The sequence below is a fragment of the Ostrea edulis genome, chromosome 2 (assembly GCF_947568905.1).
Source record: "Ostrea edulis chromosome 2, xbOstEdul1.1, whole genome shotgun sequence".
Classification (NCBI taxonomy): domain Eukaryota; kingdom Metazoa; phylum Mollusca; class Bivalvia; order Ostreida; family Ostreidae; genus Ostrea; species Ostrea edulis.
This window is the reverse complement of record NC_079165.1, coordinates 45,322,574-45,466,752: the sequence shown is the minus strand read 5'-3', so window position 1 is coordinate 45,466,752 and position 144,179 is coordinate 45,322,574. Positions and strand designations below refer to the sequence as shown.

The 144,179-nt window shown below is 35.9% G+C and overlaps 7 protein-coding genes, 1 long non-coding RNA gene and 1 other non-coding gene across 10 annotated transcripts in view; 4 read left to right on the top strand and 5 right to left on the bottom strand.

Annotated features, from left to right (window-relative positions):
• LOC125679937 (SLIT and NTRK-like protein 2) overlaps positions 1 to 14,353 on the top strand; it is a 16,966-nt gene extending 2,613 nt beyond the window's left edge. Inside the window, exons 3-6 of the mRNA XM_056153385.1 lie at positions 3,841 to 4,135; positions 8,033 to 8,036; positions 9,728 to 10,670; positions 13,815 to 14,353. Of these exons, the coding sequence (XP_056009360.1) occupies positions 3,841 to 4,135; positions 8,033 to 8,036; positions 9,728 to 10,670; positions 13,815 to 14,253 (1,681 nt within the window). The 3' untranslated portion in view covers positions 14,254 to 14,353. The remainder of the gene's footprint in view (positions 1 to 3,840; positions 4,136 to 8,032; positions 8,037 to 9,727; positions 10,671 to 13,814) is intronic.
• Positions 14,354 to 14,935: 582 nt separating this feature from the next.
• Positions 14,936 to 22,575, bottom strand: LOC125680553 (twitchin-like). The gene is made up of 10 exons (XM_048920235.1): positions 22,483 to 22,575; positions 22,013 to 22,102; positions 20,607 to 20,823; positions 19,863 to 19,886; positions 19,690 to 19,763; positions 19,377 to 19,599; positions 19,107 to 19,145; positions 18,173 to 18,249; positions 17,095 to 17,311; positions 14,936 to 15,056 (listed from the first exon to the last, which is right to left on the bottom strand). Exons 2-10 carry the CDS (start codon positions 22,079 to 22,081, stop codon positions 14,959 to 14,961), a joined length of 1,038 nt encoding a protein of 345 aa, XP_048776192.1. The 5' UTR covers positions 22,082 to 22,102; positions 22,483 to 22,575; the 3' UTR covers positions 14,936 to 14,958.
• Trnay-aua (transfer RNA tyrosine (anticodon AUA)) lies at positions 21,079 to 21,152 on the bottom strand. The gene has a single exon. It is a non-coding gene; the product is annotated as a tRNA-Tyr (tRNA).
• A 3,149-nt stretch (positions 22,576 to 25,724) lies between the features above and the next one.
• LOC125681026 (beta-1,3-galactosyltransferase 1-like) lies at positions 25,725 to 27,194 on the bottom strand. Its single transcript, XM_048920910.2, has one exon. The coding sequence runs from the start codon at positions 27,010 to 27,012 to the stop codon at positions 25,873 to 25,875; it is 1,140 nt and encodes a 379-aa protein (XP_048776867.1). The 5' UTR covers positions 27,013 to 27,194; the 3' UTR covers positions 25,725 to 25,872.
• Positions 27,195 to 35,769: 8,575 nt separating this feature from the next.
• Positions 35,770 to 37,930, bottom strand: LOC125680648 (polyadenylate-binding protein 1-like). Its single transcript, XM_048920338.2, has 2 exons — positions 37,898 to 37,930; positions 35,770 to 37,033 (listed from the first exon to the last, which is right to left on the bottom strand). The coding sequence occupies exon 2, from the start codon at positions 36,969 to 36,971 to the stop codon at positions 36,387 to 36,389; it is 585 nt and encodes a 194-aa protein (XP_048776295.2). The 5' UTR covers positions 36,972 to 37,033; positions 37,898 to 37,930; the 3' UTR covers positions 35,770 to 36,386.
• A 20,070-nt stretch (positions 37,931 to 58,000) lies between these two features.
• On the top strand, positions 58,001 to 87,995 carry LOC125680291 (nonsense-mediated mRNA decay factor SMG7-like). The gene is made up of 25 exons (XM_048919758.2): positions 58,001 to 58,120; positions 60,475 to 60,506; positions 61,441 to 61,558; positions 64,244 to 64,304; positions 64,406 to 64,477; positions 64,580 to 64,658; positions 65,037 to 65,129; positions 65,485 to 65,556; positions 65,834 to 65,987; positions 66,868 to 66,950; positions 67,049 to 67,285; positions 67,426 to 67,573; positions 67,726 to 67,802; positions 70,383 to 70,449; positions 73,456 to 73,569; positions 75,020 to 75,087; positions 75,813 to 75,871; positions 76,646 to 76,702; positions 78,778 to 79,313; positions 79,408 to 80,176; positions 80,410 to 80,481; positions 82,847 to 82,887; positions 85,704 to 85,831; positions 86,027 to 86,241; positions 86,415 to 87,995. Exons 1-25 carry the CDS (start codon positions 58,095 to 58,097, stop codon positions 86,496 to 86,498), a joined length of 3,462 nt encoding a protein of 1,153 aa, XP_048775715.2. The 5' UTR covers positions 58,001 to 58,094; the 3' UTR covers positions 86,499 to 87,995.
• A 2,538-nt stretch (positions 87,996 to 90,533) lies between these two features.
• LOC130051698 (uncharacterized) lies at positions 90,534 to 109,321 on the top strand. Its single transcript, XR_008799983.1, has 3 exons — positions 90,534 to 92,001; positions 105,495 to 105,681; positions 109,207 to 109,321. It is a non-coding gene; the product is annotated as an uncharacterized LOC130051698 (long non-coding RNA).
• LOC125680842 (abnormal spindle-like microcephaly-associated protein homolog) lies at positions 95,294 to 136,851 on the bottom strand. Its single transcript, XM_056154184.1, has 24 exons — positions 136,225 to 136,851; positions 130,017 to 132,450; positions 129,732 to 129,809; positions 128,125 to 128,271; positions 127,761 to 127,994; positions 126,080 to 126,147; positions 125,306 to 125,447; positions 124,068 to 124,198; positions 123,387 to 123,562; positions 122,439 to 122,581; positions 119,866 to 119,951; positions 119,111 to 119,216; positions 118,823 to 118,935; positions 118,529 to 118,709; positions 117,817 to 117,890; positions 113,641 to 113,841; positions 112,984 to 113,166; positions 108,203 to 111,478; positions 105,559 to 105,708; positions 104,559 to 104,696; positions 103,500 to 103,692; positions 99,742 to 99,896; positions 98,788 to 98,934; positions 95,294 to 97,617 (listed from the first exon to the last, which is right to left on the bottom strand). The coding sequence occupies exons 1-24, from the start codon at positions 136,786 to 136,788 to the stop codon at positions 97,342 to 97,344; spliced, it is 9,396 nt and encodes a 3,131-aa protein (XP_056010159.1). The 5' UTR covers positions 136,789 to 136,851; the 3' UTR covers positions 95,294 to 97,341.
• A 1,800-nt stretch (positions 136,852 to 138,651) lies between these two features.
• LOC125679611 (uncharacterized) overlaps positions 138,652 to 144,179 on the top strand; it is a 12,044-nt gene continuing 6,516 nt past the window's right edge. Inside the window, exons 1-2 of one of the 2 annotated variants that reach the window (XM_048918955.2) lie at positions 138,705 to 138,774; positions 140,848 to 140,963. In XM_048918955.2, the coding sequence (XP_048774912.1) occupies positions 140,952 to 140,963 (12 nt within the window). In that variant the 5' untranslated portion in view covers positions 138,705 to 138,774; positions 140,848 to 140,951. Of the gene's footprint in view, positions 138,775 to 140,847; positions 140,964 to 144,179 lie in introns of both variants that reach the window. The other variant, XM_048918954.2, reaches the window with a different exon arrangement.

Below are 144,179 nucleotides of genomic sequence, written 5' to 3'. Positions count from 1 at the left end.
GAACTCGAACTCATGACATCCCGGCCACGAAGCGAATCCTAGATATCACTGAGCTACCTCGACCGGTTTGGAAGTATTGATACTGAGCATATAAAACATAAAATGGAATGTTCTTGACACTATCATGCAAGTACTACGATTAACTGAACGCACACTTACGGCCTGCGGAACACACACCTGTACATTGTGTTGTATATCATTGTAGTTGTAATTAAAGATATCTTCAATTATTTGAATTCATGTTAATCTGGCGCTCCATAAACTGCAACCAAACTCGATTCAAATAAAGTGTCACGCCCTTTTTGAAGTGGTGATCATCAAAAATTACTTTTAAAAATGTTATGGCATCTATTAGAGAACCACTGGACCAATTTCGATCAAACAAATCATCCTTGGGTTCAAATAAAGAGTCACGTTCCATCCGGAGGAAAGATAATCAAGAAAAGGCAAAAATACGATGGGGTCATTTAAAAATCTTTTCAAGAACCACTGGACCAAAAAAGTTGAAATTTACATGAAAACTTTAAAACTTCCTGACTTGGATTTAGTCTTCTTCAAAACATGGTACCAGAGTGCATGATGGGGCCACACTAAATAATACTGAAGTACAGATGTGAATTCAAGTTTTTTTTATGCCCACGCGACTATAGCCAGGAGCATATTGATTTTGTCCTCTCTTGTCCGAAACTTTAACCTTGCTCATAACTTTCAACGAGCAACGGTAAACCGATTAACCGACTAATCGGTCAGAAAGATGATAATCGGTTACAAATTTTATAACCTGTTAACCGTAAAATCTGGCAAAATATCTACATTTCGATATTCTGGCGGAATAAATAGCTGAAATGTACATTTCAAGACCAGTATATATATTTGTGACGGACGCCACTTAATGATTTGTAAGACTGTTCATCAAAAGCAGGCTGTGTTATAATGATAAGTAACAGGGTAGGTAAGAACTATTCTCTTTAGAGAAATCGAGAGGCATAGCCTTCATCGACTTCTCTTCGCAAGCATTCATGTTTTGATTCTGGAAAACGTGTAAATGCCGGAGTCGGTGACGGTTTATGCTTCGACCGACGTTTCGACTCAGATGTGCCTGGATTTACGCAACAGACAACTTGTTTTCAAACATTTAGCAGTAATGTACAAAACCGTCACAAGGAAGTCAAAACTTACTTGCTTTTAATCCATTTTCAACATGCTCCTGTCCCGGGTTTAAATCACAACTCTGTTTACGCCAGTCTGGTTTCTCTTAACTGGTCCCCTATTGTGACAGCTCCTAAGACCAGTTAACGTAAACCCGGGACAGGGTACATGTTGAAAATGGATTAAAAGCAAGTAAGTGTTGATTTCCTTGAGACGGTTTTGTGTATTACTGCTAAATGTTTGAAAACAAGTTGTCTGTTGCGTAAATCCAGGCACATCTGAGTCGAAACGTCGGTCGAAGCATAAACCGTCACCGACTCCGGCATTTACATGTTTTCCAGAATCAAAATATGAATGCTTGCGAAGAGAAGTCGATAAAGGCTATGCTTCTCGACTTCTCTAAAGAGAATAGGCAAGAACCTCTTCTAGTTGTTGTGTCTCTGTTCAGTTCATGTAACTTAAAACTCAATTTATTTTCTACGTAATTCCCTTTCTACACGGAAGGGATTTAAAAAAAAAAAGAATCAAAGTTAGTTTAATTGTTTTACTTGAAAATTATTTAGCAATAAAAGGGATAAAAATAAAGCAGCAGGGATATAACAAGGGCATTTTGTACAAAGTGTTGTATTGAATATACGACTTACATGTACATGTAGGGAAAAGTTCCTGCATTCAACAAAACTATAACAAAATCAAAATTTGTATTAGATAGGACCTGTTTTAAATTCATTTTCCTTACACAACTTACACTAAGGAAATTCCAAAGCTGCAAACTATTGGCAATGTATGACTTTTGATATTTGATTAAATTGATATATATTTTGTAAACCTTATCAAATCATTGATTCTTATCCGACACTAGTATTCAGGTATCCCCATGTTGTTAGAATTCAAGTTTGGTTTTGTCGTGATTCTTTGGGGCTAGGTTGGGGTCACAATATGGGGTCAAAATTGTTCATGAAAATAAATATTGAAAAAAATTCTTTCAAAAATCACCAAACAACATCAGGTCCATGGTGACTCAGGTGAGCGATATGGCCCATGCGCCCCTTGTATTTATGTGTATCACAAAGAACTACGCAAATAAAAAATAACAGTGTTTTGGGGTATTTTCGCAAAATTTGTGATACGCAAAAATAACCCGTTATACGGTACTGATTCAATACGCAAGAGCTTGCTCTGCGTATGGTCAGTTTTTAAATCGTGGCAGGCTACTGACAAACAAGTTGATGGTGCATAGGTTCCAACAGTCTCGTTTAAAGTCAGCATTTCGCAAAATTCTATGGTCGTTATAACTATCTAGTTTGCCAATACAACCTATCATTGGGTCAAATGCAGTCTGACGTGTTTCATGCCGATTGTTAGGCCGTTCTTGGCACACTGATTTTGACTACGGATAACTCCGTTTACCTGATCAAGCTCACGGCGGGTGTCAGAGGATGCTTACTCCTCCTAGGCACCTGATCCCACCTCTGGTGTGTCCAGGGGTCCGTGTTTGCTCGACTCTCTGTTTTGTATTGATTATAGGAGTTGTGAGATTGATCACTGTTCGTTATCTTCACCTTTCACACAAGAAAAATCCGTACATATCCTATTTACGGTGACGACTGGCCAAAAAAATAAATAAAAATAAAATAAATAAAAAAGGTGCGAGTCTATAATAATATGCAAAGGGATTGTCATGTTAAGTTTCCTGCAATTCTGATTTCCCGAATTTATCCCTCATTACAAACAAAACGAAAATACAGCGAAAATAAGACAATATAAAGTATTTATTTTTGTAATAATATGCAAACCGTATACATTTTATCCACAACCATTTGAAAGGAAAAATGTCTAAATTTTTAGAATATAATTGTCAATCATACCAAGACTCAAATCTTGTTTGGTCCTTCCGTAGTACACTAGTGATATTCAACAGCTTATAAAATAAAATTTTGAAAAAAGACAATTATGGTTATCCCACTCTGAGAATACGATCTAGAGTTCGAGGGGAGTTTTCAATGGCCATCTTCTTACACATCCCGTATCGAAAAATTACCGTGCAAAATGCATCCCAATGTCTGATTTTCCAATTGGCTGTTGGTTGGTTGTTTATTTTATGTGAAGACGTAAACAAAGGTAGTGATTGCGCCTTCGCCAAACCTTCGGTATTTAGAAGTGGGAATCACGGGTCTTTCGGGCATTACCTTAAAATAGGAGGTCCCGTGTCGCGGCATGCGTTGGCACGTTAAACCCTCACTGCTACGGCCCTGAGCGCTATGCATTGGCCAACTTCACTGGTGACTTTTCAATCTGAGAGTAAATTTTTCGATGGGTTTTGAACTCATGACTTCCTGGTTACGAAGCGAATGTGCTCTACCACTAAGTCGCGCGAATCTCCTCATTGGGTGGATTATCTTCTACTTGGCTGATAACTACCCAATTTGGCAGACTGGGTCCAATCTGTTATTGCCTTTAAAACGTCATTATTTTGTTTTCGTCACGATGACAAGATCTCCTATACAGCATAGAAATCAGGTTATTTTCTATTCTCAGCAGCAGACCTCAGATGCTGTTATTCCTCATTTGCAAGCTATAACTTATTTTATCAAAAAATAGGATTTTTAATCTGTCGTTCCTTATACAATTAAACACATGTAATAAGTTTTCCCAATCCAGTGTTTTTCTTCCATTAATTGTTGATTTCAGATGTACCTTTCCATCTCGGTACGGCGGGAAGAACATTCTATCGTTAGAAGTAGACGACCTCGTGTGTATGACATCAGCAGTTGGAATTCTAGCAACCGTTCTGTTAACCTTGACAACAATGGTTCTTCTGGCCCTTGGAGCAACTGTTGTGTACAAGAGGCACCAATGCATTTTTTGTAAAAAGGACTCAAGTGGCCAATATGTGGCAGTTTACACTCAAGATGATGGGAATCAAGATGAACCAAACGTTACAATATCAGACAGAAAAGGTCTCGTTAAGGAAGTAGAAATTTACGCTTGATTATGTTACGAAATAAATTTTTTGTACTTTGTATCCTATGTGTTTTCTTGGTCAGTCAGATTTTCAAATAGAAATAGACCTATTTTTCTCATTTGAAAATCTGCTAACTATCTTAGAGGAGAACAAAATTTGCCGGAGAATTTTACTGTGGCCAGTTCCAAAAGAGGATGCTCTAACAAATGAACTCGAGACCGCAGAATGAAGATCAGTTCTAACAGAAATAGATAATTTACGAGACGATAACATTCGAATTGATTATCATCTTTTGATAACAAAAATGGCGACATCTAGTGTGTCTGAAGGAAGTGGTTTGGAACTTTCAGGATACAACCCCCAATACAAGAATTATTTTTCTCTGATAATGGCTACATGCCTTTTGTCCAATGGAGAGATTTCTGTCAGAAAGATGTTAGTATCTCTTACAAAATATGCACAAATTCGATGGTCATTATAACAATCTAGTTTGCAAATACAACCTATCATAGGGTCAAATGCTGTCTGACTTGTTTCATGCCGATTTTTAGGCCGTTCTTGGCACACTAATTTTAACTACGGATAACTTCGTTTACCTGATCAATATATAGGGCTGACGACGGGTGTGACCGGTCGACAGGGGATGCTTACTTCCCCTAGGCACCCGATCCCACCTCTGGTATATCCAGGGGTTCGTGTTTGCCCATCTCTCTATTTTGTATTGCTTATAGGAGTTATGAGATTGAGTAATGTTCGTTATCTTCAAGTCCCGTGGAGATCCGGATGAGAATTGGTCCCCAGTACCTCTTGCTTGTCGTAAAAGGCGACTAAATGAGGCGGTCCTTCGGATGAGACCGCAAAAACCAAGGTCCCGTGTCACAGCAGGTGTGGCACGATAAAGATACCTCTCTTCTCAAAGGCCATAACCGCCGAGCATAGGCCGAAATTTTGCAGCCCTTCACCGGCAGTGGTGACGTCTCCATATGAGTGAAATATTCTCGAGAGGGACGTTAAACAATATTCAATCAATCAATCGTTATCTTCACCTTTCATCTCTTACAAAAATATGCACTTATCTTTCAATCTTGTTCAATAAAACAGATTGCCATAGGAGTTACATACATGTATTAAGAAAACTACCAGTGTCCATGGCTAGATTGTATTTACATTTGATAAAATGAAAAGCACCAAGAATATTGGCATTTCAACACTTTATTGATCACGTGACGTCTTCATTGAAATATCCTGGAAATAATTTCCTGAGTTTCTTAGGCAGTGTCTTTGGAACACGGACTTCGGATTTCATTGTGTTGTTACCTACAAGTAATTCGTGATTGTTAACTAGAAGCGTGTAACTAGCAAAAGGATAGTGAATACGATATCAGTTTTAAACAGTTTGGTACAAATAATATACATACGGGTATTTTTTTCTGCCCCACTTTAGCCATTTAAACGGGGGTATTGACCTACAGGCAATTTTTTATTTGTCTGAATTTGTCTACTTATCCTTCATGTCGTAAATATCTAAGACATTGATTATACCAAATAAAATCTCAAATACCTTGAACGGTAGCTATGAAACTTCAAAACATCTGTTTGACGAAAGAATATACATGTACACATATTGTTTTCAAAGTAAAAAAAAAAATCAAGGTCATTTGGTTATATTCTCCGGATGATATCTCAAATACAATTTGGATATTAGCAATGGAATTCCACATGAAGATTTTTATGGCCAAACAATAGTTATCTTTTCATAGAAGATGGTTGGCGGTTTCTAAATAACTTAAATACCGTTTCAGCGTTAGGAATGAAATAGCTGCAGTTCTGTAGTTTGTCAGATCGACGTAACCAATATTTACGACCGGAGAGCTACCAACTCCGCCAGGAGTGATTAACATAAACTCAGATAGTTCCAGATCTTGAGAGAGAAAAAACCATTTCTGAATATAAATAACCTGTAATAGTTGATATTCACCGTAATAAAAAAAAAAATGCAAATATATATGAAAGAGGTTTTGAATTTTGAGATCATGTAAACAATACCGCATTTACCTCCTGAATCTGAAAAGTTATCAAGGGAGGTAATTTGACAGTAAAATTAGCAATATATCACGGGAATAAACTGTTTTTTAATGTATAAACGTGTAACTTGTCAATGGACTTTTTACTTGATAATTGTAGAACAAATGTATGGCAAGCCTTTTTACTATTTATTCGTAAAATAAGATATCTCTTTAAATAAGTAAGATATCTCTTTACACTAGAAAGATATCTCTATTGGTTGTAGAGATATCTCTGTAAGTTAGAGATATATCTTTTTATGCTAGGGAGATATCTCTTTAACCAAAAGAGATATCTCTTTCAACAAAAGAAATATATCTTTCACTAAAAAATATAATTCTTTAAACCAAAGAGATATCTCTTTATGCTAGGGAGATTTCTCTTTGAGAGGCATCTCTTAAAGCTAAAGAGATATCTCTCAAAAAGAAAGATATATCTCTCTAGCATAAAGAGATATCTCTCTAGCATAAAGAGATATCTCTCTATATCAATGTAAAAAGAGATATCTCTTTAGGGCTTGCCATACAAATGTCATATCATATGTAAATTAAGTTAATACACCTTGACATGGTTGTAATTTTTTTTAAAAGTCTATTAAATTTACTGCTTTTTGAAAGCAAATTTGGCCCCAGAAAACCAGTATAATTATCAAGGGGTGAAATGAATTTCAATTATCAATGTTGACGTAATTAGTTTTTGAAATTGGTTGAATTTATTATTAGACTATGTATCATGGAAATTTTGTATGAGTTTCATCAAAATCTACATGTATTTAATGCCACTTTCCACATTTTTCACAAAATGCTTGATGCTTACTGATTTTGACTCTTAATTAGTTGAAGATATCATCAATTCATTTGATGCGCGCAACAATTCAATGAAAGATCTCTTGAAATAAATAACGATATCTTCAATCCTGAATTAGAGCGCGCATTAATTGAATTGCTAATATCATTGATTATTCTGCTAGATTGATGCTTGCTATAGTTGAATTGTTGCTCTCATCAAATGAATTGATGATATCAACAATTGGATTGATCTGCGCTACAATTCAATTAAATAGAGCAATAATTCAATTAATGCGCACATCAATTGAATTATTGCTCACAATAATAGAATCATTGCTCTCTTTAATTGAACTGTAGCGCGTATCATCAATTCAATTAATGCGCGCAATAATTCTTTTCGAGTGAGCAACTATATAATTAGAGATATCTCCAATTGAACATATCCACAATGGAATGCTCTCTATAAAAGAACTGATGCGCGCATTAGTTCCTTATACAAAAGCGTTGTAAATAATCAAAGATATCTTCAATTGAATTAAAGAGTTCATCAAATCATTTATACGGAGGTCCAAATTAAATTTTGCGAGCAATAATTCTACCACATTGATGTGCGCATCAAATATATTATTACTCTCGTCAATTGAATTTAATTCGCGATAGAAGTAGTAGAGAACGATTTCCAATGTTGTAACCCCCCCCCCCCCAAAGAACACCTATTTAAAAAAAAAACAACAACAACTAACCGAAGTTTTGTACGAAACTTGCACGGCCAATAATTTCAATTTTCTTTTTATCTATAACCTCCACTTATTGCAGTTCCATCTTAAATTTTGAGGCAAGACTGTAATTTTATTTTTGCAATTTGAAAACCGACAATACTCCTATAGTATATTCTTATGAACTCTCAAATTCTGCATGATGATATTTTCCGTATTTTATGTGCAAAAAGGCCATTATCAATCTTCTAGCATTAAACTTTTTTAATGTCTGTAATTTCTTAAAACATGGATATGTATTAATTTGATGTAATTATTGATTTATATTGCTTATGTGGTTTTGACACCAGCAAAGTAATTTTTGGATAGAGGTCCAAATCGTAAGTTTTTTAAGTGTAAAATAAGTCAATTCACATAGCTCAATAACAAGCACTATGACCTAGTTCTTTTTAGTTTTATAAATCCCCTTCCATGTAGAAATAAAAAAATCAATATATGCACCCAGGGGTGCATGAGCTGAGTTTCATGGGATACATTGTAAAGTCAAGAATGATGTGGCATATTTATAATTGTGAAGAACTAATTTCACTTTTAAACTTTTCGAGGTACTGTCCAGAAACCATATTTGTCTGAAGTTTTCAATCTATTTTCGGTCACTGTGACTTTGACCTTTGACCTTTTTTCTCCAAAATCAATAGGGGCCTTGCTTTGCTGGTATCCAACAATATATGCAAGTTTCATTTGATTCAAATTAAAAAAAATTCGAGTTATCCTCCGGAAACTAAATGTTTTTGGAATTTTAAATCTATTTTCGGTGACTGTGACCTTGACCTTTGACCTATTTTCTCCAAAATCTATAGGGGTCTTCCTTACCTGGTACATAACAATATCTTTAAGTATCATTTGATTCGGATTTAAACTTTCGGAGTTATCATCCGGAAACCAAATATTTTTGAAATTTTCATTCTATATTCGGTGACTGTGACCTTGACCTTTTTTCTCCAAAACCAATAGGGTTTTCCTTACCTGGTACCCAACAATATTTCAAAGTTTCATTTGATTCGGATTTAAACTTTCGGAGTTATCATCCGGAAACCAAATTTTCCTGAAATTTTCATTCTATTTTCGGTCACTGTGACCTTGACCTTCGACCATTTTTCTCCAAAACCAATAGGGGTCTTCCTTACCTGGTACCCAACAATATATCAAAGTTTCATTTGATTAGATTGTAAACTTTTCGAGTTATCATCCGGAAACCAATCGTTGACGCCCAACCCCCACCCGCCCGCATCACCAAACCAATAGCCGAGTTCAGCTTCGTTGTAACTCGGCTAAAAATATACCCTCCCCCTCCAATTGACAATACTACAAAACACAGGTGCAAACCTATTTAAAGGACGTATGTTAAACAAAATATTTTAAAACGAAATGTAGAAAGTTATGAACAAATCATTAAGAACACTATGTTCAAATTATAGCCTCTTAACCCCGCATTATTACGTACACTTGATTCGTGAATACGTTGTGACTGCTTCTTTTGCATTACATAACTTAAGAAAATACACGCGCATTTGGCACGTATCTAATTTGTCGGAATGGTGTCAAGAATCCGCCCTTAGTAATTCACGTTAATTAACGCATCTAATTTTATTTTTAAATATTATCATGATAGGCTTTCGTACCTTCTTAATCACAGTCACTACATTCAAACATGGTGCGATTGGTTTTTTTTAAAAATGGATTATCAACTACCTAAGTAAATAATGAGGTAATCACGGCTTACAATAACAAAATATCCTCAGCAGGTATGTTTTATCTCAGTACAAACTTCACTGTCGAGGATAATTATTGCGGGGAAGTCTTTTCGTTCATCTGACTACTGAACTTGGACAAATATTGCCTGTTGTTAGTGTAAGTGACATTATATTGTTAGATTATTTTGTTTTGTGAGTTAGTTTAATCACACATAAGAAAAGGGTACACTCTCAAAGAAATGAAAACTTTTATTTCTCTATTTTTTTTTTTATGTCGTTCTATTTTTACAGAAATCACGATGGCGTCATTTTTCCATGACTCTGTCCAGATATTCCTCAAACTATTTGTATTTGTGATAGTTTGTGATTTAGTGTTAACACTTCATGGATGCCAGAAATCAGATATACAATCTGGAGTCCTGAACTGTTCGTTTGGTAACATTACGTCATATCCCAATGACGTCGAAGTTCCGTCTGATACCACCATTCTGGATATATCCCACAATTCTCTGAAGTATATAGGAATACTAAATACAACTACTCTAATTCATTTAAACCTTTCCTATAACTTAATACAGAAAATAGAGCATAATGCATTTTCAAAGTTGACAAATCTTGTTCACTTAGACTTGTCGTTCAATCTCTTGAAAGGATCCAATATTCTCATTCAACGATATCGATTCGAGTTAAGCGAATTCCATTCCCTAAAATGGTTGAGTTTTCGAGGAAACCCGCTGGGATTCGTATCAAGAATGAGCTTTACTCAGTATGGGTATCTACACCTGGAAGAACTGGACTTGTCATTTTGTGGGATTACGAAACTGGAGGAAATGGCTTTGACAAATCTAGTGAAATTAAAAAAACTGTATCTACAGAACAATAAGTTGAAAACTCTTTCTGAGGATTCTTTAAGCACTTTGGGTGAACTAGAGGAGCTCCATCTGGAACACAATGACATCAAGATACTTGGACCTCTTCGGTTTTTCTCGTTACACATGCTTAATTTGAATAATAACAAGTTGGAGAGTCTGCCAGATGGCTCATTTTCACACCTGGCCGAACTCGAAAATCTGTTCATAGAATACAACAAACTAAAATATCTAACCCCGAATACATTTCCCGGTTCTTTAAAGATGGTCAGCCTAAAAGGCAATCCTTGGCGGTGTGACTGTAACATGAGATGGATCCTGGCAAACCCGACAAGTTCACAGTTTTTCCAGAACAATTCTTTATTGTAAGTATTCGTTTAAGCACAGTAAAAATGTTTGTTATTGGATATGAAAAAAATGTAGTTTTTGTCTTAGCAATACACTCTATAATCACGAACTGATCGGACGTATTTTATGAAGTTCGATGTCCCCACCCGTGACTGTAACAGAGCTGTATATTTCATTTCTTGCCACTTTATGTTCTCTGGTCTTAAAAAATATGTCACGTGTGTTTGCATAAGTCGATGGCTGTGACGTTAATGGTAGTTCAACGTGCAACAGAAGCAGAGAACATTACTAGTAACACAGTTTTTTGTTTTCAGTCAAAAACTTTCCGACCGCCAAAAAGCTGTGTCAGTGTTCTCTGCTACTACCGCACGTAGAACTACCAATTTAATATAGATTTGTTCCTGAGAAAATTCTTCAAATTTTGATATTAGTTGTGTGACAATTCGTTATTGATACAGATATTACTTACTCGTTTGAATTTTCCCTTGTGTTGACTTTCGTCGTCCTTTTCGTGCCAAAGCCACGTGATTCGCCATCGTGTATCTGGCCACCGGTGATCGAACCCAGCTGACCGATACTTATTAAATAACCTACAGATATCAACTGTATCTCTTCACGGTGAACTCAGAAACTAACAGTCGCGTTAATGAATTGGATAACACACAGTTTGTAATCTCTGGATGGGCAAATCTTTAAAAAAAAAAAAAACATATTTATTAAGGCAATATCAAGAAATTTAGCCAAAATCGATTTCTCTCAATTATCTTTCATGTCATAATTTTAAACATATTTTATTGTACTGATAAAATAGTAAAGGTTTGAACACAAGATCCGACAATTTAAAAATTCTCAAATTTCGTATTATCACAGAGAATAAACATTTTTGGAAAAACTTTTATCAATGCAATTCGTAAAAATGGAACCAATTTGAATATATTGCAGAGTTACAACAGAGCAATAACTTCCAGAATCCGGAAGTATGTGCGTAGTACTTTATACATAGGCGAATTCCAACATTCTTCTTACGTCTCTCATTGGTGAAAAATAGGAAATAATCATTTTATTTCTTACAAGACTAACTGAAAGAATAGCAAATAAAGTTTAGAAATACCCCAAAGTAAAATCCGGGTATATATGTCGCTTGATCGTCTGCTAAGTGCTCGACGTAAACACCCGGAATGCTCTGGATTCCATTATGAAATTATTGCTGTTTGTTTTATGCCCCTTTCGAAATTTTTAACTCATGTTGAAACGTGGAGTACCACAAATTTAGACATATCCAATGGCGCTCGGGATCGTAACAGTGAGGGTATATCCGAAAGATCCGTGGCTCTCACTTCTAAATGCAGAACGTTTGGCGAAGGAGCAATCACTACTTAGATTTGACGCGGTCATGGCACGAGGGGAACTCGAACTCATGACATCCCGGCCACGAAGCGAATCCTAGATATCACTGAGCTACCGCGACCGATTTGGAAGTATTGATACTAAGCATATAAAACATAAAATGGAATGTTCTTGACACTATCATGCAAGTACTACGATTAACTGAACGCACACTTACGGCCTGCGGAACACACACCTGTACATTGTGTTGTATATCATTGTAGTTGTAATTAAAGATATCTTCAATTATTTGAATTCATGTTAATCTGGCGCTCCATAAACTGCAACCAAACTCGATTCAAGTAAAGTGTCACGCCCTTTTTGAAGTGGTGATCATCAAAAATTACTTTTAAAAATGTTATGGCATCTATTAGAGAACCACTGGACCAATTTCGATCAAACAAATCATCCTTGGGTTCAAATAAAGAGTCACGTTCCATCCGAAGGAAAGATAATCAAGAAAAGGCAAAAATACGATGGGGTCATTTAAAAATCTTTTCAAGAACCACTGGACCAAAAAAGTTGAAATTTACATGAAAACTTTAAAACTTCCTGACTTGGATTTAGTCTTCTTCAAAACATGGTACCAGAGTGCATGATGGGGCCACACTAAATAATACTGAAGTACAGATGTGAATTCAAGTTTTTTTTATGCCCACGCGACTATAGCCAGGAGCATATTGATTTTGTCCTCTCTTGTCCGAAACTTTAACCTTGCTCATAACTTTCAACGAGCAACGGTAAACCGATTAACCGACTAATCGGTCGGAAAGATGATAATCGGTTACAAATTTTATAACCTGTTAACCGTAAAATCTGGCAAAATATCTACATTTCGATATTCTGGCGGAATAAATAGCTGAAATGTACATTTCAAGACCAGTATATATATTTGTGACGGACGCCACTTAATGATTTGTAAGACTGTTCATCAAAAGCAGGCTGTGTTATAATGATAAGTAACAGGGTAGGTAAGAACTATTCTCTTTAGAGAAATCGAGAGGCATAGCCTTCATCGACTTCTCTTCGCAAGCATTCATGTTTTGATTCTGGAAAACGTGTAAATGCCGGAGTCGGTGACGGTTTATGCTTCGACCGACGTTTCGACTCAGATGTGCCTGGATTTACGCAACAGACAACTTGTTTTCAAACATTTAGCAGTAATGTACAAAACCGTCATAAGGAAGTCAAAACTTACTTGCTTTTAATCCATTTTCAACATGCTCCTGTCCCGGGTTTAAATCACAACTCTGTTTACGCCAGTCTGGTTTCTCTTAACTGGTCCCCTATTGTGACAGCTCCTAAGACCAGTTAACGTAAACCCGGGACAGGGTACAACGTGTGCCACTTGTGGCCAACTTCACTGGTGACTTTTCAATCTGAGAGTAAATTTTTCGATGGGTTTTGAACTCATGACTTCCTGGTTACGAAGCGAATGTGCTCTACCACTAAGTCGCGCGAATCTCCTCATTGGGTGGATTATCTTCTACTTGGCTGATAACTACCCAATTTGGCAGACTGGGTCCAATCTGTTATTGCCTTTAAAACGTCATTATTTTGTTTTCGTCACGATGACAAGATCTCTTATACAACATAGAAATCAGGTTATTTTCTATTCTCAGCAGCAGACCTCAGATGCTGTTATTCCTCATTTGCAAGCTATAACTTATTTTATCAAAAAATAGGATTTTTAATCTGTCGTTCCTTATACAATTAAACACATGTAATAAGTTTTCCCAATCCAGTGTTTTTCTTCCATTAATTGTTGATTTCAGATGTACCTTTCCATCTCGGTACGGCGGGAAGAACATTCTATCGTTAGAAGTAGACGACCTCGTGTGTATGACATCAGCAGTTGGAATTCTAGTAACCGTTCTGTTAACCTTGACAATAATGGTTCTCTTGGCGCTTGGGGCAGTTGTTGTTTACAAGAGGCGCCAATGCATTTTCTGTAAAAAGGACTCAAGTGGCCAGTGCTGTATACAGGGTAATTTTCGCCCCGTGTTATTTTCGGCTTTCTACACTTGCTGGCGGTTTCGCTGCGATTCAAATTCGCCCAGACACAGTTGTGTTAAAAGAGAGATAAGAGAAAAACTGCTGGGTCCATTCTTGAATTCACCCACTGACAACGAGGATGAAAGGGGCGAAAATAAAACGGGGGCGAATACTTCTCTGTATACAGTACCGGTATGTGGCAGTTTACACTCAAGATGATGGGAATCAAGATGAACCAAACGTTACAATATCAGACAGAAAAGCTCTCGTTAAGGAAGTTGCTTGATTATGTTACCAAATAAATTGTTTGTACTTTGTATCTTATGTGTTTTCTTGGTCAGTCAAATATCAATTTACTTAGGCATCGAAATAGACCTAGTTTCCTCATTTGAAAAAAACTGCTAACTATCTTAGAGGAGAACAAAATTTGCCTGAGAATTTGACTGTGGCCAGTTCGAAAAGAGAATGCTCTAACAAATGAACTCGAGCCCGCAGAATGAAGATCAGTTCTAACAGAAATAGATATTTTACGAGACCGGAGAATGAAGATCAGTTCTAACAGAAATAGATAATTTCCGAGACCGGAGAATGAAGATCAGTTCTAACAGAAATAGATATTTTAATTACGAGACAATAACATTGGAACTTTCAAGATACAACCCCAATACAAGAATTATTTTTGTTTAATAAGGGCTACGTGCCTTTTGTTCAATGGGGGGAATTCTGTCAGAAAGATATACTTGTATCTCTTACAAAATTTTACGCCTCTCTTTTAATCTTGTTTAATAAAACAGATTGCCATAGGAGTTACATACATGTATATGTTAATGTATTAAGAAAACTACCAGTGTCCATGGCTAGATTGTATTTACATTTGATAAAATGAAAAGCACCAAGAATATTGGCATTTCAACACTTTATTGATCACGTGACATCTTCATTGAAATATCCTGGAAATAATTTCCTGAGTTTCTTAGGCAGTGTCTTTGGAACACGGACTTCGGATTTCATTGTGTTGTTACCTACAAGTAATTCGTGATTGTTAACTAGAAGCGTGTAACTAGCAAAAGGATAGTGAATACGATATCAGTTTTAAACAGTTTGGTACAAAATATATGCATACGGGTATTTTTTTCTGTCCCACTTTAGAAATTTAAACGGGGGTATTGACCTACGGACAATTTTTGATTTATCTGAACTTGTCTACTTATCCGTCCATGTCGTAAATATCTAAGTAAGACATTGATTATACCAAATGAAATCTCAAATACATTTGAACGGTAGCTATGAAACTTAAAATAATCTATTTGACGAAAGAATATAATATTTAATCTGTCGTTCCTTATACAATTAAAGACCTGTAATAAGTTTTCTCAATCCAGTTATTTTTTTTTAAAGTAAAAAATCAAGGTCATTTGGTTATTATCATTAACAAATGGTTTCCGTGTTATATCTCAATTAAAATTGAATTTTAGCAATGAAATTCTACATGAAGATTATATGGCCAAATAATACTCATATTTTCATAGAAGATTGTTAGCGGTTTCTAAATAGCTTAAATACCGTTTCAGCGTTAGGAATGAATAGCTGCATTTCTGTAGTTTGTCAGATCGGCGTAACCAATATTTACGACCGGAGAGCTACAAACTCAGCCAGGAGTGTATGGACCGCCAAATTAACATAAACTCAGATAGTTCAAGATATCTTTAATTATTTGAAGATATCATCAATTCATTTGATGCACACAACAATTCAATTAAAGATCTTTTCATATAATTAATGATATCTTCAATTCTGAATTATTGCGCGCATTAATTGAATTGTTGATAGCATTAATTATTCAGCTGAATTGATATACTTGCTATAATTGAATCGTTGCTCTATTTAATTGAATTGATGATATCAACAATTGAATTAATGCGCGCTACAATTCAATTCAAGAGAGCAATTATTCAATTAATGCGCGGATTAATTGAATTATTGCTCTCTTCAATTGAACTGTAGCATGTATCAATTCAATTATTGCTCACAATAATTCAATTATTGCATTCTTCATTTGAATTAATGATATCATCAATTCAATTGATGCGCGCAATAATTCTTTTAGAGAGAGAGAGCAACTATATAATTAGAGATATCTTCAATTCAACATATCCACAATGAATTAAGGTTCTCTTTAATTGAATTTTTGCTCTCTATAAAACAATTGATGCGCGCATTAATTCTTGATATAAAAGCGTTGTAAATAATTAAAGAGATTATCAAATTATTTAAACCAAGCCCCTAATGCAATTTTGCGAGCAATAATTCTATCACATGGATGTGTGCATCCATTGAATTGATTAGATCAATACTTGAATTGATGCGCGCATCAAATCAATTATTGCTCTCATCATTTGAATTAATGTACGCATCAAATCACTTATTTCTCTCATCAACTGAATTGATGCGCGCATCAAATAAATCATTTCTCTCATTAATTCAATTGATGCGAGCAATAATTAATTTGATGCGCGCACCAATGCAATTATGGTGCGTAATAATTGAATTGATGGTGTCTTCAAATAATTGATATCTTCAATTATTTGAGTTTCAGTTAATTTGGCGCTCCAAAGGAGCTTGAATTTCAGAAGTCTCATTTACTACCGGATAATTCCTCTTATTGTCAGATCAAAACGATATGGGTCTACGTCACTGGGTCTCATGTTCTAAGAAAAACAAGATATCTCAAATATTGTTCAATTCAGCAATGAAACATAGGACTGAAAGATGATATTGGTTTGGAAATGAAACACAATCTGAACTTCTTCACCAGATGAGTCCACGCTATTTTGGATAAACTCTAATGTTAATTTTTACATTGCAAGGTTAAAGTCACCAACTTACATAAAACAATAAATCGTCACGTAATGGTAACTCTGATATTGTGACTAAGCAAACAAGTCTTCTAAATATCTAAAATCATAACACCGATTATAAACTCATCAAATTTGCTTATTTTCCAATTATATAGGTATTCATCGATGCATATTGCGAATTGATGTATATTGTTTCGTTTACCAACAACTATGGTTCTTGTATATTTTCCTTCCCCAAAAGCATTGAATGCTGCCATTTTGACCTCATACGGATATTGTTCGTGAATATCATCAACCACGTGACTGCATCTCTGGGCATCTCTGACGTAATGCTTGGTATATGGTACATTGTAACTCGACGTCTTTCTTATTGCAATGATATATCCGTCAACTGGTGGGTAGGTCACGTGATCTGGACTCTGTTATTTAAAAACAAACATGACGTAAGATTTAAACATTGTTTGTCAATATATATGGATATATTCATTATTCTGATTTTAAATATGTACTTTTCGATAATAGAAAAGGATATTATTGGATTAGAAATAATAAAGATTATTTAACGTTGGTTGTTTGCGGTTCCCCTTGGTAGTAATAAATCGTTCTTGTTATAATATATAGGTTAAGGGCCTAAATTTGAGTTTACATCAACGTGAAAAATCAAGTGAATTCTTCGACATATGATTTCTTTTCAATTTCTGTGCAACATATTTATGGCAATCTACGCGTCCACTTTAAAAATTGCACTTTTAGATCAGAAATGAAGCAAGCTTTCGTCTGCAGTTGTTTGTTTTTTTGTTGTTGTTTTTTTTTTTGGGGTGTTTATATATATATATATATATATATATATATATATATATATATATATTACCAAGAACGTCAAATTTAGTGTTTCAAAAACACCGAGCGCATCGGAGTTTTCTACCAATAACCTATCTTTGAAAAATACATGCAATATTATGCATGCTTTATAATTTTGGCGATTCCCTAGTACAAACATGTGCAGCTTTTCATATATATTTTTAAATCCGGAAATTATATTAACTACAAGTATTCTTTATCTCACTGAATTCCAAATTGAAACTTATTTTAGGGTGCCAAGTTGGCCCAGTACCATATATAGTCATTTTACCCTTCGAATCCACTTCCTAGAAAGTGTGAATATTTAACTTCATCGACACATTATATTTTCACCCCCTGCTATTCGATAAGCCATATCAGAATTAACAAATATTTATATGAGCGGTGAATACAGATACATTGGATTTGGCTATGTTTACCTTCCATGCAATGTGTAGCTTTCGTTTGTCTGTCATTGCTTCATACAGTTTTATTATTCTGGGCTTGAAATCAGGACCTAAAAAGTATTACAGACACGTGCATTGGTCAAGTTCTAAATACAGTGCATAATGCAAATAATTTTGTGTATCAATTTACACAATGTTACATAGACACGAGCACCCCTAACTGTTTCCGACAGTCGGACAAACGGATTCCATGGATTCCTAGGTATGCGCTAAACCCTTGTCTCCACTGAAAGGGCTGTCCATAAGAAACATGAAACATGGTGAAACATCCCAAACTACAGTGTACGTATCTATTTCTTTTTCAAGTCACCACATGATAGACTCAAGTTTCATTTTCTGATTAAAATATGTATGTCGTCTGAATGTTGCATATCCGTCTTCTCCAGAACCAAATTGGGTCAATGAACCAATTTCAAGCAAATAGTCACAAGGGTTCAAATTTAGGAAGATGATAGGGTTGTTATCTGAGAAAGCTGAACATGTACGAAAGCTTTCTAACACCATCTTCAGATGTCTAACACTAGTACTAGTGTACTAAAATTTCTAGTTTGTTCAAATTATGAACCCTGGGCAAGGGCGGAATCACAGTGGAGGTTAAAAGTTTTACATGGAAAATGAAATATACAATTTGAAAATCTTAAAAGATCAACAGGGGTAAAATTACCCAATTTAATATGAAAACATCCGCATGTATAAATTTCAATTTGTTCACATCATAACCCATGGGGGAAAGAGCAGAGTCCAGTTATATGTTTAAAGATTTACACCGATCATGCTCAGGTTAGTGATGTGACGTTCTCAAAATGACAGTGTATGGAAATACAAATCATACACACATGTAGAAGGGAGAACAAAGAGTTTTACACCAATAAAAGTAAGATGTTTGCACAAATAACAGAAACATTACCTCTAGAGGTTTTCAGCTTGACAGCGTCTGGTTTGGTCACTGGATTTTGTTTGTAAATATAAACAACAAAGTATGATAAATGAATACAAAGTAAGTGATACTGCATCAAAATCAGTGAATAGGATCGGATATGTACATTAGACAGTGTATACTGTATATCTACGCGTTTCTATTAGGGCCCAACCATGATTTCTTTATGTGAATTTTATTTAGTGCATGCTAATAATTAATGAAAGAGAAACTGATTAAGAATAGTATATTGGATTTTACCACCAGTCCTCAACATTGCAGGAGCTGAACAACCTCCACGGAGTCGAGAGGTACATGCTGCTACTCTGACTTCGTACAGTGTACATTCACTCAGTCCAACGATCACGTGATTTGTTACCTCACTTCCTGGAACAAGTTTCTCTTTAAATTCGGTGTCAAGTCCACATCGCTTATACAGAATCAAAAAGTTTTCTACAATCAAACTCGACACATCTACTGGAATCTGGAAAAAAAAATTGGACATGTGAAATAAATGCTATCGGGGGTGGGGGTAGGAGGTAAAGCTATGATATCCGATCAGTATTGAGTTTACCTTCCATAATACATGTATGGAGTGTCCACCGTGGGCAGACACGATTTTTGTGATGGTTGGGATTGGTAGCAAGTCTGCAATAAAGAATTTTGAATCCATTTTAAAAGTCGTATGAAATACACTGCTCAAAACAGTCAAAGAACAAATAAGCAAGACAACGAATTTATTCTTACTTTGGCGACGAGGGAACTGGCAGTCTGTAAATTTTAAAAAATTAAGTTGTTAAAATATTGTCACATTCAAAATTATTTAAAATTCTAAATTTTTATATCAATTACAATTTATGATTCTGTCCATCTAAAATAAAATACATGTACAGTATTGTCCTTTACATTTATGTCTCAGTCCGGTAAATATAGCAAAGGTCCTAATATGGACCCTTGTAGGACACCAGCATATAGTGGTTTTATACTTGGAAAAGCATCTATCTAATAGTATCTATAGTACATTTTGTGTTCTGTTGTCAAAGTACCTACATCTAACTCTGTCCGTCTGTTACACTTTCTTGTCATTGGATTCCCCCTCACATTTTTAAAGAGAAAGCCAGAATTAATTCCTGTATAATTGTGTATGTGCAATAAGGATTTGGAATTTCAATTTAGGCCCAAGATGCTCAATTTTATCCGCACTTGTCAATAGAACTCCCTCTATGACTGAGTGATTTTACCATGGTAATGGAGTAGTTGTACTCAGCCAGTAAATGAACAGGAAGAATTTGGATGCAGCATTGACCTACTAGTACATATTTTCTACATGAATGACAAATCGTTTTTTAAAAGGCGGCTTTGTTCCAAATCAACTACATGTTCTAAAATAATGATACCTGCATGCACAAAAACTATAGACGTATCAGTAATACACCATTGATTTAACTTAGTAAAGGGAATACCATATTTCATTTGTAAAGATGGATTTACCCGAGGAACACCACGTGATCGGATCGGAAAAATCTCCAAATTCACGATTTGTGAATGCAGATATCTTCACATCGTATCGTTGACTTGCACGTGACATTGCAATGACATGACTTGATACATGAGCACCTATTAAGGTGCAACTGCTGTAAGCAAGGTCAAGGTCACTTCTTCTGAAGGCCAAAATGTAGCCCAGTATGATCGTTGGTGATGGAGGAACCTGAAATATTATCAGACATGATTTACATTGAGTATTTTAAGTTACATCAGTTACACATCTCTCTTTTTTTTTTTTTTTTTTTTTTTTTTACATACATTGCAAGATTAATTTATCATGCTTCGACTTAATCTCGGCTGAGATGAATATTTGGACTGACACCTTTACTGAATCTTGGAACAGTCCTTCATAAATCATGTCTGGTTTACTTTCAGCTTCGGCCGGTTATATTTGTAACGGGAAGGGAGAAAATGCAACGGACCAGACCGGGATTCGAACCCGGGCCCCCTGAATTCTATAGTCAGGTGCTCTACCAACTGAGCTAACTGGTCACCGGCGATCGAACCCGGCTGACCGCTACATAGCAATTAATGTGCACTTAGGTGAGTACTGTTCGCTTCAAATCAGTTAGTTGACTATTAAACCAAATCTGTATCACTATTAATGCTGCATTACTTACCGTCTAAGTATAAAAATTTAGATTTGCAATTTACAAGTAGGTATGTGGAAATACACTGTATCAGTAACTAGATAAAACAGACTAAAGGAACTTTTCAATTTCAGGAGATAAAATATTGTGCCATGGAAGTTATCATTTGAACGGAAAATTTAGTTACTATTTTCATTTTGGGATTTTCATACCTAGACGATAAACAATGCAAAATTAATCGTGATAGAGATTAGTTTAACAGTCAACTAACTTATTTGAGGCGAACAATAGTGTCACCTAAGTGTACATTAATTGCTAGAACCGACCGAAGCTGAAAGTAAATTTCCAGACATGAATTATGAAGGACTGCTCCGAGATCCAATGAAGGCGTCAGTCCAAATATTCAGCCAAGCCGAATCTCAGCCGAGATTAGCTTCGACTTTCAAAACGGTGTTTTCTTAGTGAAGGTACAATAAAGAAATAGAGATAAAACTGTCTCCGTAAGAAAAGTTACGAAATACACAGTGTGTATATATATATATATATATATATATATATATATATATATATATAGGTAAAATATTAAATAAAATATGACAACACGTTGTAAAACGTAAGCGCTTTCATTTTAAAAAAAATCTTCAGACGTTTTACATAATTATGTTGTTATGACTATGACTCGGAATATATATATATATTAGTGGTGGGGTCCAATAGGTCAGTCGATCCCACTACATATCATTAGAATGAATAAACACTTACTGTCCACTGAATGAAGAGGCCATCAGAGCTGTCTGTTAAACATATTTTTGTTATTTTCGGTATAAACATGTCTCTGGAATGATCAATAATCTGAAAATTTAAAAAAATCGACTTGAAGTACCATGCTGGGTGATCGGTGTGAATTTAAAAATCTAATTTAAACCTGAAATACAGTGCGTGTATTTATTAGTGTAATGATAGACGAAATGGACAGTGGCACAGGTCTTTGACTGATGACAATGCCTGGATTAAAATTTCATCGATTAAATCAAATCCCACAATCACAACCGCATTTCAATAGGCCCATACCTCAATATGACCACCCCATGCTCATTAAAAAAATAAAATGATGAAATAGCGACGTGTAGCTAAATCTACATCAGCACAATGTACTTCATTTTCCCATTTTCTAAGCTATGAAAAAAATTATGGACATGAAAAGTTCACAAAAACAAATAATATCTACTTACCGTTAAATGCTGGGATGTTTCGATGTACCGTGCTTCATTAGTGACTTTGTTTTTCAGTCGGGTTTAGGTCTATAGAATTCCATCGGTAATCAATGACAGAGCTGAATAACTGTATCTGTGTAAGGGTATGAAATCATTAAAACCGCTGAATGGTCAAAGGAAAAAAAAAATGTTAGGCTGTAGTGGAGGCATTTAAAATCTAATTCACGAATCTTACAATTAACTTTATTTCGCAACAATATTGTTCTGAGGGATTTAAGAATATTTCGACTGATCGCAAGCCAAGTTACTAACTGGTTTTTAAATGAGATTTACATTCATTAAATACACTCAATGTTTTACATTTTGAAACCTCTGTCAGTGCGGAACCTTTTGTTTATTTTATAAACTGGGCAGTCATATCTGAATAAAGAGTTTAAAAATTAAAAAGATTTTAAGGTCGACCTCGTTGTTTTGTTTGGGGGGGGGGGGTTCCCGTTAAATTTCAGAGATAATTTTTTATCTCCATCTAAACATGTTACTTTTATATCCAATATTTTTTCAGGAATGGATGTTCTGTTGAGTTGAACTTACTTATCCTCTACATCCCCAGTGGGACATAAGGCTTCAACAAGTTGTCTCCATCTAGCTCTGTCCTTGGCAATATACTGTGCCTGTCCCCATGAGTAGCCCATTTCCTCAAGTTCTGATGTTACGGTTCTCCTCCAGGTGGTACGTGGTCTGCCTCTTTTCCTCTTTCCAGGTGGTGTCCAGTGTAGAGCTACTTTGGGAATCCTGTTCTGGGGCATTCTCATTACGTGACCAAGCCATCTCATTCTTCTTTGTTTTATCTCTGTGCTGATGTTCTTGCTTTTGCACTTTTGGTATAGGTTTTTATTACTGATTTTGTTTGGCCAAAAGATTTTGTTTATTTTTCTAAGACAGCTGTTGTGGAAGGCCTCAATTTTTCTCATATCACTGTCTATAACACGCCAGCATTCAGACCCATACAGGAGGACTGATTTCACATTGCTGTTATAAAGTTGGACTTTGGTTTTCAGACTGTAGCTGTTTGATTTCCAGATGGTTTGGAGTTGGGCGAATGCTGCACGTGCTTTGTTGATTCTTGCCTTTATGTCTTTCCCAGCACCGTTGTCCTTGCTAAGTATGCTTCCTAGGTAGGTGAAGTCCTCTACCTCCTCTAGCGGTTCTCCATTTAAAACCACAGGTTCCACTGGAGCATTTATTGTCATCACCTTGGTCTTTTTGGTGTTGATGTTAAGACCAGTTTGTTTGGCAAATTTGTTCAGCTGATCTGTTTTTTCTTGTAGATGGGTCTTGTTCCCTGAGATCTCTGCAAGGTCGTCTGCAAAGTCTAGCTCCTCTAGGTTGCTGAACATAGTCCACTGGATACCTCTCTTCTTATCTGCTGTGCTGTTTCTTTGGATCCAATCAATGACTATTAAGAAGAGGATAGGTGACAATATACATCCTTGTCTAACTCCAGATTTGACACTAAAGGACTCAGAGATGTTCTTTTCTAATATGACACTGCATTCAAAGTTTTCGTAGAATGCTCGCATAAGGTTACAGATCTTCATTGGGATTCCATATGATCTAACTATTTTCCACAATGTATCCCTATGCACACTGTTAAATGCCTTCTTAAAGTCAATATAGTTGATGTATAGTGGCATTTTCCATTCAATACATTGTTCCATAATATTACGAATGGCAAAAATCTGGTCTATGCAGCCTCTTCCTCTTCTGAACCCAGCTTGTTCTTCTCTCAATTTATCATCAATAGCTTCATCTATTCTGCTGAGAAGTATTTTGCAGAATACCTTACTGGGGACTGAGAGCAATGTTATTCCTCTCCAGTTATCACACATTTGGAGATCTCCCTTTTTTGCTAGTTTTACGATAAGTCCTTTACTCCAATCAGATGGTATAGTCTCGTTTTCCCAGATGGATACAAATAAGCTCAGTAGTTTGTTTGCTGATGTGACAATATCTGATTTTAGCATTTCAGCATGGATGTTGTCAATGCCAGGTGATTTCCCATTTTAAAGATTTTTAATAGAATTTTTAACTTCCTCCAATGTCGGTGGTTCGAGGTCTATTTCCAGGTCTTCCTCAGCAGGTACAGGGGTAGTAGGTTCATCAGGTTCTGGGCAATTTAATACCTCTTGAAAATACAGGACCCACCTTTTGGCCTGTTCATGATCTGTCGATAGTGGGTGGCCATCTTTGTCCTTAACAAGAGCTGGTTGGGTTGTATTTTTACCACATAGCTGTTTAGTTATCTTATACACAACGCTCATTTCTCCATGAGAAGCTGAATGTTCTGCTCTTTTTGCAAGGTTGTCAATGTGCATTCTTCTGTCTTTTCTTGCACTTCTTTGTCTTTTTCTCCATATGAAATTTGCATTTGTTCTTGTAATCTGGTCGACTTTGTGCTTATGATTTTTTATTTCAGTTTCTTCCTTTCACTTATTCTTTCCCATGTGTCTGATGCTAGCCATTCCTTATTCTTTTTTGTTCTATAACCCAAAGTTTTTGCAGCTGTTTCAACATATGTTTCTTTGATGGTGTCCCACTTTCCTTGAATGTTATCTTGATCATCAGGGTTGTTTTCAAGTGCTTTAAATCTGTTTTTAAATTCCAAATTGAACGCCTTATTAATATTTGGGATTTTTGATTTATCTATGTCAAATTTCCTTTTCATTCCTTGCTGTTGGTGATTTCTGCGTAGTTTCAGTTTGATGGTAGCTTTCAACAGGTAGTGGTCACTGTTGACATCCGCACCTCTGTATACTTTAACTTCATATAATGATCTACGCCACTTATTGTTTATTATCATATGGTCGATCTGGTTTGTTGTTCTACCATCTGGAGATTTCCAAATTAACTTATGTATATCCTTGTGGGGGAATATGGTTCCCCCTATCACCAGGTTGTTGTTAAGGCAGAAGTCAATAAGGCGTTCTCCATTATCATTGCGTATTCCACAACCATGTTTGCCCATTGATCTCTCTCTCTCTCTCTCTCTCTCTCTCTCTCTCTCTCTCTCTATATATATATATATATATATATATATATATATATATCACTCTAATAGTCGAATTTGAGTAGGCAAAAGGTGCGGGGTGTCGGCAAATCTGGTTGGTTGCTGAACGTAGCTGTAGACAGACGACGTAGCTTAAGACCAGGATTTGTTCGACTCTGCAACTTTAACCTTGGTCATAACTTTCGAACAACAATTATGAAAAACTTTTTTTAATGTAAACAAACAGGTCAAGGTTAAAGCTCTATTATACAGATGATAGTCAAGGCCATACATACAAGTCAAACAAATATCATGATTGCATAGGTCATTGTGTTTCTCAATCATGTTTTGATGGTGTTCAATTATCCAGTGTGCTTTTTTTTACACTTCAGATGCCACACATACAAGAGATGGTGCAGTTCAAGTTCATGTGACGTAATTAATGTGTTGCTTTTATAGACACATCCAAGAGGAATCCGTCCCAAGTTAAAACCCCTGATGTGCGTCACGGACAAACCAAGAGCATATAGACAGAGCCCCACATACACATCTTCCAAGTGGAAGAAAGGAACATGTGGAGTAACATCAAACAGTTTTTTAGCCATTGAAATGCTTGTTACATATCCGGTCCCGGAGCAGAATCCGGGGTAGATCTTTTGTGGATACATTCTGTACGATGCGTACCATTTAGAACTCCTTTGTCTCTGTGGCCTTCCTTTCAGCCAACAGTGACCACCGACAGACCTGAGTAATTGAATACCATGTTGTTGGAGGGCGATTTTCAGAGACTCCGTATTTACGTACATATCGTCATCTGTTTTCATCATAAACTTTGCGTGATTGCAGTGCGTGATTACCCACTTCAGCGCCATTACTGTTTTGATGGTGAGGTTGTGGTAACTGTCAAGGAAATTTTCTTGAACTATGTCTTTATACAGTGCACTTTCTGTCTCAAGCCGCCCTTGTAAACTCGGGTTAGAAGTCATCCCTAGAAGAAAGGCGTACCGGATGTTGTCTTGGTTATGTCGGTAAGGCAGAAGCCAAGATTCCCTCAAAGCTTTCCGTCTATCAGTATTCGCATGAGTGCTGAAAATTAGAATGATAATCCGTATTGAATCAACACTGTTTTTCAAATCACATATGCCATCATTGTTTAAAACATATCCATAGTTATGAAGGAAACATGAAGTGCACAATAAGGGTCTTGCTGCAGTATGGCTTTCATTTGTAATCCTCGCGTGATCTTCAATAGACAGGAATGCTGTTTGTTTGTCACCATTACTTTGGAAATCAATGATAGAGGAATTATTAGTATTAAAGAGAACAGTTGAATAAAAAATATTGAACAAATTTCCTTTGAACCTCCATAGCGAGTCTGAAAATTTTGAGAGTTGACGATTCTGGTTCCAAATACTAAAAAGAACAACAACAGAAAGAGCTGCTAGTAAATACGTTAAGTTTCTCAGACTTAAAATGATCGTAGTTTTTCGAAGTGCGGTCATGTTAAATTCCTACTTACATTATAAAAAGCACTGCAAAGCAGATAAACGCTTGTAAGATTACTTTAAATTTTAAACACAAATAGACAGGAATGGAGATGATAATGATCTCAATAGTGGGACAAGTCGAGGTAATAGCAGTTCTGCTCTGCGAGTTTTCGCAACAACAAAATGGACATGTATCAAAATTTGAGGCATTAAATCATTCCACACACAATTCAAAACATTTTCATGATTAACTGGTAAGATGTGGGCTTAGTCTGCCTAGGATTCTTCTAAATGAAAACTTGGGTATGCTAGCTTGTCCGACGCAAATTGTGTACGCAGAATTTAATAAGACGGATGTATGCAGAATTTAATAAGACGGATGTACGCAGAATTTAATAAGACGGATGTACGCAGAATTTAATAAGACGGATGATCAAAGAGTGTGCATGTCTGAGGTTGTATCCTTACTTCTTTTATCATTTTCAACCTTCTAAGAATTTTAGCCATGTTTTCTTTGTGTAGAATCCGCACGTCCTGGAGTATCTCAGTGCTTGTGACAAATTCATACTAAACCTATTGAAAATTGATTCTATTTTTCGATTCCTAGTTATCATTCAAAGGTAAACTTTGTCATGTTTTGTGACATTCCTAATAATCTAGTCATCAGTTTATATTTACTTTGTTTAACTTAGTTATTTTGCGCAATTTTTACTTCGTCATTTATTTTAGTGAATACGTGACATTAGCTCATGCAGTGTTATGTATCTTTTCACTTTTATCCAATGTTAAAATCATAATTAATCAATAAAACGATGCTTCTTGTACTTATTAATATCAATTAATAGAAAATATCACTCCAAAATTCGATAACAGAAGCACAGAATTGCAGTCAACCGAATTTTCGCTGTCATTTGAGCGAACGAGTCATGTGACTCAAAACAAAGCTCGACAGTTTGTTAAAATGTTTTCAAGAGACTGTTTATGTGATGAAAGAACCCATAAAATCGATATTAGTAAGTACAAGAACCATCGTTTTATTGATTAGTAATGACTTTAATATTGAATTCGACTCGCAAGTATTTAAAATCGGCCTGAGAATGCTGCCTCCAGCTGGAGGCGGCGAATTTCCAGTTTACGTAATGACGCCCTGACGTTTTCTAGGCACGGTAAATATCAAAATCTTTAAAAAGCCAGAAAAACGTCACGTATCATTAAGTACTTTACACTATAATTTGAACAGAGTCTCCCTACTTTTTAATGATCTTTTGATCATTTTATTTTTAAAATAAAATCCATACTTTTATATTAATGCTCTTAACGTCAATATTTTCAAGCTTTAACTACGAACTATTTCTTTAGTGTTATTTGCCCGCGTGATAGTCGCGAACTCACAATAAACAAATCTGTCTATTGTACTGCGTCGCATAAGAGAGTAAACTGGTATCCTATTAACCTCGCTTCTCTAGTGTGTCTAGCACCAATCAGCGGGGAATCAGTTTGATAGGAGAGGTATATACGTAGGTGACGTAATGAGGCCATGTTATCATGTACCAGTATTGTGATCGTCTTCCCGTGTTATCATGTACCAGTATTGTGATCTTCTTCCTGTGTTATCTTGTACCAGTATTGTGATCTTCTTCCTGTGTTATCTTGTACCAGTATTGTGATCTTCTTCCTATGTTATCTTGTACCAGTATTGTGATCTTCTTCCTGTGTTATATTGTACCAGTATTGTGATCTTCTTCCTGTGTTATCTTGTACCAGTATTGTGATCTTCTTCCTGTGTTATCTTGTACCAGTATTGTGATCTTCTTCCTATGTTATCTTGTACCAGTATTGTGATCTTCTTCCTGTGTTATCTTGTACCAGTATTGTGATCCTCTTCCTATGTTATCTTGTACCAGTATTGTGATCCTCTTCCTATGTTATCTTGTACCTGTATTGTGATCTTCTTCCTATGTTATCTTGTACCAGTATTGTGATCTTCTTCCTGTGTTATCTTGTACCAGTATTGTGATCTTCTTCCTATGTTATCTTGTACCAGTATTGTGATCTTCTTCCTATGTTATCTTGTACCAGTATTGTGATCTTCCTGTGTTATCTTGTACCAGTATTGTGATCTTCTTCCTATGTTATCATGTACCAGTATTGTGATCTTCCGGTGTTATCTTGTACCAGTATTGTGATCTTCTTCCTGTGTTATCTTGTACCAGTATTGTGATCTTCTTCCTATGTTATCTTGTACCAGTATTGTGATCTTCTTCCTGTGTTATCTTGTACCAGTATTGTGATCTTCTTCCTGTGGTATCCTATTAACCTCGCTTCTCTAGTGTGTCTAGCACCAATCAGCGGGGAATCAGTTTGATAGGAGAGGTATATACGTAGGTGACGTAGGTGACGTAATGAGGCCATGTTATCATGTACCAGTATTGTGATCGTCTTCCCGTGTTATCATGTACCAGTATTGTGATCTTCTTCCTGTGTTATCTTGTACCAGTATTGTGATCTTCTTCCTGTGTTATCTTGTACCAGTATTGTGATCTTCTTCCTATGTTATCTTGTACCAGTATTGTGATCTTCTTCCTGTGTTATAGTGTACCAGTATTGTGATCTTCTTCCTGTGTTATCTTGTACCAGTATTGTGATCTTCTTCCTGTGTTATCTTGTACCAGTATTGTGATCTTCTTCCTATGTTATCTTGTACCAGTATTGTGATCTTCTTCCTGTGTTATCTTGTACCAGTATTGTGATCCTCTTCCTATGTTATCTTGTACCAGTATTGTGATCCTCTTCCTATGTTATCTTGTACCAGTATTGTGATCTTCTTCCTGTGTTATCTTGTACCAGTAGTGTGATCTTCTTCCTTTGTTATCATGTACCAGTATTGTGATCTTCTTCCTGTGTTATCTTGTACCAGTATTGTGATCTTCTTCCTATGTTATCTTGTACCAGTATTGTGATCTTCTTCCTATGTTATCTTGTACCTGTATTGTGATCTTCTTCCTATGTTATCTTGTACCAGTATTGTGATCTTCTTCCTGTGTTATCTTGTACCAGTATTGTGATCTTCTTCCTGTGTTATCTTGTACCAGTATTGTGATCTTCTTCCTGTGTTATCTTGTACCAGTATTGTGATCGTCTTCCCGTGTTATATTGTACCAGTATTGTGATCTTCTTCCCGTGTTATCTTGTACCAGTATTGTGATCTTCTTCCTGTGTTATCTTGTACCAGTATTGTGATCTTCTTCCTGTGTTATCTTGTACCAGTATTGTGATCTTCTTCCTGTGTTATCTTGTACCAGTATTGTGATCTTCTTCCTATGTTATATTGTACCAGTATTGTGATCTTCCTGTGTTATCTTGTACCAGTATTGTGATCTTCTTCCTTTGTTATCATGTACCAGTATTGTGATCTTCTTCCTGTGTTATCTTGTACCAGTATTGTGATCTTCTTCCTGTGTTATCTTGTACCAGTATTGTGATCTTCTTCCTGTGTTATCTTGTACCAGTATTGTGATCTTCTTCCTGTGTTATCTTGTACCAGTATTGTGATCTTCTTCCTATGTTATCTTGTACCAGTATTGTGATCTTCTTCCTATGTTATCTTGTACCAGTATTGTGATCTTCCTGTGTTATCTTGTACCAGTATTGTGATCTTCTTCCTATGTTATCATGTACCAGTATTGTGATCTTCCGGTGTTATCTTGTACCAGTATTGTGATCTTCTTCCTGTGTTATCTTGTACCAGTATTGTGATCTTCTTCCTGTGTTATCTTGTACCAGTATTGTGATCTTCCGGTGTTATCTTGTACCAGTATTGTGATCTTCTTCCTGTGTTATCTTGTACCAGTATTGTGATCTTCTTCCTATGTTATCATGTACCAGTATTGTGATCTTCTTCCTGTGTTATCTTGTACCAGTATTGTGATCGTCTTCCCGTGTTATCTTGTACCAGTATTGTGATCTTCTTCCCGTGTTATCTTGTACCAGTATTGTGATCTTCTTCCCGTGTTATCTTGTACCAGTATTGTGATCTTCTTCCTGTGTTATCTTGTACCAGTATTGTGATCTTCTTCCTGTGTTATCTTGTACCAGTATTGTGATCTTCCGGTGTTATCTTGTACCAGTATTGTGATCTTCTTCCTGTGTTATCTTGTACCAGTATTGTGATCTTCTTCCTATGTTATCATGTACCAGTATTGTGATCTTCTTCCTGTGTTATCTTGTACCAGTATTGTGATCGTCTTCCCGTGTTATCTTGTACCAGTATTGTGATCTTCTTCCCGTGTTATCTTGTACCAGTATTGTGATCTTCTTCCTGTGTTATCTTGTACCAGTATTGTGATCTTCTTCCTGTGTTATCTTGTACCAGTATTGTGATCTTCTTCCTATGTTATCTTGTACCTGTATTGTGGTATTCCTGTCTGACTCGTCAGAGAGGTCCACAAAGTGAGACCCCGCTTTTGAAAAACATAACTGGATTGTTGACGATTCTGTTTATTCCAAGAATGTATCGAATTCATCTTTGTCTTTTAACATCAATTCTCGTCGCTGTCGTTTTGGGGGAGGCCCGTGCGCCATTAAATGCGTATTGTATGGTACTATCATACCCCCCCCCCCCAATCAGATTTTATTTGAGACTGATTCGACTCATCACCATATTAACTTTTTACTTACCCGAGGCTCCCCTTGACATACCCTATGTGTATGCCGCGTGCGATCAACCGAGTACTGTGAGGTCGGTCATTGTGGAATGGCCTGTTTAGATAATTAGAGTTAATTACAAGCAGTCGGGACCTCGAAGCGAGAGGTTTGATTTTAATCAGACTGAGTAAGAGACGGTGATAATTCTATATCTAATGGTACCTCATTAGATACATCTATGCCCGAGTATTGAAGAACGTTTTAGAAACAAAATTGTTCAATGTTTTGGTAAACAAAGATTATAATTTAATTCGGGACGCATGGAATAGAAATCATGAGTTTGAAAAAAAAAATCTCGTAGATTTTTAGAGCTCATACCATTAAAAGTTTTTTTTTTTACAATAGAATACACGTAATTACTTCACATTTAACCATCTTTAGTCTAACTTTTCAAACAAGGATTTCGATGGCAATGGTCATGATTGATTTAAATACACGTTAGTTTTAGATAGTTTCTGATTATGATATTTCTATAATGTTATTGAAAAGAATTTTTGTATGTGTGTATCAACAAATTCTTTAAAATTATCCAAAGGATTTTAATTAACAAGGTATATTAAACTTTTTTTTTTTTCTGTATAGGAATTGAGAAAACGTCATCAGACACGGATAGAAGACGCAACGTTAAATCTTGCACTCACAAAATATGACAACTTTTCTACTTCATATCACAATTCAAATATACGTTAATTGTAAATAGTGTTTGAATATGATATTTGTATGATGTTATTGAAAAGAATTTTGTTTGTGTGTATTAATACCGTTTTAAAAATTATCCAAAGCAATTTGATTAACAAGGTATATTGAACTATTGAGCTGAGGGTGTAGGATGTTAAAATGATTTATAGGTTTCAAACTTCCATTTTTCCTTCTTCTGTAATTGTATGCATATTTTGAAAGATCATAAACAAGTGCACAAAAGACTCCATATTGAGGCTTAAATGGAAATATAAGACTCCATGTATGGGCTATGATACTCAGGTGACCGTCAAGACCCGTGGGCCTCTTGTTAAATTTTGTCACAGTAGCAAATCTGTTGACTACATCAACATCTGCAGACCATCATGATGATTCCTAAAAGCGCGGAGGCTTCCTCTAGTGTGCGCCTCTAATTCGACCAAATTTTGCCTGTTACGCTGTCATTAATTATTCTTCCTCCCACGACCCAATAATTTTGGTGAAGTAGTTTGTATGTTAAAAGTTTTAAGATGACTGGAGTTTTTAGGAAAAAAAATATCAGCGATTTCTAAAATTTTGTTTAGATTTTGATTTTGTTTAAGTTTATCAACATGTTATTTCTTTGTGTTTGATTTACATTTTGTGTTGTGCGATTGGGAGTATGTATTAGTACTTTTTATCATTACACGTGAATTTAATTTAGCGGCTGTGCGACTTGAACACGCTGATAATATTTGGCAAACTGCTCTTCGGGAAATAGGTCCGGCTAAAAATACCGCCGAACTGCGATTTTCCCTCAATTTTCAGGTCCAAAGGGGGGGGGGGGGGGTATTAAATACCAATGATGTCGCGCACGCTATTGGTGTCAATTTTGGTAACGCCAAAATGACGTTAAAACACAACGTATAGTAAAGTGGTTTTATTTATATAAAACAGCGTAAATGCTACCATAATGCAATGTAATACGTTTTGACACAAACACCGTGCGCGACGTCCAATGCAAATTATATTCAGCAAAATACTGTAAAGCATGGAAAAGAAATGTAATACAGGTCCGTGGAATGTTTGTACGATTGTAGAATAATATGAATGCAAAAACAGAACACACTGAGGATGAAAAAAATGTCCATGATATACTCTTACAGATGTACTTACGTCCAGAAGAAATAGTCACATGATCAGGGTTTTACACACTTTCGATGAGGCCTCGACGGGGAGTATCGCTTGGTCGTAATAGAACCATACAATTCTCAAATACTAGTATCTAACCAAAGAAAGCGAGATATTTACTAAAATATTTACCTTAAAAAATCATTAGCACTATATATTTGTTTCATGTTTAAGGATTTATATAGTTTTTGTAGTTGATATATTCATACATAAGTCAAAGGTTTCATAAACAGCTTAGGGTACAACGTCTATGAATCAAGCCCCATATGCCACACATCCAATACTTAATTTGCATACATCATGTATTCATGCATCGTCAGAAATCCACGGTCGGTCGCTCTCCGTTTACCTCCCGTATGACACAACGCCGATATTTTGCATAACTCATTAAGATGCATGACCTTACGTGACCTATCGAAAACCAATGGGAATCGCCGTTAGTATCCCCAGAACTCAAAGTGTCAGCTGTAATGGCAGCGTCCATGAAAGTGTATGTGTTTTGTTGTGCCCTATCAAAGATATATAGATGAAAACTTCAGATTTGGCACCCAAAATGGCTGATTAATTTGGCAAATACCTCACTTTCACATGTGCCCCCCCCCCCCATCCCTTTCGGAAATCCTGGATCCGCCTCTGGTATGTTTATTATCATCACTGCTACATGGCACGTGAATAAAATCAGTCATGCATGATACAATTAAACAAGATGTGTTTGTGAAACACAAATGCCCCCGATAATGGCCAATTCCGAAGATGGCCAAGGTCACAAGGCAAATATCTTGGTACCAGTAGAAAAATCTTGTGTAAAGAAATGCTCATGTACAATATGAAAACTCTAATATTTACCATTTAGAAGTTATGACCAATGTAAAAAAAAAAAATTTAAGTAGGTCAAATGTCAAGGTCAAAAGGTTCAATACCAACGGAAAGATCTTGTAACAAGGAATACTCATGTGAAATATCAAAGCTCTATCTCTTACTGTTCAAAAGTTATTAGCAAGATTAAAGTTTTCAAAAAGTAGGTCAAACTCCAAGGTCAAGGTCACCGGGTTAAAAAATGTTGGTACCCACGGTAAGGTCTTGTCACAAGGAATACTCATGTGAAATATCAAAGCTCTATCACTTACTGTTCAAAAGTTATTAGCAAGGTTAAAGTTTCAGACAGAATGACAGAATTACCAAATGACAGAATGACAGACAGAACAAAAACAATATGCCCCCCGATCTTCGATCTCGGGGGCATAAAATTTATATGCGAATTGAAATATGGTCTTAAAATCAATCTAATTAAAATCAGATCCTAAGATACGCTCACAATCGCTACCATAGGATTTGGCATAACCCCATAGGGGGTCATGTCCGCATGACCTTTCGCTTGGAATGTTCATAAGAACTATTAGCCAGTCAGATTGCGCCATACAAACAATGATAGTTATTTAGGCGGTTCCCGGCAATTCGTAAATAAGTTCCAGTAATCTCTCTACCACGAAGTATATTCCACACTATAAAATTGTTTATTCTCACATAAAGCTGCTTAAAGTTAATTCTACGTTTAACGTCACCCGCGCGCGTAGGTTTCGGTGAAATTGCCGTTTTGAAAAAACAAACAAATCTGGATTTGAAGTAATCGTTCAGGTTTGGTGTTTCATTTAGCGACTTTATTCTACATCCCGCGTAAGAGGAAAACGCACTGAAAAATTGAATCAGAGGTCCGTACATGAAGAAAATGGAAGTATATGCCACTATTAAAGTAAAGGAAACATACAAAGATGGTTTGAACCGAACTAATCTCAGCAAGATTCGTCGAGGCTGGATATTTGGACTGACGCCTCTTCCGAATGTCAAAAGTGGTTCTGGAAATCTTGTCTGAACTTCAGCCGCTTTTTGTGATTAAAATGGGTTCAACTGAATTCCTTGACCGCTTCAACTTTTTGCCTTAGACATCCTATTAACTCCCTATCACAATGAAACATGCATTTCTTACCTTTACATGGTGTAAATCCCACAGTAGATAAAGATGGCTATTTTCGAAGCCGTTGCAAATTTTTAAATTATTGGCGAAAATATTCAATTCTTACACAAAATTTCGAGTAAATTAATTTAAACTTTTTTAAGAATCGGTGTTCTATTTGGAAAAATATATCAACCAAATTAATAAATTACAACATTTGATCTAGTTCCAAGTCTCAACTACTTTTATCATAAATTATAAAACACATGTTGAAGTATGAAAATAGAAGATGTATTAGACGAAACAGAAACTGTAATATCACGCAGATTTAGAACTATTTGATTATTCAATCATTCCGCCACAAAATATAGTGCCTGCAAAACCCTTTCAAAATTTGAATTGACATAAATTTTTTTTCAACTGGATATGGTTCAATAATAGATGTGTAATATGTTTGCACCAAAGGGATCAGTATTGAACCAATGCATACTTAGTTGTACGAGCTTCCTACGCAGTTGTGCTCAAAAGCTCAGGAGCTAACTTCCTTAAAACGTATTGAGGTGACTCGTTTAAATTACATTGTTATAAAAATGTCAACATATAGTATGTCTTCAAAATTTGACGATCTTTAAGCGCAGGATTTATTTGCTGTCGGTGTAAGAATAAACAAAACAGTTTGTGACACTGAGCCGCTGGAAATTAGCGTAGAGATGGCGATGGCAGTAAGGATAATCTCGCTTCGCGAGTCAACTACAAAAACACACACTCCAATGCAAATATATCACGACTGGTGTAATATGATATTGTCCAGATGTCATTGTTCATCTTGTTTGAAATGTTGCCAAGTACCGTATGTTTATTATTCAGCAGGCTTGGTAGCTGTTGCTCATTCATTAGCCCAATTAGCTTGCAACACAGCAACAGCTTCTTTAACCTTAGATTCCAGAGACTCTTGGGATTCCAACAGGTAAAGCAATTCAGAGTTGTCGATTTCCAACAACATGCCAGTGATCTTACCAGCAAGGTCTGGGAACATCTGGGAGATGAGAGGGAACAGTCGTTCTCCTAACATCTCTTTCTGTTTTTGGGGTGGGGCTGTGGCCAACATGGTGGCAGTCAGTGGGTCCTGTCCCTTGACAATCACAGATTGTGGTGTAGCCTGCTGCGTTCCTGGATTCTGTTCTGGTGGTTGCTTATTCATCTGGCCAGCTTGCAACACAGCAACAGCTTCTTTAACCTTAGATTCCAGAGACTCTTGGGATTCCAACAGGTAAAGCAATTCAGAGTTGTCGATTTCCAACAACATGCCAGTGATCTTACCAGCAAGGTCTGGGAACATCTGGGAGATGAGAGGGAACAGTCGTTCTCCTAACATCTCCTTCTGTTTTTGGGGTGGGGCTGTGGCCAACATGGTGGCAGTCAGTGGGTCCTGTCCCTTGACAATCACAGCTTGTGGTGGAGCCTGCTGCATTCCCGGATTCTGTCCCTGTGATTGCTTATCATCCGATTGGCACCGTAACCTTTGTTGCCTCCCTGTAAGGGAGAAAAGTATATAATCAAAGGCCTTAAGGTCGACTCATCCACAATTTCCAACAAGGGAGGGTATATACAGCACCATCTTATGAGCTGTAATTCTAATACTTTAAAGTATGGTAAAACAAAATGTACTAGCTGCAATAGTGTAGCCCTCTCCGATAAGGGGGGTGTTGGGGGGTGTTACAACTCTAGTGATCTCTGTAATAGTGCAGATAAGGGAGTGATTCTCTTCCGCAACATTTTCAATTATTCTAAACATTTGCAGGCTTTCTTTACGTAAATAAAATGATATTCTGTTTCTTATAGTCCAGTCAAAATAAATACATGTATAACCGGGACAAAATTGCAACATACTTTATTTCCATCACATATCAATATACATGATGATAGATACAACATATCAAAAATCTAAAGAAATCTACAGCGGGAAAAGTAGAAAACATCGTGTTTTAAAGTTCTCATACTGAACAAATTCACCGTTGCAATTTTAGGCTTCCATAGACAACGTTAACTTGGCTACCGTGCCAACATTTCACAACAAACCGCAATTTTTGCTTTTTGCATGCTCCACGCACTTTTCATGGTATGTGGCGAGGGGATATCGATATTAGTTCACATCATAATATCAACATATTAGGTTTGTTGAAAAATTCTTACATGTACATAAAAATAAACGTGTTGCGTATGACAAACTTCTATTTCTCATCGTCTACTAGGCCCATTTAAGTTTTAGATTCCTTCAGAAATCTAAACAATTTCACATTAGATTGTAATACGAGCAGACATAAAACATCATAACATATGAATTGACAGAATGACCGGACAGATTGATTTTAAAATTACTTTTGATTTAAGACTGACCTTTATTGAAGTTTCATTGCTATGGAAGTCCATAAGGAGGAAAATTAAGTAATATTTTGAAATTGAAAACTTTCAAATTTATTTTGTCCAAAAAATGCAGTTTTAGTAAAAAGCAATCTGGGGGATGGGGGGTTGGATTGAAAACTCCTGCTGGACTCGAACCTGCAATCTACAGTTAAGCAGTCGACGTGCTAACCTTCTGAGCTACTCATCTAGGCGATAATTAACTTTTTCAAATGAATAGGCAAATATTGCTGATATTCATATCTTCATCCATGTTTTAAAAGGAAGTCAGCCATTATGACGATGTAGAGTTCCTCCTTAAAAAACGAACAGCAGTGTATTTTTTTCCGGCCACCATATGATTTTTCTTTTGTCGAGTAACTACATTTTCGCGCTGATTGTCAATGTTTAGGTTTTTCAGTAGATCCACCTACAAGATCTCGTTTGGAGACGTCAACATTCACCGTATACAACGTCACATTCGAGGAGTCGTAACTGTGGAGCATGAGGGCTCAGCTCCGAAGCGGAGAAAACGCAGTATCACCGAGTATGAGATCGATTTTCTCATAAAATACACCATATTTCTACAAACATCATATTGCATAGAGTGTGGTAGATATATTTTGATCATTCAAATTTGTCACCGAATTTCAGAAACCAGTACTTACCTCAAACACTTCGTTCGCGTTTCACGAGTAGGTCTACAAAGTTGATGATTTAAACCCATCTTTCTTGGTCATTTCATCTCTCTACTTACTTGATTTGTTTGACAGAGAGTATGTCCCGATACCTTGATTGTTGATGATTATATCGCCCTTTCACTTGCATTTAACATGTAATTTGCACAAAATCTTACCAATTTGTAATGTGTCGCATGAGGTTTCAAATGCCGCGAGGAGTATGCTACTTATATTTTACTGTATCTCGAGGCTTGACCTTTGGGCTGATCAACATTAAGTTTACCATGATCCTTTTAATATCACATATTTCTCAGTTTTCTTTTCATATTTCAGAGTAAAATATGATGCGAAAGAAGTCAAATCTGTCAACGTATAGTATGAAAAAGTGGGCTATCGGCGAAACTAAAACCTTTAATCTCCTATATGTAACCATCGAATCCATGTCCTGTACTCCAATCGCCCTCACCTGTTAGAAAGCATACTTGTACACCCTTGGAAGGACTAACGCCAAAACGAAAAAAATACATTTACCAAAAAGTACATCCACATTTAGCGAAACGGAAAGTTTGTAATCTCCCAGACATCATCCCCACCATTATCAAAGTCCTCCTCGTGATCAAACAAATCAAATCTTGTGGGGATACGGGTTAGAATAGATTCTCTGTACCCCTTGCTTGTCGTAAGAAGCGACTAAATGGGGGCGGTCCATCGGATGAGACCGCAAAAACCGAGGCCCCGTGTCACAGCAGGTGTGGCACGATAAAGATCCCTCCCTTCTCAAAGGCCGTAAGCGCCGATCATACATGTAGGCCTAAATTTTGCAACCCTTCACCGGCAAAGGTGACGTTTCTATATGGGTGAAAAATTCTCGGGAAGGACATTAAACAATACACAATTGATAGAGCAAATCACCGTTAACCGATAAACGATATTTATTTACATTCTCCCCATCACCAACTGAATTCATACCCTCAACAAATAAAACCGGATACAGGTATATACACATCGTTAACCAATTTGTATGTTAGCCTCTAGTAGTTTGTGTTGGAAGGACAAGTTTGTCACCTTTAGAGGACTTCTTTAAATATTACGCCCGTACTTTCTAAAGACAGATCGGGTATATTGTTATCCTGGTCCGTCATTTCGTCTGTCACGCTTTTTTCTTCCTCAGACTAATCTTTTATTACAAACAGTTGCTAATCAATATTTTGGAATATGATAGGTGATATCCTGTAGATGTGCAATAAAGTTTCGGAAGTTTCATTTTTATGGGGGGGGGGGATCAAAAACGATATTTTTACGAACAAAAATAACCCACTGCTTCCCAAAATTCCACTTCCGTTTAACGCAATAGCATAATCATCTCTTCACAGGTAATAGGTGATATCATATAGCACCGTTCGATAACCTAATTATCTCCCGCCAGTGCGTTCTCCTATGTTGAAGGCGCTGATTTCCGGTAGGTATAAAGTTGTTATGGCGCAAGAACGTGATCGATAAAGGCAATAGAATTGTGTTTTGTTGTGACTTAAAATCAAACTTTGTGAAATGGAATCTTTTGAAAATATGACCAAAAAACAGTTGATTGAATTTCTGAAAAAGTGTCGACAACCAACTTTCGGAAATAAACCCGAACTTGTCCGTAGAGCCAGAGGCGCGAAAGAATTGGAGCTAGACAGCAACACAGACGGTGTCGATTCGGCAGTAGAACTGAAAGATAAAATAATTACACCGCTTGGTGAGAATTTGCCAGTTCCATCACAGCTTACGACAGGCTGGCTATCGGACTGTGAGTACTTTCCTGACCTTACGGAAAACGAAATTTACAACTATCTTGTGTTAAGTAAACGTACGTTTGATTCAACACCACAGTCTGCAAGGTGTCAATTAAAAGCCAAAATATTTTATGATGAAGGCCATGTACAGCATATAGAAGTCAATCCAGTTACAAAAGACTCTTCACATTGCATTATTAAATGTGAATGCCTACCTTCCATTCCAACCAAAGACAAAACTAAAAAACCAGCATACAAAACTTGGGCGTGCGTATCAAAAATCACTGGAAGAGTACATACAGCCGAATGTAATTGTGTTGATGTGGAATTAGGTTTCAGAATTTTCATTTTCACCTTGGGGGCTAATTAGGAATTGAGAAAACAATTTTTTCTATAGAAAAACCTGGTTCCCAGAACTCGTCTTACACTTTATACAGTAGCCAAATTATCTATTGGGAGGTTATTGGTGGTGTCTTTTTTAGATGTGCAATAAGTTTTCTTTTTCACCTTGAGGGGCAAATGGGTGGAAAAACGAACAAAACATGGTGTTCAGTGCATTGTGTCATGTGCAGCAAAATATATTTACATCAAGGGTTGGAATCTCAACCATTTTAAAGATATTTGAACAATTAAAAAACGATGGGAGTTGGAATGACACAAGGGTACGTGCCCACCAGAATTCTTAATGCATCTTGATATGTGAAGCAGGAATATATTTGGTTTAGGGTGTTAGTATCTCAATTGTTTTAAATATATTTCAATAATCATGAAATAGGGTTGGGATGACCCCAGGGTACTTACCTAACAGAATACCTAATGTATCTTGACATATGCAGTAAAAATATATATGTACAGGTATTTGGTATAGGGTATGAAAAAGTGAAGATAACGAACAGTGATGAATCTCATAACTCCTATAAGCAATACAAAATTAAGAGTTAATTGCACACACGTCTTGTTCGCTAGTTATACAAGTACGACGAAAAGTATATTTTTAAAAGATATAATGATCGCATTTTCGTGTATCTTGCAGGATAACCTTCGGAGTTGAGAAATGTTTCGAGACCAAGGAGGTTATCCTGCAAGATACACGAAAACAAGAACTTTATTTCTACTCTACTACGACTCAAAAATACACACCCGATCATTTTCCTATATAGATACGAATTGGGTCACTATGACATCATTGCAGTTTGAAACGGCCTACTTTCAATTTGATTTTTGCTGACGAGAGGGGTGAGAGAGTAAGGGTATTCTAAATCTATTTTGAAAAAAAAATATTTCAAGTATTTAGTTTAATGTTAACAGATTATATCAATTGCTTTGAATACAGTTCAAGAAAACTTGTCTGTAAATCGCCATGTTTACATTTGTATGGCTCTCGAAATACAGATGATTGGTTTACACTGAATGACAAATGTTCTTCTGTCATTTATGAATTTGTTTTACAACATATATTGATTGATTTTTATGATTATAAAATTGAATTAACAGTCATCAACTTTATTGTTGCATTAGCAAAACTCCAGCAAGCTAGATGTGTGTCAATTTTCTCATAATCAGTTAATTAATACGTATGAAACTATACTACTCAAAATTTGATAAGGATCACTAGGTTATATGTGTGTAATTTACCACTAACATAACAAAAGACATAAATTTGTCTCAGAAACGTGTTTACTCAGGTTATGAATGAAAATTCATGAACGGCATGAACATTTATCAATACAGAATGCTTGAAATCTGATAACAACACCAAAAGGCATTTCATTACAAAAAGTTAACAGCAAACCAGAGAAAGAATTACACAGTTTTTAGGGATAGTCCATCATTACACTTAGTCGATGAAGTGTCAATACCGGGTATGGCCTCCCCTTGCATCAATGACGGCTTGACAACGTCGAGCCATGCTGTCAATAAGCACCCGGATGTTTCCAATGGGAAGGTTGTTCCACTCTTCCACGAGGGCGTTTCCGAGCTCTGCCAAAGTCGTGGGTTGTGCTCTACGGCGTGAATGGACAACCTGCAGCATGTTCCATACATGCTCAATCGGGTTCAAGTCCGGCGAGCGCGCTGGCCAGTCCATACGGACAATTGTCTCCTGCTGAAGGTACTGCTCCACCACCCTGGCGCGATGAGGACGGGCGTTATCATCCATCAGGATGAACTCAGGGCCAACAGCACCAGCGTAGAGTCTGACGTAAACATCGAGGATCTCATCCCGGTACCGCACCCCCGTCATTGTTCCTCTCTCCAGGACATGAAGATCTGTTCTTCCATCCCTGCTGATTCCACTCCAGACCATGATGGAACCACCACCATAACGGTCATGTTCACTGATGTTGGCATCATGGAAACGTTCACGTTGTCGTCGCCACACTCGGTGCCTCCTGTCTGTAAAGTCCAAACAATACCTGGACTCATCGGTGAACAGAACTTGAACCCAATCGTTCTGTGTCCAAGTGACATGATCTTCAGTCCAGTCCAATCGCTCCCGCCGGTGTCGAACAGTCAGAGGGACTCGAACACATGCCCTTCTCGAGTTGAGACCTGCATTGTGAAGCCGATTCCGTATCGTCTGAGTGGACACATTCACCCCCGAGGCGTTCAGGAGGTCGTTACGTAGGCTGGTTGCTGTCCAGAAGGGATGGCGTCGTGCCTGAAGAGTCACAAAATGGTCTTGGCGTTGGGTTGTCGACCTCTGCCGACCACCCCCATGTAGGTGTGCTGCTGTACCAAAAGTTTGCTGTCGGTTCCAGGCCCTGTTTACAACGCTCTGGCTGACGTTTAGTGCATTTGCAACGTCACGTTGTGAATAGTCAGCGTCAAGCATTCCAATACATCTGCCCAGTTGTTCTGTCGTCAGGCGACGCCTTACACGTTGAGGGGGCATTGTGTTGATAAACGTAGTGTAAACACTCAAGTGAGTTTGAAATTTTAGAAAGAATCAGACACCGATACCTGAGTGAAAATCGTGCAGTGGTAGCAAAAGCATAAACTGTGATGAGAAACGCATTTCCCATGGCATGAAATGCACGTGCAAGTTTGTTGAAGACGTTTTTGATTTCACTTGGACACAATATTGCCAGTTATGCAGTTATTAATTTTTTAAACAGAAAAATATCTATCATCCTTATCGAATTTTGAGTAGTATATATCGTAGAATAATGACCGCGGCATTCCTTTGATCTTTGCAATAACCGTGATAGAATTACAGGCGTGTGGGTATCTCCCTTTTATATACATCTCAGCGGTGCTTGTTTTGCACATGCGGGGATCTAGGTGTACAAAAATCTTCGCTTGGCGTTCGATCTTTCAATGGTGTGCAAGTATGTTCTGTAACAATGAAAACTATTTGATTACAGGACATAGATTCAATGGTATAAATGTAGGTACACTTTGGGATAGTGTATGTATTTACATTGTAATACAATATTTTCAATTTTCAAATAAAATGAATATTTCGCCACACATACAACATGCTGATAACTGTTTTGATACATTGTTATCATACCTCAGTATGAGAATTTTATGCAACGCGTATTTCTGATTGTTCTATATATATGTAATTACCCCGGAAAATAAAATTGCTTTATCACCTTTTTATTACTCGTGTTAACGATTGATTTGAATAAACTATGAGACTTCTGTCCTATATAACTCCCAGAATGCCGCACCATGGCACCCAAGCATGCACATTACCTGCAAAAACCACTAACTAATGCTATCGCTGCTAGCAATATAACTGTTCTTTTGCTGTTTTTGTCATTTTCAGCCCGTCCGAGCTTCGCTCAGTATAATACACTCAAACTATTCACTGGCAAATTAATGTGTACTTGTAAAAGACTTAAAATAGAATATCACCAGAAACTTCACTACATCAAATACGTCTTCCCTGTACCTCGCCTCGTGCTAAAATACCGTTGAAATAGCAGGTTCTATTGCTTCAAACAACTGACCAATCGTTTACCATCTACATAAGTGTGAAAAACATTACACGAATATATCTTTACCCAATATAAAAAAAAACCTTTTACTAAAATATATGTACATAATAAATAATAAAATAACACTCTTTTAAAGTAACTTTTTGAATATCTTACAATAATATCCAGACACACACGGTATCCTATTATACTCCTTGTAATAGCCATAGAGCAATGGCTAAGGCTGTCGCCCACTAAACACAACCACACCACCTACCTAGACCCATTCAAATACCACTTGTGTCACCTTTTTAAAATACATTTTTTCTCCCATACATTATTTTCCTACAATCTTTTCTACGCCCTCCTAATAGTGAAAGCAAAAGATCCATGCAAAAGATATGGATACTTCAATGTTGAAATATAACCCCACCACTTGACCTAAATATGGACTGTACGGAAAACCTTTTGTCTTTGTCTTTTAATGTTGAAATACGACCCCTGCTAAGATTTTAATGTTGAAATACGACCCCTGCTATCTGACGGATTGCGAAGAAACATTGTGTATATTTGAGGTCATTTTTCAATGTTAAAATATTATACCCTACCACCTGTGCGGGATGTGGACTGTACAGAAAATGTTTTGTACATTGAAAGTCATTTTTCAATCTTAAAATTTGAGCCCTCTCTAAGGATCATTTTTTAATAAGTATCAAAATTTCACGCTTTGGAGGGTAGTTAATTAATGGTCTGGGTCAAATTTCAACGTTGAAAATTGATCAAACATCCGTTGAAAAATGACACCCGCTGTTCGTTTAACGCGGGAAATGGGAGGCGATAGACTTATTGTGACGCCATTCCCCGTCGTATGACTAACGTGAATTTGGCTTGGATTACGCGATATTTAAAATTGTTGATAAAGTCAAATTTTTAATCCTTTAATGAAAAAGATTAAAAAGTTGTAATGATATTTGCTTATAATTGTAAAGACCGAATTACTTAAGTCTGTGGGGCGTACTACTTATTGTTGACAATTTTTACAAGTGAAATTAGATTACAAAAATTTAATAAATAATTAAATAACCTGTAAATACAATGTAGTAAAATATCTAACTTTGCGTAACATAGTTGCGGACTGAAAACGGTGTAACCCAATCGTAGCTACTCGGCTATTTCTGTAACCGCAAATAAAGTTACGAAAATTTTCGCGTAAATCGACGTTACACAGTATATTGACATTCATTGTGACGTCGTTAACGTTAACTCAAATCACACAATATTATTTTAGAAATACAGCGTTCACGGACATTTCGTTTCAACGATATTAGAAGAGTATGGAGGCGATGAAGAGTTTTGGGACCTTGTGGCACCTTGGTTTATTTGTCTGGTCGTTGATTTTGATTGTTATGTTAAGAACAAATGCCTTCACCTGGGTAAGACATTTGAACAATGGACTCTTCATATTTTCCGTGTTGGTGCTGCTTCTGTATTCTTACTTTCTTAAGAACTTTAACATTTTTCGGAAAGTAAGGTTTCGAAAAGTTCTAACCTTTGCAAAACTTGTTTTGCTCGCCACGACGCCAGCATTTTTTGTTTTAAACATGTGGATCCCTTTACAAAGGCAAGTAATGTGCACTTTCAGTATTTTGATTCCATCAAAATACGACCCAAGTAAAGAAATCTGCCCTTATATATCGGTTCTGTTGGCCTCTGTGTTTACTGTGCTTGTGATGGTTCACAAAAATAAAGACTCTGAAACCCATGGAATTGGTGATGAAAATCAGTCGGCAAATCCCGAAGAAAGAAATTCAATCGGCGAGGCCCACACCTTGGACAACAGCGATGAAAGTTAACAACGCTAGCTGTATTTGCAATGAACCATGTTTTGTGTGAGGAAAATATATCACAAAGAAACCTGCAGTACAAACATTTCTACCTCGCTAACTTTTCCACACGCAAAGATATCCCTCATGTTGGATGTATGTAAACAGCTGTTTTTAAAATAAATCCGATGAGTTTTTTGAAATATTCTAAGATTATTTATCTGTTCTGTTTAATTCCTGCTGCTTCAACACTCTTAAAAAACGATCACATTTTATTCAGTTAACCGCCATACAATAGCTAAAATATTGCGAATACTGGGTTAAACACTAATCAATTAATCAATCAACCTGCAAGAGAAAAGAAAGGACCATTGTCTTCAAAACCACAACTCCAGTTATCACATGGAAACCACGTGTTTACCGACGATTGTGAAACAACTTATGTAGCATTCTGTTATTTTGACAATAATTTGTTCTCATCGTTGTACTACACTCGCGTGTCCATCATTATGGTGGGTTGTACGATCGACCATCATTATACGATCGTCCATCATTATGGTGGGTTGTACGATCGTCCATCATTATGGTGGGTTGTACGATCGTCCATCATTATGGTGGGTTGTACGATTGTTCATCATTATGGTGGGTTGTACGATCGTCCATCATTATGGTGGGTTGTACGATCGTCCATCCTTATGGTGGGTTGTACGATTGTCCATCATTATGGTGGGTTGTACGATCGTCCATCATTATGGTGGGTTGTACGATCGTCCATTATTATGGTGGGTTGTACGATCGTCCATCATTATGGTGGGTTGTACGATCGTCCATTATTATGGTGGGTTGTACGATCGTCCATCATTATGGTGGGTTGTACGATCGTCCATCATTATGGTAGGTTGTACGATCGTCCATCATTATGGTGGGTTGTACGATTGTCCATCATTATGGTGGGTTGTACGATCGTCCATCATTATGGTGGGTTGTACGATCGACCATCATTATGGTGGGTTGTACGATCGTCCATCATTATGGTGGGTTGTACGATCGTTAGTAGTAGTTACCCCATATAATATTGTTGGTTATGTGTAGATACCCGATGGGCGTGGTCATAATGACACAAGGGAGCGTAGCTCCCGAGTTTCATTATGACCACGCCCATCGGGTATCTGAACATAATCAACAATATTATATAGGGTAAGTCACTTGTACCATAGTTTACTATTATTCATTATATTTTAATTTAGCTTTCGGAAGCGCGGTCGGCTGTTAATAAGATGGTGCCGATTTTTTGTCTTTACATTACATTTTGAACACTATATATTTCTATTGAAATGACTTTCTATCACCAAAAATTGTCTGAACGTTAACTATTCTTTTAAAAAACCATTTTTTAAAAATGTATCTAAATGTTTGGACTGTTTTTTAAAAATATTTTTATTTCATATTTACTCATTTTCCGACTACTAATATCGGTATTTCCTTCAAAGAATAGAAAATAAATACAATTAAAATTCTAAGAAACCATATTTGTGCATTTTTCTGTTTAAAAATTTAGCAACATATTTAATTGATGATGGTAGTTACTCTTAATTCAAAAATCATACTTGATAGTCCTCAATGTAATAAATATTTTGACTAATTTGGCTGATAAACATTTACATGTATATACAATGAATTATAAAGGAAAATCGGTGAAACATAAGCGAAACAAAAAAATTTAAGAATCGTATGGCGTGAAACCATAAAGTCTGATTGGCCGCCGCTGTTCTCTCGAACGCGTTCTTATCACGTGACTGGGTCTTTTATAAAATCTTTATAAATGATACCCGTATTTCTACTTACACGTGTTTCTCGACTTGTTCGCACACATGGAGGAGAATAGGGAAATAGAAAGTTTTTAGGACGAAACCATTGACGATATTATCTTGTCTCAAGCTACAAATGAGATTGAGGGCGAATATTTATTTGGAGAACTTAGTCCGAGTCAGTTATCCGTGTTTAATATGGGCAATTTTGATCTGGAGGAACCTCATACAGTGGTCTGAACAGTGGTGTTTTTTTCCCCCGAGTTTGTGGGCGGGGTTTGAAGAAAAATGTGGGTTATGTACAGATAACCCACACTTTTAACAAAAGAAAGCATGCCAAGCTATGGTACAATTATTCTTGTCACATATTTACAGTGATTTTCTTTTGTTGTTCAGGTATTGTATCTGGTTATCACCAACAGGTTTTTTTTACCGCATATTTGATAAAACGAGCTCCTCCCACCTTGTTATCGCATGGGCGGTACTAACATCAGAATTACACAATAGAAACAAGACAGGGGTAATTCAGTTTTCGTGAAGTTACTTTTGCTGTTTCACGGGTAAAGCGTTCGCCGATCGATGTCTGGGGCGTTGAAACAGACGAGAAATGTTATGTAACAAATACATGTATACACATACCTGTGACCGTTTATGCAGTCAGTAATGTTAAATAGTTCTCTCTCTCTCTCTCTCTCTCCGCGCACTCGTGACAGAAGGACCGCCCATCTATTTGATAATGTGAATATTACTCGGATGCTAGAAGATAACCATTACTTTTTTTTCTTTTTCTGCTTTCCAACAGCTGCTCTGTATCAGACTACCCTGAAACTCTCAGTGCGTTCTAACATATACCCTTCATAGTAGTCCACTTTGAGGGAGAACAGGTCATTCTATTATTGCCCTGAATGTAGGTCTACTCTGCGGTTTTTTTTTTTACTAATCATTACAATATCATGCGCTACGAAAAGATAAATAGATTCATTACTTAAATCAGAATATAATATGTGACAGAAAAACTTAAAATTGTGAATTTACTGGATGATATTAATATATATGGGAATCTTTTGATATCTTTTCACCTTGGTAACGTTACATCTTCCATCTTTTCACCCTGCGTTATTTTCAATTTCAAGCATTTCATCAAAATAAAGACTATTATGAAACCCTATTTAGTAAGAAATTGAATGTCTTTTTATATTCTTGTGACACATTATCATGGTTCTTTCTCAAATTATTTCAAACCTTGAATTCAGATCATGAAGCAAACATCCGTGCGAATTTTTTTAGGTACTCGATATTAAACACGAATGTATGAGAAAAGTAACTACTTTCATTCAAAGTATGGGGCATGTGCTGTTCTTTATACGTCTGTGCGTTCCATGTGATATGTTTTAGACAAAGAAAATTCTTATTCATGTTGTTTTTGAGAAAAGTAAATAGACCGATCGCTTCAACAGTCTTGAACCCGTGCGTTACTGAATCTTTTCACCATGGTCACGATGGTCCACGGTGAAATAATGGGATCCATATACTGTTAACGTTTTTTGTCAGACTATGATTGAAGCCATTTTATTTTATACAATTAGCATATCCATATGGCATGGACTTTGTAACCGTACATGTACCCCTTCCTTTTTCCAATTTTTCAAAATTATCCATCGGTTATATTGCATTTATTTGTTTAATTCTGGGACGTTTATAACACTAACAATTGATTTGCCACAATAGCCAAACCGCTGCACAAATTGACACACAAAAACATGAACTACGTATGGACAAAAGAATGTCAGGAGGCTTTCAACTCATTTAAACACCATCTTATGAATTTTCCAATTCTAGTATATCCCGACTTTGGGAAATCATTTATATTGTACACCGACGCAAGCGACAGTGGTATTGAAGTAGTCCTTTGCTAGATGATTGAGGACGAAGAGCGAGTAGTAGCCTATGGGAGTCAAACCCTCTCCAAAATAGTACAAAAATATTGTGTGACTCGTAAAGAACCTTTGTTAAAGACCCATCTCATGACCGTACGGTCAGTGAAAATGTAGGCGGAGCCTAATCTAAACAGATGTTATTTACCTGGAGTGGCCAGGGTCTACCAAGGTGTTAATTGCTATATCCCATGGCACTCAAAGAAATACACAGAGACAGAACATGGTAGAAATCTACCTGTCCATGCTTTGCTTTTTTTTTTTTTTATATATATTGTTTTGATATACACAGGACCTGTCTCAGGGACCTCTGCAGAGTTTCTTTGGCCATAGTGTTTGAATAATGGTTGTATTAATCCTAAGGGTAGCTGACACACATTCTACACCCACCCCCTCTTTCTCTCTCTCTGTCATTGACTCAATGAATAATTTCTGTTATAATATAGAGGTATCATAAATTGATGACAAATTATTTCAATAGTTTACAAGTTTTAGAAATTATTGTGCAAATTATTGTTTGGTTTTTGATTGTGTAATTTATAATACATATACAGGTATTTAGAGGGGAAAATTACAATTACATTGAAATTGCATTGTTCAGGGGCCTTTTTAAAAACAATTGAATAACAAGAAAATAGCAGATGTGGACAGGTCATTGCTATCAAAACTCAGGTATACTGGGCTTCCTCAAGATCTAAAGAATGCCTGTAGATACTGGCTGTTATTGTTATCAAAACACCTCTCTGGGGTAGCCCCAGACCACAGTGTCTGCAGATGTCACTCTACCTGAGATCTATTGTTAAATGTTTGATTGGCAGGCAGCTTACAGTTTGGGGGTGTCAACTTAAAATTGGGTCTTTAAGCATTTTTGACATTGTATGGAAGGGAATTTACAGTTCGAACAGATCACAGCTCATTGCGTTGGCTTTTGAACTTTAAAGATCCGGAAGGACAGTGGGCAAGGTGGCTTGAAACGCTGGCAATGTTCAATATGAAAATTGAACACAGACCAGGCTCTCGACATCGTAATGCGGATGCTCTCAGCAGAAAAACGTACAAGAAATGTAGGTTCATGTCTGAGCACAATGAGGTAGGTAACACAGCTGTGGGGTGTAGCACTTTGGAAATGACTCCTGTTGGTGACGTAATAGAAGAAGAGCAGGAGAAACTACAAGACCGCAGGTCACCTCGGAGTGACGAAGACTTTAAGTAGAATAACGTAAGCATTCTACTGGCCTGGGCTACAAAGAGATGTCAGACAGCATATAGCTGGCTGTGAGATCTGCATTAAATCAAAGAACCCGAACAAATCTCTGAGAGCTCCAATGCAGCTCGCAGGAGCTGGAATACCTATGAAAGGCATAACAATGGACATTTTAGGGGAACTACCACGCACTGACAGAAACAACCGATATATTTCAGTTGTTTCTGATAACTTCATCAAATGGGTCGAAGCATTTTCTATGCGAAATATGGAAGCAGCAACAGTGTCGGATATAGTTGCAAAAGAAGTTGTTGCAAGGTTTGGAGTTCCATGTGTTATACACTCGGATCAAAGGAAGCAATTTGAATGCAAATTATTCACAGAAATGTGCAAAATTCTCGACGCTTCGCACCTTGATGGATGAGAATCAGAAGAACTGGAACGAGCTCCTCCCATTCGTTCTGATGGCATACAGATTTGTAGAATAGGACACTACAGGGTCTAGTCCAAACTATCTAATGTTTGGAAGAGAAGTAGCAACTCCTCTTGAGGTCATGTACAGAATGCCCAAGTTACCGAGGAGTATCCCCCCAATGAAGTTGCTTACAGCTTTGTGAGACAGCACACAGCACAAAATATGCTGCGACAGAAGTCGCTGCATGACCAGCAACTCTATTGGCAGTCATTCAAACCCAGTGATGAAGCTTACGTGTACTTTCCCAGTTATTCATGTGGACAGAATGCGTCTCAAATGAAGACAGGAATCAGAAGAAGGGTACAAAGAGAATAACGATAAGAGTTGTGAGCAAATAGACGAAATTCTGAATAAGCAATGTCTCATTTCAGAAGCAAGATTAAGAAACTACTAAAGTGTCTTTCAGATTAGAAAACATTGAAATTAATGCTATTTCATTTACTCCAAATATAGAGTTCATTTCCCGGAAGGAATTTTAGTGCCCCATATGTCCATTTAAAACGAATGATCTAAGCAAGCTGTGGTTTACAGAAGATGGAAAAAAGATACGCTTGTACAACAGACACTTCTACTTTCCATACCAACAGACTGGCGAATTTCAACAGACATCGGAAACGGCAATGATGAAACAAAGACCAGAGAGTCCGATGGAGAATGGGCTAAAAATGACTCGGGGAAGGATTTCATTGACATCTTGGGAGACCGTCGAAACCGGTGTTGCCTTCAGTACAGGAGGTACCAAATTACAATTCACCGCAAATTGAAATTTTGTCATCCAAAAGAGCATCACTGTCTGTAGTGGCCAGTGATTCGCCGACAGTAATGCAAATTGAACATGCAACTTTGGAGTTACCTTCCCAACGTATTGGCTGCAAGTTTGCATCCACCTATGTTCGCTTTAAGTCGTCTTGACAATATTGAAAGAGTGGATGTGGGGACAGAGACGTTGCAACAAGCTCAGAAGACGACTCGTTGGACAATTACAAGGTGGGCAGATAATGGGAAAGACTATGAGGAGATACAGTTGGTGGAGGACCTATTCGGTGCTATAAAAGATTTTCTTGTCGTTGACTTCTTAGGTTAACAAACTAGTGTCGATTTTTTTCTGCAAACATTGTTCAAAGCTGTAAGGAAACAGCAGTGAAACTAGTTTATGTTATATCCATCTTGTACGTATTTAAAATGCTTACATTAAAATCATTTGAAAAACCTGTTCAATGTTGAGTTATGCGAGCACGCATATTTTTATTGAGGCATGGGTAATGAAACCAATTTGGTATTATCTCTGTGTGATATATTCCTATATATTCCTTTATTCGAGCTAAAATTGTGAATCCGGAAGTGGATTAAAGGTTACCAATACATTGACCAATCAAATAGCAAGATTTTAGTCAATTATAATGCTCAGTCACTATCCAATCAGCCTGAAGCTGTATGATATAAATACTGTGAAACCAAGTCAGTCTACACACAAATGTCATAGTCATTCTAATACCTAAACCATATCCTATCTTTGGCTCCTATAGACCAATATCACTAACATCACACTTTTGCAAAACTTTTGAAAAAATGCTCAACACCAGGTTGAAATGGTTTCTAGATAAACAAGGCAAACTAGGCCCCGCACAGAGTGGATTCCACCCAAGTCGCAATACAGTAGACAATTTTGTCCAGCTAGAAACCAAAGTATTAACAGGAATGTCAAACAGTCAATACACAGGAGCAGTCTTCATCGACATCTCCAAAGCCTTCGATCTTGTCTGGCATGATGGACTGATATAAATGCTTTGTCATCAGTTCCACATCTTCGTCATCAGTTCCACATCACTGGCAACACACTCTGCTTCATCAGGTCTCTCCTCAAAGACAGGAAAATACAGGTTACTTAAAGACCCATCTCATGACCGTACGGTCAGTGAAAATGTAGGCGGAGCCTGTGACCCTGGCCACTCCAGGTAAATAACATCTGTTTAGATTAGGCTCCGCCTACATTTTCACTGACCGTACGGTCATGAGATGGGTCTTTAAATCAGTCAAATTCAGATCTGCATACCTTGGACAGTGGTACATCACAGGGTTCTGTTATCAGTCATACACTTTTCAATTTCATGATCAATGACTTATCAACCACAATACAACACCCAAAACAACCGTACCAAGTGGCTGATCTCTCCCAGTTTGCAGATGACATGCAAACACATCACACAAATCGCTCTATTAAAATCATCAACATTAGGTTGCAAAGCACTCTGGACTCAATTTCAAACTGGTCCATCCAGTGGGGTTTCAAGCTGTCGCAACCAAAAACTCTTATTTGTCAAAACTAACCCAACGCACATTGCCTACAAATCCCAGCTAAATTTCTATCTAAGAAATCAACCCATCAAGGTAGAATCACAAGTAACCTTTCTGAAAGTCATTTTCGACTAACATATGACATTCAAAGCTTACATCGAAAAACTCAAAATTAACTTTTGCAAAATACTCAACCTTGTGTGTTCTGTTTCAGGCACAAAATCCGGTGCTGACAAACAGTCTAATACTCTACAAATCTCTCTTAGATATACACTTGACTATGGTTGCCAGGCTTACAACTCAGATTGCAATACCTATCTTCAGAGTATGGACAGGATCCAATCGTCGGCACTCCGAATTGAACTCACCAGAGCACACCAAAGAACACAGTCCTACTGGAATCGAGAGAACTACCACTTAACCTACGCAGACTCCCAATTTTCTCAAAGGTACTGAGTTAGGGTCTCCTCTGACAAAACAAATTCTGCAAATACATTATTGCAAGCACCTCATATATATATGCAAACACTGACACCAAATCCAGCGAAAGGTGGGGAGGGTAGGAGAAATGGACCAATTGGCTACAAAATATGGAAATATACAAACACTTATGGGCTACCCGAGCCACCTACCAAACAATTGCTACTAATGACTCCATGGACCTCTCCTTCTACAGTGTGCATCATTATCGACAGAGCAATCACAAAAACAAAAAACAAAAAAACAGAGTAACCCATTACAAATCAAAACAATGACACTGCAACACATAGACATATACTACCAAAGGTTCCAAAAAATCTACACTGATGGAAGCAAAGAACCCACCCCAGGCAAAACGGGTGCAGCTATCTATGACCCCAGCGGTCCCATAGAGGAGGGATATAGATGCACGGACAACATCTCGTCAGATGTTCTCAACACGGTAGACTTAATGTAACTCTGTACAGTGCTTCATTGCCATTTGTAGGTGTGCATATTGTCGGGACAGGAGGATCCAATTATTTTCCTAAAAGGTATAGTGGATCTAAGATGGGTAGAGGTTGTAGAATAGCTTTTGAACACTTCTCCTCCTATATGGCTTTTCCGATATATTTCAAATTTTGTACGGTACTTCAATGCCATTTGCAGATGTGCATTGTGTAGGGACAGGAGGATTCAATTGTTGTCCTTAAAATTATAGTGGATAGTTTGTGAACACTTCTCCTATGTGGCTTAATTATCGGAGTTCATATTATATGTGTTGCTGCTCATGCGTTCTTCTCCATACTATACAGTACATTAAAGGGAGGTTTCATTTGGAGCACTTCCAATTTCGGGAAACATTTGTTTTTCATAAAACAGTCTCTAGTTGTGTAGGTGTTCAGTGTTAGTTATACTTACAATAGTCTTTACTAGGCCAGATTTTTCATTTTATGAAGATTTATAATTATATTACTTATATGATAGGTGAAGATAACGAACAGTGATCAATCTCATAACTCTTATAAGCAATACAAAATAGAGAGTTGGGAAAACACAGACCCCTGGACACACCAGAGGTGGGATCAGGTGCCTAGGAGGAGTAAGCATACCCTGTCGATCGCTCACACCCGCCACGAGGCCTATTTATTGATCAGGTAAATGGAGTTATCCGTAGTCAAAATCAGTGTGCCAAGAACGGTCTAACAATCGGTATAAAACACGTCAGACAGCAGTTGATCCAATGATAGGTGGTATTGGCAAACCAGATTGTTTTATTACGACCATAGAATTTGCGAAATGTTGACTTTAAACGAGACTGTTGAAGCCCCTGCACCATCAACTTATTTGTCAGTAGACTGCCTCGATTTAAAAATTGACCATACGCAGAACATGCTCTTGAGTGTCGAATCAGTTGAGAGATATAAACACCATATGCAAGTGATAATGGAACACTGCTACATAAATATGGGAACTTGACGATGGAGAAGCCAAAATCATCCCGTTTGTCATAAAGCTGTGTTGATAATTTGCCGTTAATGTCTACTTTCAATAAAATATCGAAGTATGAAGCAGAAGTGGACGACTCTGACTCTGTGGTGTCTTTTTTTTCCCAAGTTCACTGGGATATAATCGACATATGAATGAAAATTATTAATGTTAATAAATAAAACGTTATCGATATATTTAAATGTCGAATTGAAGGCCACATGTAGCAAGAGATTTTTTTGTTCTCACTTAGAAGGTTTTTTAATAAATTCTGCTTCAAAAGAATATAAAAACAGGTCAAATAACAAAGGATCACATTTCGTGCCTGTGGGAATTCCAACAGACTGTTGGAAGACCTGATCACCAAAGACCACGAAGATATTGCCAATGAGGAACTCCAACATATATTCCAGAGTACTTGTGCGTGGAATCAGAGTGGTGTTTAACAAAACAATTTTTTGGATGACTGATCACTAGATATGAATACTTGCGTTTTCCATTTTTGTTGAAGAAGCAACTGTCTATGATGTCAAAAAGTCTAGTCTTTAATTTATCGTGAGAAATGGTCGTGTAAAGTATTGAAAAGTCCTAAATTTTGATGTTGCTGATTTGATTTAAACGAAGGTCACCCCACCCCACCCCTCCCGAGACCAACGATCTGACACATCAATCATCTTTGAAATACGATATTCATCTGCTATTTTCGATGTTCTTAATTTTTTCCATGATTATAGAAGTCATTGTCACGACTAGCTTTTTGTATATAGCAGTTCTGATAAGTACAAACCCATGGATAAACACAAAAAAGGTTTTATTTTGGTTAAACATGTTTTGTGATGACACAGATCATGAAAGTAATTAATAAGTCGAAAACTGTCCAATATGTCAGATATCGAATGGTCGGGACTGTTCTGGTTTGAGACCTTATAACTTAAAACATTTTATCGAAATTCGGTATTGTTTGCCCTTTTCGCTGCCAGACAATGTCCAAGAAATCAGACCACTGTTTACAATATAGCATTTTTTCTGTTTGTCATTCCAGTAGCGGATCCAGAGGGGCCGGGATTCCAGGGGTCGGACCCCCCCTCCCCCTTTCGTCAGAAAATTTTGCTAAAAAAGGTAAAAATCACACATTTTGAAGGTGGACCCCCCCCCCCCTCCTTGATAACCAACATTAATGGTAGATCCCCTCCTTTGCATTCATGTAGTGCATCATGTTTTTTTTATCATATTGCGTTTGACGAGAAGAAACGACATGTATTCATAATTTTGCCCTTAAATTGTCGCACTGGACAAAAACTAATATTATAAACACATTCGGAATACTGGGTTTTAGATTTTGAAATTATGAACGACCGTTAATTTTGTCTTTGGTCAACTATCGGCATGACAGATTACAATTGCATTTGTAAATTCATTATCTATTTTTAATACGGGAAGGTCATTTATGTTACATAAGGATAATTTAAGTTGGAGCTCCAAGTGACTTCCTAATAATCAAGCTTAATTTACTGTGTATGATATCAATAGATATAACTAATGCACACAATTATTCAGAAATTGTTTTCAAATTCATATGAATTAAAGATATCGTTCATTTAATTCATGTGCGCAACAGTACAAACACGCATTAAAAAGTCCTTTCTCTATGTAATATTACTTGCACGGAATTTCATCTAGTGTTTTATAAGATATCTCATAAAGATAAAATATAAGATATTTCATTTTTTTTTTATAAGATATCTTATAAAGGATATATCTCATAAACCGTAGAAGATATCTTATAACTTTTATAAGATATCCTATGAAATTTAAGAAATAAATAAAAACGGCGTGCCACACATTCATAGTCTTAAAAAAGTTATAAGATATCTTCTAAAGTTTATGAGATATTTCATATCCTTTATAAGATATCTCATAAAGATATCTTATGAATTTTATTAGGCCTAGATACCTTAATTATTGAAAAAACAACTTTGAAAATGTTCGTATAATAGGAAGAGAGAAGATAAATTGAACTGATGAAATTTTAACATTAGACCTAGAAGAAATTATGTTCATCACAATATATATATATGATCTAGAAGATCATTTCTTTTAATGTCTCGTCATAAATTTCATTTTGATGTTGCACTGGGTACCTTTCAAGATTCTTGAATTGAATTGTAAACTCATGCAATTTGTGATATTCGGGGCCCATGGTCCTCTTTGTTAAAGATCGGGATCGAGATGTAAAAAAACATGTTCCGGTAAGAGACGAAGAAATGGCGAGATAGGTCCTGGGCGAAGATTTCGCCAAATCTAAACATTGTTATGGTTATCAAACGATGAGTTCAGCAGCTCAAGTATTGAGGTAAATTTATATGTAAATGATGTAACTCAGGGAATGTTCTGTACTGCGTATATGTGAAGGAAATGTTTTATGAGGTGACTATCACTTATATTTAGACTTTAATTGAAGTACTGGGCATTGCTCGTGGTGTATAAAACGGTGCCGCTATCTAAATAATATCACCAGTTCACTGTCTACGATTGTTATATACATGGGGAGCAAGGCTCAGTGAATGAAGTACATATTTGACTTTTATTATATGGAAATAGATGATATTCTGAAATGTGCTTACAACTTTAATAAACAGGTTGGGGAAACTTCCCCTATAGCGAGATATTCTCGCCAAAACGCGATTATCCCTCTTTAGCGATAAATAAACATTACCATCAACAGGTGTTTTGGCGTCTTTATTGAAAATAATGGCAAATCCCGTGCAACGCTGAAAAAGTGCAACACACTCAACATGATGCGAATTGTTTCTATGAAATTGACAACCTAGTCAAAAAATTGCATATCAAAGTTGCTGTGTAAGAGGGAAGCAGTGTGAAATCCAATACACATTGTGAGTGTTTTTGTTTTGATTAATATATTTGCAGAAGTATCAGATAAAGAGATGTACTCCACGGGTGTTTTTCTCGGTTGTACAGGATATATTAACTCTCGCTAGAGAGGGATAATTGCGTTTTAGCGAGAATATCTCACTATATGGGAAATGTTCCCAACCTGTTAAAGATCATTTAAGGATCATTTTGAAATATCACTTGATTTAAAGAATAGCAGAGAGTTAATGAATATGTTGTTAATCAGTCCTTCTTACATGGCAAGATCTTTTATCTTAGGGATGTAGTGGGATGAAAATAGTTCTAACTATTACATGTGTGAAACTAATGCTGAAATGATCATTGTCGCATTAAGCCTTAACCTACTCTAACCCTAATTGACAACAAAGACCATTCTGCGAAACTAAACAAAAGGATGGAATATATATTGCAGTATTCCAATCTAAATTTGGATATACCTTTAACAAATGAATTGGTCCAAAACTAATTTGAGTGATTTAGAAATTTGGAAATGCATTGTATCTTAGAAAAAGTTCAATACTTCTGAACATCTAGGAGGTGAAATGATGGCATGATTTTAATGAGAATGCAAAGTTGCAAACTTCTACCAAAATTGTAAAATTCATGACTCCTGACATCGAGGTTATAGAACTTTTTTGAGCACGTTTTCATACTCAAACTCCATGCTCCAAATCGTACTCGTACTCAGAAGTGAAAGTTATAAATCTTTCATAAAATTATTCTACTACTCAAATGGAGTTCATGCTCAAGTTTTTTCAAGTGTGCTTTGGAGCTTGCTCAGAGTTGAACCCAAAACTAGCATGGCTGACTTTTAGTATGAGTTCAGTAAAAGTTTTATAACCTCCAGGCCTGGGTTTAAGGTTCAGTCCTTAGAGTGGGGCTGAGTTGGTCATATATATCTTTAAGTTAGATAAACTACTTTTGAACATCACTCCTTGATGTTGACATGATTATAATAAGCATGGGGTCATTGTGAAATTTATTACTCTAGAGTTCAGGATCTTTTATTATAACTTGAGCTAACAAATAATTTTTTTTTACTAAATATCCATGGAGTAAGATATTTTGGTCCAATGGCAAATGTGTGTTTGAATGATTTTTAAAATTTCATGCACATGAGCATTAGAAAATGTGATGCATGGTTCTCAGGTGACCGTTAAAGCCCATGGGCCTGTTGTTGAATTGGTGTTTGGGTACCCTGCAGTAGGAGTAAAATATTTTTTCAGTTATACACACAAAGGGTACCCAGATATCCAGAGAGCTTCTGGCTATTGTTATTTAATGACTGAAGATGACGATCAAACATGCAGACTATCTAGGCAGCAAAAATAAAGTCTGACCATAATACACTCAGATTAAATAATTCTTTTGAAATAAAGAGATATTTTGCATAATAATTATTCAATTGTCTATTTGTAGAGTAATTAACCTTTTTTATTTGTTCTTTCCTTAATTTCTCTGAGCATGTAACAATTGGCCTTGGGCAGTAGTTCATGAGGTTTTCCACCTCAGCTCAATAGTTTTGATTATTTCCCTCAAGATATTTGAAATAACTATATAATATTGAATATTGTGATACAGCTTATACAACAGGCAGCTGTACCGAGATACTTTAGTATTTGCATGGGTGAAATCTGTATCACCCCAGCCCTATTGATATGCTGGGGTCATAGGTGATCCCCAATTATGATTATTTACAGGTGTGTGTGTGCAAGGTTAAAATCTGAACTTCTACAAATTTGATTTTGATTTTTTGACCAACTCGCATATTTTTCTTTTGAATTTTTCTTCCAGACAAGCAGATGCACTGAAAGCAAGTATATCAGGTAAGAAATCATTAGATATCTTTGACTGGTTGATTTTGTGAAAAAACTGAGATGAATTTATATTCAATAAGTAACAAAACCTGCGGAAAATGATTCTCAACAGAGAAAATTTTAAAGTGTGTTGAGTAAGATCATGTGTAATTTTTTACTTAGAAGATGCATGTAGTTTCTGCATCTAACATTGATCAAACTTTCTATCAATTTGCCCTGTTACTGCAAGATTCTACTGGATACAGGGAAATATTTGACTCGTGTTATTTTTGCTCAAACACAAATAAAAAATAATTTTGCCCAGATTTAAATTTGCCCAAAGTTGTTTCTTATATAAAGTATGAATGAATTTTTATTTGCCCTGTTTTAAATTTAGGATTTGACCAAAATAAAATGGGACTGAACTTTACATTTTATATAGTGTTAGAACATTTTGAATTACTTTCATATTACATTTGAGCAGGAAGTATGAATCCGAAATTAAAGAAGACACTTATTTTCACTATCGTTACAAAACACTTTCAAATTAAAGAAGACCCTTATTTTTACTATCATTACAAAACACATTCAAATTTAAATTGACCCTTTTCAGTGTTGCCACACAGGGGCATAGATGTCTCTTAAACATTCTAGTTTTAAAATATTGCTGTTTTTGAGATTCACCATTTATGATAGGCTCTGTATTTATGCACACAAAAGGTGAATGCAGATAAATGTGTACAATAAGAAAAAGGAGTTTGAAATCAGTGGTGGAAATTCGAAATAAAAATAAAATCCTGTGTTTTCCATTCTGACAACCTGGCTTTTCAACCCATTTCATCACCACTCGAGTCTTTGTGTTTTTAGTAATTTACAGGTTCATATATATATATATATGTGCTTAATGTGTCCTTTCTTTCAAAAAACAATTATGAATATTTAATGTTTACAACATTTATTACAGATTCCTCAAAAGGTGTGTCCGAGACATGGGTTGTAAGACAAAGGTTGGAGGATCTGTACAAAAAACTACTTCTCATGGATTTGGAGTATGCTCTGGATAAAAAAGTCGAGCAGGATTTGTATGTTTACATTCTCTATATCTTACTAGTGATGGGCAATCGGGGGGGAAAAATTAATCGATGATCGGATTAATCGGATGTACCTTTTTGATTGATTAATCGAAAAATAATCGAATTTTAATGATTTCAAATTTATGGCATAAATATATTAAATTTACTTTATGTTTTACCCTAGACATTAAGTTAATTAGAATAAAATCATTAGATTGATTGTATCTTGTTTAACGTCTCTCTCGAGAATTTTTCACTCATATGGAGACGTCCAAAATCATAATTAGAACTTTGAAGTTAATCCATACTTTTGATTTTATTTTCCCGGGATAGAGATAGATCTCTCGACTTTTGTTGTTCTTATGGGATCCTGTTTAGAATAGAGCCTCATTACCCCTTGCTTGTTGTAAGAGACAAAATCCGAAGCCCCGTGTCACAACAGGTGTGGCACGATAAAGATCCCTCCCTGTTGAAAGACTGTAAGCACCGAGCACAGGCCTAAATTTTGCAGGCCTTTACCACCAATGGTGACGTCTCCATGTGAGTGAGAGTCTCAAGAAAAATGTTAAACAATATTCAATCATTCAATCTTATCGGATGATTCAGCTTCGTCAGCCATTTTTGATTTTAGATAAGTCGCGGCAGGAATATTCGTATTATTAAAAAAGAATACCGACGTCGGCGATTTTCGATTTTCAAAATGACAATCGATTATTCACATCGTTTCTGTTAGAGCGACCGACAATCGAAAGTCGGCGACAATCGGTACATCACTATATCTTACTAAAGTCCACCAATTCTGCAAATCAATCATTTACTGCTAGATTTAGTAAATAGCTTCATTCACGTTGAATAATTAGATAGATATAATGCATCTTCGCAAGCCAAGGATTATGATCTGCTTCCTCATCACGAGAAGAGGAGAAAGTAGAACGTAGTCCTTTAGCTAGTGCAGATCTAGATCTAAAGAGGTTAATCATACAGCTTTTGTTATGAGGACACACAGGTATTTTTGGCCTGTCCAGAAACATGTATAATGGATGATACTCAATCTTGTAGGTTGGAAAAGTGTTTTGCTACTCATTTTGTTTCTTTTTTAAATCACTGAAGTAAAGCATTTTTGAGATCGTGTGAAATAAATCCTCCATCTTACATAAAAATGAAATAAAAGAGAATTTAGTTTGAAAAAAAGTGACTATTTAGGTGTACTATGCTACTTACATGTTTGAACAACTTGTAGAGTTGCTCTGTCAGTATTCAGTTATGATGATGTGATGTGCTTGTTTTGCTCGGTATTCAGTTACAGTGATGTGATATGCTTGTTTTGCTCGGTATTCAGTTATGATGATGTGATGTGCTTGTTTTGCTCGGTATTCAGTTACAGTGATGTGATATGCTTGTTTTGCTCGGTATTCAGTTACAGTGATGTGATATGCTTGTTTTGCTCGGTATTCAGTTATGATGATGTGATGTGCTTGTTTTGCTCGGTATTCAGTTACAGTGATGTGATGTGCTTGTTTTGCTCGGTATTCAGTTACAGTGATGTGATATGCTTGTTTTGCTCTGTATTCAGTTATGATGATGTGATGTGCTTGTTTTGCTCGGTATTCAGTTATGATGATGTGATGTGCTTGTTTTGCTCGGTATTCAGTTATGATGATGTGACATGCTTGTTTTGCTCGGTATTCAGTTATGATGATGTGACATGCTTGTTTTGCTCGGTATTCAGTTACAGTGATGTGATATGCTTGTTTTGCTCTGTATTCAGTTACAGTGATGTGATATGCTTGTTTTGCTCGGTATTCAGTTATGATGATGTGATGTGCTTGTTTTGCTCAGTATTCAGTTATGATGATGTGATGTGCTTGTTTTGCTCGGTATTCAGTTATGATGATGTGACATGCTTGTTTTGCTCGGTATTCAGTTACAGTGATGTGATATGCTTGTTTTGCTCTGTATTCAGTTACAGTGATGTGATATGCTTGTTTTGCTCAGTATTCAGTTATGATGATGTGATGTGCTTGTTTTGCTCGGTATTCGGTTATGATGATGTGATACGCTTGTTTTGCTCTGTATTCAGTTACAGTGATGTGACGTGCTTGTTTTGCTAGGTATTCAGTTACAGTGATGTGACATGCTTGTTTTGCTCTGTATTCAGTTACAGTGATGTGATATGCTTGTTTTGCTCGGTATTCGGTTATGATGATGTGATATGCTTGTTTTGCTCGGTATTCAGTTATGATGATGTGACTTGCTTGTTTTGCTTGGTATTCAGTTATGATGATGTGACATGCTTGTTTTGTTCGGTATTCAGTTACAGTGATGTGATGTGCGTGTTTTGCTCGGTATTCAGTTATGATGATGTGATGTGCTTGTTTTGCTCGGTATTCGGTTATGATGATGTGATGTGCGTGTTTTGCTCGGTATTCAGTTATGATGATGTGATGTGCTTGTTTTGCTCGGTATTCAGTTATGATGATGTGACATGCTTGTTTTGCTCTGTATTCAGTTATGATGATGTGACATGCTTGTTTTGCTCTGTATTCAGTTACAGTGATGTGATGTGCGTGTTTTGCTCGGTATTCAGTTATGATGATGTGATATGCTTGTTTTAGGGGAATTATTCATGTTCCCTGGTTATGTTCTTAACATCTCTTGTAAATACAGGCATAAATCAAGTTCTAACTATTTCAGATGGAACCATGCATTCAAAAATCACATCAACATCTTACAGACTCAGACAAAGGACCGACAGGTACAATTTAAACAATAGCAAGAAATTTCCAATGAACTATGATCCAAGTCTTATCATGGAATAGAAAATAATTTTCTGAATGGACATTATGGTTTTTGTAGAATGTAAAAAGAGGTGAAACTCACGCCACTCTCAACCTCTTCCTTGAAACAGCCAGTGGATTTTACTTGCAGGTATCATACTCAGAAAATTCAAGTTGTTAATAGATATTTTCAAAGATACTAGTAATATTGAGAAATGGTATGTGTACTAACTGAATCAATCTTTTTTTTCAGTTAATACAACTGATTTGTACTACTTTTAAGTTGGATTTGCCATTTAGAAGAAAATCATCATGTTTTGGGATAATGAAAGGTAAGCAAGATGTGAAAATGTAAACTCTACTATAAGTTCCATGACAGATAACATTATCTTTTTTGTCTCCTAGACTGTATTCAGTGACTCATCTGTGACCTTTCTGCTGCAATCCCTTGAAGGGTTGCATACAACAGTTTAGACTACAATTGAGTACATCTAATTAGTTTGAGGAAGACACTTGTGGGATTCTACTGTTCATATCCCCTGAAGAAATTAGGGTCATTTTTTTATTGCAAAAACTAAAGCCATTCAGATCTTCGAGTTTGAAAGATGCATTCATTGCACATCAAACACACCTCTTCTGTTTTGTTCTCAGTCTGTGATACTCAGGTTACCTTAATTTGCTGCATGGTGTACTTTTGTTGATTTTTGCAGAAAAAACTACTCTGAGGGTGAATATTGTAACTCCGAAGAAGAGCTCTTGTTTGTACGTCTGCCAATACTGTTTAGTTCATCTTGGGGATATAGGTATGTCAAGAATAATATACAATGTAGAGTGGATTATCAAATACGGGCTATGACCAGCCCCATATTTTTCCAAAAAAGAAATATGCTAACTTTCCACTATTTAGCTCACCTGATTTAAAACCTCGGGTGAAATTTACTGATCAAATTCTGTCCGTTCTCTATCTTTCTGTCCTATTTCCGATAGTGGATGTTTAGTTTTGACATGTCTAAATAAGTGACAAATGGCAAGTAGGTTACAATAAAACAACTTCAGTATTTTATGGAAAGCAGATTTTGTCATTAAAGTATATACTTTGTTTTACATTATTACTGTCATACATATTTGGTCTTAATTAGTGCATGTGTATCTCTTTAGCACGCTACAGACAACAAATAGAACAAGCCCAGACTTTCTACTGGCATGCTGCTAATCTTGTGCCATTCAATGGTAAGTAAGCCATACTTTCTACTGGCATGCGGCTAACCTTGTGCTGTTCAATGGTAAGTCGTTTGTCATCAGTAAATGGTGTGTATGTGCATGTGTGTTGCAGAGTAGGGGGAAATATAAAGAATTGTGTAGAATATGTCAATGGGGAAATATGCTTATCCTTCATAAAGCAATCAGATTAGTTCTCCATAAAATCTGTATATTATGAGTATGCTTGTGCCAGTGATTAGGAGAAAATGTGGATATGATTGATTGAAGGAATTTACCATTTTTGTAGGTCAACCATACAATCAGCTAGCTATTGTAGAGGCTGCTCGAGGAAACAAACTGACAACGGTGTTCTACTACATCCGCAGTTTGGCTGTTCGGCACCCGTTTCCTGCTGCAGCCACCAACCTGGAAAAACTGTATGCAAAACTTACCAAAGACATGTAAGTTAGAAACATTGAATTGCAACTGGGAGAATTGGAGTGAATATGAGAAACAGCTACTTGTATACTGCACTTAATTACCCCCCCCCCTCCCCTTAGTAGGTCACTACAGAGCTTCATAGAAAAAGCTTGTACATGTAGACACTCTACAGGCCATCTATTTTTAGTTGATTAATTTGATACCTCGCATGTGGCTTTGTTATCGAGAGAGGAAGAACCCTGTTGATTTTGGGTCAAAGATCTAAGTTTCTGCAGGACTTCAGAAAAAGCTTGTAGACACTCATTGCAAGGGGATATGCCCCATCTTGCGGGCTTTTGTACTAATTGATACTAGGACATCATGTTGAAATCAGGACATTGTATGTGCACTCTCTTTTTATGCTCCTGTAATTGGAGATTCTGGGGCATATAGGTTTTAGTCTGTCCATCTTTTTTTCCTCAAAAACTTTAACCTTGGTCATGACTTTTGATGGGATGGTGATACTGCTTTCACATTTCACACATGTATGCCTTATAATAAGACCTTTCTTTTTGTACCAACATTATTTATCTCATGACCTTTACCTTAGTGTTTTACCTTAACCTTTTAAACTTTTGCACAATTAGTGTTAGAGCTTTGATATTTCATATGTGTATTCCTTGAAATAAAACCTTTCTTTGGGTATGAAAGTTTTTGATCTTGTGACCTTGACCTTGGGGTTTAACTTTAACATTGGCCATTATCAACTTTGCTACAATACGAAGGCATCAGTGTTTCACAAATACATATTGTTCAGATCAGGTAAATATGTCAAAAGTCTTCACTTGATTTTATGATAACTAAAAAGTTACAAATGTGTTGTATAGAGAACTAACTACACCAGATATTTTCTGTTTTTAGTCCAGAATTGAAAGGAAAGCTGTCTGTGAGTGAAATGATCACATCGTTTCTTCAACTGCATGCATGTATCCATCTGTGCACTGGTTTGTACAATTTTTTTTTTAAAAAGTTCTGAATGAATTGAATCTTCTCAACTCTTGAATTTAGTGCATGATAATTTTTGTTGGCAAACTTTCAACAGAACTTGACAGAGCAGCAGCATTGAGTTGTAAGCTACTGGCAGCCTTACCAGCTCATGTAACATCCCAAAGTTTCCCGTCTCATATCCTGGTACAAATTGTGGCCATAAATATATTTTCCATGCACCATGCCCAGCGTGTGACCCAGTATCAGGACAATGAGGAAACTTCTGACACCTTCAATGAAGATCTTGGCAGCGATGAACTCCGATCTTTTTCCCTCATGTTCAGCTTCACAAGTAAGTTATTCCTATGTGAACTCCAAAGCTAAATGTTCTGAACATTTTTTGTCAAGTTTTGTAAACACTACACAAGTTCAGTTTTCATTTCCACGTGTTTATTCTATGTACATTTTGAATGTTTTATATATTTATTTTAGTTGGCATTTTGGACTTGCTGTTACAAAACACTCCTAAACAGGAGCAGAAACTCAAGGAGTTTTTCACTTTGCCAGCAGTAAAGCTCTTGTTGGATTGGTTCAAATTAAATCCTGTACACCTGCAAAATTCCATCCTAAAGTCTTCAAGGTACTGTAAATGAATAAGAACATGTTTTTTCAAGAAATAATGCTGAGATTATAAATTTGTAAATGTAAGTAAGCAATACTATATTGTAGAAACTTTGTCCCATGTTTACATCTGATTTGATAATTTGTAAGACTTAGCAAATTTAATTTCAGTGTTATGACAAATTTGAGTAAGGTATTGAACAACATCAAGCTACCCGATAGTGAAGGAAGTCCAAATATTTCCAAATGTAAGTACATGTACTTTTAGCTTTCACTATACTAGCATTAAGACAGATTGTTTTTATCACTGATATAATACTCAAATCTAAGGTGATTGTAAAACTCTCATGTTGAGATCGGAAGATGTAAAGAAATGAATACCCTGAATTGAGGTGTGTAAATAGCAAAATAGACTCCCAAAACCCTGAAACTTTACACAAAACTAGGAGAATTGATATGTATAAATAAATATTGTTTCTGATTCTCAAAATATTTTCAAACCTTAAAGTATGAGGAGTTTTGCAATCACCCTATATATAGAAAAAAATTCCATTTGCCATACTGAATACTATGTCGATAGACACAATGCAGTAAAATTTTGTTTTGTCATGACCTGTTGCAGGGATGAAAATTTGCTAAAATTTTCCAAGTCAAAAATTTTAAGCACCCACATCGAAAACATCCTAAATGACAATTTTTTAAAAATGTTAAATGCAACATCAATGTATTGATCATCCAAGTACTGTAGTATTCTCCATCTCCTGCAATCAGAACAACATCAACGTTTACTGTAGTATTCTCCATCTCCTGCAATCAGAACAACATCAACGTTTACTGTAGTATTCTCCATCTCCTGCAATCAGAACAACATCAACGTTTACTGTAGTATTCTCCATCTCCTGTAATCAGAACAACATCAACGTTTACTGTAGTATTCTCCATCTCCTGTAATCAGAACAACATCAACGTTTACTGTAGTATTCTCCATCTCCTGCAATCAGAACAACATCAACGTTTACTGTAGTATTCTCCATCTCCTGCAATCAGAACAACATCAACGTTTTTGTGTGTGTAAAGAAATGGTTGAGTTTTTACGATTGTATTTCACACACTAACTCTTTTCATGAAAAAATGACCTTATACATTTTACCTTGTGTGGGTCATTGTGATGTAATATTTATATTTTGCATATGTACATAATATGGTATTTTTCTGGTCTAACACCATCCTTGCTTTTGTTATGACCTCTCAAAACTTAAGTTGGGATGGGAAGACACATATTAAAATAAACATGATGTACATCATTACCAAGAAGACTTTTTCTTTGATTTTTAATTTTTCCTTTATGGTGATATTTGACAAGGTATAGAGAGCATTTGAAATGCATCTGTGAGAGTTAACAGTGACATCTGATTGACTTGGACAAATTAAAACTAAAAAAATTGCTACATGTATTTGGATTTTACTGTCACCAAAGTGGGCAATCAGATTAGATTTTTTAGGTGCCCACAGAGATATTTTTAGTTGCATTTGTGAGTTGATGAGCTTCCCTGCATTTGCTACAGAACTGTAGATCTCTTGTGAAAAAAATCAGACAGATCAGAGAGCTACAGGTCTACCCGTTATAATAATCTGCAATTTACAGCACAACTTTTTCTGCTCAGGATTCAAGTCTTATATATGTACATTTACATTACCTCCTTAAGATTTTGATGTTAAAAAATTGCATACATATTTTTCCACCACTCTTGTGTCAAGACATACCTTCAAATGTTCATCAGATATACATGTGAATTGAAAACTCACAGCTTCATTAAATATTCATGTGAACCGAAAACTCACAGCTTCACAGTTTGCCAGTCAATTCATGTTCACTGTATCTATAAGTTTTTAGTTGACATACATGTACATGTATCCGACATGAGTTTGATAATAGTACATAGAAAATTATAAAGTTATCAAGTATTACGTCATTAAATATGATTCATCATCACACTTGTTGAGCTTTGACACCAATCTGAAAGTTTGGCTGACTGATTTAAGAAATATTTTGTGCAGGTCCGCCTTGTGTTTGATGTAGAAATTTTATGAAGAGGCCCATTTATCGTAATTTGAATTTGACATCATGATTATGTAGTATTACATGCATGTTGATGCAGGCAGTGAAAAAATCCTTTAAAACAACAACAGAGTTTTTTAAATTTCAGTTTTAAGAATACTGGAGTAGAGTGTATGCATCAAATGCAGTAATATCCACACATTTTGAATATAATATAATTTATTAATGTTAAATGCATGTATAAAGTACATGTATTCCATTGTGCCATTGATGGATTCTTGTGCAAATTCTGGTGTTTTTATTTTAAACAGTAGTCATTACTTTGGTCTTAGAATTACAAAGGACCAGTAGAGTTTTCAATTGCCTGCTGGATTGATCAATAGACTTTACAATTTGGTCAGCCAGGTATCACATTTGGTCTGAATTTAGATCACAAAGTTACTCAAAGTTAACTTTGTGATCTAAATTCAGACCAAATATGATGCTTGAATGACCACACTGTTTACTGGTCTATTGTAATTTGCTGTAAGATTTATTCATGGCATGACTCATGCTGAATTCCAGCATTGAAATCAGCATCAAGTAGGGGGTTAAATACTTTTCTTTGAATTTCCACAAAGTATAAATATAATATGAATTTATGACCAAGAGTGGATCATACTGATCTCTATATATAATTTTTGTATTCTGACTGGGTTTTTTTATACATAAACAATCTCCTTTTATATTGTTATGGAGCATAGTGAGGTGTACAGTTGGTTCTTTGTAGATGAAGACCTGCCATTGCCAGAGGATACAGAATTGAGGTGTTTCCAGTATCTGGAGAAAGCACACAGGTGAAGAGTTGAATTCTGTAGTCAGTGAAATGTTGAATGATGAGAAAGCACGCAGGTGAAGAGTTGAATTCTGTAGTCAGTGAAATGTTGAATGATGAGAAAGCACACAGGTGAAGAGTTGAATTCTGTAGTCAGTGAAATGTTGAATGATGAGAAAGCACACAGGTGAAGAGTTGAATTCTGTGGTCAGTGAAATGTTGAATGATGAGAAAGCACGCAGGTGAAGAGTTGAATTCTGTAGTCAGTGAAATGTTGAATGATGAGAAAGCACACAGGTGAAGAGTTGAATTCTGTAGTCAGTGAAATGTTGAATGATGAGAAAGCACACAGGTGAAGAGTTGAATTCTGTGGTCAGTGAAATGTTGAATGATGAGAAAGCACACAGGTGAAGAGTTAAATTCTGTAGTCAGTGAAATGTTGAATGATGAGAAAGCACACAGGTGAAGAGTTGAATTCTGTAGTCAGTGAAATGTTGAATGATGAGAAAGCACACAGGTGAAGAGTTGAATTCTGTGGTCAGTGAAATGTTGAATGATGAGAAAGCACACAGGTGAAGAGTTGAATTCTGTAGTCAGTGAAATGTTGAATGATGAGAAAGCACGCAGGTGAAGAGTTGAATTCTGTGGTCAGTGAAATGTTGAATTATGAAAAAGCATGCAGGTGAAGAGTTGAATTCTGTGGTCAGTGAAATGTTGAATGATGAGAAAGCACACAGGTGAAGAGTTGAATTCTGTAGTCAGTGAAATGTTGAATGATGAGAAAGCATGCAGGTGAAGAGTTGAATTCTGTGGTCAGTGAAATGTTGAATTATGAAAAAGCATGCAGGTGAAGAGTTGAATTCTGTAGTCAGTGAAATGTTGAATGATGAGAAAGCACGCAGGTGAAGAGTTGAATTCTGTAGTCAGTGAAATGTTGAATGATGAGAAAGCACGCAGGTGAAGAGTTGAATTCTGTGGTCAGTGAAATGTTGAATTATGAAAAAGCATGCAGGTGAAGAGTTGAATTCTGTGGTCAGTGAAATGTTGAATGATGAGAAAGCACGCAGGTGAAGAGTTGAATTCTGTAGTCAGTGAAATGTTGAATGATGAGAAAGCATGCAGGTGAAGAGTTGAATTCTGTGGTCAGTGAAATGTTGAATGATGAGAAAGCACGCAGGTGAAGAGTTGAATTCTGTAGTCAGTGAAATGTTGAATGATGAGAAAGCATGCAGGTGAAGAGTTGAATTCTGTGGTCAGTGAAATGTTGAATGATGAGAAAGCACGCAGGTGAAGAGTTGAATTCTGTAGTCAGTGAAATGTTGAATGATAATGCCCCTCAGTTTAATGGTGGATATCCCTTACCAATGTATAATAACTCTTATGAAGGAATTACTTATTCATATGATATGATGCATCATTTATTTTATCGTAACTTCTTGTTACATGCGCTGCAGTGATATGATACCAGTAATAAAGGAATGGAACTTTAGCTTCTTGGATATGATGTTTGGGGTTCTAATATCATCAGAGGCGCATATTTTTTTTTCAATAACAATGTTTTTCTGATTTTGTAACTTGATAACTCTACATTTGAAATACCCTGGTATTCCATAAAAAAACTTATTCAATCTACAAGTATTCAGTTAAAATAGGCGAAGAGAAAACTAAATTACACTGTCTCATTTTTTGGACCTGTGGGATGTACAAGCTTTATCATTTACTTATAGTATATAATTACTGTCCTTTTAGTCAGAAGACATTGCAAGCTATCAGATCTGAGTAGTCCAGGGTTTTTAGTCAGAAGACATTGCAAGCTATCAGATCTAAGTAGTCCAGTCAGAAGACATTGCAAGCTATCAGATCTGAGTAGTCCAGGGCTTTTTCAATTGAAGAAAAATCACCAGTGTTATCATTTACCGACATCAATAACAGCACAAGACAGAGTTATCTCCCAGTGTTATCATTTACCAACATCAATAACAGCACAAGACAGAGTTATCTCCCAGTGTTATCATTTACCGACATCAATGACAGCACAAGACAGAGTTATCTCCCAGTGTTATCATTTACCGACATCAATGACAGCACAAGACAGAGTTATCTCCCAGTGTTATCATTTACCGACATCAATAACAGCACAAGACAGAGTTATATCCCAGTGCAAAACTAGTTCTCAAACAACAGAAGGATAATGATTGTGTATAGTTTTCGTTGTTGTCTATCATGGTTTTCGTTGTTGCGTTTCATGTTTTTTTTTGTTGTCTATCATGGTTTTCGTTGTTGCGTTTCATGTTTTTTTTTTTGTCTATCATGGTTTTCGTTGTTGTCTATCATGGTTTTCATTGTTGTGTATCATGGTTTTCTTTGTTGTCTATCATGGTTTTCGTTGTTGCGTTTCATGTTGTTTTTTTTGTCTATCATGGTTTTTGTTGTTGTGTATCATGGTTTTCGTTGTTGACGTGTATCATGGTTTTCGTTGTTGTCTATCATGGTTTTCGTTGTTGCGTTTCATGTTTTTGTTGTTGTCTATCATGGTTTTTGTTGTTGTGTATCATGGTTTTCGTTGTTGTGTGTCATAGTTTTCGTTGTTGTCTCTCATGGTTTTGTTGTTGTCTATCATGGTTTCGTTGTTGTCTATCATGGTTTTCGTTGTTGTCTATCATGGTTTTCTTTGTTTTGTGTCATGGTTTTCGTTGTTGTGTGTCATAGTTTTCGTTGTTGTCTCTCATGGTTTTGTTGTTTTCTCTCATGGTTTTCGTTGTTGTGTATCATGGTTTCGTTGTTGTCTATCATAGTTTTCGTTGTTGCGTTTCATGTTTTTCTGTTGTCTATCATGGTTTTGGTTGTTGTCTATCATGGTTTTGGTTGTTGTGTATCTTGGTTTTCGTTGTTGTCTATCATGGTTTTCGTTGTTGTCTCTCATGGTTTTGTTGTTGTATATCATGGTTTTTGTTGTTGTGTATCTTGGTTTTTTGTTGTCTATCATGGTTTTCATTGTTGTGTATCATGGTTTTCTTCTGTCTTGTAGTTCCTACAGCTACAGTAGATTGCCTACAGAGGGTCTGCCATCTGAAGTAGAGTCACTGCTTCGATGTTCGAGAATTTATTCCCATGGCAAGTGGTTAGCAGCGGAGACAGACAGGTTAGTTCTTGACAGTACATTTCTCTGACTGAAAGCTACTACATGTGTTCATAAAATCATTCCAATCGTTTTTAAAACTGTAAAATTGATAAAATTGTTTTCGAAATGATAGTAAATAGTAAAATTGTTCTTTTAAATGGTAACAATGGTACAGTGGTAGATCTGTAAAATTGGTAGCTCAGTATGTATTGACTTTGGGTGAACTCATTTTGCCCAGTTGTCGTTTGACGTGGAATAGCTCTTTGCTTTCTTCCTTAACTGTTATTTGGACTACATTGTATTCCATTTATTTAGCTCACTGGAACTCAATTTTTCAACAAAATTTACCTGTATATGTCTGTATGTCTTGTATGTCTGTTAAGTTTTCATATATTCACCATCTTAAGAACCACGGGGCTGATTTCAACCAATCTTGGCACAAAGTGTCCTTGGGTGAAGGGAGTTTTAGTTTGAAAAAATGAAGGACCACTGCCTTTTTTCAAGAGGAGATAATATTTAGCTCACCTGGGCTGAAAGCTCAAGTTAGCTTTTCTGACCACCTGTCGTCTTGTCTGTAAACTTTTACATTTGATTCTTTTCCAGAACCATGGGGCCAATTTCAACTAAATTTGGCAAAAAGCATCCTTGTGTGAAGGGGATACAAGTGTTCAAATGAAGGACAATGCCCTTCTCCAAGGGGAAATGATAGCGAAATAGTAAAAATACACTGACAAATCTTAAAAATTCTTCTCCAGAACCAGCTGGCCAATATCAATCAAACTTGGTAGAGATCATCCATGCATGAAGGGGATTCACGTTTGTTCAAATGAAGGGCCATGCCTCCTTCAAAGGAGAGATAATCGCATAAATAGGGTGGGGTCATTTAAAAATCTTTTCAAGAACCACTGGGCCAGAAAAGTTTAAATTTACATGGCAGCTTCCTGACATAGTGCAGATTCAAGCTTGTTAAAATCATTATCTCTGGGGGTAGAGTGGGGCCACTTTAGGGAATCAGTTTTACGTGTGAATATATAGGGAAAATCTTTAAAAATCTTCTCAAGAGCCACTGGGCCAGAAAAGTCTAAATATGGACCAAGGTGACCCAGTTGAGCAATGTGGCCCATGGGCCTCTTGTTAAAATTACGAAAATAAGGGAGAGCATGATTTGGATTTAATGTTTTATATGAGAATATGCAGTAGCTTAGTGATGTGGTCCATGGGCCTCTTGTATGAATTGTGCTTATCATTGTAAAGCACTGCTTTTCTATTTCAAAGGTATAAACTGATCCATATTTTGAAAATTTTAATTCAATGAAAAATTCTTTCAAATTTTTTGTATTTTGTTGATGCTGAATAAATATTTTAGGTGCATGGAAACAGGGAAATGAGGCACTATGTCAGATTGTGGCATTAGGGGGAAAAGGATATTTAACTCTGAGGAAATAGGCTTATTTTCAATTGTTCTTTATAGTTTGAATGCTCAACCAGGCAAGTCTGGAAGACTACAGTTTACTGCTCCACCAATTCAGAAAGTAGCAAGTAAGTGTTAGAGTAAAATATTGAAAACTGTTAGTTGCAACATCGTCGGAAACCCACAGTTGATTATGCTTCGTTCCCTTCTCCATCACCCGTGGGTCCATTCATTCCTAGTAGCTCGTTCTCATGAATCAATATTCAAAAAATCGTTATAGTAACGAAACTCTTCTGTTTTTAAAGGTAGCATCAACTTAACGTTGCTGTTATAAGAATTGTATACCGAAACTGGGCTGAAAGTGTCTAGTTGATTAGACATATTCGCTCAGGGTATACGATGAGCGTCCAATCAAATTGCCTGATTAATTATTCATGAGAACGAGCGAGTAGGAATGAATGGACCCACGGGTGATGGAGAGAGGAACAAAGCGTAATCAACCATGGGTTTCCGACGATGAGTTGCAGTGACTGATTATAAAACATGAATATCCAATGAAAATGTGTATGTTAATTATCCAAATGTCTGAGATGACAAAATTGTTTTGTAACTTATGTTCTGGATTTTCCTTATTCATTGCACATTGTTTAGACAAGGTCTTTAGACATAAACTCGTAAGATATTGACAACACGACTGTCATATGGCTCAACAAGTTCCTCGGTAACTCAAATAGAAAGATGCAAAGATAAGACTTAACCAGAAATATTTTCAGAGACTGTATAGCCATTTGCATTGGCAATGTGTTGTTTCAAATCTTATTCATAGCTTAAATATCTGTATTTATTTATTCAGCAGACAGTCAAGTGCCATTTGTAGAAAAGAAACCTTTGCGTCAAAATATTGCCATTCAGGTTCGTATTATTATTAAGGAAGTCAAAATCAGATTGTTGGAAAATTATCAGATGTATGCAGAAGTCCTAAACATGTTTTTTGCCTTTGATATTTCTGCAATTTGTGATGATAGCCATTTCCTTATGAACACTCTGCAGTTGTAAATATTGCACGTATGAATAGAGAGAAATATTGAATGTTTATTTTAATGACTGGAGATTCCGACAGAAATGAAAGTAGAATGTATATAGAAGAAATAAACTTCATTTTGAAAATACAGGAATTTATTATCGCATGATTTTGCGAGAGGCATCACATGGGAAATGAAATTACTTAATTTTATTTTTCTGTTGCTAAAATACATGTAAGAACTTTTGATTAACATAAGACTCACAAATTCATGTTCACACAATTTGACGTATACGAGTCATTTCACCATATTAAGTACTCGCGTATAATAAGGAATCTACTGAGCATGAGCCTATGAACTGCAATGCTTACAGCTCATACCCTCATATATTCTCAAAAATGAATTCAATGTGTTGTGACCCTGAACCGAGGTCATCAAATAAATGTGAAAGGTATTTGTTCAGGCCTTAGCTTAGGTATATAGAGATATTAGCTCATACTTGGAAAAAAGATTGCATGTGACCAGACAATGTGTGGGCTCAGATTTGTTATAAAATTTGCTCAGAAGTTTTATGTTGTGTTTCGAATATGACCCAGTTTGGATCAGCCCCACATTCGGTATTATTTCTGTACAACAAGCCTTATTTAGTATTTGTACATTGCAGGCAATAATTCAAAAGAAGGGCCAACAGCAAGTTGTTCCAACTAAAATACAAGAAAGAGTAAGTATATTTACCATATGGCAGAAATTCTATGTTACCTGAGGTTACTCAGGTGACATATCTGTGTCCATCCGTCATCATGCATCATTAATTCATCCGTCATCATGCATCATTAATTCATCCGTCATCATGCATCATTAATTCATCCGTCATCATGCATCATTAATTTTTTAACAAATTTTATGTCTCAGAATTGCATAGCCAAAATTATTAAACATATTTTGGGTAAGGAACAGAAATAGTGATATTCATTGTTCCTGTCCATTTGAAGTAGGGTTAAAACCGTTACATAAAAAAAGAAATTGTTCTTAATCCTTTTCATAAAAACTTTACCAAACTTGTGAAATTCATCATCCCTGGGTCAGGGGTTCAAGCTACAGGATGGGGGCGATATGGATCATACAGTGAAGGTATATTAAATGTTTAAAGATCTTATTTATTCCTGAACATATGGGATACAAACTAGGTGCATTGTTATGTTCAGCACAGAAACCTTCAAATTGTGAATCCATAGCCCCTGTGTTAGAGGTTCATACCCAATGGGGGAGGAGGAGCTGTGTGCATCTTATAGTGAAATCATAGTTGTATTAAGCATGGAGGCCTCTACCAAAATTGTAAAATTGATGGACCATAGGTGAGAGGTTCAAGCTGCAAGGTGATGCTACAAGGATGATCTAGAAAAAATGGCAGCGATTTAAATATGTAAAAATCGTCTTTCTGTATATCAAGCACAAGAACTGGTGGTGTAATGATAATGAACAAGGAGGCTTTTAATACTAAAACTGAAATTCATAATCCCTGCATTAGTGATTCCAGCCCCAGGGTAGAAACGGAAAATGCATTACATTCTTTACTCCTGAGCATTTAACTCGTTCTTTGTATAAAAGTTGCTTTTATGGCTGGACGTGGTATGTCCCTGAATTAAGGTCTGTTTAAAAAAAGTTGTCTGAACTTTTCGGAATTCTTTTCGGAATACTCTTTGATGATGTAATGTCTATTGATATTTACAAATAGAGTAATTGTTTCAGTGAACATAAATTTCTGCAATTGCAACTCAAAATCAGTAATTTTTCAAAGGAAAGAAAATATACCAGAGTGAATACTCCTAAAATTAAGAGGCTCATGGACCGTAATGATCACTTCAGTAGCCCACAGTGCAGAACATCGATTAGAAATGTTGTATGTAGATGTATACAGCTTTAAAATTCTGAGAACTGGATGTCCTTTTATCGTCAAAAAGGATGTTGAATTCTGATTCTGGTTGTAAGCAACATTTATGCAAAGAATGAGATAAGCTGCTAATACATTTCAATTACTAAGCTGTGTTCCAAACAAATACATGTATTTCTTACTGTAGTCTAAGCCATAATTATTTTGTTTTGGTATCATAAAAATTTAGCAAATTTGCCAGTATGAACATGAACACAGTTTAGAATGTACACTATTTATTCTGAGCATGATCAGGGGTGGAGGATCCAAACCACTGACTGTTACTGAGGGTAAATAAGTTTTGTGAAAACTTTGATACCACCATGCAGTGTGCATTATTAATAGTTTTGATTAGGATCAGGCACACCCCAAATATATCTTTGGATTCTAGTTCTAATCAGCAGTCAACAAACTGATTCAAAATCAACCAAAATTACCAATACCTAAGAGATCGATATCGGACAAAAGTCTAAATTCAAGTAGTTGGGGGAAGGGGGGTACAATTCCCATAAGAAATTGTCATCCAACATTAATTACACAAATTGAAGTGTTGGTTAATTTCTGCATAACTAATTTTTAAAAAGTTGCTACATAATTCCATTTCTTCCCCCCCCCCCCCCCCCATAATTCAAACAGTGTTAACATTTATTTCTTAATTAACATTAAAATAACCAGGTAATTACAAAAAATTATGGTTCTTGCATAGTGTGTATATCTGCCAATGAAAAATACATTTATGTCAAAATCAACAGAAGCATTCAGTTGAGGTTAAGCATGCTTGTAATGCTGTGCTTTTGCATTAATGAAAAAAATATGATTCCTTTTATTTTGTGATGGTTTTTATGGGTTTTTTGTTTCAATCCTAGGTTAAACCACATGTTGTAAGTTCAGAACCCGCAAAAACAACTCTTGCAACTGCACCTGTAGGCCCCAACTCTCCAAAATATCTTCTAGGAGTACCAACAACAGAACCATTGTTCATGAAAGGTACAAGCAGTAGTGTTACAGGAAGCTCCAGACCAGGAGTTCAGAGTTCTTCAAGATTATCCATCACACAACAGCCACCTAGACTGCAGAAACAGTTAATGGCACAACAACAGGGGTCATCCCAGCCAACCTTATGGCAGGAAAATTCCACACCACCACAGATACTGAGTAAACCAGTGTCAGCTACTCAACAACAACAGCAAAAGTTACTTTGGCCATATTCTCTTCAACAACAGCAAGAGCAAAGTCCATTAAATTCAGATGGCAACACTTCCACACAACCAACCCAGGATGATGGTAGTCCTGGTAAAGTAGGGCCACAACCATCTCAGCAGACTACAGAAGGTCAAAGGTCACAGCTCCTTGAAAAGCAGACACAGAATCCTTATAATATGAACATAACATCAGATTTCAGGTATATTTTAATGGTAATACAACAGTTAAGGGTTCTTGTGATCTATTAAATTACCATTTTGATATGGTTATAATTTTCATCTTTTTCATTTCAGGATGGCTTCTAGGTTTCCTGTTACATCTACACCACCTTCAATGACATCTCAGAATTCATCAATGAATGCTAGGAATCTTGTTCCCAACCAAAACACTACACTACCAGGAAATGCTTCGGCCAATGCAATGTTTAGGTTCCCTCCCCCTCCTTTGCCACCAAATAGCAAGCAGTTCTCCTCAGTGCCATTTGATGTCCCCCCTCCCCCTCTGCCACAGACTATGAACATGGCAAACTCAGAAACTGAAGGAAGACCTGGTTTCTCTCTTCAACTCTCTGGTCGCCAGCAGCCAGAAAAGAATCAGCAGAATCCTCTAACAGAAAATGCCTTTCAGCAGAATCCCTCACTTGTGAATCCTCAAAGAGCTCCCCAAGTGGCCAATTACCCCAAAAACCCAAATCAGCAACACCCACAGAATAGTCCACTATCGGGAAATATTGGAAGTCAAATGCAAGGAGGTATCAGAAATATGTACCATAATCCTCCACCAACAAGCTTTCAGCAAATGGCTCCAGGGAATGAGAGACCACACTTTGGGGGTCCTACAAATTTTGGAGGTCCAAAACCTCAGGCTGTGCCATCCCAATTACAGAACACTGCTTCCCAGTTTCACCTGTTGAACCAATTACTAGGTATGAATGCTGGTATGGGAATGATGAATGTGAGACCTATGAACATGCAGGGCTCAATGGAACAGCCAGGAAAAAAGGAGGATTTTCCCTTCGTTCCTCCAGAATTGCTGGGAGCACTTTCACAGCTGGCTATTCAGGTTAGTGGATATTCTGGGAAGTTTTTAAAGAAGTAAATGTAAGCCCAAGAGTGGTTATAATTTCATCGGTACTTCAGAGGTAACAAACACAAGAACTTACCTCAGTTTATTTGTAGATGTTGATGAATAAAAATGCATTCAGTTTTCCCATACTAATTTGTGTACAAATTATAAATTGTAAGTGTATGGATATTTATTGAGACATATCTTTATTGAAACAATCTATTTAATAGCCACCTAACATGAGTAAAGAAAGCTTGATGATGCAAAACAGGATGGGGGCTGCATTTCAAGGCCATGCTGAGGTATTCATAACAATTTTTGTGTTAACAAAATTTGCATTACCCATATCAATATACCATTCCACCTAAAGTTGGCATTCTTGTAAAATTAGAAAATGTGTGCAATAAATTAATACATCATTATATTTCTGAATGTGACACTTGTCACATAACTATATTATTGATAGCAAGATTTGGGATGATAAAGTATTTGAGGCCAAAGTAGTTTTTTTTTTCATGGAGAACTTCAGAAGAAAAAGTGAAATACTCGTGCTTGCATATTCTCATGCCCCCAGACTAAAAAATTTGATATATAGTGTGTGTAATCTTTGATTAGTGTGTGTAATCTTTGATATATAGTGTGTGTAATCTTTGATATATGGTGTGTGTAATCTTTGATATATAGTGTGTGTAATCTTTGATGTATAGTATGTGTAATCTTTGATGTATAGTGTGTGTAATCTTTGATGTATAGTATGTGTAATCTTTGATATATAGTGTGTGTAATCTTTGATATATAGTGTGTGTAATCTTTGATGTATAGTGTGTGTAATCTTTGATTAGTGTGTGTAATTTTTGATGTATAGTGTGTGTAATCTTTGATGTATAGTATGTGTAATCTTTGATATATAGTGTGTGTAATCTTTGATATATAGTGTGTGTAATCTTTGATGTATAGTGTGTGTAATCTTTGATTAGTGTGTGTAATTTTTTATATATAGTGTGTGTAATCTTTGATGTATAGTGTGTGTAATCTTTAATGTATAGTGTGTGTAATCTTTGATACATGTTTATAGTGTGTGTAATCTTTGATGTATAGTGTGTGTAATCTTTGATGTATAGTGTGTGTAATCTTTGATATATAGTGTGTGTAATCTTTGAGGAGCTTGACAGTCTCCTTGGATCTACTTATCCAAGACTTTAAAACTTGACAACATCTGTGTGTACTGGGCAATACTTAAAGCTGACATGAATTCTCATGTACACCATATTTCATCCCATCTGCCATATTTCATTCAGATAGCTTGTTTTACTCTACCTGCATAGATCCCAAATGTGATTGTCACACCTGAATGATTTACTCTACCTGCATAGATCCCAAATGTGATTGTCACACCTGAATGATTTATTCTACCTGCATAGATCCCAAATGTGATTGTCACACCTGAATGATTGTCATAGCTTGACTTGTAAATAGTTAACTCTGATGTGAAGTGAATCAGAGCAAAACTCACCCCTATATACTTAGCATATCCATTACATATAAAGGTGACTCTTGATGGCTCGAACTTCAATCTCTCAAAGTTCTCAATCTCTTGAAGTGAAATCATGGTCCCAATTTTTCTCTCTATATAACAGCAAATTTACTATCGATCTCTCGAACGTTCGATCTCTCAAAGTTCTCGATCTCTTGAAGTGAAGTTGGGTCCCGTAAAACACATTTCATTGTTTTTCACTCTCGATCTCGAGAAGTGGTGGTAGTGTATACCCACCGTTACGTGTAATAATTTCCGCTTGGGCCTTACCTGGATTTTTTTGAATGCCAGAGGTGTAATTAGGTGTTTACATAGTTGAAACATCACTGGTGCTTCTTTGTGGAGGTGACACACTTGAGTATATAATTGGCTAATTGGTCAATTTACACCTTGCACTGGGGTTTTGATTCATGATGATTAAAATTATATATAATCCGACTATGAATGAAATCTAGAATTTTTTTTGACATGACAACGAGAGAGTAAGTTTTATACATAATTTATAGATCTACAAACTGTTAAATTTCTCGAGTTTGTTCTTTTTGTAAAGTTACTCTAAAACATCGTTTTACTCATTTGTTAGAATTTGTGTTTTGGGTAAAGCGACATAACATTGTGCTCCGTTTAGTTTGCGATAGTATTTAGCGTCCTCAGAACTTGGTTTTGTATGCCTATCTAAGCATGATTAAAGAACAAATAAATACATAAACTTTGAAATGTTTTTATTAATGCAAAAGATGGTTTTTTTTATTTTGATATCAAAAGTACCTGACGAATATGAAGGAAAACATGTCAAAACGATATCATATGATCTTGTTGGTATACATTTCCTGTTACTGTAAAATCTTAACCATACTGGCGGACTTTCATTTTCCAAATTTCGATCTCTCGAAGTTTTATCAAGGTCCTTTGAACTTCAAGTTATTGAGAGTCACCTGTAACAATAAGATATACTAATATGGCGGATAAAAAGATAAATAGGATGGACACTGAGAATTCTTGTATCTTTATGAAGTTATGTTAGCTTTAAATGCAATGTTCTACATGCTGTAGAATTTAGCTACTGTAGATTATACTATTACCAGAGGCATTCACATTTCATAATCAGTTGACATATTTTGTTTTTTTTTCAGGGAACACCGAAGCCTGATTCTGGAAACTTCCCAAACAGAAGGTAATCCTGAAGAATACATCAAGCAATACGTCAAGTTCTGATAGGCTCAATGAAATCTATTTAACATGTTCTGTTGGGGGGGGGGGGGGGGGGCACAATAGGGAAATATAGCTGGTTTGGAAAAAATCTTTAAAAAATCTTCTCAAGAGCAGCAGGGTCATGATCAATCTTCACAGGTAGTGCAAAATTCAGTATCTTCAAATCATAGTCTGGGAGTCTGGTGGGGTTGTAGGATGGGGCCACAATAGGGGATCAAATTTTTACATGGGAATAAATAGAGAATTTTATATGAAAATCTTCTCAAGACCAGCAGGGTGATGTTTTGTGATCATTTTTATGAAAGCATCCTCAGGTATTGCAAAAATATCAATATTCTTGAGATAGGAAAGGGCCTCATTAGGGGATAAAAGTTTTAACATGGAAATGTGTAATCTTTGAAAATTTTCTAATCTAGGACCACTGATTAGATACATTTATATGGAAGCAATCCATTATAGTGCAGATTCATATTTGACGGTTTGGCTTAAATAGGAATAAAATTGATCATTGTCCGTTATCTTCACCTTTTCACTTGTCAGAATATGTAGGGAATTGGGAGGGGGGGGGGGGGATTCAAAAGTAGCAGGAAATGTTCTGAATTCATTCAGATTTTTTTCAAGGGGGATCTTTTTAAAAATCATCGTCTCCAGAACAGCAAGGCCATGTTTGTCATACTGGTTTTGTGGCATCCCCATGTTGTATGGATTCATGGGGCTAGGTTGGGGGTCATAATGTGATCAAAACTCTCATGGGATTGAAAATGGTAAAAAATTTCTGATGAAGAACAGAACCAAGGTAACTCAGGTGAACATTATGGCCTATTGGTCTCTTGTTTATTGTTATTCCAACCAAACTGATCCTAATTCTAAGGTCACCTGAGTTTACCTATTGCAATTGGTTGTCGTCCTGCGACGTGAGTCGTGCATTAACAATTGAACATTTTTAACTTCTTGTTGATAATTACCAGTCCAATATGAAGCATCTTTGGAACAAGGGGGACATAAATTGTAAATTTCAAGACTCCAGCACCCCTGGAGCCTTGGAGGCGGGGCAAAAACTGCCTAAAATTGATCAATTTTCAAAAATCTTCTTCTCAAGAACCGCACATGTGTAAGAGAAACTAAATGCATAGCGATGTAGAGCAGGAAGGCCTTTACCAAAATTGTCATTTTCATGATCCCCGGGGTAGGTTTTCTGACCCTAGGGTTGGGCCGAACTTAGTATATAGTGTTTATGTGTAAAACACTTATTTAACATCTTCTTTAGTGCTACTAATACTAAATTGAAACTAATTGAATATATAGAAGGAGTGGATAGTCCTTTACCAAGATTGTAAATTTCGTTATTCTAGGGGATAAGGGTTTGGTTTCAGGGTGTTGTCAAATGATGATTTGATGGACTTCTTTAAGTTTGCTGATACAGTATAAAATCTAAATGCATATTTAGGAATAGCAGAAAAAGGTGTACAAAAAAATGGTGAATTTCACAACCCAGGATTTTGACTTTTAGGATGGGTCCAAATTAGTCATATCATTTAATGTTAATACGTATATTATGTATTTAAAAGCTTTTCATCAGTGTATGCACTTTTGAGGGCATTGAAGTTTTAAGAACGATTTGTTTTATACTGTTGCCGAATATTAGAATTTAGCTTAGATATTCAGAACAGGAAATTTTTTCTAGATTTCATAGTCCTTCGGAGTAGTGATACTTTTAACTAGTACTCGGGTGACCGATAAGGCCTGTGGGGCTCTTGTTTTAATTGACCCATGAACCTCGTGTGTGATCATTCAGATCAGATGAAAATTTACTTTTCCGTTGTCAGATATGTTAGCTTTTATGATCTGAAATTAAGTTATCCTGCTTACTCTTCATGCTTACAATGACATCATCAAAAAGTGACGAAAATTTACTTTTTTGGCATATTTTTCAAAAAATTTATAGTTAATCCAAAAAGCAACATAATATGACAGTTTAATCTTGTTTAAATATGCACACATTTAAATTTTAAAAAAAAATGTTACAAAACTTTCACTTTAGTTATGATTGATTGATTAAATATTGTTTAACGTCCCTCTCGAGAATCCCTCACTCACTTGGAGACGTCACCACTGCCAGTGAAGGGCTGCAAAATTTAGGCCTATGCTCGGCGCTTACAGCCTTTGAGCAGGGAAGGATCTTTATTGTACCACACCTGCTATGACACGGGACCTCAGTTTTTGTGGTCTCATCTGAAGGACCGCCCCATTTAGTCGCCTCTTACGACAAGCTTGGAGTATGGTGGACCTACTCCAACTCGGATCCCCACAGGACTTTAGTTATGTAATTTGTGACATAATAATAATAACAGTGGAAAAAATTGCCTACACATTTTAGATATTCTTAGCTTCAATTAGATTTATCAACCATGGGGAATGATTGGGCATAAATAGGGCCTTTAAGTTACTGTCCCTAACTCTTTTGTATATACCATGTTTAGGTGTGTGTATATATAGTGAAAGAATTTGTAGAATTCAGATCCTCAGCTTCTTATGGTTGATAGAAGTGAAAATCTCCCAAAATAGCATAATGCAATCTTTGAAAATCTTCACCATTGGATATCCACAGACAAACCGTACATAATTGTACGTGCCCATGTTTCTAAAAGTGTAATGTAATCGGGAAAGGGGGAAAACAGGATGGGATGATTTTTTTCACCAAAAGATGTGACCATCACTACAGGGTGGTATGATTTTTTTTCATCAAAAGATGTGACCATCACTATAATCTCTTTTCAGTCCAAAGCCTGGGCCAGAATTGGAGCCTCGTGCTACAAGAACAGTACCACAGCCCACCCAGCAAGGAACATATTCACTGTTCAGTAGTTCCCCTTGGTCTGTGCCACTGTCAACTGCTGATAACAAAAGTAAGCATTTGACAGAATTTTGTATTGTTGTTAACATTACAAATGGACTTTTGATTTGTAAATTTGTAAGAGTGCAAGTTTTAAAAATATAGAAGTTTTATTTTATTTTCATCTTTGTGTACTTGACTATGTACAGTTCTATAGCCTTTTTGTGTTGATATTTTGATATTAAACTACATGCTTATTACATTAAAGGTATGGGGTCATCTCCTTTCTCTGAAGAGTCCAACAGCATAAGAAATTCCCCAAAGGCAGAAGCAGTGGACCCAAAGCTGCCACAAGAAATTGATATGGGTCTGAGATTTGGTCCCAATGAGGAAGTGTGGCATGACAAAACACAGAGAATAGGTCCCCCGGCAGAACCTACAGCTGCCTCAGGACCAGGACCATATTTTCCTGGGCCATTACAGGTTTGACTTTGTAGCAATACTACACATGTATGGTATCACCAAAGTTGGTCTTTGATATTAGATTTTGTACTCTACGTTTACAACTCGGGACATTGAAATTTGTGTTGTCTGTATTTTGGTGTAATTAGTAGTCTCTGTATTTTGATGTAATTAGTAGTCTCTGTATTTTTCAGTCTATTTGGTCTTCTCCTGGTCCTTCTCCATTGGAAAAACTTCTAGAAATGCAGAAGCAACAGAGGACCACCGATCCTCACTGATGTGTACCACCAGCAACCAACTGGTCACCAAGGAGACACTTCATACACACACCATCTAGAATAACCCAGCTAGACTTATGCAAGCAGGAGTGATAACTGCCTCTGTTGTCAGTAATTGCATAATCTTTTATTCTATTGGTTCTGTGAGGGAAATGCTGCTTATGTACACAATCAGTGGGTGAAGTTCACAGTAAACACCATACAGGTGCACTGACAGTATATTTGAACAGTATTGTTACAGCTTAATGGCATCAAAAGCATGGCTATTTCTGCATTTCTTACAACTAGAATTCACTAGTGGATTTTTTAAACCATTTTGTTGTGTAGGGGATCATGTGCCACCAGTGTGAGATGCATTGAATTTGATAGTGTAGTTGGTAGTGGACGTCCATATCAAACAACAGTGCAGATAATGTTGTACATTTCAGAACTTTGTCGGATTATGAAAGCATGCCTATTTGTAAAACATGATGTGGATCATTATTACAGCACATTTTGTTTTATGTTTGTTAGTGACTTTCAATATTTATAATTGTAGCATGCAAAATTGTGTGTTCTTTCCAAGTTGATATGGTAATGGGAGCTTGATTACTTCTTGTAAAAAAAATTTGGTTGGCATAATGGCAAAGATTTGTATATAAATAGTGAAAATGTTTTGTAATTGAAAAAGGAAAACAGAAGGGGAAAGTGAGAGGAATATGTCTTTTTCTATTAGATATACAAACATGTACATAGTAATGCAAAAGGTATTCAGTCAATTTTGTTTTTCCCTATACATTTCACACAAACTTGACCTATTTTCAATGATTGAATGTATATTTCTTTAACTATTTTGATAAAATTTAAAATTCTCCACAAATTCTTATTATGTAACAAATTGCATTCCGATATATTCATTTAATACAAATTCAAAATAAGGTTTTATTACATCCTTTTAACCCGAATATCTGGCGCTGTAAATTGCAGGTTTTTAATGGATCTGGTATATCCCGATTTTGCCCGAGATCTATAGTTCTGTAACTGATAGTTAATATGACAAAGCAAAAGTTTTCATGACTATCTACTTGAATTATGTGGCAATGGTAATATGGCAGTGAAATTTTATAGCGTCTGAAATTCTACCAGTTATGAAATACAAATCAAATGATGTATTAACATAATATAAAACTATGGGAAATTTTACATTTTGTGGTGAAATATAACAAGGAAAGGTGATGAAACTAGAGAGATTTATAAAAATATTGTTTTGTATGAAATATATAAGAAAAAACAAAGTTGACTGAAAGCTTTTTGCATGTCTTTGTATATACATGTATATTGTTAACAAAGGTCACTAACTGACTGGAATATAAGTAATTATTATGATTTAAAAGAGTTGTCAAATATGCAGAAGATGTTATTTTTATTGAAATTGAATGATGAACATATGTTGCATTACTATGAATCAATTTGCATTTCTTAACTGTTATTTTAAAAATAAAGGCACTGTGATATAAAGGAATGTTTTCTCATTTGTAGCTCACCTGAGCTATGGCTATTAAAGTGCATACATGTGATCTCCTACATCAGCCAAAAGGCTCCTGAAATTGAGCACTGATAAAATGTATTCTGCTGAAGGTTGACGCATCCCTTCATCCATTGTGGAGGCCAATCTCTTAGTTTGTATCCAAGACTGTATCGCATATGGCTTTAGTACTCTTTCATTGAATCCTGATACTGGGATTAAAGACCCAGAAAGCCACCTTGGAAGATGGCTTGAAGAATACATTAGTTGAAAACTGACCACAAGTACAATACCAGAACACTGATGGGACAGGCCAGATAGTCTTCCTGAGTAGAACCATGAGATGAATGCATGTGTGGCGGTCAGATGGGTTTGATCGCTGATGGCCGGGTAGCTCATTAGAGCACCAAACTCCGTACAATGTCAATTCTCTGGGACTACTTTTCCCTACAAATAATAATATATTGGAGTTGTAGCGTACCGTACTGTAGCTGACCAGAACTTGATAAGAGTATCAATGGTCCATTGCATTTTCTCCCTTCCTGTTATATTTGGTTTTGTTGACCACTAAAAGTTCTGCCAGGGGCAAAAAGAATCTGGGTTGTATGTTTTTGAAGGTAATGACAATTTAAGGGTTGGGGGATGTAGTTAGGGCTATATGGATGTGGATATCTATGGAGCGCCAAATTAACATGAACTCAAATCATTGAAGATATCTTCAATTATTTGAAGATATCATCAATTCATTTGATGCGCGCAACAACTTAATTAAAGATCTCTTCAAATAATTAATGATATCTTCAATTCTGAATTATTGCGCACATTAAATGAATTGATGATAGCATTAATTCTTCTGCTGAATTGATGCGCGCTTAATTGAATTAATGATCTCTTCAAATGTATTAATGATATCAACAATTGAATTGATGCGCGCTACAATTCAATTGAAGAGAGCAATAATTGATATAATGCGCGCATTAAATCAATTGATGAGAGCAATAATTGAATTGATGCGCGCATTAATTCATTTGATGAGAGCAATAATGGATTTAATGCGCACATTCATTCAATTAGTGCTCTCTTCAATTGAATTAATGATATCTTTAATTCATTTGAAGAGAGCAATAATTCTTTTAGAGAGAGCAACTAAATAATTAAAGATATCTTCAATTCAACATATCCACAATTGAATTAATGATCTCTTTAATTGAATTTGTTGCTCTCTTTAAAAGAATTGATGCGCGCATTAATTCCTTATACAAAAGCATTGTAAATAATTAAAGATATCTTCAATTGAATTAAAGAGATCATAAAATTATTTATACCGAGCTCTAAATCAATCATTGCGAGCAATATTTCTACGAAATTAATGCTCTCATCAATTGAATTGAAGAGAGCAATAATTGAATTAATGCGCGCATCAAATCTATTATTGCTCTCATTAATTCAATTGATGCTCTCATCAATTGAATTGAAGAGAGCAATAATTGAATTAATGCGCGCATTAAATCAATTATTGCTCACATTAATTCAATTGATGCGCGCATTAATTCAATTGATGAGAGCAATAATTGAATTGAAGCGCATTAATTCATTTGATGAGAGCAATAATTGATTTAATGCGCGCATTAATTCAATTAAAGAGAGCAATAATTGAATTGATGATATCTTCAAATAATTGAAGATATCTTCAATTATTTGAGTTTATGTTAATTTGGCGCTCCATAGATATCAGCCTAGATAGCTCAATGGTTAGAGCACCTGACTAGTAATGCAGGGGTTCCAGGTTTGATTCTTTGTCCAGCCCAAACTTTTCTCCTTTCAGCTTCAGTTTTCTTTATTCACTCGCACCATATTATGGTACATGAGGTACAATATATACAATATTTACAAATAGAATATATTATATGCAAGGTACACGTGAAAAAAGCAGGGAGTTGTTTTAGATATATAAATGAGTTAAGGAGGACAGAATTGGTCATATATTTTAGATATAAAACTACACAATTTGATAAGTACTTTAGGGTCTGAAGTTGACATTAACTCTGAAAATTTGAAAAAGTTTGGTTTGTGACAAATTTTTTTACACAGATACTTTCTTCTATAACATTCAAAAAACTTACATTCAAGGATAAAATGGTATTTGTCAGCTATCTGACCCGTATTACAGATATGGCAAGTTCTTTCGTCTTTAGGAGTGCCACACCATCTTCCAGTCTCTACTGGGAGTTCTAAATTTAATAAATATTTTTTTAGGTAAAGTATTAAAGTATTTTTCAAACCCAAATTCACTTTTGAAAATGCCATACGTTTCACCCTTAGATGACTCCCGTATATCACTTAGCCATTTCTGTATATACTGATCTTTAAGACGTCGTTCAACAGAAATTTTTAACCAGTTTGTATTAAAAAATGCTTGTTCTTAGCGTATTCCATATAATGGAGTGCGCATGTCCACAAAGATCAAAAATATTTTTAATACAAGATCACCAAGAATTCTTATAACTTTCTCTATAGAATAGATCATGTACATACTTATACAAACTACACACAATCTTACTATCTGGATTTAAAAATAACCTTCCCCAGTAAGAAATCATTCTTGTATACACTGTTGCATATAAAGGAAAGCGGCCAGTTTCTCCATAGACCATATAATTTGGAGTACTACTTTTTAAGTTGAAAATATATTTTTAAAGTGCATACGCTCAATAATGTCAAGATTTTCGAACCCCCAAATCTCACAACCATACAAAAGTACAGGTGCAACAACTTTATCGAACAAATCAAGTTGTCATTCAACTGATACATTATATTGTCTAATTTTTCGTATAACCCCATACATGGCTTTTTGGGCTTGCTCACATAAATGTTTTTTTGCCTTGTTAAACAATCCTGATCTGGAAAAAAATTATACCCACATATTTGAATTCTTTCACATTTTCAATAACTTTGTTATTAAAGTAAAATGTATTATTTGGAGGTCGACCTTTGGAAAAAACCATAATTTTTGTCTTATCGACGTTGACATGTAATTTCCACTGAATACAATATGAATGAAACTCATTCTAAAGACCATGTTGTAATCCCACTGCAGACTCTGATATAATCACTGTATCATCGGCATAGAATAAAATAATAGAGAGTCCAAGCATGTTTTTACTAGAAAGAAATTCTTTTAAGTCATTGATATAAAGCGAGAACAAAAGAGGAGATAAATTTTCACCCTGACGAACCCCAATCTTACATTAAAAAAAATTCAGACGACTGGCCATTAATGGATATCATAGACTTAACACCATCATACATGTTTTTTATATATGTAAAACACTTGCCATCAATACCGTTTTTTTTTTACAATTTATACCACAACCCATTTCTCCAAACAGTGTCAAATGCCTGTTTAAAATCGATAAAAGCACAATAAAGTTTCTTTTTGTTAAACATTACCATATTGGTTAGAAAATGCAACTTTAATATATTGTCAAGAGTGGAATACCCTTTCCTAAAACCTATTTGACTTTCACTAATAAGATCTATATACATTTAATGCTGCCCTAGAAACTGACAGGTGAAAATGCCTGCTAGGGGATGGAGGTCTTGAAGGTGTGAAGGCATTTAAGGAGGGATGGACGTGACAGACAGACACATGTGAATACTATAAATGCCCAGTGCTTTTGTCAAGATTTCAAGTTCTCAACATTTAGGCTACAAAAAGACACGAGAAAAAGTTAGTATTACTGACCAGTGTAAAGGATAGATGTACAGGCCTAAGTGTCAGGACATCACCAATGTTCTAGAGAGAAGAATCCTATGAATGGAATATTGAGTCAGGTCTACATTATAAAATGGACTGAAAGCTTTTCCATGCCCAACATGGAGGTGCAGACAGTAGCTATTGGTGAAAAAGAAGTGCAATGACAACCAGTTGTTCAAGGAACTTTGTGCCTGGTTACACATTCAGAAAACTACCCCTTACCACCCACAAGGGATGGAAAGGTAACACTTTTATAAAAACCCTTATAGCTATACGAAGTGGGTATGTGAATGAATATTCAACTAATTAGGAGAAATATCTCCCATATGTTAATTATGCAAATGCACAAATCAGCATAGTCCGAAATATCTGACGTTTTCCTGGCTTTTTTTTTTTTTTTTTTTTTAATGATTTTGATATTTACCGTGCCAGGAAAACGTCAGAACCGGCGCCGTTACGAAAACTGGAAATTCGCCGCCTCCAGTTGGAGGCGGCATTCTCGGGCCGATTTTAAATACTTGCTAGCCGAATTTAATGTTAAAATCACAATTTTTCTATAAAACGATGCTTCCTGTACAACTAATATCGATTAAAAGAGTGATATCTTCTCCAAAATTCGATAACAGAAGCACGCAATTGTAGTCAACTGAATTTGAGCGAACGAGTCACGTGACTCAAAACAGCTCGAGTGTTTGTTAAAATGTTTTCATGAGGCTGTTTATGTGATTAAAGTACCCATAAAATCGATATTAGTAAGTACAAGAAGCATCGTTTTATTGATTAATTATGAGTTTAACATTAAATTCGGTTCGCAAGTATTTAAAATCGGCCCGAGAATGCCACCTCCAGCTGGAGGCGGCGAATTTCCAGTTTACGTAATGGTGCCTGTTCTGACGTTTTCCTGGCACGGTAAATATCAAAATCATTAAAAAGGCCAGGAAAACGTAAGATATTTCGGACTAAAATCAGCAGAACAAACCGGTTATACACACATAAACCAGCAGTACATACAGGTTATACACACACAAACCAGCAGTACAAACCGATTATACACACAAACCAGCAGTACAAACCGATTATACACACACAAACCAGCAGTACAAACCGATTATACACACAAACCAGCAGTACAAACCGGTTATACACATATAAACCAACAGTACAAACCGATTATACACACATAAACCAGCAGTACAAACCGGTTATACACACACAAACCAGCAGTACAAACCGATTATACACACAAACCAGCAGTACAAACCGGTTATACACATATAAACCAACAGTACAAACCGGTTATACACACATAAACCAGCAGTACAAACCGGTTATACACACACAAACCAGCGGTAAACACCGGTTATACACACATAAACCAGCAGTACAAACTGGTTATACCCACATAAACCAGCAGTACAAACTGGTTATACACACACAAACCAGCAGTACAAACCGATTATACACACACAAACCAGTAGTACAAACCGATCATACACACACAAACCAGTAGTACAAACCGGTTATACACACACAAACCAGTAGTACAAACCGGTTATACACACACAAACCAGCAGTAAAAACCGGTTATACACCACTTGCAAACTTCCGCCAGAGTTCTTTTGCTCACAAACCAAACTCTTCCAGTTAGGCATTATGGGATAGTGATTTCTAGGAACTACAAAAATCACACGGCCACGTATACTGTGTGACGTCACTGTAGAATGACGAAAAAATATAATGTCAAACGTAAACAGTTCAAAACAAGAACGTAAACATCAAGTTCATTACTCTACACTATAATTTGAACAGGGCCTTCCTAGTTTTTAGTGATCTTTTTATGTTTATACATGCTTTTAATGTCAATATTTTCAAGCTTTTAACTACAAACTACTTCTTTTGTGTTATTTGCCCGCGTGATAATCGCGGACTCGCAATATACAAATCTGTATATTGTACTGCATCACATAGGAGAGGTCTATACGTAGCTGACGTAATGAGGCATTGACGAGGAGTTTGCACCATTTGATGTTTGGTCTCCACTCCTTTATGGAGCACCAAATTAACAAACTCAAATTATTGAAGATATCTTCAATTATTTAAAGATATCATCAATTCATTTGATGTGCGCAACAATTGAATTAAAGATCTCTTCAAATAATTGATGATATCTTCAATTCTGAATTATTGCGCGCATTAATTGGATTGATGATAGTATTAATTCTTCAGCTGAATTGATGTGCGCTTTAATTGAATTAATGATCTCTTCAAATGAATTAATGATATCAACAATTGAATTGATGTGCACTACAATTCAATTGAAGAGAACAATAATTGATATAATGCGCTCATTAAATCAATTGATGAGCAATAATTGAATTGATGCGCGCATTAATTCATTTGATGAGAGCAATAATGGATTTAATGTGCGCATTAATTCAATTATTGCTCTCTTCAATTGAATTAATGATATCTTTAATTATTTTGAAGAGAGCAATAATTCTTTTAGAGAGAGCAACTATATAAGTAAAGATATCTTCAATTCAACATATCCACAATTGAATTAATATCTTTAATTGAATTGTTGCTCTCTTTAAAAGAATTGATGCGCGCATTAATTCCTTATACAAAAGCATTGTAAATAAATTAAAGATATCTTCAACTGAATTAAAGAGATCATCAAATTATTTATACTGAGCTCTAAATTAATTATTGCGAGCAATATTTCTAAATTGATGCTCTCATCAAATGAATTGAAGAGAGCAATAATTGAATTAATGCGCGCATCAAATCTATTATTGCTCTCATTAATTGAATTAACGCGCGCATCAATTGAATTGAAGAGAGCAATAATTGAATTAATGCGCGCATTAAATCAATTATTGCTCTCATTAATTCAATTGATGAGAGCATTAATTGAATTGAAGTGCGCATTAATTCATTTGATGAGAGCAATAATTGATTTAATACGCGCATTAATTCAATTAAAGAGAGCAATTATAGAATTGATGATAGCTTCAAATAATTGAAGATATCTTCAATTATTTGAGTTTATGTTAATTTGGCACTCCATATATTTCTTTATCATCTTCCTAACACACAATGCTTGTGATTATGAATTAAACACTGCATAAAAATATTTGGATTTAAACATCAAAGGATAACACTTTCAAATCATTAAACCTCTTCCATGGTTTGGTAAGTTTTATTTTAAAATCTTAATGAAAACTATAGACAGTTTTATGGTAAGAAATTTTTATAAAAATTGGATCAAATATGGCTTCAATTATTTAAAACAATATTTTGTATGGAAGATGTAGCGAAGTTTTTAATTGTTCCAACACTTTTGTTCACTTCTAATACCAATTTCATTAAAATCAGGGTTTGGACATGTTTGTACTGCAGTAAACAGAGCCAAACAAACAGCTGATTTTAATCAGATTGATACTGAATGTATTTCAAAACATACTGCAGTCCCAAGCCATCTAATGCTGACTTGTAAACTCTTCTTGAATTTATAAAAACAATCAAACAGTGTTCTTGGATTAAAAAATAAAAAAGATTTTATTCATTTTCACATCTCCATGTAAAAGAGAATATTTGCCTCTTTATGATTTACATTTAGACTGAGAATTTAGCAGCGACAATCAACAGCATACATTCAGCATACATAATTAAATTATCTGTTCGAGTTCCATTTCTGACGTACTTCGCCATTGCATAGTTAACAGCAACCAAAAACGGGCAATTTTTATTAGATTGCTATGTTCTACTTAATAGAGGCAAAATCAAATTATGGAATACATGATTAAAACTTGCAGACTTAAAAAAAATCCTGCTTATCATTTACATGCCATAAACAATAAATGCTAGTTTTGAAAAAGAGCATTTTGCAGACAAGCAAATAAAAGATGCTAGGTTAACATAGTTTGAATGAACAGGGGAAAAAAAACCAAGAGGCCCATGGGTTACAACACTCGCTTGAGTCACCAGAAAATACCAAAATGACCATGACACATGAAAATGTACTTGTATATTGTGATAAATATATATAATACTTTATTTGACTATCATTCATTGCCTCATAGGCTATCTGTAAAATTTCATCTGTATGCACAGGTACTCCATAAAAAAAAAGAAATCAGAAAATCAGAAAAAAGTCTTAGAAGTTCACTAACTAATCACATTTCAGACGTTAAGTATACACCAGAGTGTTCTAAATTAACACACAATGTCAGAGTGAAAAAACATGTTCAAAAGAACATAAAATAGTACTGAGATTTTGAACATTGCTTTACTAGTAACTATGGTCATGCTCCAAACTGCAATGAGCTCAACCCAATCTCCGTTTCAGTTTTTCTAACAAAAATAGACAGTGAAATCTAAGACCTCCATTTCACAGTCTGACACAGAACAAGCTCACTTCAGTTTTATATGCAGTTCAGAGCCTGTGGCCCTTTTCACGAAAAATGTTATGACAAAGACAACAGCTTTCTTTCTTAGTATGATCAATTTAATGACAGTTTCTAAACGTTGATCTTAGTCGTAAGATATTTTGTGAAAAATGGCACTGGGGCCTAAACTTGGAACCCAACAAATCTAAACCATAAAACATCATACAGTTGAATAACAATGCATGTATCATCATATAGAAATAGCATATCTATGGGGTCATTCCATTGTTTTACATGTACTGCAGAAAAATAAGATACTTTGAAGTGTGACCAAATGACACATCCATGATAAATATTAATTAAGGTTGATCAATCCTCATGTGAAGGCATAGGTTTTTTGCAAAAATCTTTATTAAATTAAACTTTGTGCATGATAGAAATATATCTTTCAGAGGAATTTTATTCACTGAATAAAATAAAAAATCTGGTAAACTATTGATACTGAAAGATTTTATATTTTTCATAGATAATCAATTTTTCATAATTTTAAAAATGTTGTCAAGGGCTATAACTCCTGCAATAACTCCTATGCTGGTATCTCTTCTACTGCATGTCTGTTATACATGATTCCCTCAATATCCACAATTAATTTATACATATTTATGAATTGGCAGTTTTTTAAACTGCTGACATTTAAAATTTGTCATTTCAACAAATTTTTACCCATTTTAATTATTCTGTATTATGAAAATGTGTGATTTTCTGACGTTAACTTATGATTCTGTTTTTGTATGTCTGACGTCTTTAAATATGTGGCAACATACACATTTTCTTTGGTTATCAATTAAATCTAACTATATTGAGTTGAAATCAATACAGTTTTTCTACTTTTAACCATAAATATTGCTAAGTCAGATGAGGATCGATCCACCTTAAAAATCTAAGAGGTGATACATAAAGATTTTAAATAAGAATCATTGTATCAAAAACAGGAGTGACAAATTTCTCATTTCAATTTCAAATTAATTTTTACTTGCATAATTCAGTCCACAAGGTAAAAGTAAAACACCACCTGTTTAAAATTATCCATGTAACAATATGCATTAAAAGATAATTTACACCTTATACATGTAATCCCCATTGCAAGTACCCAGAAAGAACCTAGTACACAATTTGTGATCATGCAGTGTATCATTTAGGTCTGATGTGCAGGCTGTCCATCACAAAGTTCATGGCCTGCATTGGATTGTCAATGTTATGTCTAGAATCTCGGTGTAGGACCCATTCTGGTCTGATCTTGTGAGGTTTACGTGGGGTATTCCTGATAGGGAGTGTGAAGTTCATGATTTTTGAGGCATTCAGTTTAGCTTGTTGGATATGCTGGTTCTCTTGGAGTTTGTATTTTCTTGCTGTCAAGTTATGCAGACTCTGAATTCGCTCTATCACTCGAGGCTGGGAAATCATTGCCTATAAAATACAAAATTTCATACATTACATAACACTTTCTAATACAAGATAAATACCTTTTTAAGTCCATGCAGTCCAATTTCCAGGTTGTTGAAGATTTCTTATGATAGCCCAGTTTGAAATGAATAAGACAACTTATACTTGCATGCTACACTTCTCAAGGTGCATGTATATTATAATGAGTGACTGTGATAATTCTATTCCTACTGGATGCCATCAACACTAAAAGATTCTCTCATGAAATCTTTGGGTCTCTACTGATGGCTCTGACCCAAGAAATCACTACAATTCTGTGCCTATACTACCTTGAGGTGCTTTGAAAATTAGTATTATTTTGCCAAAAGTTCACGGTTGATATACTTTAAAGCTCAATTTCAGCCTGTTAATGTTCCCTGGCCCCAAGGATCACAGTTGGAATAGATATGGATCTACATGTACACTACTTGCGTAATAAACATCTAAGTTGTATGTATTATGTCCATTGCTGTATGGTACCATTGAAATGCTGAATGTTTAAATTACTGCATGTGATCATTAAGCAAGGAAGGGGGGAGGGGGGCAATAACTTGTCCAATTAAATTCCATATAAGCTTGTTAGACGTCACTTTGATGTTTCTTCAGGATTGAAAGTGGGCTTTGTTACGCTCTGCCTACTCTTAATCCTTAAAAAAATGTCAAAATAAAATTTAACTTATATGTAAAAAATAAGTAAAACTACACTACCCAGTTACAATAAACAAAATTATACAGCCCTTTCTGTTAATCTTCAGTTTTACCATACATCCTTTCCTGGAATTTTTTGGTTTTATTATACAACCCTTTCTTTTAAACATAATAAATATAACATTTAATTTCTTGTTTTATATATTCTATAAACATAGCATATAAAAATCATGACATAGTACTTTTCCTCTCACGTCCCATATCAGGCTAACAACTCTCAGGCTGATATAAAGTCACCCCTGGCTGATATAGAATGTGATGTAAAAAAAAAATAATTATATAATAAATAATTTCTTTTCCAAGAATATCTGTTCTTTGTAATAAATACCAAAACGATAATTGCAAGGTCTAAAACACTCAACCATGGAATCAGGATTATTACATAATCTTTCCCTTAATTCATCAAGGGGGAATTACACCATTATCTGTCTGAATATTCAAAATTACCATTCTACGAATGTCATTTCTGGCCAAAATTCCCACCAGGGTACAAGTTCTATTAAAGATGACGCCCTTCTCTCTGTAAATCTGCATCAGGTCCAGCAAAATATCCAGTGCTCCGTCCATAAACACGGAGGGCAGAGTCTTATCATACTGAAAATACAAATAAACATGGAGGGCAGAGTCTTATCATACTTAAAATACAAATAAACACGGAGGGCAGAGTCTTATCATACTTAAAATACAAATCAACACGGAGGGCGGAGTCTTATCATACTGAAAATACAAATCAACAGAGGGCGGAGTCTTATTATACTGAAAATACAAATAAACACAGAGGGCAGAGTCTTATCATACTGAAAATACAAATAAACACAGAGGGCGGAGTCTTATCATACTGAAAATACAAATAAACACAGAGGGCGGAGTCTTATCATACTGAAAATACAAATAAACACAGAGGACGGAGTCTTATCATACTGAAAATACAAATAAACACAGAGGGCGGAGTCTTATACTGAAAATACAAAAGTAGTCAGTGATTTCTCTGTAGGTCTGGTTAATTCCTGTTATTTTAGGTGGACTATAAAATTGGTCTTTCATCAGACAGAGAATATCAGGTTTCTAACTATCTCAGTTAATTCCTGTTATTTTAGGTGGACTATAACATTGCTCTTTCATCAGACAGAGAGTATCAGGTGTCTAACTATCTTCCTGTGAATGGTAACTTGCAAAATTCTGCAACAGCAGATATGAAACATAGGAAACATCATCCTGCAGTATTGCTCTCAGTACTCGTACATTTATCAGTCTGAAGGGGTGGTATTGGCCTGAACCTGATGAGACCCGATGAACAAATTATTTATTTCCCTAAGTCACCATGTACATTGCATTTAAAAAAAAACCCATTACTTAAGGTTACATATTTTAAAATTGATATCTATATATATGTGAACATACCTTGGCCAGATTCAGTAGAATGGTGACAGCCAATTTAATGATCTCCATGTGAGGTTGACTTCTGTTACAGCTGCTGATGAGTGTATAAAACACTGATACAGCGCTCACTTCCACCAGTCTCTCACAGCAGGCTGGGGACAGGCGTGTTGCAACATCTAAAGGAAACAAGCTGCATGTGTAAAATACTGTGTCCAAATCAAAAATTTAAGACATTTCCTCATCTATTGAATCCATCACCTGAAATTTTCTTGAGTCTCGGATGTACATTATTTCACACACACATTATGGGTATGGATCAAGTGAAAAGGTTACCTTCTGTAACAGTTTACTAGCTACAAGTACCTGTCACCTACAATACTCAGTCTGATGATATAAAATGAATGATACTGCCAATCCTCTTGTGTACATTAAACAGTACTCATTACTAGAATGTTGTGCATGTCATAACATATCATGACTATTTTTTGCTCTCCATATATGGTCATGACCTTGACATGTATGCTTTCTTTTCAATCAAAGTCTATATGAAAAGTAGCGACGTTAAACAAGTCTCACACATGTAAAAAATATATTAGGAGTGTAAGAAAACTGATGATCTATACCTGTAGGAGTCTATCAGGAGAGTAAGTAAACTAATGATCTATACCTGTAGGAGTCTATCAGGAGTGTAAGTAAACTAATGATCTATACCTGTAGGAGTCAATCAGGAGTGTAGGGACCGTGGATTGTATCAGTATCTGTAGGAGTTTATCAGGAGTGTAGGGACCGTGGATTGTATCAGTATCTGTAGGAGTTTATCAGGAGTGTAGGGACCGTGGATTGTATCAGTATCTGTAGGAGTTTATCAGGAGTGAAGGGACCGTGGATTGTATCAGTATCTGTAGGAGTTTATCAGGAGTGAAGGGACCGTGGATTGTATTAGTATCGGTAGGAGTTTATCGGGAGTGTAGGGACCGTGGATTGTATTAGTATCGGTAGGAGTTTATCGGGAGTGTAGGGACCGTGGATTGTACCAGTATCTGTAGGAGTTTATCAGGAGTGTAGGGACCGAGGATTGTACCAGTATCTGTAGGAGTTTATCAGGAGTGTAGGGACCGTGGATTGTACCAGTATCTGTAGGAGTTTATCAGGAGTGTAGGGACCGAGGATTGTACCAGTATCTGTAGGAGTTTATCAGGAGTGTAGGGACCGAGGATTGTATCTGTATCTGTAGGAGTTTATCAGGAGTGTAGGGACCATGGATTGTATTAGTATCGGTAGGAGTTTATCAGGAGTGTAGGGACCGTGGATTGTATTAGTATCGGTAGGAGTTTATCGGGAGTGTAGGGACCGTGGATTGTACCAGTATCTGTAGGAGTTTATCAGGAGTGTAAGAAAACTGATGATCTATACCTGTAGGAGTTTATCAGGAGTGTAGGGACCATGGATTGTATCAGTATCTGTAGGAGTTTATCAGGAGTGTAGGGACCGTGGATTGTACCGGTATCTGTAGGAGTTTATCAGGAGTGTAGGGACCGTGGATTGTATCAGTATCGGTAGGAGTTTATCAGGAGTGTAGGGACATTAACCGTGGATTGTACCAGTATCTGTAGGAGTTTATCAGGAGTGTAGGGACCGTGGATTGTACCAGTATCTGTAGGAGTTTATCAGCAGTGTAGGGACCGTGGATTGTATCGGTATCTGTAGGAGTTTATCAGGAGTGTAGGGACCGTGGATTGTATCAGTATCTGTAGGAGTTTATCAGGAGTGTAGGGACCGTGGATTGTATCAGTATGAGTTTATCAGGAGTGTAGGGACCGTGGATTGTATCAGTATCTGTAGGAGTTTATCAGGAGTGTAGGGACCGTGGATTGTATCAGTACCTGTAGGAGTTTATCAGGAGTGTAGGGACCGTCGATTGTATCGGTATCTGTAGCAGTGCTCGAGCTGGGCCTCGCCATTTTCGTCAATGGCGAATTTTTTTCAAAAATGGCGAAAAAAAATTGAAAGTGGCGAAAATCCCCTTTTGCAATAAATTGTATTTTAAATCCTTTGTCAGTGACGCATTATCGCCTGTTTGTTTATGCAATGAAAATCTGTTTATTCAGTCAACGCGTGCAACCGGAAATCTCGCGTCGCTCCAGTGCACACAGAGCTGGTCAAAGCCTCAGGTAATTTATGGTTGCAAAAAAGTCGGTGATTATGTAATAAAGTACATCGGACAGCTGTTTACCCTGCTGTGGTCAATTGTTTAACATTTAAAGTCTTATTCATTATCGTTTTTAAATCATCTCCACATTAATGTCAATTCTTAACCAGAGAACCGACCGGTAATTAAATTGGCCGTATTATTGTGTATAATGTATATATGAATCCATCAATTGTTTGTTTTTGCGGCCAAACTCGATTTCAAGATTTTGATTTTGATGTGTTTGATTTTAGTTCGAATATTTCATAAATAATGGGGTCGGTCACCATTGATATGGACATAGCAATTTTAATAAATAATTTTCTTTGAAGTTCGGTGCGCAAGAGTATAAAAATGCTAATCTCATAAGATTATGCACCCTATTCTATTTTGACACTAAACTTGTAGCTTCTGACCCTAGTCAGTCTAAAATTAAAAAAATAACTATGTTTGGCTTTACAGTCAACCCCACCTGCTTAAACATCTGATTCTGTCCAAATTGCAAAATCTTCCATACAAAAACGGAAATTTAATTGGGAATGTTTGAAATACGACTCTAAATTGGGCTTGATGTTTTGTGACATCTGCATTTCCGGCAATGTACACAATGTTTTCACTGAGGGGTGTAGCATCATGAAGTTAATATTTATATGATTTATTATCTGAATTTTGATTTCCATAATAGAATTTATCCAACAAATCAACTTCTTATTATTTCAGAAAGAAGTGTTTAGGTATGGTAGCTGGATATGATTAAGTAATGTAACTGATTCAAAATACTAAAATAAGTGTAATGAATAAAATAATATATAATATGATGGAAATAATTGTAAAGCATGTGATTATTTGTGCCGCGCCGCTCCCCGAAAAAGTGGCGAAAGGGAATTCTGGTCCAGTGGGAGCACTGATCTGTAGGAGTCTATCAGGAGTGTGTGGACCGTGGATTAATATATCAGTATCTGTAGGAGTCTATCAGGAGTGTAGGGACCGTGGATTGTACCAGTATCTGTAGGAGTTTATCAGGAGTGTAGGGACCATGGATTGTACCAGTATCTGTAGGAGTTTATCAGGAGTGTAGGGACCGTGGATTGTACCAGTATCTGTAGGAGTTTATCAGGAGTGTAGGGACCGTGGATTGTACCAGTACCCTCTGAACATTAGGGTACCCTTGATATGTTCAATAGAGAAAAGATAACTATAATATCTAGGTACTGTTAACATACATCATGTGCTGTACTTATTTCTGATATGTCTGCAGAATCTCATACCAGCGGACCTAAAATACATAGCTTAGCTATTTTCATGTAAGACATACGCAACACAGCAAAATTTGTACTATGTCTTGTAGACCAAACCAAAACTGAAAATCTGCGATATTATGACTCCGTGGAATTAAATTAGTCTACAATACCCAATTTTGGCAATTAAAAAAATAATTAAATAAAGGCATATTATACTGCATTCTGCTTGTTATTCTTGGCTAACAGTTTTGGTTTCAGGGTAAGTGATTCTTTTATTGACTTCAGCCCATGGACAAGTGCTGTACTTTTTTCTTGAATTGCACACCCCTTTAGTAGTTGATGTTAAATACCTAGATGAACCAGAGCTTCCAGTAAATGAGACAGCTGCTTGTACTTAAGGAGATAATCTAGGGCTGACTCTGTCCTGTTTCCCAGCTTCTTGTCTTCAGTGGCAGTCCTATGAGCCTCCATGATACGTTTACGCACCACCTCAATCTTCTTACATTTGTTCTTCAATCTCAGTTGCCGTCCTCTCCAAATAGCCTGTCAATTCATAAATCAAAACGAACTTCTACATGACAATATGGAGAAAACATCTCTATCTTTATCAGGGCTATACTAATAATCCACCATTGCACCAGTTTCTGTCTGACAATAGATTTATACAAATAGCTGAATTACAAAATATATCGTACATGTTTCAGAATATGTCTGATGTACAGAAAATTTTAATTTTCTAATAATGAAAAGTCAAATTTTGGCAGCAACTCAACTCAGTTTGTTACAAAGGTCCTAGATATAGATGAAACTTTCATTTGAACAAGTGTAGGATTGGCACCTGTATAGTAGTGGTGCTCGCTACATATTTACACTGGTTACCTGTAAAGTCGTGGTGCTCGCTACATATTTACACTGGTTACCTGTATAGTAGTGGTGCTCGCTACATTTTACACTGGTTACCTGTATAGTAGTGGTGCTCGCTACATTTTACACTGGTTACCTGTATAGTAGTGGTGCTCGCTACATATTTACACTGGTTACTTGTAAAGTCGTGGTGCTCGCTACATATTTACACTGGTTACCTGTATAGTAGTGGTGCTCGCTACATTTTACACTGGTTACCTGTATAGTAGTGGTGCTCGCTACATTTTACACTGGTTACCTGTATAGTAGTGGTGCTCGCTACATATTTACACTGGTTACCTGTAAAGTCGTGGTGCTCGCTACATATTTACACTGGTTACTTGTATAGTAGTGGTGCTCGTTACATATTTACACTGGTTACCTGTAAAGTCGTGGTGCTCGCTACATATTTACACTGGTTACCTGTATAGTAGTGGTGCTCGCTACATATTTACACTTGTTACCTGTAAAGTTGTGGCTGCTCGCTGCATATTTACACTGGTTACCTGTATAGTCGTGGCTGCTCGCTGCCTCTGTTTTTCATGTCTGATGTCTAACCACTGTAGTGCTGCGGTCTCAATGACTAACACAGACCTCTTCAGTTTCAGGAACTTAATGCGACATATTCTCCCTCTAATCCAGTTCTATGATAGATAAAATGCAAAGAGTTAGCAAATTCCCCCACCACTTTCTATAATATCGAAGAGCAGTAATAAAATGTTAGTTTTAAAATAGCTTTGTTAAATATCAAATCAGAAATTGCGTATTTATTTGTATATTTAAATAGAATGATTTTTATTAGGTCACTAGGTTGAGCAACAAAGATCTAATGGCTAATGGTATCTTGCAATTTTTCTTGCCTTCCTAGAAATCAATAAGGCGGATCCACAGGGTTAATGTACACAGATATTATGGTTAAATCTGCATGCAGGAAAATTTTCACCCATTTTATTTTTGCACATTTTTAAAAGGGTGAATTTAAAACTGAACAATTTTTAATATATTCATTACTCTGAAGGAAAAATAAAGAGTTTAAACTGGAAAAATCTTTTTAGAATACACCTGGGCAAAAATTTCCCAGCATACAATATCTTGACACATCCAATTTAGGATTTAATTGCAACTTTGAAGAGTTTATCATTCATAAACATTCAGTGTGTCAAAATAAAGTCGTGCTCGGGAATAAATGGATTAAAGAGATGTTAGGTGTTTTATGCTTTTTAATTCTAAAGAACTCCACAACCTGTTGCCTCCCAGTATTTGTTTATTTTGACATTCAAATGAACTTTTCAAAAGTCTTCCAAAACAACGCTGAACCATAAACATAAAATAATATGCAATGCAGTCAGTGATTTGTTCTATTTTGAATTAATGGTTTACAGGGGTTTCCTTTCCCCTTTATGGGAGGCAGTTATGAGAATTGAATCTATGGTAAATTTTAGGCTATCAGGAGGACTTTACTTAGAATACAGAAGAGATCAAATATGGCCTATGTCAGATCCCCACCTGTATAATGAGGACACTGTGGAGCTGCTCTTGGGCTCGACACAGGGACACGTATTTCCTGAACCGCCTCTGTATGACTGTGGCTGCCATATGGAGCTTCATGGCCCGGGCAAACCGTGACAAGTATGATAATCTTTCTGCCTCCTGTTGCTACAAAGATAAATACAATGCTAACATATCAAATGTGTTCTTCATTTGGAAAGAAAAACAGAAAGGACTAGGTATGAAAACAGCCCTGTCTGCCCCTAAAATTTAAAAAGTTTTCGATTTCTCTAAATTCAGTAATGTCTATCGAACAGAAACAAAAAATAAAGAAGACTTTTTTCTGACAACATGTAGACAAGATTTTTCAGAAGACAGCGTACCTTGACAGGAAGCTTGACTTTAGTTATCATTAATTACTTCAAATCATTCAGGTGACTGGTGAAAAACTCTTTCAAATGACAACATATTTCCAGGTACATCTGACAAGTTTTTATGTGTTAAGCTCTTGGTATTTATAACACTTGATAATAATTGTTAAATATCCTCAAATGAATCAGATGTAGACCATCCACTATGACATCCTGTATCCATCATTTTTTGGGGCACAAAACCAACTTTTTAATGTGATCAAATCCAACAATTTGTGAGAAGGGGTGATTAATAAACAATTCACCGTATCAAAGCCTGATGGATCAAATTATTTAGCGAAGATTAAAGTTTTTGAAAAGTAGGTCAAGATTCAAGGTAAAAAGCCATAGTCATGAAGAATCTATATGTGAAATATCAATGCTCCATCCCCTGTGGTTCAAAAGATTTAGCCAAGGTTTAAAGTTTTCCCCTTGTGATACTGACTCAGGGGTCATGACAACAGCTCCCCATACATTCGTCCTGGTCAGCTAAGAATGACCGATTCAAACAGACTCCTTGAAAAAAGCTGAAAATGTCTACTATTACATAGTGTTTTTATTTAATCATAAACCTCATTCATCTTTGGATATTGTGCGATTTGAATTTTCTCTGTCCCAATCTTTACATCGTCGGAAATCCACGGTTGATTACGCTTTGCTCCTCTCTGAAGAGAGGAACGAAGCATAATCAACCGTGGGTTTCTGACGATGCAATCTTTAGAGTTTGCTTGCTGCACTTACTATAACCTATAATTTACTGTCATTAACTATTAGTTATAGTTTACAAATTGAAATTATGTTTTATTTCCTTCCCTGGACTGTGATGGGGTGGTAATTTACTGAGAAACTCTAGGCTTCACAGGATTTGATCCTATGACCACTTCACTTCATATCCTAGTGAAGTTCTTAAAATAATTCTTTCTTATCTCGAATAGTGTCTTAACTTAAGGTTCAGTGCAGCTAACATGAACACATGAAATTATTGCTAACAATAGTTTCGAATCATAAACTTAAAAATTGCTAAAACGCATCAAAGATGCGTATGGCCAATTTGCAGTTTCGAATATTATGCACACTTGCATTCACAAACCAAAAACATGCACGTATTCAATATAGTTTATAAGTATGAAGCTTTGAATGGCCGCAATAGGTATTTTGTGTGAGAATGACCTTGACCTTTGGATTTTAAAAGCAACATGAATCTTGAATGTCATCAGGATTTGAAGTCTGATAAACATGCACCAGCAAGTACATGTATAAAAGTTAGAGGCAAGCTCAAATCTACAATATAGTGAAAAAGAGACCTTGAACATTGACCTCAAAATAAATAGGAACCTTCCTCTTTTGGATGTGATCATGTTGTAAGTCTCACAAAGATGCACCAAAAAGTATGAAAGTTAGAGACCGGACAAGCTAATTGTGGACGCCGCCCGCCCACCCGAATGGACGCCCATCCTTCGCCAATTTAAAAGCCGAGATTTGCTACGCAACTCGGCTAAAAAGTTGTGAAATATAATTCCACACATAAATAAGTCATTAACTAAGTTTAGATTGAAGAGACTGTAATTATCAGATAAAATATTTATCAACTGTTAACTATAGCTTAAACAAGTCATTAACTAAGGTTTAGAGTGGAGAGACTGTAATTATCGGATAAAATATTTATCGACTGCTAACTATAGCTTTCAGGTTTAAGCTATATTTAACAATAGCTTCATTCATTCATTCATATTATTAAAGTTGTTGATAATATCTTACTAAATTGACCTTAGTTTTTATCAGATTAACTATCAATAAGTAACAATTGTCAATAAATTGTTTTCTTTAACTATAGTTTAGAATTCTGAAACAGATGGTGTTTAAAGATGTGAATACCTATAGATTACAGCTAACTAATCTACATGTAGTTGTTTATTGAATGTAAAATTGTTTCTCTCGTTTGTGAAATCTGTGTACCATATGCGTAGATCAAAACTACTCTTTAATAGGTATTTGCAGCATTTAAAAAATATAAACATCAAAACATTATAGTAAATTTAGTCCATTTGAAAGAAAACGGTGAGAAATATTCATGTCTGTGACATCATACACTGTAAATTCATGATTCATTATCAAAATTCTAATTCATTTTGTATATCTCACCTACATGACAAGTTAAACACCTATATGACAATTTAAATAACAACCTGAATCAGGGTAGAATTAAACTGTTAGTGAATCTAGTTCTTTTTAAGGTATATAAATGTTCAAACCTTGACAAGTTTGATGTACATGTGGGCCCTGAAAGCTTTCTGTATGACAGTTGCTGCCTTGTGGCGTCTCCTCTTCCTCTTTCTTGTAAGAAAATCTCTGCATGTTGACTGGATCTGTAGTGTGGCCTGCATCATTCGTTGGTATACACTTTTAACTTTGTGACCTCTGTAGAATGCCTGAATTCTTATCACTGATCTTTTCATAATCAAGAACTTCCTTTGCTCAGACTTGGATAGCCTGTTACTTCTGTATGCTCGCTGACACACAAGGACTGCCTTTCTCAGTTCTGTGTATGACTTCTGCTGTTTTCTGCCTCTGTACCAAGACTGGATTTTCTGGGCACATTCTTCTTGCCTTGTCCTCCACATTCTAACTTGTCTTCCCCTATACCATGCTTGTATTGTCACTGCTGCTTTATGTAGGGCCAAAAACTTCTGATGAACCAGTCTTTCCTGTAACTTTGCTCTGTACTGCCTCTGGCAAAACACAGTACATTTCTTCAAAGTCCAAAACTGTTTCAACATGAGAAACCTCCTGACTACAGCTTGTATTTGGATGATTGATCTTTTTCTACTTTTTGCCAATTTTCTTGCTTTGTAGCCCCTGAAAGCACTTTGCAAAACAACAATTGATCTCTTTTTCATCTGGTATTCCTCTTCAGCTCTCCTTCTTTGTAATTCACTTCTAAACCATTTTTGTATTTTATTGACAGCTGTTTTCTTGGCTAGAAATGATGTTCTCTGTACTTTCATACGTATGAATGACTGTAATTTCACTATTGCTACCTTCCGAAATTTGTACTCTTTCTGCTGAAGATGTCGTCTATAATGGTCTTGAATGGTAATGGCTGCACCTTTGGTTATCAAGAACTCCTTTCGGACTTTAACAGCATACATTTTTCGACGAAATTGTCTTTGGACTTCAAGAACAGTTTGTCTATATCTTACATAATTTCTACGACAGATGAACTTTCTGACAGTTGACTGTAACCTGACAATTGCAGACCTGGTCTTTCTGTACTCCTGGTGCACCAAGTATCCTCTAAAGCAAGCTTGGATGGTGAGAGCAGCTCCTTTTTGGAGAAGGTAGTTATGACGTGTCTGCCTCATTTCAAGGTAAGTTCTAAATTGTCTTTGTATGATGCATGCTGATTGCTTTGATTTCATGAATTTTTTGCGCACCAAATAACTACGTACCAAAGACTGAAGTTTAATGGTAGATGCCTGCATCTGTCTGAATCTCTTTTGTGCTTGATATTTTCTGTAAAATGCTTGAACAGTAATTGCTGCTCCCTTCATTATTAAATAGTGACGCCTTGCACCTCTCATGGCTAGGGTCCCCCTCCACTTACTCTGGATTTTACAAGTTTTTCCTCGAATGTTCTGGTATGTTTTCTTCTGTACGTAAGAGCGTACTGTAGCCTGAAGTCGGATCACAGCATGGTGCACCTTTTGGAATTGCTGCCTTGCTAGATATGCCTTGAAATTTGCTTGTATTGTTATAGCAGCCCCTTTTTGTAGAAGAAAATGACATCTCTGTTTCCTTCCTTCTAATATTTCTCTGAATCTTCTCTGTATTGCTAGGGTTGCTTTTTTCTTGGCCAGATACTCCTTTCTGACTTGAAAACCCTTGAACATAGCCTGGATTAATATGACTGAATGCCTCAACTTTCTGAACTGTTTCCTGGTTTTATGACGCCTATATAATGCCTGAATAGTTAGTGCTGCTCTCTTGGTGATAAGAAAGTGCTTCCTTTGTGCTTTTCCTTTCCTGTACTCTCTGTATCTCTGTTGAATGGTGACAGATGCTTTCTTTTTCAGAACATAATTCTTTCTTGTCTTCCACATTCTATAAAATGCCTGAAGAGAAATGACATGTTTCCGAGCATCTCTAAATCGCTTTTCAGCAGCATAAGCCTTCCACTGTGACTGTATTGTCACTGCTGCCTGATTTCTTCTTAACATTTTCATCCTCCATGTTTGCTGAATAGTGCAACAAGCAGATCTCAATTGTAAGAATGCTCTCCTGTCTAGTCTCATGAATATAAGGGCTCGGTACACTCTTTGTATGATGATGGCAGCTTGAGACTTATGCTTCATTTCTCTTCTGGATTTCCATGATCTGTATGCTCTCTGGATTATCACAGCACTACATTTCTGTTTCAAATACCTCTTTCTACTGCAATAACATCTGAATGTTTTCTGAATGATCTTGGCTGCTGCCTCTCTTTGTTGGATGATGCCAACAGCTTTTCTGACTTTGTGTCCTCTAAAGTGAGACTGAATTGTTAATACTGCTTGCTTTATATCTTGAAATTGCTTTAATTCCCGTCTCATTTGCCATGTTGCTCGCAACTTTCTTTGAATTTTGATTATGTCCCTTTTTGTTTGTTTGAATTTCTTTCTTGCAACATACTTGCGAAAAGCTGTTTGAAGTACCACAGTTGCATACAGTTTCCTCAGAAACTCCTTTCTGTCTTGATACACTCTGAAGGCTGCCTGTATAGTTGTTGCTGCTGCTTTTAGAGCAAGGAATTCTTTTCTCTTTTGTTTTCCCTCAAGAATTTCTTTAATCCTTTTTTGAATCTTAACTGCTGCTTTTCTTTTGCTTAAGTACTGTTTCCTAGCAGAAAAAGCTCTAAATAGAGACTGTAAAGTAATCACTGCTTTTCGAACAATTCTGTATTTTCTCTGAGCTGTAAAACATCTCCAGTGAGATTGAAGGGTAACTGCAGCATGATTACATTTCTTCATATACTTTCTCCAAGCCTGCTGAATCACTATACAAGAGGACTTGATCCCAATAAATGTAGCTCTACATCTCTTGGTTGATAGGTGAGCTCTGTATTTCTGTTGTAGTAATATCGCTGCTTCTTTTCTCCTTGCACATTCTCTCCTCTGTTTCCATGTCCGCACCACTCTCTGAATCACGATAGCACTAGACTGAATCTTTTTGTACCACTTCCGCACGCAGTAACCTCTCCAAGTTTTCTGAAGAACAACTGCAGTCTTTTCTTTCATTGCCTTTCTAGATTGAGTAAATTTTCTGACAGCTCTCTGAATTGTAATTATGCATTGTTTCTTATGCAGAAATTCTTCTCTTAATGATTTACTTTCCTTCCATGTTAGGTACGAGTTCTGTATCACTCTTGCAGCAGCCTTTTCTCTGGCCATTTGTTTGGTCACAAGAAATCTTCTGACCGTACTCTGGATCTTGACTGCACTTGTTTTCATCCTAACAAATCTCTTTCTCTCCATGTGAGCCAGTAGGCAATTCTACAAATGAAGGATATATTTTGTACATAGGAACAGATGTAGGATGGACCTTATACATTGGAAAACATGACACTTAATTAATATCAATCATAAAACCATAACAAGAGGCCCATGGACCACATTGCTCACCAGAGCAGTTGCATTTTCCTATCACAAATATTAAATCCTAATCACAGCCCCATTCTGGCATGGAGAATGTTTAACCTTCACAATATATACTTATTTTATGACCAGGGGTCATGGTGTCTTCACTACACAACTCTTGCATAATAAGTTGAGAAGACCATTTTTAACTTTTTCTCATACATGTATATGTAAACTGTTGAACTCCTACTGTGGCTGTGCTCGGATTAGTGATTATAGTGTGAACATACAGGAATCTTCACTAATGAGGAAGTTAGTGTTCTATTTTGACTAAGTGTATCTTTACAGTTCTTGAGATATTTCTTAATCACACATACACAAAGAAAAGTTTGAAATGCTTGCTGTTGACCCAGCTTTGAGGATCATAATTTGAACAAAATTAAACCTTCATTAGGTAAGGAACCTTTTATCATTATCTCACCCTTGGAATGTGACATGGACCTTCATCTAGTGCTCTTGAATCACCTTTACCAAAAGATATTTTGTGCCATGTTTAGCTGATATCAGCTACATGGTCTGGAGAAGAAGTGAACAAGAGTTCACAATATGCTTATTAGAACCTTATGTAGGGTTTCTTTCTTAAGCCAAGAATTGTAGAACTTTACTTAAGATAGTACATCAGCTAACATCAAGGTGCAACTTATTTACTTTTGTATCATATGAATAAAATGTCCTAGCTTAAAAACTGTGACATGAGGTAAATAGACAAACCAAGAGTTCTGTGCCTGTAAAATATTTCCCTAAAATTGTCCAAGTTCTACAACTTGTAATTTTTTCAAACATCAAAGAAAATTAGAAAATTGTTGAGAATCTAATTCCTTGCAATATACACATCTTCGACTTGTTTACAAAGGTTTAAGCTTGAAAGCTGTGGGATGAGTTAAACATGGACTAACTTTGTAAAATTTCCCCAAAACTGACTCAGTTCAACAAAAATTGAAAAATCAAAATCCTTGCCACATGTACATCATCATTACCCATAAAAATCTTTTTTTCTTTTTTTTTTTTAATGTAAAATAAGAAGATCCTCACTTGAAAACTGTGGGTGGAGAATTATGTATATCCGTATAACATTAAATTTTAAACAAAGTGGCAAAACTCCTGCAAAAGAGTGTAGAATGGATCAAAATAGCAAAATGATCTAAAAGTACACAGTTAGTTTCAGCTTGATATGTGAAAGAGAAATGAAAATAAAAACAAATCCCTGGATGGACAGGCGGACATATATATAGACATCATTGTACCATAATACATTCTGTCTATTTAAAGACAAGTGTATAAAAATGTAAAAGTTTACATACAACAATGGACAAATCTTGATCAGAAAAGTCTTCAACTCAGGTGAACTAAAACCTGCTTACCTTCAGTATTTTAGCAGCTCTCAGTTGCTTTTCCTCCAACAAACATTGGGCTTTTTTCCTTGCAAGATATCCTCTGGTATACTTCTGGATACAAATTGCACTGATTTCTTGTTTTCTCTTATGCATTTTCTGTAGATAACCTCTCACAAACCTCTGGATTTTGATGGCTGCTCTTTCTCTGATCTAAAACAGAATGCATAATTCAAAGCCACTGTCAACTTTTCGTTGCTAACTGTTTACAATCTTTTAAACAATTTCAAAAGTTTACTTTTTGAATACAAAACTAAAAAGAAAGAAAGAGATGCATCAGATTCATTCATTTTGTTCCAAAGTCTCATTAGATATATTTGTTCCAACGTCTCATTAGATATATTTGTTCCAACGTCTCATTAGATATATTTGTTCCAACGTCTCATTAGATATATTTGTTCCAACGTCTCATTAGATATATTTGTTCCAATGTCTCATTAGATATATTTGTTCCAAAGTCTCATTAGATATATTTGTTCCAACATCTCATTAGATATATTTGTTCCAAAGTCTCATTAGATATATTTGTTCCAACATCTCATTAGATATATTTGTTCCAAAGTCTCATTAGATATATTTGTTCCAACATCTCATTAGATATATTTGAATGCCAAAATCATGACAGACCTTGATTTTTCCTTTTGCTTTATGAAGGTAGTGTCTGCGCCAAGCTATTTGTATTGTCCGGGCTGCACGAGCTTCCTCTCGGATGTCCAAAAGGCGAGCACACAAATAGCTGACATATGTCAGAACTACTTTTTCATCAGGAATGGTGTTGCACATGTCAGTAGCTCTGATCATCATGGGGACACCTCCAAGCTGCGATACCTGATTAACATCAATTAGTATCAAATCTTAAAACAAGAAAATCTCTGTGAATTCATGTCTCCTGCTCAGGGTAATGTTTATTTGTTTTGTGATCTTTAAAGTAATATTAGTGTTAAATCTGAAAATTTTCTTTTGTTGTAAAAATATGCTATTATGATAGTTTTGTATGTAACTTTAACCATAGTCATTGATAAAATTAAAACTAAGTTTAAGATTTTATCAAAATAAAGATTTTAGTTTTGTTGAATATATTGCAATACATAGAAATCAATGGCTTCATTCATAGCCTCTGGATAGGTTTTCTAACACAAATATTAATAACAAAAGTTTTTAAACCTTATTTTTTTTGGTCTGACATTGAAATAGTAATTCACAATTTTGCAACAAAAATTTTCAACACCAAAAATGACAGCTAGCAACCATGGAAGTTTGGTTTACACAGGTCTCATATATACTAGAATACAGATATATAATATGCAATGATCCTATACTTTAACCTGCTCCAAAAACTCTCATCTGATCAATCTTCTAAAAAATGATGGTTAACATCCCTTGAAGTAACTTCACTCATTCCTTTCGTTCATTTGGCGTTCATTCCTGGGGGAATTTTGCCCCCAAGGGATTATTTACTTATTACATACATTATTTGTTTATATGTACATGTATTGTATTAGAACCTGTATATGAATTATGTTGGCAGGCGGTATATTGTAGATATTAGGTTGACACGTTATTCGGGCAGGAATCTCGGCCACGTCTATGTTTCTCTGTATATACATGGTTAAGCTCACAGATCAGCTCGAGCTTCATTGGATTTGTATTCGGGTTTGTTGGTTACCCGCTGGGATCAGCCCCGGGTAAGCTCCCTGGGATCAGCCCGGAGCTTCATTTCCATTCAGTTTTGCATGCATGGGGATTTGCTCATTCAGCTCCCTGGGATCAGCCCGGAGCTTCAGTCTGTTTTCTCGCCCGCTGGGATCACCCCGGGCAGCTCCTTGGGATCAGCCCGGAGCTTGTTTTTTGTGTTCATTAACCCGCTAGATTCAGTCGCGGGTAGCTCCTTGGGATCAGCCCGGAGCTTCATCACTCCTTTTGGACCCGTTGGGATCAACCCGGGGTAGCTCACTGGGATCAGCCAGTTGCTTAGTTGTGGTTTTAGTCCAGATGGTCGTACGTGACCTGCTGGGATCAGCCCAAGGCTAGTTCACTAGAGTTAGTGTAGAGTAGAGTAGAGTACATATAGTTATGTAGTATTGGAGTTATAAGAATGAGAAGCCCCCAGAACGCCAAACTGTATTTTTTTTTATTTTTGTTGTTTTGTACATATTGTATGTTCTTCTGATGTAGGCATGTATGTTAGTAATCAATATGAGTTTTCAGTTGGATATGTAAATAAATGTTAAACTCTGACTGTCTGGTGGTTGTGTATAAATTGAAATTTGATTTATTAAATTATTATTTATACACAACGTTGGTTTCCTTTTCCTGTACTTAGCTAACTATGTTTAATTAGGATATTTGATGTTGCTTTGTTTTTATTTATCATATCGATTCTAAAATTAGATTTGGTATTGGTCAGTGTAATTAGATGACCAATCAGATTAGAGTAGCCGGGAGCATTGATGCCTAGAGGGGGATGCTGATTAAGTTCATTGTATAGCCTTGTAGGAGACTGAAAGTAACAGCAGCTACCCACCCACCTTCCCCATCAACTTCCCCGGCTCTCTTCTCTTATTGGGGCTCCTCATTCCTTTTGTTCATGGCGTTCATTCCTGGGGGAATTTTGCCCCCAAGGGATTGTTCATTCCTGGGGGAATTTTGCCCCCAAGGGATTATTTACTTATTACATACATTATTTGTTTATATGTACATGTATTGTATTAGAACCTGTATATGAATTATGTTGGCAGGCGGTATATTGTAGATATTAGGTTGACACGTTATTCGGGCAGGAATCTCGGCCACGTCTATGTTTCTCTGTATATACATGGTTAAGCTCACAGATCAGCTCGAGCTTCATTGGATTTGTATTCGGGTTTGTTGGTTACCCGCTGGGATCAGCCCCGGGTAAGCTCCCTGGGATCAGCCCGGAGCTTCATTTCCATTCAGTTTTGCATGCATGGGGATTTGCTCATTCAGCTCCCTGGGATCAGCCCGGAGCTTCAGTCTGTTTTCTCGCCCGCTGGGATCACCCCGGGCAGCTCCTTGGGATCAGCCCGGAGCTTGTTTTTTGTGTTCATTAACCCGCTAGATTCAGTCGCGGGTAGCTCCTTGGGATCAGCCCGGAGCTTCATCACTCCTTTTGGACCCGTTGGGATCAACCCGGGGTAGCTCACTGGGATCAGCCAGTTGCTTAGTTGTGGTTTTAGTCCAGATGGTCGTACGTGACCTGCTGGGATCAGCCCAAGGCTAGTTCACTAGAGTTAGTGTAGAGTAGAGTAGAGTACATATAGTTATGTAGTATTGGAGTTATAAGAATGAGAAGCCCCCAGAACGCCAAACTGTATTTTTTTTTATTTTTGTTGTTTTGTACATATTGTATGTTCTTCTGATGTAGGCATGTATGTTAGTAATCAATATGAGTTTTCAGTTGGATATGTAAATAAATGTTAAACTCTGACTGTCTGGTGGTTGTGTATAAACATCCCTTGAAGTAACTTTCATCCTAGCTTGGTCCAAACAAGGCCAAAAGTTACTAATAAATGTGACCAGGTCCAAAATGTCAAATGTAGCATTATCTTTTTCCATTTGTATTTTAAAAATTTCATTTGTATTGTATAATTTCAATTCACATTGTATAATTTTTTCAATTGTAATATATATTTTTCATTTGATTTGTATAATTTTCCATTTGTGTTCTATATTTTCCATTTGTATTGTATAATTTTTCATTTGTATTGTATTGTATTCGAGGGATTATTTATTTTGATTTGTTATGAAATCAAATAACTACAAAAATGATATTTCTTTCATTTTAATGACTTGATTTTATGCTGTAATTGACATTTCTCTACAAATGCACCAATTGACAAAGTTTGTTGATTCTAGGTCTCAAATCTACTTGAGCCCAAAAAGGGTTATGACATATGGTCAAAAGTCACAGTGACCTTAATGTAGTGTGTGACACCTTCTACCTAAGATGCAGTAACTGACCAAGTATGATGATTCTAAACCTAACTTTAAAATGCAACACACCTGCCAAAAATGCATCAGCTGACAAAGTATAATGATTCTAAGATCTAAAAGTCATGAGCCAAACACAAAAAATCTAATGGCCAAACACAAATGTCAAGCTATAATACATCCTGTCTTAGACGCAAGAAAAAAAAGTGAGATACCAGTGTACCAAATTTGAAGTGTATCAAGCAGAGGATTTACAAGATATTGAGCTGATAATATTTTCTTATGTATAGATAAGTCTGACCCCTGATCTTTGACCTTGTGGCATCAAAATCGATAACAATCATTTACTCTCCAGTGTCTATCCAGCCAAGGGTTCTCAAAATATCGAACAGACAATATTTTCTTCAGTGCAGAAAAGTTTGACCTCATCATCTCAAAATCAGTTACAATGCATCTACTTCTTAGGGTTTATATGTATACCAAGTTTGATGTTTATCAAGCAAAGGCTTCTCAAAACACTATCGCACACTATAATTCCTTCTGTTTGGAATACACTGTACTTTCACCCTAAACTTTGTCATTGTGACCTAAGGGGTACCATTGTGCTAAATATGAGTCTATCAAGTGAAGGGTTCTTAAAATACCATGTAGACAATATTTTCTGATGTCCAGAGTAGTTTGACCTTTGACCTTGTGAACTCCAATCAAATGGGGATAATCTTCTTTTTTAGGGGCTACCAGTGTTCCAAGATTGATGTTTTTATCAAGCAATGGGTTCTCAAGATATTAAGCGGACAATACTTGGTCTGCCAACCAGTACAAACCAATAAGTCTACATACAACTATACAAACCTTGTGGTGAAGAACTTTGAAATTTTCTCTTTCATTCTTTAGGAGATCTTTGTATACATCTTGGTCAGCTGAAACTGTTCAATAGATGAACTTGTCTCAAACATTTGTCCTTGGGGATAACAATATATATATATATATATATAGAGAGAGAGAGAGAGAGAGAGAGAGAGAGAGAGAGAGAGAGAGAGAAATTTCTATAACATACAGTACATTATTGAAAAGGCCTTGTCAGAAGATAGATATCAAAACTTTCTCTGACATTTATAAACAAAGTTAAAAATTGTCGATCATCTCCATTAAATTACAGAACTTATTTTCATCCAGTCACATTACAAAGGCAATCATTACATCAATATCAGCTGACTATTCAGTATTTCTTTTTCTTGGATGACCTGGAATTTATCTGGGCAACTTGAAGTTGTTTACTTCATTGCCATAAGGATGTGTATATAGACAAAAAAGAGTGAATAGCAGACTAACACAAACATTATCTGACACACTAAAACTGAGGTCAAAGAGACTATAGTCTATGAATGAAATGCCTTCATACTAGGTTAGTGATGGAATGTAAAAATAAAAATGCCGAGAGATTAGTTGACCTGGGGCCTGGGCAGTGAGACAGAGAGTGCAGATAAAGAGTAAAACAACCATACACACATGAATCCGACCTCAATCCTTCGTCTGTTAGACAGATTGTGGACAATAAACTAACCTGAAACTGGGGCAGGGCTGTCTGACAGGCTGCAGTCCAGCGGCTGATGTGTCATCTCCTCTAAATAGGACATGGTTGTCCTAGTGCTGATCAGATTGTAAGGAAGCAGGCTGGGGTGATAGTGGTGTACGAGGAAACAAAACGCACGTCCATCTCCAAATGATACAGTGAAATTTTCCACCTGTCAAAAGACAGAAGAATATGAATCACACTAGCCTGTTAAAAACATGCTTTCATACTGGTTAGAACAAAATAAAGAAGCCAAATATGAAGTACATGTATATATCTCTTTACCTTCAGACCATAAAACAGACACACAACTTTGCTCCATTTCAAAAGAAGGGCAACAAGTTCATTGCTTGAGTAAAGATCATCACAGCCGGAATCCCTTCTATTCTGTTCCAGGCCTATAAAAAATTAAAACAGAATTGGTTACAGTAATCAGCAACATGTAGCACGTTTCCAGCAAAACTGTCAGCTGAATAAAACAAACTCTCATGAATATAAATTTAGTTAATTAAAATGCAAAGATAAAGAACTAAATCAGAATACAGAGTATAGTAACCTGACAGACACCCTTACCCAATTCGTAATTTTTAAGATCTTGCAATTGATTGCGCACATGTAAGGACCTTTCCAGAACAGAAATCTCATCCTTCAGTTGATTTTCATTCAACAGCATACCAATCTATGGATAAAATATACAGCACGAATGATAACAGTATACCAATCTAAGGATAAAATATACAGCACGAATGATAAGAGAGGTTCATGGGACACAGAGCTCACCTGAGTCACCTTGCCCTCAGAGAATGACTGCCTTAATTATGGCTCTACACAAACCCAAGACCAATCACCATAACCTATATATCTCTAGACGTAATTAGATTGTTGCTCTTGAAAATTTGAGGTGCTTGAGAAATTTGTGCCACAGCAATCGCAAAGCCCATGTAGCTAATTCCTATTGCACACACCATTCAAAATTAGGGCAGGATCAATATATTTGATAATCAATATGTATTCATTTACATGTAGAGAGAATGATATTTGACCCGGACAAATTATGAATGACTAATTCCTGTCACATGACCTAGATACATACCTGTAACATCTGATCACTAATTCCTGTCACATGACCTAGTTACATACCTGTAACATCTGATCACTAATTCCTGTCACATGACCTAGATACATACCTGTAACATCTGATGACTAATTCCTGTCACATGACCTAGATACATACCTGTAAGACCTGATGACTAATTCCTGTCACATGACCTAGATACATACCTGTAAGACCTGATGACTAATTCCTGTCACATGACCTAGATACATACCTGGTATTTCAAAATAATTGTCCACAACAAATGTAGAGTCTTCTCCCTGTGACCATCAACAATATCTCTACAAGTGATCTTCTTTACTGTGTTAAAAAAAATAAAGACAGATATGAATGAAAGAAAGCAAAAGTGAGCATGCTCACATACTCCATGCTCAAACACATCTTCGCTAGCCAAGGGATTACAATCCCCTCCGCTTCTCTACAACCCTTGGCTGCGTTAGCACGATTTTCGTAGCTTTGAGTGGCGTCCTCTATTGGATGGAGAAAACAAACTCTGTTTGGATTACATCATGTTGAACCAATGAAAATGCGTTTTTCAACTACACCTTGTGTGTTGTTAAAATAAAAATGGCTGCACCCAGTGAGTTACACGATGTTACATGCAAAGCCTCATGGCACAGTCTACACACTGCCATGTTGTATGGAGACTCTATGAAAATCTAATTAAAAGGAAGTGTTTTGAAGACAATGACTAATTGTTTACACAGTCCATCGTCTTGCATGTGGTGTAACATAACACACTATCTGATTAGATGCAGGGGACTTGGCCTGCATCCAATCATATGAAGGGAATGTTGACACGAAAATCATGCTAACGCAGCCAAGGATTGCAGAAAAGCGGATCATAAACCTTTGGCTCCAACATTGCTTGATAATGCCTCACATAATGAATGGTAATGCTATGCATTACTGAAAGAACAAGACAGATGGGCGCCAATGTTCAAAAGGGGGATAACTCCCAGAAAAATGATTGAATCAGAATTTCCTGGGAATACGCACATCTACACAGTGTGTCCTTATTAACTACAAAGTTTCATGAAACTCTGTTGAGCAGTCTCAGAGGGCTTGAAATTCTAAGTTCAAAAGGGGCATAACTCTCACAAAAATCATTGAATCAGGATTTCCTGGGAATATACACATTTGTACAGTGTGTCCTTATTAACTACAGAGTTTCACGAAATTCTGTTGAACGCTCACAGAGAAGTTGCGTTGACAAGAACAGGACAGACTGGCTCAAAATTCTAAGTTCAAAAGGGGCATAACTCCTAGAACAAGAGCAACGCCAACGTGGCATAATACACCCGTAGATTTTGCTCAAGGAAAACATATTTCAGTGGGATTCATATTTTAGTGAAGTTAGCACTGTCCTCTGTGAGCTAATTCATTATTATGCTTGTAGAAATGGATATCAAGATATAAAGAGGGATAGCCTTAGAATGTGCTACTTCATAAATATGCTAACGGTTCGGTTTGTATCCTGCCCACAAGGTTTTCCTAATAAGTGATACTACGACCTTGACCTTTGACCTTGAACCACAATAGGCACCTTCCTCTCATCATGATGATCAAATATACCAAGTTATAATATCCTGGAGCTTACGGTTCGGTTTGTATCCTGCCCACAAGGTTTTCCTAAAAAGTGATACTACTTGAAACACAATAGGCACCTTCCTCTCATCATGATGATCAAATATACCAAGTTATAATATCCTGGAGCTTACGGTTCAGTTTGTATCCTGCCCACAAGGTTTTCCTAATAAGTGATACTACGACCTTGACCTTTGCCCTTGAAAAACAATAGGCGTCTTCCTCTCATCATGGTGATCAAATGTACCAAGTTGTAAAGTCCTAGGGCTTAAGGTTCAGTCTGTATCCTGCCCACAAGGTCCGGACAGAGAGACAGACAGACGACGCCATACCATAATATATCCTGTCTTCGACGGGCGTATAAAAATGATTGAATCAGAATTTCCTGGGAATATGCACATCTACAGTGTGTCCTTATTAACTACAAAGTTTCATGAAATTCTGTTGAGCGGTCTCAGAGGAAATGTGCTGACAAGAAAGGACTGACAGATTGACAGACAGGTCAAAAACATTATACCCTCCCCAACTTCGTTGCGTGGGGTATAACCAGATATGTTTGTGAAACACTATGCCCCCAGTGGAAACAAAGAAACAAATGAAAGGTTTCATCTTTGTCATAAGAAAATCTATATACAAAATACGAAAACACTACATTAAATAGTTGAGAAAATATTGCCTAGATTAAGTTTTCTCACAAGTAGGTCAAAGACTTTGGTACCAAAGGAAAGATCTTATTACAAGGAATGCACATATAAAATATCAGTCCTATCACTGACCATTCAAAAGTTATGAGCAAGGTTAAAGTTTTGAAATTTAGTCAAAACTCCAAGGTCAAATATCTTGGTATCAAATGAAAGGTCTTGTCATAAGGAATGTATAAATACATTATGAAAAACCTAACTTAAATAGTTCAGGAGATACTGTCTCAGTTAACCTTTCTTAAAAGTAGATAAAACTCTAAGGTCAAGGTCACAGGGTCAAAAATTTTGGTACCTAAAGAAAGTTCTTGTCAAAAGAAATGCACATACATGTACATGTATGAAATACGAGAGTCCTATCACTCACATTTCAAAAGTTGTGAGTATTAGGTTAAGGTTTTGGACAGATAGACAAACAGACAGGACAAAAATATGCCCCCAATCTTCAACAACTAGATATAAAATGTGTGTCAACATATAATATTCTGTGACAAAAGCATACCATCTTTCTTCATGTCAATTCCAATGTCATTCAAAATGGTAAAAGCCACTTCCATGTTGTGGATTTTCTGGAGACGACTGATTGCTGGTACACGAAGTTTCCTCTTTAATGACACTTTCTCCTCCAATAAGTCAAGGATTCGTCTGAAATCAGTCAGTAAAGAAAGTTTTTGGAATTTAATCTTTTTGATTGAATCTGATTACAACAAAAATGTTGGAAACATTCAGTCTTCCACAACATTAAAGGCTTGAACATCAATGTACAAAGTAATTGACATCATAGTAAAGTGAGAGACATAAGAAAATAGAAATTCAACATTGTAAAATATCAGTAAGATTCACCTACTACAACTATGCTTCTACAAGTAAGAGCCTAAATTAACATTCCTACACCGCAGTGGTCTAGAGGTAGAGCGTTCGCTAGCATGCGGAGGGTCGGGGTTCGAATCCCGGCTGCCACAGACCTAAGTTGTTAAAACAGGTAGTGATAGTTCCAATGCCAAACACCCGGCATCAGGTGTGAATGTCACAGGTCCTCGGAGCTTACCTTAAAAACGGATGTCCCATATTACAGTAGGTGGGGCACACTAACGAACCCTCACTGCTTAATGGCCGTAAGGGCCAAGTATAGGTCTAAATTCAAAGCCCTTCACCGGTATTGTTGACGTCTCCATATGAGTGAAAAAATTTCAAGAGGGAGGTTAAACAAGATACAATACAAATAAGAGTCTCAGTTAACATTCCTATGCTTCTACAAGTAAGATCTTCAGTTAACATTACTATGCTTCTACAAGTAAGAGCCTGAATTAACATTCATATGGCACTTTTTCAGTATAAGCCAGTGGATCAGAAAACCACAAAATTTTCCTTTTGAAGCCTCATACATGTAAATACACCCAATACACCACAGAGTTCATTATCTAGTTTTGTCTTTGCTTCCAGCCCTTACATTAGTCTCAGTCCATCTTTTAAATCAGTAGACAAGTTCTGAACGGCGTAATCAAATTCATCCAGAGCTGTTTGTGTGTGATTCATTCTGTATCCTAGGTAACCAAGATGTCTGTTGATATCCCCCTCACCAGACAGGAACTGACGAGAAAACTCCAGCATCAAGGCTTTGCAGGACTGTGAAAAACCATTATCTTATATTACTCAAGATATTCACAATAAATTATCATTATTTTTGACTATACCTAATGATGACAGCACACCACTTCATTGGATACACTTATAATTTCTAATCTTTAGGTATGATAAATACCCCTTTAGCAAACTGGTTTTTACCAGTGAAATTAATCTTGGTGTAAGGACCCTGGTTCAGGATCACAACAAACTGTCTGCTCAAAAGTAATCTTTGAACCAAATACATTTACAAGTTTCTAAAGTGTCTTCATAACAAGTTCTGGCCCATACAATAAGTTCTGACTTACATAACAAGTTCTGGCCCATACAATAAGTTCTGACCTTCATAACAAGTTCTGGCCCATACAATAAGTTCTGACCCACATAACATGTTCTGGCCCACACAAAGTGGGACCAAAGGACAGTCAGATAATTGGGCAGATCAACGTGGTGATCCCCTACCCAACTTGTTTGAATTGGTTACAATGTCTTTACACATAGCATTTACCTTATACTCCGAGTCTCTACAGAACAGACAGGGGTCATGCTTGATCAAGTGCCAACATTTAGCATAATCAAGGAAGTACACCACCAGCAGAAACTTTTTCAGAAGATGCTGACCTATGGCCTCTGAGTAACCTAAAAAAGTTTATTAAAGATTTAAGACAAATGCCAATTAAACCATCTCATTTAGTCACCAAGCAGTGTACTATTCCAGTTGACATGCACGTATTACATGTGTCACTTTTCGAGTTGTGAATTAGACAGAAAGAAATGCGTATTCAAAACTTTTAATTTCTCAGTGTGTATATTTGTTCTTTGATGAGAAGAAATACAAAACTTGTATTTTGAGGTATAGGTAAATTCATGAATTGTTCTATTCATTTAGAAATTGATTCTCCTGGTTTGTAATCAATGTCTACACAACTCAAAAAGTGACACGAAACACATCAATTATTCGTTCAATGTAAATTTAACATTTGTAAGCTGTAGTGCCTCATTATGACAGGGGGTGCATGGTATATCAGAAACATACTATAACCTTTCGGAGCTCCTCTACGTCATAATTGAAGCATACACTTTCAAGAGTATTTCCATCCTGCTTAACTACGGCTGAAACAAATCACCGAAATATTGATACTGTTCGATATAAACACTCGATTTAATGTTCATTTTATTGCCTCAATTTTCGGTTCGATACATTTATAACAAACTGGTTCAGTAAAATACATCATGCTCAGCCTGTACTTCAAAATATGGGGGACAAAATAGCGTCAAATAACGTTCAGACTTTTGTTTGCCTTGAGTCTGATTAAAACCAGTCCCCCTATCCTGACAACGATAGGAGAAGGGGGGCCGGTTTTAATGAGACTGGAGTCTGATGAAAATAATAATGAACTTTATCAGTTTAAACTACAGAACCAACAGACACCTTACCTTTTGACAGTTTGGAAACATGCTTTTAAAATTATGATTTTTAATCTTGGTAATTAAATTGTTCTTCATTGTAATTATTGGTTTCTTCTGCAAATTGTATCATATTTAAAGTATTGAATCCTGGGATAAGTATTGCAATATGTATCATATCATGTACCATGCTTTAAGCCCTATACTTAACATTTACTGTCCTAGGGCTCCTCCAACCCCATCCCTGTAACCCATATTAATTAATCATATATTTTCTTCATTACTTTACAAATGAGAGGTTAGGGTAGGTGTGTGTGTATGTTAGAGAAAGAGAATTACCTTCTGTGTAAAGATGTGGAACCGATTGATGAGCATACTGAAAGGCTATATCAGGATTTCCCAGAAGTCTGGTGACAATGAAATGAGACAGACCAATCACATCACTGTTGCTCTGGATACAGATTATCTCCCCAAACACAGTCTGTAATTGGTTTAAACATGTACTACAGTTTAAGACTAAAAGAGATTTCATGGAATGGCATGATTAAGCCCTGTTAATCTGCAGCTTTATGAAATGCATTAATCATCTTGCAATCATGAAGATGAGGCTTTAGTCTATCCATAGATTCATTTTCCTCAAACTGAGTAAATTTACTGGAGTAGAAAGAATCTGAACTTTGTTCAAAACACACATATTTATGGATAATTAACAGTCAATACTTGTATCCTCCAAGACAGTGATCCAAAAAGTTTTTAATTGATTATTAATCATCCATTAACACCAAACCTATAATCAGAAAAAAGTGAATTGGATGTTGGGATGCATATAAAAAATTGATTAAAATCTTAAAGAAGTTGGCATATTTTTACTCAATTTGTATGATCTGGAAATAATAGAACATGACACCATAGTATAAGACAGGTAGTGGAATGAATCCTACACCAATAATTCATGGGTCCTTTACCTGTAATCAATGATTTTGAAGTTCTGGAAATTTTATGGGGCCGACTTATGCCACTCATGAAGCTACCTCTTTCCTGTACTCATGTCAAAAATAACCAACACATCAACCTTAAAAGTCTTTCAAACTGTCACTAATTGAAGTAGCCTACCTCTAATCCTATTCTCAGCCACAAAGGATTAAAAGACAACAGTAAATCCAAAATAGACTGCTTCAAACCTGCAGACACAAACAAAATATATACAAAATACATGCAGTACCATTTTGCCAAATATGCACTGTTTTCTATAATTTTAGTTCGTGAGAAAGATGTGCGCATTGTTGTGTACGCATAATTAATGAGGGGGTCAATACATCGCACCTTTTGTGCATCACTTTTCACATCTTTGGTACTAAGTGTGTTGATTATGACTCACTTGTTTAATAGGCCAGTTTTGATTTTATCTTTATAACATGGCTAATTTAGGCCTAATTAATTTTAAGTTTAAAAAACAAAACAAAAAGAAAACATCAAGTTCAATACAACAAAAGTTCAGGCTTTATTGAAATTGACATTATTTCCAAGATATTCAGTGAAGATTACCATGAAGTAAAAATTTCAAGATTACCATTAGCTCAATATTTTTGCTGCGTGGTTTGCAAATTCTTGTGATTTGTAGAAAAACATTATTTCCGTGAAATGTTCAGTGAAAATTACCATGATGTATAAAGAATACCGATTGTTTAAATTTTTGCTGTGTTTTTCCTCCAATTTTGAGGTCAAAAAAAGGGGTGCATATTAAACACAAATGCATATTATATTCAGCAAAATATGGTACTATTTTTCACTCCTTATACAAAATTTATTTGCCCATTATCCCCTGATACAAACAACTTAAAAATGTATTTCTTATATGTATTTGTAATCGAACTTATTCCTTTCTTCTATATACAGGTTTTTATGTCAAGTTGAAAGATTAGTGATTTTATCAAGATATAAAATACAATGGCAATGGTTTATAATCCAAACACATTGGCAACTATAAATATTTTTAGATTTTAAATGAGAAAAAAATAAAAGGATAATGAAACTTTACAAAATGTGTGTACAGCTATCTTCATCTAAGAAAACTGCAACTATACTACAAGTGTCAAGTACCTCTGCAACTCAGACTTTTGCCATTAAGGGATTTAATGGAATATAGAATGTATAAAGCCATTAAGGGATTTAATGGAATATTGAATGTAAGCCATTAAGGGATTTAATGGAATATTGAATGTAAGCCATTAAGGGATTTAATGGAATATTGAATGTATGCCATTAAGGGATTTAATGGAATATTGAATGTAAGCCATTACGGGATTTAATGGAATATTGAATGTAAGCCATTAAGGGATTTAATGGAATATTGAATGTAAGCCATTAAGGGATTTAATGGAATATTGAATGTATGCCATTAAGGGATTTAATGGAATATTGAATGTAAGCCATTACGGGATTTAATGGAATATTGAATGTAAGCCATTAAGGGATTTAATGGAATATAGAATGTAAGCCATTAAGGGATTTAATGGAATATAGAATGTAAGCCATTAAGGGATTTAATGGAATATTGAATGTAAGCCATTAAGGGATTTAATGGAATATAGAATGTAAGCCATTACGGGATTTAATGGAATATAGAATGTAAGCCATTACGGGATTTAATGGAATATAGAATGTAAGCCATTAAGGGATTTAATGGAATATTGAATGTAAGCCATTAAGGGATTTAATGGAATATAGAATGTAAGCCATTACGGGATTTAATGGAATATTGAATGTAAGCTATGGAGTTTGTTATACTGTGTACCTAGATCAGCATGAACTTTGCGGTCTTTCCTAATCATCAGACGCTGACTCTCCACCTCTACCTCCACTTTCTGAACCACTGTAACTACCTCAGCAGACTGGAACAGCTTACAGGCTGCCCGTCGAAGACCGTTTAATTTACGACTGGCTGAGTACTCTTTGAAAGATAATGCTTCTTTTGTTGGTGCCAATTTGTGGGGTCCCATTTTATTCAAGCATAGTTTGGCAGCATCAACTGTGAGAGAGCAAATCAATGCAAAATTTTGAAATTATTAAAACATGACTTTCATTTATAATTTCAGCTAAAATTAGTCAATATATTTATATTCTCTAATATCTAAAAATTGGATGTACTCTGAACTTACCCTTTGATTTGGTGCTGCTTCCATCATCCTCTAATGGTGTCAGGATAAAATTCAACCACTGAGTGAATCCACGTTCCTGCTTTTCCATCCATCTTTCATCATAGTAAATATTTTTGGATGCAAATGGTATGGGATGTTTTGGCAGAGCTACAAAATTCTCATTTATTGATATTGGAACAGATATTAACAAAGTAATCCACATTACATAATTAAAATATTTACTATCTAAAATTTACTTCGTTTTCCTTACACATTGCCCTATCATTTTTACACACACAATATGATAAACTACTGACCTTCACACAAAGAACACAACACATGTATGATAAAAATCAGAGTTCCAACTCTTACAGTTTCAAAGTTTTAGTGTGTGACAAATGGACAGACAATATGATCATCATTGTGCTTCACAAGTGACACAAAAGTCAACAGAAACAACTATATATATCTAATGACCATCAAAGAATAAACAAGCTCCACCTCACACAGTTACAAAGAATAAACAAGCTCCACCTCACACAGTTACAAAGTTGTAAGATGAAAGGTGAAGAAAGTGATCAATCTCATAACTCCCAAAAGCAATACAAAATACAGAGTTGGGCAAACATGGACCCCTGGCCACACCAGAGGTGGGATCAGGTGCCCAAGAGGAGTAAGTATCCCCTGTAAACCGGTTACACCCGCTGCGAGTCATATATTTTGATCAGGTTATCCGTAGTCAAAATCAGTGTGCCGAGAACAGCCTAACAATCAATATGAAACACATCAGACAGCATTTGACCCAATGATAGGTTGTATTGGCAAACTAGATCATTATTACGACCATGAAATTTGCAAAATGCTGACTTTAGACAAGACTGTTGAAATCCCTGTAACATCAACTTGTTTGTTAGTAGCCTGCCTCGATTTAACAGAGCAAGTTCTTGCATATCGAATCAGTTGAGAGATATAAACTCCATATGCAGTTGATAATGGAATATTGCTACATAGATATATATGGTAAGTTGACTATGGAAAAGCTGAAATCAACCCATCCAACAACCTGTAATTTTCTCAAAAATTGAAGAAAATGAAATTCCTTGCCATGTTTTCAATACCCATACAAATACTGACAAATAAGAAGTCCTCACTTGAAAAACGTGGGACAAGCTAGACAAATTACATACCCTTCATATAACATTAGATTTAAAATAAAGGGACAAAACTCCTGCAAGCTAGGTTTAGATGGATAAAATTGTAATATGATCTAGAGTGACCCACACAGAACCTACAAGCAAGTTTCAGCTTGATATGTGACAAAGATATCAAAATTAGAAACAGAAAACACCAAACAGACTGACGGGCATACAGATTTACAATCCCCAAATATTGCTATGCTTAGCAGGTTCCAACACAAAAATGTAACTATAAGTAATGTCATGTATTGCATGTATATTTAAACATGTTAAAATAACCACGTCATCATAGATGTACCATGCTACTAGATCATATCCTAAACGTATCATTACAGGTTTCAAAACAGGGACTGTGAATTTTATTGCTATCCCATATATAGGTAAATTTCTGTATACTCTGTATATCTGATTTTACAGTGCCTCCATACGTACCTGTTTTTGACTTTTTCAGCAACATAAGCTTTGACTTTGCGATTCCAATGGTTCTGGGCTTCACAGTGTTTCTCTGAACTGAAGATCAAAAACATTTGTTAAAACATGATATTTTACTCACAAAAATTGAATTTCTTGATAAATCAAATTGTAGTTCATATGGAAAATGTCACACATACTAATACACATAGTATCGCAACATAGACATTGTAGATAATTTTGAAAGTCTACATTCTGTTGATAAATTGAAATGTTTTATAGGTGCATTCCCACTACCAGACTAACCTATGGTCTTTTGCTGTTGAATACCAGCTTCGTCTGCCTTACGCTTTAAAATCACCTGCCCTCTGGTGGACTTTAGGGTTTTAGTAGTAGTTGATGTCTCATTTGTGTTTTCTGAGACATCAAGAGCTGTATTCATTTTCCTGACTTTCCCTTCCTTTAATGTTGGCTGTTTCTGTTGTATAAATCCAACATGAGAAATACCACTGTTATCAGCGATCAATTTGTGTGGAATTTTCTCATCATTGGGTTTAGATGGGTGGCCTTCATTTGAGCAAATCTTGCCATTCTTGATTGTTGATGTTATATCTTTTATCTCTAATGATTCTAACAAATTTTCATTGACATGCTTTTCAGAATGAGTTGTTGATTTTGAGGACTGAACAGTCACAATATCATGCTGAGAACATGTAACCTCTGCACCAGACGTAGTACAGTCGTCTTCTGCTACATCAACATTTTCGCATTTCATCTTGGCAGGCAACCCTGTTTCTCTGGACTCTGATCTTTCATAGATCTTATCATCCATGCAGGGTTCCCCACTTTCAAGAACCACTGGGATGTTCTCTTTATTCTCCATTTCTTCATCATCAAGTGGCAAGAACAGCCTTTTTCTCTCTATGTGATTGGAGTGAATTATTCTGGGCTTTTCAATAACATGAGTGGATCGTCTGGACAGATCAGGATCAGGGCTATTCGGAAGTGGAGTGCAGGTAAAACTTCCTTCTGAACATTCAATCAGAGAAGAATCTGACCCTGTTTCATTCTTTTGTCTTGGTGGTGAAAACAGGGAAGTAAATGGCTTTCTCTCAGTCATGTCAGTAGAGGGTGTTAATACAAATGGCTTTCTCTCAGTCATGTCAGTAGAGGCTGTTAATACAAATGGCTTTCTCTCAGTCATGTCAGTAGAGGCTGTTAATACAAATGGTTTTTCTTTGGTGACTGTTGTTGATGTCATGTGTGTTATGTCATTGAGAAGAGGACTTTCTGGTAAATGAGAGGGAGATCCTGTAATGGTCCTACTTTCATGAGAGAAAGTCTGTCTGAAACTTTTCCTCTCCATACGTGACTCTAGTGGACCCAGCTTCTGGAGATTTTGCTCTGGTGTTGGTAACACAAGATTATGGTAATGATGGGACAATGGAGTCTTAGGATTACTTCCTGTCTTGTTTTCTTCTAACAGAATCCTCTCTGGTGTTAGAAGTTCCCAGTTTATTGGGTCTTTTTCAGATAACATGCTTTTCTTACTCCTGGATTCTTCCAGAATATCTGGTGTCAAACAAATACTACTTGGTATGTAATTCTTTGCCATCCTCTCTGGAGTTTGTAAAACCATAGTGCTCTTTCCAGAATACTTAGTAGGGTTTAAAAAACTTTTGCTGTTATTTTTTTGGAATGCTCTCGGGGTAAAACTTCCATTAGCTCTCCTTTTTTGGGCCTGTCTGTTATCCATCATTTCTTGCTTCCCTATCCTCTCTTCTTTGTCTCTTCTTCTCTTTGGTGATGACTTGGTGACAGTTTTATGAGGTAAATGTTTCCTTCTGACTGTGTATGTGGTCCTACGAGGACTGCTACCTTCCGGAACAACACTAAAGAGATTGTTAGCTTTGTCTGAAGTCACAAATGTTATTCTTCTCACATCAGTTGATTCTGACATAGACATGTTTGATGATTCATTTCGACTTATAACTTTTTCACTTCTGCTGTCAGATGTTTTCAATTTTAGCTTCGACTTCACAAACTCCAGTTGGCAGAGCATTATATCATGGGGTACTGATTCATTTAGTACATTCTCGGGACTACAGGCATTGCTCTGATCTATGTGTACTGAAATATTTTCTACAGTTTCATTCATATCTCTTAAAAATGTGTTTGGACTAATATGCATCTTGGATGCTATTCCCACTGGTACAGATGAGGCAGTGTCATTGAGGTTCTCCCCATGACCATTTGCTTGCACATTGAAAGTGTCTGGGCAGATAACATCAGTGTTAGCTTGTTTAGTTAAAGTGCATTGATGCTCATCAAACTCATCAACTTTACCGATAGTGCTGTCATTACCACTAGTCCTGTCATTATCGTGAGTGCTGTTACCCTCCGTAGTTTCATTTTCTTTGTTCTCATCATTTTCTTTCTCTTTCCACAATGAAGTACCTTCCTGAGACATTTCCAGCGCTCCATTCTCTACTTGTAGGTCTGCTGAATTGTAAGTGTTTGATCTACGATGATTTTTTTCTTTCGGCTTCAATTCACTATTGACAGGAAGTTTATTTGAAGTTTTCATTTTGTTTCCCTCATCTTTAGTACAGCTTTTTCCACTGTTTGGGAGTTTCTTTGATTTCTCAGGACTATAAGACTTGGCAATGTTTGCTAGACTCTGTGTGTATACCACAGACAAAGGTCTTTTTACTTTTCGTCCTAAGAGACCACTTCCTTGCTACAATAAAATGCATCATGGTTATAAACTGAATGAATTAAACATCTAAAAATCATATTTCAAGTTTTTGATGTCTTCATTTGTACATGTACAAGGTCTTTAAGAATTACAGTAAAATTATTCAATATGATAAAAATCATTTCACAAAATAATAGTTGGCTCACTTTAGTATTGATCAACCTGTGTTGGATCACAATTCACAAACCACCTCACATCATTTTGATGAAATTGAGTTGCATTAAACTGTGTAATATTGGATTCTAGAATTATTTTGATTCTTGGAATTTACAAAATTGTCAGAAAGTCTGAGACACAAGAATGTCCTAAAAGACAAGTCTGCGAACACATACTGGACTCTAGTAATAAATCCAAGTAGACTTATAACTCTAGCAATAAATCCAAGTAGACTTATAACTCTAGTAATAAATCCAAGTAGACTTATAACTCTAGTAATAAATCCAAGTAGACTTATAACTCTAGTAATAAATCCAAGTAGACTTATAACTCTAGTAATAAATCCAAGTAGACTTATACTTTTGGGAACCAAGACAATGCCACATGGTTCAGTGCACCAGTCTGTTAAACTGTCAAGTCATATTACCGGTAGATGTGAATAAGTTGTTCACTCATTACTCCCTATCGCTCTAGATTTAAAATTAAATCAAATTCTAAACTGAGGTTTGTGTGCTTTTAAACTCAACATTTAGGTTGGTTTTTTTTTCCACATTTCATTTATTTATTTTTACAAATCGGAGTCTGTGCACATCTTCCAGTAGCCTTCTTTTGGGTCATAATTGAAAGTAATGCTGTTTGTTTGGTTTTTTTATTTGGAGGGTACGTAATCACAAAACCTTGACTTGTGAAGATGAGTCAGGACTGGCCCAGTGGTTCCTCATCTTGAAAAAATTCCAGTAACAATCCTGTTATTGAAACTATTAAATAATTCAGATAGGTTACCTTGACATTACAAATTTACATAAAAACATTTATATATTTGAATCCATGCCCAGATAACTTGCAATAAATCATGTTTTAAATTTGCATTAGCAGATTAGAGCGAAACTTTTATAGAATTATTTTCCCAACAAAAGATATAAAGCATAAAATATGAAAGTTAGCTGTCATCTATACACCACATTATTAACAAATACATATATAATCTAGATTGTTTTGTTTGCTGGATGTAAAGGTTCAAAATATACATATAAAGTAGGGTTCCATATTCAAACATATATCTGGTTAGCATTAACATCGGAATCACATAGTTGATAGGAAATCAATTTGGTGCAAGCGTCAAAGATAACAAGCCGAAGAAGATGAAAGAAATCATTCTTCTTTTTTTTAAGGTCGGACCACATTGACATAATGATTATGCATTAATGATTTTGTACATCCTTTCAGGACGAAGAGTGAAGAGTAAATTTTGAAAACATATTTCAATGGTTGGTTCTAGTAAGGAAAATTCCTTTGATTTAACAAGACTATAAGACACACCCTTATTATATTTCATGAATGAATAAAAACTAGTTAAAAGTTATAAATGAAATGAACCCATCAATTGAAACAAATGCAGTAATTACAAAATGACAATTTATATGATGTTTCTTATGTCATCTTTTATGTTTACAATATGCTTGATTTATTTCTAGAGATTATACAACTCAAAGGCTAATATATTATTAATTTCATTCAAAATTAGGGGAAAATTACATTATTTGGAAATTTTAAAAATTTATTTTATTTTTTGAATTTATTGAATTTATTTACAAATCTGGAAATTATGTTTACATTCACATCAATCCTGCAAAAACGAAAACAATTTTGCAGAGACACATGTACAGTTTGAAAACCCACATCAGAATAAACCATGCTCTTGCACAGCCTGTAATAAAACAAGGCATTATTATGAGCGCACTGCCAATCTAATTAAAATCAGACTTCTTAGATCCGCGCCGTGTACTCTGCGTAAGTAGATCTGAAATAACCCGATTAGGGGTCATGTTCAGATGAACTTTATGTCAGCCAATCAGCGCGTCGGCTTTGAAATCGTCGGAGTTCACAATTCAAGGAAAATGACTGCAATTGTTTGGTTTGAAAGAAAACATCGCAGCTAGATGCGACGTCACAATGCACCGTTTACGTCGATTGGCGTTATATTCCTCGCGTTATTTAAGTAAACCATCTTGAAAACTATTCAAATCGTACCCATCCCAATTCATACATAAATCGCAATTCACAATTAATTTGATTTGGGTGTATTTTATCTCGTACGTTTTGTTGTTTGTATGGACGGAATAGATTAGGCATTTATATTGCGAAAATTTAAAATTCCTTATGTGAGAATATACAATTTTATAGTGTGCAATAAACTTCGTGGGAAAGCGATTACTGCAACTTGTTTACGAATTGCCGGGAACTGCCTGAATAGCCATCATTGTCTGTATGGCACAATCTGATTGGCTGACAGTTCTCATGAATATTCCATGCAAAAGGTCATGTGAACATGACCTCCAATGGGGTTATGTCAGATCCTATTATAGTGAATGTGAGTGTATTCTAGGATATGATTTTAATTAGATTGAGCACACTCCAAAACTGAAATCTTTTGTGATATATATATAATAATATGTAGATATATACATACACATACACACATATATAATCGCCAAACGCTCGGCATCAGGTCTGAATGTCACTGGTCCTCAGAGATGACCTTAAAAACATGTCCCGTGTCTGTCACAGCAGGTGTGGCACGTTAAAGAACCCCTCACTGCTTAATGGCCGTAAGCACCGAGCAAAGGCCTAAATTTGAAGCCCTTCACTGGTCTTGGTGAAGTTTCCATATGAGTGAAGAATTCTCGAGAGAGTTGTTAAACAAGATACAACCAATAAATCAATATCAAATTATGTGGTAAACCTAAAAACACCAATTTACGTCCATATATCCATTGATGTATCTATTAGTGATGAAACGATTGTCGTCGACAATCGATTGACGATCGTTTTTGGCTCTTCGATTCCGATTATATTTTTCATAATCGATTGTCGTCTGTAAACTAATTACTATCTAATCCGAGAATTCATCTGACTGTTAATCCCACTTTTATATCGAGACATGTGCAGGGGAGAGTCAGAGTGGACTCCACATTGAAAAGTGGGAATTCAGTGACACCAGCTAGTGTGTATGTTGCACATATCCATAAAACTATAAATAGAAATAACCTAAATAATAATAAACATTTATTAACTATATGTAAATACTGATTATATCGATCATTGATCGAAACAGTTCTTCCGATTATCGATTATGAAATTTTCCCGATTTTTCAACACTAGTATCGATGTTGAGTTAAATTCCATTCAGAAGTATTCAAATGATAAACTTCAACATGGAAGATTAGATTTTTTGTACAAAATTAGTTCAAAAGTGTATTTCTACAACGGTGGATCCAGAGGTGGTGGGTCTAGCCTTCCCGCACTCTTGTAGACAACAAAAAAATGACAAAAGAATTCATACAATTATTACTGTATAGTGTATGGAAAGTCTAAATGATCATAATTATATACTTTCTCTCTACTACCACCAAGTCACATGGCATACAAACACAATCACAAGTTGAACCTGAACCACAAGTAGGTGGATCCAAGATCCATTACATCAAAGATTATCCAGGATATTTCAAACTTATCTATAGTGGGTATATTGAAATGTGTCGGCACCAGGCCATTATTGATTTTGAACGCTGCTCAGTGCCGATAAACAATAGGAATTACCATTTTTTTCTTTTTTTGTGGGTTTTGGCAGCTTCCGAACACAAATGCTTGAAGTCTGTATGCATTGTCAACAGAAAACTGTATCATCTCACGAACGTTGCCTTCATTCTCTGGACTCCATGAGATGTCTAGATGATATATACTCTCTCCATCAACAGAAAATTCAGTTGAATGAACAAAAAAGTTCTTTTTGTATGGATAACGTTCTACCTTTACATTTTGTGCATACTCATGGGGGTTTTTGATTATCAATGTTCGGTGTTTTGTAATTCCGACTTTGCACGTTCCAAACCCAATTCTTGGAGGGTTTGTGAAATGGGTAAGAATAAGAGTTTCCATTTCCACGTCACTATGTCTATTTCTAGTGACATGTTTTTGATTACTTTCCACAGCAATACTGTAATTTATACTCGAGGATTTTTCAAACCATGACCGTCGACTTGATCGCCTATCTGTTGAATCTGTTCGCTTTGGTGTAGATGTCGCCAGCAGATCTTGAATCGTTGGTTCAAAGTCAACGCTGTCATTCATATTTAGTTTACTCTCCCCCGACGGCTCCGTCATGTTTACATCATGCTTCGAATCTTCGAGCCATTCAAATGCAGCCAATCAGCAAAGAGAAACCAGGGCATACAAGACGGTAACTGTACTATTCGCTCCCTAGACGATTCTTCCCAGGACTGTTTGCACTTTTTCGTGCATGAGCAAAATGTCCCTGTCCATTTTACTATTACTATGCAGTGTACGATTTCTATATTTGTACATGTTTATTTTCTATCTGGTCAATGTCACTTTCAAAGATAAAAGTTGAAAATTAAGGTATAAGATGAATAAGATAACACTATAAATTGAGATACCCCGCCAACATTTTGTAAGTACAAAGACTATATAGTATATATCTGTCTACGAATTAATGTACATGTAGATTCCCTGAAATTCTTACAGATTAACTTTGCCTGACCTTCTTAAGTTGTGTTACTTGTGTAATGCGAATTTCTGTGCATTAAACTAACTAGTAGCTTGTATTATACATTTCAAAACTAAATCCATTGTACAAAGTATTTCATCTACCAATGACCAATATTTATAGCTCAAAACTCATAGAGAATACAAGATTAAGCGTAGGGCAAATACATACTCCTGGACATATCAGAGGTGGGATCAGGTTCCTATTAGGAGTAAGCATCCTCTGTTGATCGGTCACACCTGCCATGAGTCCTCTATCTTGATCAGTTAAACAGAGTAATCCGTAGTTGAAATTAGTATATATGAAGAACGGCCTAGCAATTGGAACGAGCATTCGACGTAGCGACAGGTTGTATTTGCAAAGACCATTATGAACGACCATATAATTTGCGAAATGATAATTTCAAATGAGACTGTTGAAAAACCCCTGCAACCTTAACTTATTTGTCAGTAGACTGCCTCGATTTTAAAAAAATTGATCATACGCAGAACATGCTCTCGCGTATCGAATCGAATATATAATCTGTATTGTATATATCTGTTGCCGGATATTTTTATTATAGTGCGTTGTTGTTATTACAGTTTACAGCTAACCCTTTGAAGTTGTGCAAATTACATGTACATTCCACAGATGTTTAGGATTTGGGACCATATCCCGGGTCAGCAGTATGTGACGTACATGTCTCCACAAGAATGAAAAGTAGTATACATATATCAACCCAGAAATAAAGTCCTCAATTGATACTTAAATCTCTTGCATATGTTAGATGAGAAATGGTCACACTAGTACTCTCGTCCCCTACACTGATTTCATATTAAAATCATGAGTCGTCCCTGTAGTGACGCATCAACAATCTCAATAAAAATTCTTATATTTGTTTAGCATGCTTACATTGCTGCAACACAAACCAGAGGCATATAACAAACAACTAGATAGACATGTATGTATGTGTATTGTAATCTTTTAATCGATATGAAAGTTAGAGGGAAATACCTTGAAAACAGGGTATTTGCATTCGAATTTGTGATTATTCGAGAAAGCCGTATAAAAACCATCCTACGTGATAGTTAAACGGTAACACTGCAACAAATTAAGTTTTGTGATTTAAACTCCAAAATAGTTCAGTTTAGGCTAAAATAGATGCATCTAAAAAGACTGGACTTGGTGCCGAATCATCTTGGTGCCGAAACGTACAGACAACTTTTACTTTGAAAACGTTCATGACATTCTCTTCCACAGAGTTATCGGTCCTTTCTCTCCCTTATAAGGGAGAGAAAGGACCGATAACTCTGTGGAAGAGAATGCGTTCATGAATGTAAAATAATTTTAAGAAAATTTACATGTTTCACTATTGAAAAATTACAATAGTAACCACAAATTGTTTAATGTCACATGTATTAGAAGGGAAAATATATATATACAAAAATAGCAATTCGGAATATCTTCAGCTTTTCGGTTTACAAACCTTATTACCTGTCACATGATATTAAGATGGCGGCGTCATAATAATCTGTCATAAGGCATGAGATACATAAATTTGATATTTTGTACATCATACAAACATCAAAATGAATGAAATGAAGGTACGTTGGCAAAAAGTTCTAAAGTAAACAGTTGCCCATCACTATTCTTAAAATTTACCTATTACAATAATGTGTATAGCTGTGTGACTGTTGGACTGAGCAAAGCATGAAACAGGTTGGGAACACTTCCCCTATAGCGAGATATTCTCGCTGTAACGCTAACATGTATACGGTGTGACCGTTGGACTGAGCGAAGCATATACGTAACTCCGTGTCCCGAGTGGTAATCATAATTCCGTTAAATACGGTAGATTATGATTCATTTAAAATTATATATTTTGAATGAAATTTCCTTGCGCTAAACACCCAGTAACATCTCAATATTAAAGGAGTTTATATGGGGACAACAGTTTTACATGATCTGCCTATTCATTGAACGCGGGAAATAAAACACAAGGCGACGTAAACTGTGCGTTGTGACGTCACATTTAGCCTCGACTTTTTGCTCTTTTTCAAAGCAAACAATTATAAACAACAATAATATATTCCGTATGCAATGAAAAAGGCCGTTAAAACTAAACAAAATTAACCAATAAATTCAAAATGGTAAAAAAGTAACCGTAATTTTATCGTATATTCTTATTCAAAGAAACTCATGAACTCGTTCATCTATTTAGTCGTATTACGGTTTTATATGTATTTATTTGCTAAAACCTGTTACAATGATAATTATACTATTCACTTTGAACAAATTGAGTGTTTAAATTACGAATTGCACGTTAGAGTCTTCTATTATTGGCATTCAAAATAAAACACGAATAACTGTTGAAGCAGGTAATGAAAAAATAAATGGCGGCGCCCATATGGATCACAAAAATTTCAGTGAACATATATAGAGATTTTCTCTTTTTCTTTTGCTGATTTTGACTTTTTTCTTTTACATACGTGTTACTTTTAGAGCCTTGCTTCGCGGACGGACCTTTGGCCCGTGCGAGCTTTGCTCGGTATTATCCCTCTCTATAGCGAGAGTAAATATATCCTGTACAACCGAGAAAAACACCCGTGGAGTACATTGCTTCGTGTTTCATGTGAAAAGAAGAAAAGGTGCTAAAATGTCTGATATTTTGCAAAATACATTAATCAAAACAAAAACACTCACAGTGTCGTTGGATTTCACACTGCTTCCCTCTTACACAGCAACTTTGATATGCAATTTCTTGACAATGTTGTCAATTTCATAGAAACAATTCGCATCATGTTGAGTGTGTGTCGCACTTATTCCGCGTTGCACAGGATTTGCCATTATTTTCAATAAAGACGCCAAAACACCTGTTTATGGTAATGTTTTATCTTTCGCTAAAGAGGGATAATCGCGTTTTAGCGAGAATATCTCGCTATAGGGGAAGTGTTCCCAACCTGTTTGAATTGTAAGCACATCTCAGAATATTATCAATTTCCATATAATAAAAGTAAAATATGTATACTTCATTGAAATGCCCCAAGTGATAATCATACTCAATTATGTACGGTAAATTAGAAGAAAAAAAATTCTCATCTTTACATCTATGGTAAGCTGTTTTACTATTTATTCGAAAAGGAGATATCTCTAATCTAAAGAGATATCTCTTACTTTAAAGAGATGTCTCTCAAGGATAAGAGATATATCTCAAGGTTAAGAGATATCTCTCAACTTTGAGAGATATCTCTTAACTTTAACAGTCATCTCTTTAAAGTAAGATATATCTCTTTAAATTAATTTGACTTTGAGAGGTATCTCTTTCACTTAGAGATATCTCTTTCACTTAGAGAGATATCACTTTAAGATAACGAGATCTCTCTTTAAGTTAAAGAAATATCTCTTTCACTTTAAGAGATATCTTTATAAGATTTTTAATGAAATATGTCTCTTTAATCTTTAAATGGAAAAGATATCACTTTCCAAGTTCAAGAGAGGTATCTCTCTAACAGGAAGAGATTTCTCTCTTGATTTTTTAAAATTAGAGTATATTTACGCATATTATATAAAATTTAAAAAGTTTGGAAACCTGTTTTATAATGAATCAAACACACACAAAATATACATGCATGATCCATTCACATGTCTCATTGATTTCTTGCATTGTATTTCATCAGATGTGGGCTAGTATGTTTTGTTGTGGGCTCCCACATGGCTCCTGGAAATTTAATTAAGTTTCAACCCTGTGGAAGTGAAAAGATGCAGGCATTTTCATCTTTCTATGTGCACACGGGTATGAATGAAAAATACAAACATATTATACACATATACTGTTCGTTACGGTAGAGACCTCCTATACATGTTCAGCCATTTTAATCATTTTACGTCATACAAAAGGGGAAGGTCATAAATGGGAGTAACCATTGTATTCAATTTATTAAGGCCATGTCATTGTCTTTAACTTTCAGAGATATCTCTTAAATTAAAGAGATATCTTGTAAAGAGATATCTCTATTACATTTTCTGAAAGAGAAATCTCATTTACTTAAAGAGATATTTCTTTTTCTTAAAGTGATATCTCTTTAACCTTTAAGAGATATCTCTCAAAGTTAAAGAGATATCGCTTTTTCGAATAAATAGTAAAACGGCTTGCCCTATTTATTGATTATGAAATTCCTCTGGCACTAAACGCCCAGTAACATCCAAATATTAGTCTAAAGATTTTTATTTTTGGATTTCAAGTTTCAAGGGTACACTGTGGCTTGAGGGGGTGCTGGATCATGTGATGCAACAGTTTGTGATTGCTTTTTAAGATGTTATGGTACATTTACATATGTATGAGAAAACTTGTCTGCTTATCAAAAATGTCTTTGGTACTTTCTAAACAATTCATTTATTTAATTTATCTATGGGTTTTTCGAAGAAGTACCAGTCTTATATTTTTATTGATAAACTTGTTCATCTATTTAGTCGTTCTTTGACATAGGCATACCATATTTGACACATGAGTGTATCACCATGAGACGATGTGTTATGTACCTTCATGACCTCCATATGACCTTGACCTCAAGGTCAAAATTAAAGGTTTTTACAATGGATTCATGTCAGAGCCATAACTTCTTTGTTCTTTGACATAGGCATACCATATTTGACACATGAGTGTATCACCATGAGACGATGTGTCATGTACCTTCATGACCTCCATATGACCTTGACCTCAAGGTCAAAATTAAACGTTTTTACAATGGATTCGTGTCAGGGCCATTCATGACCTCTATATGACCTTGAACTTTAACCTCAAGGTCAAAATTGATTATAGGGTTTTGACATAGTCATACCATAAGACATGGGTGTATCACCATGAGACTATGTGCCATGTACATTCATGACCCCTTTATGACCTTGACCTTTAATCTCAAGGTCAAAATTATAGGTTTATGCCATGGATTTGTGTTCGGACTATATCTTCCATTTTCTTCTACAAAGGCATACCATATTTTTACACTCAGGAAAGAGGTAATTTATACCTATTAACAACACCCTTTGGGAGATTGGGGGGGGGGGGGGTATTCTTAGTGAGCATTGCTCACAGTACATCTTGTATTTAGTCTACCAGAGACAAATCTAGGTACAACTTGATAAAAAGAAGTTTCCTTCAGTCTCTCTATATTCCCTGGTCCCCTATCCCTTCTCTGCTTCACATTGCTGTGATTTGCAAGGGCCAGGTGGACTAGAGTTTAATCAGGGCAAAACCACCCTGAATCTCTATTACACAAGACAATCAGATGACATAACAACGCGGCTGAGTTAAGGCTTTCCTCATAAATACCAGTGCTGTAAAAAATGTTCTTTACCGCACCGGCACATTACATGACGTAACAATGAAAAATACGTCATGATGAATGTCATGACGTACATATCTACATTCCTTTTGCGGTTGGAAATGTCAAAATATTTTATCTTTATTTACCACCGCTGTCAAACATTAAACCGCAATCGTGTAAAAGTTTCTGTCAAATGGGTTATATTAATTCTCTTTGATATTGAAATATTTTCAATTTCTTCTTTATTTAACATACATGCTAAAGTAATATCCATATTATATTGTGATCTTGATATCGCCCCTAATCTGCATGTATATAGTGACTTACACAATGAAGTCATTTGCATAAACAGGGTTTCCGTACATATAAATTTCATCATTGGCATGACACCCCGAGGTTTTTGAGTGAAAGATGTTTGATTTATGTGACATGTGAACTTCAGTGCAAAAGGAAAGTTAGGGGAGGCTCCAAGCAAGTTGTGGCTTCAACAGAAAACATGTTTTTCAGGCTAGATTCAACTTCGTATATGCAAAAATCGCCGCATCTTGCATATTCAATGCAAAAATTAGACATGTTACAAGTCACGATAAACTTGCTCCCATCACTTTTCAAATTAAGAAATTAATATGTTTTGAAGTAATATTAACTTTAACTTGCATTGATATCTGGATATCGTGCCAATGGAACGATTTATACATACACGGTACGATTTTATCTTGATATTTGATCACGTGATATACAGCTGATGTAGAGACTGTCGGTCTGGTGAAAAATGTATGGGAGGTCAATATGCACTTAATTATATATACATATTTTTTTTGTATATAAGGGTTGTGTGTACAGAATTTGTCAAAAATTGATCTGTTTATAATGCTTTTTTCCTCTGACATATTTCTATGGCCCTACTTAACACAACTGCGAATAAGATGACTGACCAATCAGATGATAGATAGTTATTTGTAAGTTATGTAAATCCAGTATACTTAAGTAAAAGCACTGGTGAAAGTGTAAACCCTCACCGGTTCCGACATTTACCCGTTTTTTAGAATCAAACATGAAGGTTTACGAAGAGAAGTGGACATGGGCTGTGTTTTTTCACTTCTCTAAAGAGAATACATTATGTTTCTGCTAACAATCAAAGTCAAAATTGAAGTTTTCAATTTCAAAATATTATTGTACACTTTCCTTCCAAAATGTTTCAGTTTTTCTGGTGTGTTAATTACATCCTTAAGCTTGCACTTAACAACATGGCTGTGATAGATCATTCCCTTATTCTATAACAAATTTACAGAAGCTGGGAGGAGCTAGGGTATAGAATGTGGTGGCTGTCACTTATCTACAGGCTACCTAATGATGCACACAACAGGGCAGTTTGTCATTATGCACAGGATCACATCTTCCATTGTAGTTAATCACCTCACATATCTACAAACTAGACTGATTCCTTATATTTTCATAGTATTTGGTTTTAAAACATTCATGATGGTGGAAAAAACTGAACAGCTAACTTTTATGATATCAAAGGGCCTAATTTAACGAAATTTAACCACAATATCGTCATCTCAAGTTATCTAAAAATTAAGTGTGCCTTGTAAACATGTGCCTAAGAAATTTTTTCTTTGGATCCTGTCCTTGGCATAACTAGTAAGAATAGACATTACATATATACATTTACAAGAGTGGTT

Excerpts from the sequence above, each read along its gene's own strand:
- LOC125680842 (XM_056154184.1), bottom strand. The coding sequence starts at position 136,788 with ATGACGGAGCCGTCGGGGGAGAGTAAACTAAATATGAATGACAGCGTT. Across the intron at positions 119,217-119,865 it reads CAATTATTTTGAAATACCAG|ATTGGTATGCTGTTGAATGA; the intron begins GTATGTATCTAG and ends TTTTATCCATAG. Across the intron at positions 113,167-113,640 it reads AAGCAAAAGGAAAAATCAAG|ATCAGAGAAAGAGCAGCCAT; the intron begins GTCTGTCATGAT and ends ATTCTGTTTTAG.
- LOC125680648 (XM_048920338.2), bottom strand. The coding sequence starts at position 36,971 with ATGCAGCAGGCTCCACCACAAGCTGTGATTGTCAAGGGACAGGACCCA.
- LOC125680291 (XM_048919758.2), top strand. The coding sequence starts at position 58,095 with ATGAGTTCAGCAGCTCAAGTATTGAG. Across the intron at positions 65,557-65,833 it reads TAATCTTGTGCCATTCAATG|GTCAACCATACAATCAGCTA; the intron begins GTAAGTAAGCCA and ends CCATTTTTGTAG. Across the intron at positions 80,482-82,846 it reads CATTTCAAGGCCATGCTGAG|GGAACACCGAAGCCTGATTC; the intron begins GTATTCATAACA and ends TTTTTTTTTCAG.
- LOC125680553 (XM_048920235.1), bottom strand. The coding sequence starts at position 22,081 with ATGTTTATACCGAAAATAACAAAAATATGTTTAACAGACAGCTCTGAT. Across the intron at positions 19,146-19,376 it reads TGCAATGTTGAGGACTGGTG|TGACCAAACCAGACGCTGTC; the intron begins GTAAAATCCAAT and ends AACAAAATCCAG. Across the intron at positions 18,250-19,106 it reads CAAGCTGAAAACCTCTAGAG|GTCCTGATTTCAAGCCCAGA; the intron begins GTAATGTTTCTG and ends AATACTTTTTAG.
- LOC125681026 (XM_048920910.2), bottom strand. The coding sequence starts at position 27,012 with ATGACCGCACTTCGAAAAACTACGATCATTTTAAGTCTGAGAAACTTA.